This window comes from Stegostoma tigrinum, chromosome 31 (assembly GCF_030684315.1).
Source record: "Stegostoma tigrinum isolate sSteTig4 chromosome 31, sSteTig4.hap1, whole genome shotgun sequence".
Taxonomy (NCBI): Eukaryota; Metazoa; Chordata; class Chondrichthyes; order Orectolobiformes; family Stegostomatidae; genus Stegostoma; species Stegostoma tigrinum.
Genome location: NC_081384.1, coordinates 15,783,038 through 15,927,216, shown reverse-complemented (window position 1 = coordinate 15,927,216; position 144,179 = coordinate 15,783,038). Strand labels below are relative to the sequence as shown.

Genomic DNA, 144,179 nt, shown 5'->3' with positions numbered 1-144,179 from the left:
GTCACATTTAATTTCTCTCATATAAAATACATTGCAGAGTAGGAATATAAATTTTACATGGGCTCTTGGACCCACATTGGTCACCTTATGGGTTATTGATTAGTTTTGGTACAAGGGCAACAAAGATTACTCCAATGAGCAATATTTGATAATGACACTAGAGGGCAGGTGGCTTATATTAAGATAATCACTGTTCATTGTTTTGTAAATAGTATGTGGGCTGTCACGCAGACTTGCTTGACACTGGCCTGGATTTTGAACCCATTTGCCTCAGAACTTCCACTCAGGATAATTGTTAATCATATATACACCAACAAAGAACCAGAAACTAACTCACAATTAATATCTGCAACATAAAATCTCTAGTTTTGTGTCTTTCCATCCATTATTTGCACTACCATAGCTAATTGTTGCTATTCAGAGTAATGCCTTCTTTCAGTCGAAGCCAGTTATTGGTTTCCAGGTTGCTTCTGTTCTCAATGATGTCAAGCCACATCGCCATTGACCTTGACCAAGAGTTCCTTTTAATAGTTCAGCTGGAATTTGAAAAGAAAACTCACAGAACTAGTTGCAGGGTGTGCCAGGCAGACTTGGGACATGAACCTGTGACCTTCTGGCTAGCAATCAAGTATTTAACTCCTTGAGAGACTTGTTTATCCTTGTGTCAAAAGCTTATCAACTTCGAAACACCAGACACTGCTGACAGAGACTGCAAATGATTCAAAGAAAATGATCAATGCCAGTAATTTCAAGGTTGTTGTTCTCTGTGATTGGGTATGAGGACCATTAAAGGAAACAATGAGCTCATTTATTTATTTATTACAAATGGAGTTTCTAGTCAGCAAAAATATCTGCCTGCAAATAAATGTTAAAAAGTGATAATATAATTGAATTAGGAAACTTTATCAAACAATGGTTCTGTGAAATTACTCCTGTATTTCAGTAAACAATTCTCTGACATGCTGATACAGTCAAGTTAGGGATGCTATCTGCGGCAGTATAATGATCACTAAATGAATTCCTAGAAATCCATTGCATTAGAGCAAATGCCGAGATTCCAATGAGATTCAACCAAGATTTAAGGAGCACTGCGACACTTTGTACTATTGTTCCTTTGGATGACCCACTGAGCGAACAATACTGACAGGTCAAGATGAATAAGTTTTCCATAGTTAACTGGGCTCAATGCATATTCAAGCATGTTAGAGGAATATTAATGTTGCCAGGCTTATGAAGTGATGAGACAAAAAGAATAATGACCCATCTAATACCTACCAAAGAGGAATACTGAACACCCTGTTTTACATCCGCAGGGGTTTATTAAAGGGCTTATGATGATTTTAGTTTCATTCAGCAAGTAATTATAAGTGAATGTACTGACATTCTCAAACGGTACCAGTATTCATCTTCACCCTGACACAAGACACTGCAAACCCTCACTACCTCTAATATTAAAAATGATTTTATATTCAAACCATTGTCAGCACTTCTAGTCACGATAAAAATATACTTCATGCTTAAGCACTACCCCACCTTTTTCAACCATGGTTTAGTTGATTTAACATTCTATAGACAATACATCTAGCTGGGTGACTTTGCCAAACACTAGGTTCAGCTTATCCCAGTATGACAAGGTATTTCTAATAACACACAAGAAAATGATTGATAGTTGCTCTAATTAAGGTCTATACACCTTTTCAGATGCAATTGACATATAGTCATAGAGTTATTGAGCAATACAGCATGGAAAGAGATCCTTCATTCCAACTCGTCTATGTTGGCCAGATATCCCAAATTAATCTAGTCCCATTTTCCAGCATTTGGTCCTTATCCTTCTAAAGCCTTCCTACTCATATACACATCCAGATGCCTGTTGTAATGTTGTCATTGTACCAGGCTCCACCACTTTCTCTGGCAGCTCATTCCATACATGGCCACCCTCTGCATGAAAATGTTGCCCCTTCGGCCCTTTTAAATTTTTCCCCCTCACACCTTAAGCCAATGCCCTCTCGTTTTGGATTCCTCCACCCCAGGGAGAAGACCTTGGCTATTCACCTTATCCATGCCTTATCCATGCCCCACATGATTATATAAACTCCCTTGGAGTCACCCCTCAGCCTCCAATGCCCCAGGGAAAATAGCCCCAGCCTATTCAGCCTCTCCCTATAATTGAAACCATCCAACATTGGCAACAGCCACACAAATTATTTCTGAACCATTTCAAGCTTCACGACATCCTTCCTATCCAAAATAGATAAGTAATTATCTTCATTCAGTCTCTATGGAGAGTTATGCATTGTTTTATTTGTCCATAGGATGTTGCTGACTGGGCCAGCATTTATTTTCCATCACTAGTTGGCCTTGAGAAGGTAGTGCTGAGCTACTTTCTTGATCCGCTGAAGTCCATTTGATTTATATTAAATAAAATCCAGAATGAAACTGATCAATGGCCAGAATCTTTGTAAATAATTGGTAAAAGATTAGGTACATATATCCTAATAAAATGCTTTTAATCATATCTCCTGATTGATGTAGTCTTACCTATGGATATGTGATTCTGACAGAGGAGGGGTCATTTTAGTCTAAATTGCTGGGCACGACACAAGTGGGTTAGTGTTACATGCCTGTTTTATATGCCTTCTGCCAGTCCCTTATGATCTTGACTCAAAAGAGAGTCAAACCAACTGAGATGTCATATGTGAAGTTGAATTGAAATAGCACAATTTAGTTTGTGTAACTTGTCAGGCAGGGAGGGGGGTGACCAATGGGAAATAGCTTTAAATTGAGGGGTGAAAGATATAGGACAGACGTCAGAGGTAGTTTCTTTACTCAGAGAGTAGTAAGGGAATGGAACGCTTTGCCTGTAACGGTAGTAGATTCGACAACTTTAGGTACATTTGAGTTGTCATTGGATAAGCATATGGATGTACATGGAATAGTGTAGGTTAGATGGGCTTGAGATCGGTATGACAGGTCGGCACAACATCGAGGGCCGAAGGGCCTGTACTGTGCTGTAATGTTCTATGTAAATCTATGTAAATCTATGATTAATGCTGGTCCACATTCCGTGAGTGAATAAAACAAAAACATTATGCCAAGGTTTCTATTCCACTCAAGTGATGTGAAAAAAGTATGGTTTTGCGAGGTGAACTGAGCAAGCTATTGCCTTGCAGCTCTTGATAAAATATGCAAAGAAACTTATCCATCTGCACTTTATAAAGATCAATCAAGTTTATACAACAAATTATTTTCCTTGCAATTCATCAAAGAGCAATTAAGTTTACACTGAATTTCCAGCAGTATCAAAGGCTCAGTTGGTGATTTTGGAGATGGTAGAACTCCAATAAATTATGTATAGTGTGGGATCTGAAGAGTTTTTAATACAAGATTGAGGAGATTCAATTGTATTTTCTTGTGTTCTATCCCAAATCAATCACTGTCTCCCTGCTGCCCATTGTCATACTTCATCATGAGACCCTAATCCACAGTTAGACTATTATTGTTAAGCAAGCAGTGAGTAGCTAACAGTGATCCAGATTAGACCCCAGTCAGTCACCTTTTTGATTAAAGTCTCATGTATAGTTAAAATGTAATTTTTTTGTCTCTGTCTCTATTGGGAGTGAAACAATTAACTGGTCATAGATCATGGAATGTAATAATTTTTTTCAAGGAATAAAATTATCTTAAGGGTGATTATCACTGTGAAGTAGGCTTTGTGAAATTTGATTTTGATCATTTGTTGAATAAAAAGCATGCTGATGTAAATAGATTAAAATCTATCATTACACTATGAAACATTATGAAATTATTGAGACAAATATGAATTGTTGCTCTTCTCATCCTTCTTCTTCCCACTAATGATGATTGAAGTTATAAAATGTGTACAAAGATTCCCTAAGGAATTGCTTTGAACATACATTTGTATGCTGGCAGCGTTATACTAACATTAACAGTGCATTTTACAGAAGTGATTTTGCCTTGAAGCAGACGCTTCACAACTTTGCCTTTTATTTTGACCATGAGCCAAATTTCAATTACCGTATTCACTCGATTACCAATGCTACTGACTGCCACCACTATAATATGGTGCATCTCTGCTTCAACTTCAGTTTGGTAATACTCAAACCCCATTGAGTCCTTTGTTACCTCAAAACTCAACAATTCTCCTTGACTGTATTCCATTTTCTACCTTACATAAGTTGACTTCATCTACCATTCTGCAGGCTGACATTCCTTGGCTCTCAGTAAGATAGCACCTCAAATTTAATATGCTAAACCTGGTTTAATGAACAAAGAACAGTATCTGCATCGACACATGGTGCCTTTCTGAACTAAAAACCTTTTGCCTCCATGCAGTCCATATCCCACTGTCCCCTGTCTATTCATATATCTGTCAAGATGCCCCTTAAACGTTGCTATTGTACCTGCCTCCATCATCTCTTCTGGCAGCACATTCCAGGCACTTAGCATCCTGGGTGAAAAAAGGATGTCTCTCCTGTCTCACAACTTTCCTTCTTTTACCGTAAACCCATGCCCCTAAGTAATTAATGTTTCTAACCTGGGGATAAATACTCCAGCTATCCATTCTATCCATGCCTCTCATAATTTTGTAAACATCTATCAGCTCATCCCTCATCCTTTGATGTTCAAATAAAAGTGAACCAAGTTTGTCTGATCTCTTCTCATAGCTAATGACCTCCAAACCAGGTAACATTCTGGTAAACCATCTCTGTACCCTGTCCAAAGCATCCACATCCTTCTGATAGTGTGGAAACCAAAACTGTACACAATCTTCTAACTGTGGCCTAACTAAAGTTCTAAACAGCTACAACATAATTAAACAATTTTTATTCTTCATGCCCTGACTGATGAAGGCAAACATGCTATATGCCTTCTTGACCACATCATCCACTTGAATTGCCACTTTGAGGGAACTGTGAACCTGTATGCAAAGTTCCCTATAAAATATATATTACAAGCAACAGGGGTCCCAGATCTAATCCCTGCAGAACACCACTAGTCATACATCCCTAGTTAGACAAATACCCTTCCACCATTATTTTCTGTCTTCTATGGCTAAGCCAGTTCTGTTTTCATCTTACCATCTCAGTGCAGATCCCATGTGACTTCAAGTTTCGTATTAGCCTGCCATGAGGAGCCTTGTCAAAGGCCTTGCTAAAGTCCATACAGTCAGCATCTACCAGCCTGCCCTCATCAATCATATTTGTCACCTTCTCAAAAACTTAATCAAGTTTGTCAAACATAACCTTCCCAACACAAAACTATGCTGCTTATCACTAATAAGTCCATATTTTTCCAAATGTGAGTAAAATCCTGTCTCTCAGAATTTTTTCCAATAATTTCCCTGGCACTGACGCAAGGCTCACCAGCCTATAATTTCCTCAAATATCCTTGTTGCCCTCTCTAAAACAAAGGACCAAGGTTGGTTAGTCTCCTCTGGCACCTATGATTAAAGATAATATAAAGATTTCAAAAAGGATCCAGTAATGTCCTCATCTGCATTGACCCCATCCCCCTCAGCATTCTGAGATAGATCAGGTTTCATTTTAACTAAGCTCTCAATTTCTCTTATCATCCATTCCTGAATCTTGCTATCTTTATTCTTCATCTTCCCAGGAAGATAGTGGACTCGAACTTCAATTAAAAGGCCTTTAAAAGATTCCCACATGCCAGATATGGATTTACCTTCAAACAGCTGTCTCCTGGTCTGCATTTCCCAGTTCCTGCCTACTATTGTGGTAGTTAGCCTTCCCCCAGTTTATTACTTTCACCGGATTTCTACTCTTATCCTCATCCATGAGTAACTTAAAACTTACAGAATTATGATCACTTTTCCTGAAATACTCCCCCACTGAAACACTGATCACCTAACTAAGCTCATTCCCCCATTTCAGGTCTAGTATGTTCCGTCCCTGATTAGACCATTCACCTGTTATTTCATAAAACTGTCCTGGTCACACCTAATAAATTTTCCCCAGCCAGGCCCGTGGAACTAAGAAATTCCCAGTCAATATAGGGGAAGTTGAAATCACCCCTACAATAATCCTGTTCTTTTCACATTTTTCCATTATCTGTCCATTTACCTGCTCCTCTCCCACCTGCTGGCTGTTGGGAGGACTGTGATGCCATCAAAATGATTGCATCCTTCCTACTCCTGAGCTGTACCCATAAGTGAACCCTCTAAGATGTCCTCCCTCAGTACAGCTGTGGTATTCTTCCTTATCAGTAGCATAACTTCCGCATCTCTTTTACATTCCTCTCCATTTCCCTGTATGATGCCAATCTTGTCCCTGTCTTAACTAAGACTCTGCAATAGCTACAACATCATAATTACATGTATTAATCCAAGCTCTAAGTTCATCTGCCTCACCTGTCATACTCCTCATTTTAAAACAAATACACCTCAGTGTTCAGTAATCTCTGTTCTTCCTCTTAGTGTTAGTGCCCTTAATCACTGCCTCATCCTCCGTCATTTTACTTATGACCCACTTCTCTGCTTGCCACCACCGCCCCCCCACAATAGTTGACACCCTCCCGACCTTCCTACCAGGATATTGATCCCCGTCTGGGTTAAGTGCAAGCCGTCCTTCTTGTACAGGTGCCACCTACTCCAGAAGACACCCCAATAATCCAAATACCCGAAGCCCTCCCTCCTACACCAACTCTTTAGCCACGTATTTAACTGTACTGTCAATCTCCTCCTAACTTCGCTGGCACATCCCAATATTACAACACTAGAGGGTCCTTATTTTCAACTTTCTACCCAACTCCTCAAATGTCTTTGCAGAACCTCATCTCTCTTTCTCCCTGTGTCATTGGTACCATTATGGACCACTACCTTTGGCTGCTCACCCTTACTCTTCAGAATATCCTGTGCCAGCTCAGAGATGTTCTTGACACTGGCAGCAGGGATGAAATGCATCATCCTGGAGTCTCTCTCATGACCTCAGAAATGCCTATCTGTGCCCTGGCTATAGAGGTACCTATCAGTACTGCTCACCTACACTTTGAGCCTCCCTTCTGAACAACAGTGCCAGGGGTGGTGCCACTGACCTGACAGCTGCTGCAGTTTTCCCCTGAGAGGCCAAAACCCCTGCAAAAGTACCCTAAACAGTTTACAGCTGCACTGCCTACCCACACTTACTCATCTTCCTGGTTGTCATCCAACTCTTCTCTGATGGTGTGACCAGTTCATTAAACATGCTATCCATGACATTCTCAACACCATGGATACACCCTAGTGAGTACATCCGCAGCTCCTGGCACACCATGGGGAAAATCAGGAGCTGCAGATGAACCTACTTCCAGCATATACATTGTGTTAGCAAGATGGACTGTTTAGCTGCCCCTTCAATCTGGGGATTCACCAGATGATGCTGATGACGCAGCAATAATCTCTGAAGCTGCAGAAATGTTTGAGAAATCAGAAACAGGACCATCCCTGAACAGATTAGAAAATACAATCCCCGTCCCTTTTCCTCATTGCATTAGGTCTCAGGCCCCGTTTCAGAACATATTCGATGATACCCCCTCACAATTGGGAAAACCTGGGCAACAGAATTTCTCAAGTATGGAAGCCTGACTTCGAACCACATTTCAATGACTACTTTCTCCTCTGCTGGAGAGAAGGTTCTGTGTCACAGGAAATGTGTGCTACAAACCACGACACAAGAACAAAGTGACAGAGGAGGCACCCAGAATTACCAAAACATCTCAGTCCTCAGCCACACTGGCATGCCCCTCACCAGATTCACTGTAACAACGTCCCAGAAACTAGCCAACAGAATATACCCAGAGGTACAACGTGGATTCAGAACAGGGAGGAGATTGCCGAGCCTTTGGCATTGATCTTTAACTCGTCATTGTCTACAGGAATAGTGCCAGATGACTGGAGGATAACAAATGTGGTTCCCCTTTCAAGAAGGGGAGTAGAGACAACCCTGGTAATTATAGACCAGTGAGCCTTACCTCAGTTGTTGGTAAAGTGTTGGAAAAGGTTACAAGGGATAGGATTTATAATCATCTAGAAAAGAATAAATTGATCAGGGATAGTCAGCACGGTTTTGTGAAGGGAAGGTCGTGCCTCACAAACCTTATTGACTTCTTTGAGAAGGTGACTAAACAGGTAGATGAGAGTAAACCGGTTGATGTGGTGTATATGGATTTCAGCAAGGAGTTCGATAAGGTTCCCCACAATAGGCTATTGTACAAAATGCGGAGGAATGGAATTGTGGGAGATATAGCAGTTTGGATTGGAAATTGGCTTGCTGAAAGAAGACAGAGGGTGGTAGTTGATGGGAAATGTTCATCCTGGAGAGCAGTTACTAGTGGTGTACCGCAAGGGTCGGTGTTGGGTCCACTGCTGTTTGTCATTTTTATAAAGAGAAGAAGGTTGAGAGGTGACTTAATTGAAACATATAAAATAATCAGAGGGTTAGATAGGGTGGATAGGGAGAGCCTTTTTCCTAGGATGGTGACGGCAAGCACGAGGGGGCATAGCTTTAAATTGAGGGGTGAAAGATATAGGACAGATGTCAGAGGTAGTTTCTTTACTCAGAGAGTAGTAAGGGAATGGAACGCTTTGCCTGCAACGGTAGTAGATTCACCAACTTTAGGTACATTTAAGGCGTCATTGGATAAGCATATGGACTTACATGGAATAGTGTAGGTTAGATGGGCTTGAGATCGGTATGACAGGTCGGCACAACATCGAGGGCCGAAGGGCCTGTACTGTGCTGTAATGTTCTATGTTCTATATACAGTCACTGTGGACACTGGAAATGTCCCTGATTTCCCACATTTTGTGGAAGGAGTATTCCACAGACCAAGTTCTCCTGCCATTGTGAACCTTATCAATTAAATCAACCTTATCAACTACAGACAATAATCCAAGAACTGATCACACAACCTAATCCATGAGTCACCAAATGTCGGTCTCTCACTCTCTCTCTACATTCCCTTGGACTACAACTACAAAAAGTAAGTATTTTATCTCTCTACAGGCACCACTCATTCAGTCTCCAAACCTAATTCCCAAGCTGACAGTTCTAGGGCACTTTTTGAGTTTTGACATCGCCACAGGAGCTCTGCCCCTAGATTTAGCCTCAGGTTCGCTCTGACTGACCCTACTCCTCAGGTATGTATCCTGCTGTTCACCCCTAGGTTCATTCACCCTCTCTCTTTTAAAATACTTCCATGTCCTCTATCTTCCCTGCCATTACAACCCCATCCAAACAGTCCTACAATCTTACAACACCTCTGCACTCTTCCAACCAAAGCCTTTTCCACATTGCTGATTTTCTTTAATGACCATTGGCAGTTATGCCTTCAATTCCCTAGACCTCAACTCTGAAATTCCTCTCCAAAACCTGCCCAACTTGCTATTTCTGTTGCTTCCTTTATGACTGTCTGTGAAAGCTACATCTTTGTCCCAGCTTTTTGGCATCTGTCCTAACATCTCTTCACGTAGTTCAGCATCACGCATGGCATGATCATTGCTGCTATAAACTACCATGAGGATGTTTCACTGTGTGAATGGTGGTACATAAATAAACATTGTCAATACACGAATAACGAGGCATGTTTTGGAGGTGCCGATGTTGGGTTGGGGTGGATAAGGTCACAAGTCACACGACACCAGCTTATTGTCCAACAATGAAATCACAAGCTTTCGTAGCACTGTTCCTTTGTCAGGAGAAGAAGCAGCGTTCCAAAAGCTTGTGATTTCAAATAAACCTGTTGGACTATAACCTGGTGTCGTCCGACTTCTAAGTGAGAATAATTGGCATTTGGCACATGGACACAATGCCTCGGATCAGTGGCTTAAAGGTTTCAGAAATGGTGAATGTTGGTTGCAAAATTTGCACAAAAAGAAGCCGCCCAGAGGGTTCATGTTTTACACATGATAAACACGAACATTTCCCTTCTTCATCGTCAGTCAGCCCTTTCCTCACAGGGTTTTGAAACAGAAGCCCAGAAATCTTTTGAAGTTAAGTCATGGCTTTAAAGAATTCAGCCAGCAGGTGTAAAACATGGAGAAGTCCATGTCTATTCAGGACACTCTAGGGTAGCTCTTAAAGATTCATTCTCATGGCCACAGCATCAAGTGAAGAGAGTGATCATTGTGAATTCAGGAGCAATGGTCAAACTGCCCTTAAGGTTTTCTGTTCACATGTGCAGTTCATTGATCTCCTGCCTGAGATGTGTTATGTGAATTTGACTTGTCCGAATCTGCGAAATCCTCTCTTTAATCTCTTCAATGCTATAAATTGCAATTTCAAGGAAAATAAAAACATTGACTTTGAATTATGATGCTACTGTGAGGATGGAATCTTAAAATTTGTTTAATATTAGAAACAGGAAGACTATTACATGTATTTGAACTCTGGAGGCTGGTTAGCTTGGACAGCTGGTGTGTGATGCCAACAGTGTGGGTTCAATTCCCACATGTGCTGAGAGTGCTACGAAGGGCTCTCCTCAACCTCTCTTCCTGCGTGAGGCATGAAGACCCTCTGGTTAAACCACCACCGATAATCTCTCTCTAATAAATCAGTAGGGATTATGGTAACTTCACCTTTTATTAAAACTCCCTTCAATGGTAGCTGCTGTTTCTTTTGAACACAGTTGATTACGAGATGATGGTCAAGGTTGTTAGTTAACGTCGTGATCAGTACTCTACATGATCTTCAGTTACAAAACAAACTCTAGGCTGGGAAGACTAACAAGTAAACAAGAAACAAACCAATTCTATAAAAGTTGTCACTGATTCCTAATCATTTGACCATCAAAACCCAGGTTACTCACTGCTATCTGCTGCTCTGTCTTGTGTGGAATTTGGAGATGATACATAATAATATTGGCTTACTGATCGGTAAATCATGCAGCATAGTCTATACATATTGGTAATCTGAGGTAAATTACTTTAAAGTTTATACGTGGCACTTGAGATTTAATAGCTTGCTTTAATGGAGCCTACAAAGATACAAATTTGGATAGCCCTACATTTGATCGTCTGTAGGGACAGCCAAAACTGTGTACGTTCTGATTGATACATTTCAAATATACTAGTGACTAAGAAAATTGGGCAGTGTCACACATTATATTAATAAAAGTATTTTTTTCAAACATATAAGACATTGAGAAAAGGTTTCAAATGGGGTCTTTTGACATGCAACACATCAGGAATAAGAAAAATGTTATTGAACCTTTGGGACCTGGATTGAAAGCTACACTGAATAATGGGATGACATTCATTGTGTTGATTGCTAGCAAAAGATGAGGAATAAGTTTCACTTGTTAGGTCTTGTCAAAGTGTTGTTCTGAAAAGCTTCAGTGACTGAGGCTGATTGAGATGGCACAGTATTTCCATGTCCAAACCTGCAGAGCGATCTTGTCTGCCAAACTCCACAACTGACAAAGAAGAAAGGCCTTGAAGTAATATAGTGCATTTCACAAGCTAAGGACATTCCAAAAGTACTAAACAACCAATAGGGCATTCTCAAAGTTGAGTCAGAGTTCTGAATGTCAGCCAACTGGCACACAAAAGTGATGCATAAACATGTTGGGATAAATGATCAGACAATGTGTTTGACTGATTTTGGTTAAAGAGATAAATAATGACCAGATCACGAGAACAGCTCCCCTCCTCTGCTTCAAATAACAGCATAGTATACCTTGCATCACTTGAGAGGACAAATAGAGCTGCAGTTCAGTGCCTTTACCATTGCAGCACTCCCTCAGCACCCCACTAAAGTTTCAGTCCTGGCCCCAGTGCTTCCTAAGTCTTTAGCAAACCCCAGAGTAAAGATCAATAATTGGTCAGATTGGTTATGGTCAGTATGCAAGAAAGCAATTAGAACACAATGACTTGAGCATAAAACAAAATCAGATACTTTCTCAGATGCTTCAATTGGGTTAAATACCACGAATACAGCGAATACTAAATTCACAGAGAAACTATGATTGTGCAACATGATGATGGAAACAAGATGCTTCAAAACCTTTTTCTTCCACAGCAAGGCTTGCATGGAATGTTTCTACACATCATAGAATCCCTACAGTGTGAAAGCAGGCCATTCTGCCCAACACAATCACACTAACCCCCCGAAGATCATTCCACCCAGACACACACCCCTGCCCTGTAACCCTGCATTTCCTATGGCCAATCCACCTAACCTGCACAGCTCTGGATTGTGGGAGGAAACCAGAGCACCCGGAGGGAACCCGCACAGACACGGGGAGAATGTGCAAACTCCACACAGTCATCCAAGGGTTGGAATCAAACCCAGGTCCCTGGTGCTGTGAGGCAGTGGTGCTATCAGTTGGGCGACCATGCTGCCCCAGTATAAACATAGTCATCAAATCTCTTTTGTAAGTGTCATAGTTTCTGAACTTGGTCTCCTCCTGTCAACTTTGCTTCACAAAAATATTGAATCGGAAAAAGAAGAGAGATAATATAAACAAGGTCTGTCTGAGTAATATATTGCAGTTAGTCATGGTGCTGGGGAGGGAATCCTTTGTTTATGATGGAAATAAACATGAAAAATGTGGGAGTCTGCAAAATGCTCGTAGATCAATGCTGCCTGGAATGACAGACAAATCCTATAAGCAAATGACAGACAAGGTTTTTTTTAAATCAGTGAATGTGTCTTCATTAACTAAAATAAATAAACACTTTGTTTCTGAACGGTGTCTAGCTTACACATAGTTGTGTAAAGCCTCAGGCAAACTTGTTCGGCTACTCCAGTGAAGTTCAAGCAGAGGACAGTGGCTGGGCATGGAGATTTCCTATTTGTGGAAAATTTTGCAGGACAGTTGATAGCCATGAAGATATATTTCAGCCTTTGTTAGCATCAGGAGCGGAAGAGGTGAAAGTGAAAGAAACATTGGCATACTGAAGTCAGCCTGCATGAAGCACAGCCTTGGATAAGACTGCCCCACTTCCTGTCAGTGCACTGGGAGTTGGCTTTAGAGAAATCTGAAATTTGATAGGTTTAGGCTTATAAGTTGACTTCCTTCTGCCTGCTCTTTCTGATTGCAGCACAGTAATGCTTCCATTGTAATTTTGTCTTCTATGAAAAAAACTGAATGGTGAGGATTTGGCTGATTAAAATGGTCTTGTTTCTCCCTGGACATGATTAGCTGATCTGCACAAATACTGATAGCAAACAGTACAACATCCTTAGCTCTGTTGCAATTTGCTTTCCTTTTATTTCCCATGCTTCATGTATGTTATCCCAGCTGGTTAATACAAGGTATTACGTGTTATAAAAATGGTGGCAGCATGAGTTCATAGCTGTCTGCTGACCACTATTTATTATACCCACAGGTATTTCTGAGTTCTAACTGTTTGACTGGTTGCAAGATTTCCCACTATCATTTCGTTTGTTTTGCCTTGAAGCAAAGATGTATTCTTTGCACTGCAGTGACTTTTAACAGAAATCTGAGGACTGCATCACCTCCTACCGAAAGGTATTGATCATCATATGTCAAGGCATCTTCAAATAGAACAGGGAGGGGGAAAAAAACGATAAAATTTTAAGTGAAACTTGCCCGGATGTGGGTCTGACCACCAACTGACTTACCAGAAGTGTACTTATCATGAGTGAATTCCTGATAAATGTCTGGTGTCTAAGTTACTGGAGGTGTTTCTGATGTGGAGCAGCTCCACTCGAATATTGTAAATTCAATTGCTAAAGCAGGTTAAGGCACTAAGACTGGGACCTGCATTTATATTGGATGTGCATGCGTGTGAAGTGATTTCAGTAATGTAGTTGCTTCACTTCCAGAATGAGATGTCTTGATCTGTATTAAGGCCAAAGAGCTGGCAAAGTGCAGTTAGTCTTTGCTGTTTAGGGAGGACTTTTTTGTCCCATGTGATCATACTAGAATATCAAAGGCAGTTTGGTCTCCCCTAAAACTTTTGCCGTCCAAACCCGTCACTTATAATCGCTGATTTTGCATTGAGCAGAAACTCAAAGCTCAGCGTCTCCTCTATTGAAATTGGCACTTACTCTTTACTTGTAGCTCTTTATGTCTCAAAGATAAGAAACAGGAGCAGGAGTAGACCATTTGACTCTGCAGTTCTCCTTCACCATTCAGTGTGTTTATACTACTCTTCTACCTCAATTCCATCCACTGATTTATGCGTGTAATGCAAAACGCACTTGTGCCATATACATCCACCGATTCACTCGGCATCCACAAATCTTTCAGCCTCACACCATTCACCAAGCATTCAAATAAAACAGAAGAGAGCTCTTGTGACACAGTGGTAGTATTCTGACATTTAAGACATGACACCTTGGTTCAAGTCTCACCCACTCCAGAGCTTTGTAATAACAACTCTGCACCAATTAATTAGAAACTATCTACGGGCAAAAGAGGTGATGCAACTGCAAAATTCGGCAGATGTTGGAAATCTGGGATTAAGGGTGCGAAATGCCAGAAGCAGTCAGTGGGTCAGTCATAAACAGTGCAGACAGAAACAGATTTTGGGCCGGACTTTACAGAGGCATCAGTGGTCTCGCCTGCTGACTGGAGAACTGGCAAGAGTCTTGCACTGTATCCTCTGTGAAAGTTCACCTGGTATAAAGTGCCAGTCAGGCAATTAAGTGGTCACCAACTTACCTTTTCTCCAGGACCCAGGACCTGCCAGAAGTCCCGCCTGCTGAAAGCTGATGCCCAATCAAAGAATGGCAACTCTGTTGGATGGCAATGCCTCTGGTACCACTGTGGCTGCTGCAAGAATGGCACTCTCCTCAAGCCCAGGTAGAAGGAATGGCCCCAGTCGCAAGTAAGTAAAGGCAGGATGGATTTCTCAGGGTTTCAGGGAAAGGGGTGTAAGAGGAATAGAAACAGAGAAGCTAGGAGCAGGAGGAGGCCATTCAGCCCTTTGAGCCTGCTTCACCATTCTTCACAATCATGGCTGATCATCCAACTCAGTAGCCTAATCCTGCTTTCTCCCCATATCCTTTAATCCCATTCACCCCAAGCGCTACATTTAGTCATGTCTTGAATACATTCAATGTGTTGGCGTCAACTACTTCCTGTGGTAATAAATTCCACAAGCTCACGATTCTTTGGGTGAAGAAATGTCTCCTCATCTCTGTCCTAAATGGTCTATCCTGAACAGAAGAGCAAGAGCAGTGGAATCCCCTCAGCAGTAACCCCTCCCCACCCAAGGTTGCATTACCTAACTCTGGCACTTGGGATTTTACACCTAGTTCCCACTTGGGACGCCACAAGCAGGCCGCACTGTGTCTTGTGTCATGTATGATGCATGTTTTCAGGTCCAACTGCCACTGGGGAAATGGCAGCAATAGTAGGATGAGGCCTGTAAGAGCTCATTAATGGCCCAGTTAAGTGCCTTCGTGTGAAGTGCTAGAAGACTGGAAAACATGGTGCCACTTTTAAGAAAGGTGATAAGGAAAAGCCAGGGAACTATTCACCAGTGAGTCTGACATCAGTGGTGGGCAGGTTGTTGGAGGAATTCCTGAGGGACGGGATTTAGATGTATTTGGAAAGGCAAAGGGATAGTCAACATGGCTTTGTGCATGGGAATTAATGTCTCACTAACTTGATACAGTTTTTTGAAGAAGTAACAAAGAAGATTGATGAGGGCTGAGCAGTCGATGTGATCTGTAAGGATTCCAGTAAGGCGTTTGACAAGGTTCCTCATGGTAGACCTGTTTGCAAGGTTAAATCACATGGAATACAGGGAGAACTTGGATTCAGAATTGGCTCGAATGTCGAAGACATAGGGTGGTGGTGGAGGGATGCTTTTCAGACTGGATTCCTGGAGCCAGCAGTGTGTCACAAGGATCAGTGCTAGGTTCACTGCTTTTCATCATTTGCATAAATGACTTGGATATGAACAAAGCAGGTATGGTTAGTAAATTTGTGGATGACACCAAAACTGAGGATGTAGTGGACAGCGAAGAAGGTTATCTCAGGGTCCAACAGACCCTTGATCACGTGGGTCAATGGGTCGAGGAGTGGCAGATGGAGTTTAATTTAGATAAATGTGCGGTGCCGTATTTTGGAAAGGCAAATCAGGGCAGGACTTATACACTTAATGATAAGATCCTGGGGTGTGTTGCTGAACAAAGAGTCCTTGGAGTGCATTTCCTTAGAAGTGGAGTCCCAGGTAGACAAGATTCCCAAGAAGTCATTTGGTATGCTTGTTTTCATTAGTCAGTGCATTGAGTATAGAAGTTGGGAGGTTATGTGCAGCTGTAGAGGACATTGATTAGGCCACTTTTGGAATACTGCGTGTAATTCTGGTCTCCCTGCTATTGGAAGGACATTGTGAAACTTGCAAGGGTTCAGAAAAGATTTACAAGGATGTTTCTGGGGTTGGAAGGTTTGAGCTAAAGGGAGAGGCTGAATAGGCTGAGGCTATTTTACCTGGAGGTTGCTGGGTGACCTTATAGAGGTTTATTAAATCATGAGGGAAATGGATAGGGTGAATCACTGAGGTCTTTTTCCTGGAGTGGAGGAGTCCAAAACTAGACAGCATAGGTTTAAGGTGAGGGGAAAGATTTAAAAGGGGTGAGAGCGGCGCGTGTATGAAATGAGCAGCCAGCGTCTCATAAAATTACAACATTTAAAAGGTATCTGGATGGGTACATGAATAGGAGGGGTTTAGAGGGATATGGACTAAATGCCTACAAATGGGACTGGATTAATTTAGGATATCTGGTTGGAATGGATGAGTTGGATCGAAGGGTCTTTTTCCGTGTTGTACAACTCCATGACCCCGAGTTGACAGTGGGCCAGCAAGTCCGACCCCTGAAATTCCCCTTCCCGACTTAATCCTGGAGGAGCTGGATTCAGACATGCCAGCATCTTGTCTCTAAATAGTCAACCTAGCATTTCAAGCCAGTGATCAACAGCCAAACTGGAGACTATCCACAGGATTTATCAGAGTTGCTCCTTATTTAGACCAATGAGAGTGGCACAGATTGACCAGCAAACCTTGCCTTATTTGATATCTGTTCAGTATCTCCTCTGATAGCCAGAAAATTGCAGTAAAAATATAAAGTGAGACAAGTTTTTATTAGTTCATGATGGAAATCATTTAGATTCCATCTCTTCATCACCTCATTTGCTCCTGAAGCTAAAATCTTATTTCTATTTTCATTCCTTAATGATTAAAGAGTAGACATGCTGATTGGTAAAGTTCATGTACAAAAACATGCTGAATTTCAGTGCATAACTATCAGTTAGTTACTAAGGACTTGGATAGACTGTACACAAGAGCCTTTTTACTTGGCAGAGAGGTCGGGCCTGCAGATTCAAAATGATTGGGAGAAAGATTCGAGGGGAGATGTTAAAAGAATCTATTTTCACCAAAGGGTGGTAGGGATCTGGAATTCACTGTCCGAAAGGGGAGAATAGACTGAAACCCTACACTCATTTACAAGGTGGTTGCGTATGCAGCTTAAGTTCCAAAACCCTGCAGGGTTTTAGATTAGATTAGATTCCCTACAGTGTGGAAACAGGCCCTTCGGCCCAACAAGTCCACACTGCCGCTTGAGGCATCCCACCCAGACCCATTCCCCCCTATAACTCACACACCCCTGACCACGAAAGGCAATTTGGCATGGCCAATCCACCCAGCCTGCACATCTTTGGACTGTGGGCGGAAACCAGAGCACCCAGAGGAAACCCACGCAGACACAGGGAGAATGTGCAAACTCCACACAGACAGTTACCCGAGGCTGGAATCAAACCCGGGTCCTTGGCGCTGTGAGGCTGCAGTGCTAACCACTGAGCCACTGTGCCGCCCTTATGGGTTATGGTCCAAATGCTAGAAAGTGAGATCAGACACGTTTTTCAACTGGCCTGGTGACCTCTTCTTGTCCAGTAAACTTTCAAATCCAAACTCCTTGTTGAAGGGAATTTCCCTTGCAGAAAAAGAGCATACTGGAATATTGTGCATGCATGTGTGCCAGTTTGGAGCTCTGCCCTGAAATCTAATTCAGCCAGGGTTGTTAGGACGGAATGGGCATTCCCCTCAGCAATAAGTAAACCGTTTTGGATACTGCTGGAGGGGATGACCTACCAGAGGAAAGCCATAGTAGTCAGTTCTCTGGCACTGAGCCTGACACTGTGGCAAAGAAGGGAAGGGGGCAGAATAGAAAAGTACTCGTGGTAGGGGAGTCGATAGTTAGGGGAATCGACAGGAGATTTTGTGGTCAGGATCGGGATTCCCGGAAGGTATGTTGCCTCCCTGGTGCCAGGGTCCGGGACGTCTCCGATCGGGTGTATAAGGTTCTAAAAGGGGAGGGCGAACAGCCAGAAATCGTGTTACATATTGGCACTAATGATGTAGCCAGAAAAAGGATTGAGGATATAAAAAGTGATTTCAGGGAGTTAGGATGGAAGCTGCAAAGCAGGACAAACAGAGTAGTGTTCTCTAGTTTACTACCGGTGCTACGAGATAGCGAGGCAAGGAACAGGGAGCGGGCGCAGCTTAACACATGGCTGCGCAGCTGGTGTAGGAGGGAGGGCTTCAGATATGTAGATAATTGGGATGCCTTCTGGGGAAGGTGGGACCTGTACAAGAAGGATGGGTTGCATCTGAACTGGAAGGGGACCAATGTCCTGGGTGGAAGGTTTGCTCGAGTAGTTCGAGAGGGTTTAAACTAGTATGGCAGGGGGGTGGGAACCTGAGCTGTATACCGGGGGCGAGAGTTGATGCGGGCGAGGCAGTAGCAAGAGGTAGACCAGCTAGTGGGAAGGAACCAAGGGATCAGTTAAAGTGTGTTTGCTTTAATGCAAGGAGTATCAGGAATAAAAGTGATGAATTTAGAGCATGGATCAGTACCTGGTGCTATGATGTTGTGGCCATAACAGAGACATGAGTTTCTCAGGGGCAGGAATGGTTGCTGGATGTTCCCGGGTTTAGAGCATTTAAAAAGAATAGGGAGGGGGGAAAAAGAGGAGGGGGTGTAGCACTACTAATCAGAGAGGGCATCACAGCTACAGAAGCTTCCATTGCCGAGGAAGATCTGCCTACCGAGTCAGTGTGGGTGGAAATTAGGAACAGCAAGGGAGTAGTGACCTCTTTAGGGGTTTACTACAGGCCCCCCAATAGCAGCAGGGAGATTGAAGAAAATATAGGTCGGCAGATTTTGGAAAAGTGCGGACGTAGTAGGGTTGTTGTAATGGGTGACTTTAACTTTCCCAATATTGATTGGAACCTCCTTCGAGCAGAAGATTTGAATGGAGCTGTTTTTGTAAGGTGTGTTCAAGAGGGTTTCCTAACTCAGTACGCTGACAGGCTGACGAGGGGAGAGGCCATTCTAGACTTGGTGCTCGGAAACGAGCCGGGGCAGGTATCAGATCTTGTGGAGGGAGAGCATTTTGGTGATAGTGACCATAAATGCCTCACATTCTACATAGCTATGGAGAAGGAGAGGATTAGTCAAAATGGGAGGATATTTAATTGGGGAAGAGGAAGCCATGATGCGATTAGACATGGGAGCAATTGTTCCATGGAAAAGGCACTATAGACATGTGGAGACTGTTTAAGGAACAGTTGTTGCATGTGATGAATTAGTATGTCCCTCTGAGACAGGCAAGAAGGGGTAAGATAAAGGAACCTTGGATGATGAGAGCGGTGGAGCTTCTCGTCAAAAGGAAGAAGGTAGCTTACATAAGGTGGAGGAAGCTAGGGTCAAGCTCAGCTAGAGAGGATTACAGGCAGGCGAGGAAGGAGCTCAAAAATGGTATGAGGAGAGCCAGTTGGGGGCACGAGAAAGGCTTGGCAGAACGGATTAGGGAGAACACAAAGGCATTTTACACTTATGTGAGGAATAAGAGAATGGTCAAAGAAAGAGTAGGGCCAATCAGGGATAGCATAGGGAACTTGTGTGTGGTGTCTGAGGAGGTAGGGAAGCCCTAAATGAGTTTGTTGCTTCTGTCTTTACGGAAGAAACAAACTCTGTAGTGAATGAAACCTTTGAAGAGCAGGTGTGCATGCTGGAATGGATAGAGATAGAGGAAGTTGACGTGCTGAAAATTTTGTCAAACATCAAGATTGACAAGTCGCCAGGCCCGGACCAGATTTGTCCTCGGCTGCTTTGGGAAACGAGAACTGCAATTGCTTCGCCACTTGCGAAAATCTTTGCATCCTCGCTCTCCACTGGAGTCGTACCTGAGGACTGGAGAGAGGCAAATGTAATTCCTCTCTTCAAGAAAGGAAATAGGGAAATCCCCGGCAATTACAGACCGGTAAGTCTCACGTCTGTCGTCTGCAAGGTGTTAGAAAGGATTCTGAGGGATAGGATTTATGACCATCTGGAAGAGCATGGCTTGATTAAATGCAGTCAACACGGCTTTGTGAGGGGCAGGTCTTGCCTCACAAACCTTATCAAGTTCTTTGAGGATGTGACTAGAAAAGTTGATGAGGGTCGAGCTGTGGATGTGGTATATATGGACTTCAGCAAGGCATTTGATAAGGTTCCCCATGGTAGGCTCATTCAGAAGGTCAGGAGGAATGGGATACAGGGGAACTTAGCTGTCTGGATACAGAATTGGCTGGCCAACAGAAGACAGCGAGTGGTAGTAGAAGGAAAATATTCTGCCTGGAAGTCAGTGGTGAGTGGTGTTCCACAGGGCTCTGTCCTTGGGCCTCTACTGTTCGTAATTTTTATTAATGACTTGGATGAGGGGATTGAAGGATGGGTCAGCAAGTTTGTTCACGACACAAAGGTAGGAGGTGTCGTTGACAGTATAGAGGGATGTTGTAGGCAGCAGCGGGACATTGACAGGATGCAGAGATGGGCTGAGAGGTGGCAGCTGATTTTGAAAGCTGAGTACAGAATTAAGGATAGGATTCTTGGCAGTGTGGACGAACGGAGGGATCTTGGTGTGCAGATACATAGATCCCTTAAAATGGCCACCCAAGTGGACTGGGTTGTTAAGAAAGCATTTGGTGTTTTGGCTTTCATTAGCAGGGGGATTGAGTTTAAGAGTCGTGAGATCTTGTTGCAGCTCTATAAAACTTTGGTTAGACCGCACTTGGAATACTGCGTCCAGTTCTGGTTGCCCTTTTAAAGGAAAGATGTGGATGCTTTGGAGAGGGTTCAGAGGAGGTTTACCAGGATGCTGCCTGGACTGGAGGGCTTATCTTATGAAGAGAGGTTGACTGAGCTCAGACTTTTTTCATTGGAGAAAAGGAGGAGGAGAGGGGACCTAATTGAGGTATACAAGATAATGAGAGGCATAGATAGAGTTGATAGCCAGAGACTATTTCCCAGGGCAGAAATAGCTAACACAAGGGGTCATAGTTTTAGTGATAATGGGAACTGCAGATGCTGGAGAATCCAAGATAATGAAATGTGAGGCTGGATGAACACAGCAGGCCCAGCAGCATCTCAGGAGCACAAAAGCTGACGTTTCGGGCCTAGACCCTTCATCAGACAGGAGGATGGGTGAGGGTTCTGGAATAAATAGGGAGAGAGGGGGAGGCGGACCGAAGATGGAGAGAAAAGAAGATAGGTAGAGAGGAGCGTATAGGTGGGGAGGTAGGGAGGGGATAGGTCAGTCCAGGGAAGTCGGACAGGTCAAGGAGGTGGGATGAGGTTAGTAGGCAGGAGATGGAGGTGCGGCCACCCCAAGCCGCACCTCCATCTCCTATCTACTAACCTCATCCCACCTCCTTGACCTGTCCATCTTCCCTGGACTGACCTATCCCCTCCCTACCTCCCCACCTATACTCTCCTCTCCACCTATCTTCTTTTCTCTCCATCTTCGGTCCGCCTCCCCCTCTCTCCGTATTTATTCCAGAACGCTCACCCCATCCCCCTCTCTGATGAAGGGTCATAGTTTTAAGCTGGTTGGAGGAAAGTATAGAGGGGATGTCAGAGGCGGGTTCTTTACACAGAGAGTTGTGAGAGCATGGAATGCATTGCCAGCAGCAGTTGTGGAAGCAAGGTCATTGGGGACATTTAAGAGACTGCTGGACATGCACATGGTCACAGAAATTTGAGGGTGCATACATGAGGATCAATGGTCGGCACAACATCGTGGGCTGAAGGGCCTGTTCTGTGCTGTACTGTTCTATGTTCTATGTTCTAATGCAATAGCCTGTGGTTATACTAACAGATTCTATAAGGAGGTTTATGTGAAGTGTATGATACATTTCAAATCAATAAGACATTTTGTTCATTTGATGCCAGTGGGCATATAACTTTGTAACCCAAGGCTTACATGGGAATATAAGGAATGAGTCAAAAAGCCATAAAAGGTTTAACAAAAAAATAAACTGGACAAATTCAAGCCACGAAAGTGTACAGGCTATTTGATTCAGGATCAGTGTGAGACAATTAATGGAACATAGATATGCCAATGACCTTCTGCCAAAATGTTATTATATTTCAGTGAAAATGGTCAACGTGTTCAGGGTTTGAAATTCCTGGTTTGAGGTGTGCAATGCAAAACATCTCTACCTCAGGAGAGTAGGTAGCAAGGAGTTCTTTCCTGTTTCAACTGTGCTTTTACATTATGGTCCCAGTAAGATGGCAAACCTTCCATCCATACCCACCAACTAGGCATCATGGGATGAGAGTAGTGAGAAAGCTAAAAACTTAGCATTAATGCTCATTGTGTCTTTAAACACCCTGACAGAATAATATGAGGAAAAGACCCAAGTCTTCATCAGTCTAAGAGATCAATGATCTTCAGAAGTATTGCCACTGCTATCATGTTAATGATAACAGTCTCTTGACAAGGATTGATGAACTATGTGCGTGTAAGTCATGAAGCAGACATTCTAGCAACCAACTGATTTCTGTAAGCATATGCAGCTTGCAAACCCCAAGCAAACTAACTGGCAGGCAGAGTCGCAACATTGTATACTCACAGCACAATGTAAGTTCTCTTAAAGCCATGGCACACATACAACAATAGTTCATTGAGGAACTAAAGATTGGAACAGATTTCCCTTTGGGTGGATAGCTCAGCTAACTCTCACACCTTGATTAGATTTGAATGTAAACATCAAAGCTTGCACTTGAGGGCTACACTATCAGAGATGCTGTCTTCGAATGAGATGCTAAACTGAAGCTCCACCTCTCTGTTTAGGTAGATTTAAGAACTCTCATTGCTCTGAACACAAGGTGATTCTCCCCTATATTCTGGCTAATAGTCAACCACTGAGCAGCCAGTGGAATGGCCTGACAGGAATTTCAAGCTTCGAGCTTTATATGACCAACAACATGGGATGTGATGGCAGAACTGAGACACGAAGCCAAACTAGATGAGGATTATATCTATTAGACTTTTGAAGAATGAGGGATGATCTCATGGAAACCTATAAAATTCTAATAGAACTGGACAGGGGAAATACAGGAACTCAATGACCAGGGTCACAGTTTAAGGATACATGGTTAGCCATTTATTTCCAAGTTGAGGACAAGGAAGGAAACCCCAGAGAGTGGTGAGGCTGTGGAATTCTCTGCCATAGAAAGCATTGAGGCCAAAACATTGAAAGTTTCTAAGAAGGAGTTAGATATAGTCCTTAGGACTAAAAGGATCAGAGTCTGAGAAGAAAGCAGGAACATGGGGCAGAGTTGGATGATCAGTCATGATCATACCGGTCATACTTAAAAGTTCAAATGGCCTACTGCTGCTGCTGTTACCATGTTTCTATCAATAATACACTCATATGCCTAACTGAGTTGCCCACACACTTTGTTTCTAAGAAATCTTGAAATTTCAGAAAGTGCAAATAGACAGCAAGCAATGAATAGATTTCCAGGTTTTCTCAATTATTTCTGCTTTTTATCGTCTTGTATAAAGATTCAAAGAATCTATACTAAGCTCAGGCCAGCTTTCTGGGTACTTTTCAACAATGTAGATGATGTTAAGAATAGAGAGCAGCATGTGCTGAGCTGTACAGGTTCCAATCTCCTAGCAGTCTCACATACAGATTATAGTTTATCTATATATTCGTTGAATCCTATCTCTAAACTTCTGATATTGCATTGATGGTAGATGAACATCAAAGCAGTTTGATTAAGAAGCAAAAGGTCAAAAATCAAGAGCAGACTTTTATTGCCTGTTAAATCGTGAATTGTTACAAAGTAGAGGATTAAGACCCATGTTTTTCACTAGGAGAAGGAGGAAAAATGATAGAAGAAATGTTTTTACAGAGTAAGTTATCGGAGCATGGCACTTTTTGCTACAAATTCATTGTTACTATTTAAAATCCTAGGACTCCATACCTAACAACATTGTAGAGATACCTTCTGCAGATTGACGTGATCCGAGAAGCAAAGCCACCACCACAGTTTCAAGGACAACTACGGATAGGCTATCTGTGTCAGCTCTCTCAGCAACACCCACATCCTGAGAAATGAACTTCAAAAGCAACAATTGAGGTTAAATGCTGGCATCATAAGAATAGCTAAGAGAGAACTTGATAAATACCTGCACTGGAGGAATAGAGAAAGATACAAGGGAATTGTGATTATCATGGCTACATCTACTTCTGTGCTGCAATTTCTATTGTCCTCAAATTTCAAAGGTTCTGTTTTGTTGCTCAAAGAGTAAAGCGGAGCCGAAATTTCAGCTTGATACTGCTGGATGTGACACTGACCCTAAATCTCACAGATAAAGCCAGAACAGAGGTAACGGCCCATAGGAGATAGCAAAACATAGGAGTAGCAGCAAAATCTCTCTGGTTCTCTTAGAAACAACGTCGAAAGCAACACACAACAGAATAAAAGTTGACGTAACGGGGGGAGAATCCTGGCCAAATTATACCATTGTTTGAGGAAGGAGCTGAGTTCTAGGCAAAACGTCCTGACTTTTACATATATCGAACTAAGGCCTCTTATGGGATAATAAATACAGTTACTAAGATACTTGATTGAGGATTAAAGATACAAGTTGTAGAACTTGAACATTTTCTTCAGTTTTAAGTTTCAGTTTCCTCAATATAAAAACTCAACTCGAGCTCATGGAAACAATCTGTTCCATTGGTATCTGTACAGATGGCCTGCCTTTCATAAAATCACATTGGGGTGAATAAAAGTTGTTTTCAACAACACTTCAGTGACGTCAATGTCTAATTAAGGGAGGTGCTGCCTTACTGAAAATTGAGGTCATAACATAATGTCAGAAACACACAACATCTGTTGGAATTGTTGGCTTTGTACTGGAAAGTAGAAATGTAAATAATGCCATCTCTTCAAACTGACAGAAGAGGAGCTCCCTGAAAAATATGTTGAAGAGTTGATCAATAAAACAAAAGAATTGCAAATTAGAGTTGCAGAACTTGCAACCATGAAAAACCTCCTGTCGTGATCAAATTCCAATCCAGGAAGTCACCATCACTCATCTGTGAAGTTACCCTGGGCTGCAGTGGCAGGAGATTGAGAAAAATTTGGCATAAATAGCTTTTTATTCACATTCTGGACTTTGAAACTCTGTATTCAATGCTATTTTTTTCTACTATTTCAATTCCGTAACAACAATTAAAGTATCCTGTACCTAAGATGGCACTGAGAGATGACATTACAATCTTTTCACTGCACTAATTTGAGTGCATGTGGCAATGAAGGATGGTCTGATTCTGATTCTGATATAAATTACTAATCGTTTGATGCACAGGCATCAGCTTAGAAAGGCCACTGGATTTTTTTTAAGGCAATAATACTAAGTTGGGGTTTGCTTTATTCTTTCATCAACTTGTTCAGATTACACCTCTGGAACTGTTGGGACTTGTACCTGGTCTTCTGATTAGTGGTAGGAACATTACCTCTGCACAAAACACCCACTTAGTTCGTTGTAGCAGCCTCATAGCTGCTAAAACATATGTAGATTGCCATCTTGGCCAAACAGCAAGGGATGCTGGGTGTAGAACATCTGGCTAAGTAAAACTCTGCAAATTGCAAGCCCAGAGATTAGGCACAGTGCAAACACAGCAGCCAGGTGCTAATGACATTAGCATCATGTAAAAGGACACATCTCGTCAAAAGTTCAACCAAACAAAGGAGGAATTGCACACTTTTAACTAAAAAATAGATAGAAAGTCCCCCGGGTCCTGATACGCAAAAAAACAAACGTTAGCAAGCCATCCAAATGATTGACAATGTTTCAAACAATTAAGCGACTCTCCCTTATTGGCTAGAATGTAGAAAATTCCAGGAAACCATCCAAAAAGGTATAAAACCAGGGCTTACCTAAAGACCGATCCCTGCGACTTTCTGGAGACAAAGAAGAAGTGACTGGCATGGTAAAGGCAAAGACCAGTTGACTGTCCAGAGTGAGAAAGAAAGAGATCAACAACTTCACAAATCTGCTTAAAGATACGAAAGCCTCCGGGAAGTACTGTAACAACTGAAGGAATCCAGCGGGATTAAGAATAGTATTGTTAGTACTAAAATCTAACTGTTATTTCTTCCTAAATAAAGCTGTGACAGTTTGCATCAACGCCAAGTTGTGTCTGTAATGATTTGACTGCTCTGTATTGTGAGATGCCTAGATAAATTTATTTATAATGTATTGATTGAAATGGCTGACAGTTCCTAAAGGGCTCGGACAACACTATTTTTATGATTGCTCAAGAAGGCAGAGCATATTTGATTTGGCCCTAATGAGTGTTGTCACTGGATTTACTGGTTCAATAAGAAAAGTCTTTCATATGGTATTCCCAACATCACAGTTTGCTCTAGCTCCCTTATGGATAGGTCTTACTGTGGTTGTATGTCTCATGCAAGGCATGTGTGAAGCTCTGACTGTTTTTGATCCCCAGGCCTTTCATTATCTGGAAAGTAATTATTGCCCTGATCAGTCAACCCCACATGATTCTGCTGCTGGTAATGAAGATGAAATCACCACCTGTTTAACACAGTTGCTTACCCAAAAATGGAAAGAGAGAATAGTCTCCCTTTTAGTTAACTATTGAGTCAAAATGCAACCAACATTTAAATTAGAATCGGGTTGTCTTTCACTATGAATGCCTCGGGCTTTATACTGAGGATTAAGCTATTATAAAGCCAGCAAATGAACAGCAAGTAGTTGACGTGTACGTTTGTAAGGGACCATAAAGTATTCATTGTGCTATTGAAGCTGAATATTTACAGAAAGTGGTTGGAACTTTGCCAGGTGGCTGGAGAATTCTTTAGCTCAAGCCTCATAAATGTTTTATTTTGTCCTTTAGGGTCTCATGAGAGCTGATCTGAGCACAGTTCTTACAGGACGTTAATTTAAACAGCAGCACAGCTTGGTTGACATGACTAAAACACAGGTGTTTTTTAATGATGGCACAGTCTTTGGATATTCTACATGACCTTGAGTTTTGAATATTTTCAAAGAGATAACTGGAGTATTTCATTCAAAATGCAAATACACAAAATAATGCATGAACAAGTTAAAGTCTTTCATCTGGACAGGGAACACTGGGAATTCTTTGGGTAGAAATCTATTCCTACAATTTGACAATTACTGTATGTAGTGTCCTATTGCAGATTCATATATGTAATTGTTGAACATGAGAACAGGAGAATTCCATTCAGCTCCTTGAGCCTATCTCATCATTCAATGAATTCATGGTTGACCTGTATCTTCACTTCACCTACTCCACACCCCCATGTTTTCTTATCCCTTTGGGCCTCTGTCCAACAAAATGTGTAACATATGTTATCAGATAGAAGATGGAAGGTAGTGAATGGGGTCTACAGATGTGATTTTCCTCTCCCTAGAGGTGGTAAGAAGGGGAAATGATGGGGCTAGATGACCTTTGAGAGAAACTTGTCCCCTTCCCGCCACCTCAGAAATTAAGTGTTTGGTGATGACGTCGATTGGGTACAGTACTTATCCAACTCAACAGCAGTTCATCCCCTTCAATGATCAATTAATGACCTCATAAGGCCCAAATCCAACACTTCCTTGACCAGTGAGGAGGGCGGCTAGTTTCCTGAATGGGAATCCACAGCAGCCTGCTGGGGAAGTGCCTCCAATTGTACCAAGGTTTGGGGACTCTGAAAGCCACTTCTGCACTTGCCCCTGACACCCCACCAACCAGTCTCTCCCCAGCATTCCAGTCAAACAACAGAATGATGGAAGTAACTTACCTTCTCACCATAGGTCTCAGCCAGTGGAAATTCGAACACAGAGACTGCTGGCCTCTGATTGGCTAGCAGCTCTGAAGACCCAGGTCGTCAGTGTCAAGGCCTGTGATGGAGTGGGAAACCTGCTTGTGCTGGCCTGACAGCTCCTAACAAGCTGATTGGTTGACAATTATGTGAGTTGTCTGATGGTGAGGGCACTGTGTTACTCACCACCAAACATACTCACCCCATCTCCCCCACTCCTGCCTCCCCATACCTTCACCACACTTTAGAAAATGGTAAAACTGCATCCCATTAGTTCTGTATAGGAGTCAATTAATTCATGAAAGCAATTTCTGCTAAACCCATGCATTCTGCTTAATTATTCTGAAATACTGGTGTGTAATTAACGTGGTGCACAGGTCCTGATGTTTCTTGTCAAGGAAAGAATTAACATTCGGCGGGAAAAGTCCTTAGCTCCTTGATTATATGAAACTGGTGTGAAGTAACATGTGATTATGTCCGTTTGAACCAAACTTGTTGATGATCATATTGGATTTGACCATTACAGAAAGCAGCCTTTTGGATTGTGATAAAATGTAATCAGCCAGCTCACTGTTCTATGGATGCAGTGCCTGCTGGATTGTTTATCTCACCAGTCAATATATCTCCATGGTTTCCATCAAACAAACTTTCTGATTTCTTTGTGCGCCAGTGAAATGGATTTCAGATCACCTCAAAGACAAGATCAAATGTTGCTAAATGTCACATTTCTTCCCATTTACAAATTCATTTCAAATTGATGTAAAATATCTTAACGAAGATGAAATATGGCTTTAAATCAAAATGTTTAATCTGCTTATTAACAACTTCAATAAAGATTATTTAAATCTAGGCCTGTTTCTATAGGATAGCATCTATAATGCAGAACTGAGAAAATCTCAACAGCTGAAATTCTAAAAGCATGTGTAGAAGGGAGATGATGTCAGAAGTGCAAAGATCAAGTTAGAGATTAACATCTGTAGATATTATTCACAATTTAAAATATCTGTATATTAAATATCTTACATTTCCAAATATTTGCTACTTTCAAACGCTTGCTTCCTGTTGTCATGTTTTGAGCATACCGTATAAGTTATTTTCCATTAGAAATATCCACAAATACAATGGCAAATGCTTATGCAGGTGGATGATGTTTTAAAGAGATGTTTTAATGGTGATATTATGAAAGTAATCAGTTTGAAGAAGAGTCATATTCAATATGAAACATTAACTAGGTTTCTCTCTCCACCAGCCCTGCTGGCTTTCTCCGACACATTCTGTTTTTATTTCAGATTTACAGCATCAGCAGTATTTTATTTTTATTGGGGTGTTGTAACACTTTAGTAGGCGTCCCTCACTCAGTGTATCCTTCAGAGGACCTCCTATGTCCAATACTTGTCACTGTGTTTTGGCACATGTAACAATAGTAAATTAAATCAAATCAATTAAATTTATGTCTCTTTTCCCCAGCATCTCATAAGGTTTCCTATTTAAGAGTAAATTATTATGTGAAATCAAAAATACTATCTCAAAATAAGAATGAAATAAAATAAAATGTGGAAAGGACAATGACCATACATTCCGAACTAATTACTCTTTATTCCTGAAACGCTGAGCTGGATATGGTAGGGTGGGAGGGATTGCAATAAATGCCCTCCTCCCAACTCAAAAGTCCAGTTTTATCCTTCCACCCAGAAACTTGGCTGCTCTGCACTAATAATACACTGGAGATGGTTTGTTTCAGTAAAGCAGGGAATTCTGGATAGGCCTCCCTGGCAGATCCTAGCAATGTAGTGTTTGAGGTACACATGTGGAGTAGGCTGGTCATATTTTAGAGACCAGGCTTGTAGTCTTAAAGAGACGCAGCTCTTTCCAAAAGTGGCACCATCCTTTTCCTGCCTGCCAGCAGACCCTGCAATAAAATTGCCAGGCTACCCACCTTGAGCCCTTCAACCCCAGCCACAGGCACTATGATGGTAATGGCAGGGTGAGACCTTTAAATGCATATTAAGTGATACCTTATGCAACATTGTAAGATGGGGTGAGTGGGAAGATGGAAGGTACACCATTCCATTTTAAAAACTAAAAGAACTGCAGATGCTGTAAATCAGGAACAAAAACAAAGTTGCTGGAAAAGCTCAGCAGGTCTGGCAGCATCTGTGGAGGAGAAAACAGAGTTAACGTTTCGGGTCCGGTGACCCTTCCTCAGAACAATTCCATTTTATTTTACAAGTGCCCCCATCTTCTGTACAGTACTCCTGTAATCCTGTGCTTGAGTGGACATGGCAATAAAATCCAATTCTAAATTCAATTCTGGAAAGTGAGGGCACAATTTATCCATGCATATGTTATGCCATAGGAGATTGATTAGTACCTGATCAAAAAAACTTTCATCTACTTCCATTTCTTTTCAACAAACCCTACTTCAGGCACATCCTTTCCCATTCCAAATTATATATTCGCCTTCCTGATTAAATTCCTTTATGTCAACTCATATCTATTACTGCCGCTGTGCAATTACAGACTCCGAGCAATTGGCATTATTAGCTACAGCCAAGTATCGTGGAGATATTACTAAATTTACTTTATTCTTGGATCAAGACATTTATGGTAGCAAGCAGTAATAGCAATTTGCTACAATCTATCCAAGTAGCACAGCAGTTTGATTTGATTCATGAAAGAATTAAACAGATAAGCAGCCAACCTCATAGAATGATTTTCCTTTCAGATCTCTCAAAAACAAACACAGTGGAACACTGCTTAAACGGGACCAACTTCTGTGTGCATGTCTGTGAGAGACACTATACTCCACAAATTCTATAACACACACAACAGTGTATCAAAGGCAACCTGTACTGTCTCAGAAGTATTGTCTCTGCTCAAAGATGATCACATGTCTAATAAACCACTGATGCACATTAGTTGTTTTTCGCATCAGGAAGTGTTCACTGATTGTTCCTCCCGATGTACACATCTGTTAATATTCAACAGGATTGGTTTTAACTGCTACTTTCTGACATACTTCATGTAGAATATAAGCCAATTTCCCAGCATGTGGTCACAGCGTTAACATTATAACTCCCAAAAAGTAACCTGTTTTTAAGCTGAGAAATGCTTTTGAAGCAGAGGACCCATTAACAAGCATCAAAAGGTCACATTTTCATCAATAGCGCATTGTCCTTAGAGAACTGCAATAGGGTCTTCCATTGAAGCTATAGGCAACAGAGGTAGACAATGAGCAATGCAGTTTTCCAAGTCCAAATATCTTGGAAGCGAATGACTACAAACTACAGGGTAAGTAGCGATGCAAAATCATCCAGAATATGCCTGCTCAAGGTAAATGACCAAAGGATGTAAGCCACAATGAGTCTCATCTCGGTGCTGCCTCAGTAAGATAAGGTACATAGTCTTCGGGAATGTTTTAGCTCTTTCACATATGGTTATCCACAATTGACATTTCGGGCTTTGCTGATGGTATCAAAATTTGTTTCCATTGCCATATTATAGATCTTGAAAAATGCACGTTTTGAAATGAGCACCATCACAAGCTACTTATGAGTTCTAATGTCCATGTCTCTTTTCATCAGCTTGAAGTAATCACAAGCAGGGAAGGCAACCTCTCTATGATTGGTTGATGGCTTGGTTTGGGAAGACTGCTCTTCAATTCATGGACTGGAGGTCATCAATAGAATGCCACATTTTGAAGCCTCACAATTGCTAAAGGTTAGTATAACCCCTTTTGTAAATGCATCTTGCACCAGTCCCACCTGCTCCACATGTTTGTAATAACATCTTTGACCAGATTGCTTGGAAAATATCTCTATGGTTTGAAATTGTTTCTGGTACTTTCAATCAAGTTGTTTCATGTGGTGCATTTGTGGCACAGTGGTAGTATCCTATCTCGAAGCCAAGACACCTAGGTTTAGGTCTCACCCACACCAGATGTGTGTAATTGAGTATCTTTGAATAGGTTGATATATAAAATGCCTTTGAATTCATCTTATGCAGTCTTTTTCTACATCATTTGTTCACGCACTCACTCAGTGACTCAATAGCAACTTCAATACAGAAAAATAAGCGCCAAGGCACTGCATGGGTCTAAATACAGAACCTATATTGAGTAAAGAATGATGTTAAGAACGGTGACTAAAAGCTTGAACAAAAATGATAGTTTTAGGCATGATATTAAAAGAAGAAGCCAGTAGACAGACACAGGAGTTTTTTTTTGGGGGGGGGGTGGAATTCCAGAATGTAAGTATAGTCAATGATCAATAGTGGAGATGAGAATTGTTTGACAGGAAAGTGATCTTGGGTCAATAGGATGGCAAGGCTTTTTGCATATTTGCTATGGGTTTTAGATGAGCTGAACTTTATAGAGCCTTAAGATTTGGAGCCATCCAGGAGACAAGCAGTATAGTTGAGTCCAAATGTGGCAAAGGAATTGAAGCGTGTTTCAGCGGCAGCTGGGTTGAGACTGTAGTGGGGGTGGGTGGTGTTCCAGAGGCAGTCTCTACAATGGGGAATATATGGAATTGACAGCTCACCTGAGGGTCAAATAGAAAGCTGGAATTGTGACTAACCATGATTAATGTGTAAGTTAGAATGTGTTGCCAAAGGTGATGACATAAGCCTTTCTAATACACTTGAAGAAAACTACAGTTCATTAGAAACTAGACAATCGACAGGCAGTCTGATTACATACAGGCTCTGAAGGAATTAATAGTAGGTTTTATTCGTAAATCAGTTTTTCTGTGTTTTGCAAATTAGTGCTTAACTATAGATCCAAAAAACTTCATTGCAGAAAAATTGCACTGTTGATCCTATAGTGAAACATTTCCTTTTCATCACAGTTAATATTTTCTGTAAGTTACATTGAAATTCTGTTCATAAGTACCTACCTGTGTGGTTTGACTAAATGAAATATGGAGGTTGACATGTTGCATAAGGGGTAAGAGTGGAAGCAGCACAGAATGTTGAACAGATAATCCCAATCTTGGGTGATAAAGAAGCCCATGAATTCCACATACATGTTGTTGGTGAAGAGGCCAGAGAGGCATTTAAGAAAAGAGCAGATATTGGAGAAGTGTGGTTTTAGTAATTGCAGGAGGAAATTACTGCAGATGCTGGAATCTGTACTGAAAACAACATTCAATGATGATGGGGAAGTATGACTGAACATCAGGAGTTACATTTGGAAGCTGACCCCATGCTTTTAGACAATAGTGCCAAAGATTATCCAGCAGCTAAAGAAAAGGAGATTGTTTGTGGAGACTCCTGAGGCAACAATGCATTTGAGGGAAGAGCAGCAATTACTTGTGATTTTCTGGCTGCAAATCGATAGGCACAAGTGGAACTAAGCAAGTGAATTCCCTCTGAGTGGGATAGTGCAGGGAAGTGATAGAGGAAGTTGATTTGATTGCACGATGTCAAATGTTGAAGTGAGATCCAGGAGGACAAGCATTGAACTGCAATAAAGCCAGCCAGAGAAGATATGACTTTTCATTTTGATCAGAGCTATTTTGATGCTGTGGAAGGGTCAGAAACTTAATTGAAGAGAATTAAATCTAGACCTGTGGGAATATTGGTCATGGATTTGGGAAGTAACAACATTTCCAAGAAAGTGAAGTTGAAGAGAAAGTAAAATGATGTTGAAGGTGGGACACCAACTTTGATGGGCAAGCTGTTGGGCAAGTGTTTTTATTTGAAAAAGGGTGACATTTTTCAAGGACTTGCAGAGAGAACCTTGTGATATCAGCTATCACAGAGGCTAGGAAGGATAGCTGGGTCGTCAGCAGTTCAGTGAGGATGGTGGTCAAGAATAAAAATGTTGTGTTCAATGGACAGAATGATGGCAGAAACAGAATGAGGGAAGATAGAAAAGGAACTTGCAAAAGGTAAAGGATCAGGGCTGAGGCAGATGAAAACTAAAAGGGAGATTTGACATGTTGCATCAGGGAAAAGGGTAGAAGCAGCGCAGGATATTGAACAGATAATCCCAATCTTGGTGACAAAGAGGTCCATGAATTCCTCATACATATTGTTGGTGGAAAGGCCAGAGAAAGGTTTTAAGAAGAGAGCAGATAATGGTGAATAGATAGTGGGAACTGCCGTTGTTGGGGAACCAAGCGGAGGTTTGGAGACTGCTTTATGGAACACCTATGCTCGGTTCACGACAAATGACTGCACCTCCCAGTCATGAATCATTTCAACTCCCCCGGCTCTCCTTGGACAACATGTATATCCTCGGCCTCCTGCAGTGCCACAACAATGCCTCCCGTAAGTTGCAGGAACATCACCTTATATTTCACTTAGGAACCTTGCAGCCCAATGGTATCAATGAGGACTTAACAAGCTTCAAAATCTCCCCTCCCCCGACTGCATCCCAAAACCTGCCCAGCTCGTCCACGCCTCCCTAACCTGTCCGTCCTTCTTCCCACCTATCCACTCCTCCCACCTCAAGCCCCACCCCCACCTCCCACATACCAGCCCCATCCCGCCTCTTTGACCTGTCCATCCTCCCTGAACTGACGTACCCCCACCCTAACTCACCACCTACATTCACCTTTGCTGGATCCATCCCATCTTTGACCTGTCTGTCTCCTCTCCACCTATCTTCTCCCTTATCCATGTTCTATCAGCCTCCCCCCTCTTCCTATTTATTTCAGAATCCCCTTCCCCTCCCGCATTTCTGAAGAAGGGTCCAGACCCGAAACATCAGCCTTCCTGCTCCTCTGATGCCACCTGGCCTGCTGTGTTCATCCAGCTCCACACCTTGTTATCTCAGTTAATGGAGATAATACTGATTATAACGTGCGCACATAGCACTTAGGCATACAGTGCAGCATTTGTATTCTCTATTCCTTCATGGGCTGTGGATATTGCTGGTGAAACCAGCATTTGTTCCCCACCCCTAACTGGCCTTGATCTGAGTGGCTTGCTAGACCATTTCAGAGGGCAGTTAAGAGTCAACCACATTGCTATGGATCTGGAGTGATCTGTAGCCTGGTTAAATTCCTTCCCAAAGAGGATCAGATGGGTTTTCAACAAGCTATGAAATTTGTCAAGGGCACCACCATTCAGACTAGCTTTATGTTTCAAATTTAATACATTGAGGAAGAACAATTCCAAGAAGGGGATCCACTACCTGTGATCAACAAAACAAATGTTGAAGGTAATATTAAACTTTAATAAAAGCTTCAAGTTTTGCAGAAATGGATGGTAGATCAGAAGATTGGACAGAATCAAAACTCACCAAGGAAGTGATACCAAGTAAGTTAAAAGAGCCAAAGGCCAACAAGTGACTGTGCTCAGATGGACTTTATCCTAGGGTCTTAAAAGAAGTGACTGGTGTGATCGTTGATACTTTCTTTCTAATTTTCCAAAGTTCCCTTGATTTAATAGATTAATATCTGGAGTGGGCAAATTATCTGATGAGGAAAGATTGGGCAGACTAGATTTATATCCATTTGATTTTGAGAAGCAAGAGGTGACGACTGAAATAAATAAGATCCTCTTCTTGTTGGAGAATCTATAACTGAAGATCATCTGTTCTCCAGAATAAGGGGTTGCTCATTTAAGAAAACAGTTAAGACAAACCTTTTCTCATAGAGCTTCCTGAATCTTTGGAACAAAATTTCTCAAAAACAACATCGATAAAGATGTTCAGGTTTTTTTAAGGTGGAGGTTGATTGATTCTTGGTAAGCAAAGGGGTGAAGGGTAGTCAAGGGTAGGTGGAAATGTCGGGTAATCAGATTTTTTAAAAGTTCTTTTTAATTCCCTACAGTGTGGAAACAGGCCCTTCGGCCCAACAAGTTCACACCGCCCCTTGAAGCATCCCACCCAGACCCATCCCCCTATAACCCACACATCCCTGAACACTACGGGCAATTTAGCGTGGCCAATCCATCTAACCTGCACATCTTTGGACTGTGGGAGGAAACCGGAGCACCCAGAGGAAACCCACACAGACACGGGGAGAATGTGCAAACTCCACACGAGGCTGGAATTGAACCCGGGTTCCTGGTGCTGTGAGGCTGCAGTGCTAACCACTGAGCCACAGTGCTGCCCTTGGCTATTATTTTATTGAACTTTAGAGCAGAATTGAGGGGCTGAGTGGCCTCTTCCTGCACCTGTCCACTTTTATATGCACCAGCTGCCATTTGAACCATACCGTTGGAGCATTAGTTTGAGCCTCTGGATTACTCGCCCGGTAACATTACCAGTAAACCACTGTCTCTCCGTGCAGCACCATCCTGGCATGTCATCTCTGCAGGGGCCTTTATACACTGCTCTGTTTTGCAAGGAGTCGTACGTGTAGGACTTTTCCTCTAAAGTCATATTGCTCTTTCTTCTTATGCCATGTAATTTACTCATTAAATCAGTCCATGAATTGGATCTTTGTGAATCCAAATCAACAGTTTCATACAGAAAGCACTAGTATTGCTGTTAAATTGCGTTTCTCCAAACTGATTGTTGCAATTACAATACATATTCTGTAACAATCACAACTTGCAGGTCTGGGAATTGTAGCAACGATATAGTATTCGCTACAAAATTATGTATTTTACAGGCTCCGTGAATGCTCAGCCGGTAAATTTTCTTAATGTGCAGTACAGGGACGTTCAGACCAGGAAGTTATCAGGTTCAGTTGCTCCACTGTAGTGCGAGAGCTTTACACCAGAACACTCGTTTGGTCACACAATGAATGTCAGTGTCGTTAGGGAATAAACAGAACGAAACCAAACGGGACGTTTGATGCAGCTTTCTATCCCGCGATTTATTTCAGTAAGTTCTCATACGGTAGCATTAAGATTTGCAATGCACTCACAATAAAGAAGCCAATTGCATTTATCGTGCTTTTAGTAATAAGCTACACTCCCAGAAATCGTTGTGGTGTCAGCACAACCCATGATTTTCCATGAATTGGCTGCATCTTGTGTTCTCATGATACGCTCCTCCGCAATGGATGCTGTTGATAGACATAGCCGCTGTGTTCAGATGTATGTTTGAAAAATGGCTTTCGAAGTAAGGTACCTCACGGAGGCTGACAACTAAGCAACTGAATCGCAATCTGTTGCTACTCACAGCTAAGAAGTGGGAAATGGAGAAAGCTGGAACAAAACGTATTGTGCCCATTTGTTTCATTTTAACTTTACATGTTTTAGCCATAATTGTTTAATTAATCTCACCACTGGGACCAATTTTTATCCTTCAGCCAACAGACACTGCTATTTGGAGAGCTCCAGTGTCCCATTATCGTATCAGGAGATTATGAAGCTTTTACAACGTAATTTTTTTAACAGAATAATGACAACTGAGAAACTGACTATAGGAATTTATGAACATACCTTAAAAAGATTGAAATGCATGTCCCTTGGACTAATTTTCATTCTCTCTCAATATCATTGCCCAGACCAAGGATTTCCTTCTCTTCCCTTTAAGACATATCTAAACGAAGTGGGCTGTGAAGGTGTTTTCATCTCTCAGGTTTCAGTCTGCTTTGTACTTCATTCAATGGTTCATTTTTGTTTGGGGAAATGTCTTGAAGACAAATACCTTCAAATTCAAGCAAAATGTAATCCTGCCCCATTAACACAGCACATTCAAGTGTTCCTATCATCTATAAATAAAGCCAAAATGCATTACTGAAATATTACATTTTCATTCTTCCATACAGAATGCCAACCTAATGGCTTTATTGGTGCATGCACTACTTGGAGTCAAACAGTTTCAATCCAGCCCAGAGGGATTTAACATGGATTTGTCAGTCTGCACTAACTGAGGATAGCTATGGTTGGCTTCTTGGGTGGGGGAAGAAACTTCCTGCTCTTGATTACATCCACAATCATATAAGCAGCCTTGGGGTAATTACTTTCAAAACTGCTATGGTGAACTTGGTCAATCTGATGACATAATGGAGATAGCATGGCTCCCTTGGTTAGCACCTGAGAGTGGTTTACCTCAACAAAGACAGAGTCTTCACAAAAGGAAAAGAAAGAAATAAAAAGTGGGAGTGGATGGGGGCATTAATAAAGGTTATAACTTTTTTTTAAAAAATGCTCTTTCTCCTTTTCGCTTCAGGAGTTACGTTGGAAAATGTGCCTCAATGCGACTGTTTGTGCTGGGACTAGATAGGTAGGTTTCAGAAGGCTTTATTGAACAGACATAAAATGTACAATGAACAAGTTTTACCATCACAGAGATCCCTTCACTAAGGGAACAGTGAGATGAAAGGTTATTGTTACAATGTAAATTTCCCATTTTAGCCCTCCTGATGAGTTCGGCTCTTGTCAACCTTAATTTAATTCAATAAATCATACCAATCCATCCTCATTCATAGGAAGCCAAAACTTCTGCGAAATACTTTCCAAAATAACTCACTATTACACATTTCAATTAAAAAATTAGTTGTAAAATAGTGTTTCAATTTACTACTTCTAATGTTTGTTTCTCAGAGGTTTTCATTTTGAAATTAATGTATGTTATTAAAAAGAGTTTGTTTTCATAGTTATGTTAATACTGTAAAATATCATTAATGCATAATGAACAGCAAATTCAGGAAGCTGGAAAAGCTTATTGTAGTAGCCCTTTCCTCTTTGAAAATAGAAGAGAGTGCTCTACACAGTATAGCACTTAAGTTGAGCATGTAAAATAAAGGTTATCTTTTTCTTTTGAGCTTATACTTCATAAATTTTCTTCCCAATGTACCCTCCACGACAAATGCCTCTTTACGAGTTGGTGGTCAGCCAAACAAGTTCCTGACATCTGTGAATTTTATTTTCTAATAAGACAAAGTATAATGTACAAAAAAGAGATTAGTGGTCTTTGTTCCATCCCTTGCTGAATCAGAGACTTGGTGTGTAAAGAATACGTACCTGTATTTCAGCATTACACACCATAATGTGTTGGATCTGCTGCCTGGAGTTAGCAGACACCATTATCGTACTGTATGGTGCATTGGAGATCAAGATCTAATAGATATATACACATATTTCATTCTTTCAATCACCAAACAGATTTGCTTAAAGGTATTCATTTAATGCATTTGATCTTATCCTTCCAGACCACCTACTACCTTGTCATTCTAGTCATTAATATCCATCTGAATCTTGCCGTTACTCATCATTGATATAGAGCAACATTAGCTACACTACTGAACTCATTACTACACTTGAATCTCAGATTGCTCCATTATTCAATGCTCAGCGTAGGGTTCAAATGGGAGGTGAAAGTTCGACCAATAGAGCCAATTAATGTATGACTAAAACAAGTTGGTTGTACCTAGATAGGCTGAACACTATGTGATAACTATTTGTTGACTTAGTGGCTGCAGTCAGTGTTTTAAATCTATGAAAGCTTTTCCTCTACCTTACTTTCTTGGACCCAGAGTAACATTAGTCTTAAAATTGTAAAGCACTAATGAGAAGAAAATGGCCTGCACTAGAAAGGTCAAAAAACCTGGGATTGGAAAGATTGTGAAGTAAATTAGTAAATAAAGCACCTCCCATTTAAGATGAAGTTGAGGAGAATTATTTTTCTGTCAGATGGTCTTCAGTTTATGGAATTCTCTTCCTCAGAGAGCAATGAAGGCTGTGTCATTGAATATTTGTAAAGCTGTGGTCGATTGGTTCTTGACGATAAAGAGATTCAAAGTATGTTGAAGGGTAACAGGAAATGACATTGAGACCACAATCACAGAAGCCCTACAATGTGTAAGCAGGCCATTTGGCCCATCAAGTCTATAACAACCCTTCAAAGAGCATCACATCCAGACCCACCCCCTAACCTACATTTCCCATGGCTAATCCACCCAGCCTACATATCGCTGGGTACTATGGCCAATCCACCTAACCTGCACATCTTTGGACTGTGGGAAGAAACCAGAGCACCAGAAAGAAATCCGTGCAGACACAGGGAGAATGTGCAAGCTCCACACAAACCAAGGCTGGAATTGAATTGACATCCCTGGCACTGTAAGCAGTAGTGCTGACCATTGAGCCAGTGTGCTACCCAATCTCATCAGCATAGCATGCCCAAGAGGGTCAAATCGCCTACTCTTGCTCTTCATCCAACTATTTTGATGAATTGTTTGGGTGATGTCAACCTTAGGTTTTAAATATCATTGATTTCCAGCAGAGGTGGAAAGAAGTGCCAATGATTAAGAGCAATAGTTTTGAGATTGTAGAAAAGCATGATTTAGGGAAGAGGGTAGTGTAAGGAATCTTGATTTTCATACATAAAGGAGGAGGAAGAGCACAATCCAATGGCATATTTGAAAATGAGGATAATTTTACGAGACAGCAAATACGTCAGCAGCAATTTTTGAATTCTTATTCATCAGGCAGATTCTTCACTTGCGAAGATCAGTTGGGAAGAGTTTCGCCAGCGATTTTGTTGGCACAACCGTTGATGGCTGTAGAGTCCTATCCTGGAACTGCAGATCCTGGGGCAGTGCAGGCAGGGGAATGCTCCAGACAGCAGGGTTTAAGATGAGGGCTCCTTCCTGCATTTCCGTCTGTCCTCTGCAGCTGCTCTCCTCGAACATTTGAACTGCTCCGTCGCCGTCATAGTTTTCTTCCGCCATGTGTCCCTATCAGAGGCCAGCTTTTGCCATTCCGTTGAGGCGATGCCGGCCTGAGACAGCTGTTGCTTCAGTTGATCCTTGTAGCACTTGCGTGGAGCACCCTGATTTCTTTTGCCGTCGCAGAGTTCCCCCAAGAACACTGTCTTGGGTATTCCGGTGTTGTCCATCCACGATACGTGACCCGACCGTCGAAGTTGCTTCAGGAGAAGGGTCACTTTGATGTTGGGGAGCTGGGCCTTTTCCAGCACTTCGTTGTTAGAGATGCGGTCCTGCCAGGTGATGCCCAATATAGAGCGCAGGCAACGTTGGTGGAATCGTTCCAGTAGCTGCATCTGTTTCCGATACAGAACCCAGGCCTCGGATCCGTAGAGCAGTGTGGTGATGACCGCGGCCTTGTAAACCTGGATTTTCGTCGACATGCTTATCGAATGGTTTCCCCATACACGCTTCCGCAGTCGCCCAAAGGCGCTACTTGCTTTCGCAACGCGATTGTCGACGTCTCCTATGACTGTAGCATCGTTGGACATTATGCTTCCCAGGTATGTGAAACGTTCGACTGTGTTGAGGGGGTGGCCATTGATCGAAATTTGAGGTGGGTTGTATGCACTGCATGGTGGCTTCTGGTACAGGATCTCCGTCTTCTTCAGACTGATCGTTAGCCCGAAAGCCTTTGCAGCTTCGGAGAAGCGCGTCACTGCAGTCTGCAGCGCATCTTCTGTGTGTGTGAATAGGGCACAGTCGTCCACATACAGCAGCTCCATGATGGGCTCCTACGTTGTCTTCGTGCAAGCGAGGAAGCGGCGCAGATTGAAGACATTGCCATCTGGGCGGAAGCGAATGTAGATGCTGTTGGTGATGCCCTCCTTCGCTTCCTGCAACATCATGTTGAAGAAGATGGCGAAGAGCATTGGTGCCAAGACGCAGCCCTGCTTCACACCGTTGCTGATGGGGAACGGGTGTGATAGGTCACCGTTGTATTTCACCTTACTGCTCTGACCTTCATGAAGTTGCTGTAGGATGGTTAAGAACTTAGGAGGGCATCCGAGCTTCCCGAGGATTTTCCATAGACCATCGCGGCTGACAGTATCGAAGGCTTTGGTGAGGTCAATTTTTATTAGACATTAAGAAAGTACATTTGTACTCAGCAAACTCTTATTTTAATGTAGTGTGACAGACAAACACAATTTCTTTCCTGAGTCTCCTCTCGGTCCACTTCAATGCAGACAGAAAAATTTCACTGTTCCACATCAAACATTGACAGCAATCATTCTAAACCGTATCGCAGGTTAGTCACAAACATAGAAGATATTATCAAGGGCCACAGCCTAACTTTCTGCTGCATGTGCAAAAAAAAACATAGCTATATAAACCATGAAGTACAGGCTCCACATACAAATATACTGAGCTTCTCTGATGTTAATGCATTGCTCATGTTTGCATTACATCCAAAATCAAATATTACCATATTTGAGGAAAAGATCACCTCTTGAATAAATATATTGTTTGTAACTGGGGTTGAGTTTTACATGTTTCATTATCAATCCAATGCCAAATTTATCCTGTTAGCCAAGCTGCACATAGGCGAGATCCATTTCAACTGCAAGTCTAGCTCTGCTGAAAATCTGAGTTGGCCAATGTACCGAGTTGCAAGCTCTCCTGCTTCATCACTTCAGACTGTTGGATTCATGTCAATAAGTAACAGAGACAGAGTCACATGATTTTACTTAGTTTCTGTTGAAACCCAGAGCACGACCACAATTCCATCGACTCATACATGATCACATGGGATCTGAACACACCCAGTGACAATATGAATTCCACAGGCTATGCCATAAGAAAAATGAGTAAGATGTAAAGGCCATTGCACTTATTGATGCACTACATGTTGTGAAATAGCATTGCAATTCGCCGGGGCATTATTCGTAAACCAGGCAGCTCAATCACAATATCCTTACATGCATCCAACAGTGACACAATTAAAGGCTGAGAGGAGCTATGTGAACTATTGATGCAAGTCCATATTATCCAAAAAAAATCACAATGTGAATGTTCAATTAAAGAAACAGTCAAAGCCATATTGGTATATGTGAAGTATGGTGTCTCTTAGGGTCACATTTTCAGAGTTGAAACACTCGTTCCACTAAAAACTTAGCTATATAAAAAAAGAACTTTCATTCATAACACACTTTTAATGACATCTGGGTCTCCTAAAGTGTTTGACAGCTAATTACATTCATTTGAAGTATGGTGTTCTTTTACAAAGCAACATGATAGGCAATCTGAGCACACCTAGCAGATTATAATTTGGTGCTGCTGGTTGAGGAATAAATGTTGTTGACAATGTTAGGCGACTACTTATTTTTTTCCAAATGTGCCTAATTCTTTGGCTATTGGCAAGGGTCCTTGTTTAACACGGCATCCAAAAGCTAGTGCCCCAAACAATTCAGCAAACTTTCCCTTATAATGTGCTCACCCACAATTCTCCACCATACTATGACGAAGTGCCACCCTCAGATCTGCATTCAAATTATGGAGACGGCTTAGATCTACAAATTATGGACACATGAGAAAACAGTGTCATAATCCAAGGATGCATGTCCTTGACAATAATTGCCATAGAAGGTTAATCCCTCTTTTTTAGTCATTCCCATCCCTCATTGCCCTTGAGAACGTGATGATGAGCTGCCTTCAACGATTGCAGTTCATGTGCTGTAAGTAGACCCACAATGCTGTTAGAGAAGGAATTCCGGGATTTTGACCCAACAACATGTTCTCATGGAAGCAGCATATTTGTGTCCATTTTATTTGTCACGATTGTTGACAATGTAATGTCTGCCTTCAAATAGAGAGGGAGTTCTGTTGGCTAAATGACTGGTTAACGATGTAGAGTTGCACCAACAGTGTGGGTTCAATTCCAACACAGGCTGAGGTCACCATGAAGGATTCTCCTTCTTAACCTCTCCCCTCACTTGAGGCATAGTGACCTTCAGATTAAATCACCACGAGTTCTCTCGGTCTCTCAAATGGACCAGTAAGAATATGGTTACTTCAAGTAAAGCTTGAAATGATCTGAATGGGGATTTCTTCAATCCAGATTTCAGATGCTTAGTTTTCCTTCCACCTTACAATTTTCAAGTATAATAGTTCCTTGATGGTTCTGATATAACATTGCTGCCACAATAAAGCTTATATATCTTTTCAACGATAGTGGGCTTCACGGGTTCACTTTACCAGCTGTCCCTTAGCCAAGGTGCATCCAGCATGCACTGCTCTTGCCCTCCACAAGAAGTCACTGCCAGAAAGGCTGCCCAAAGCCTTAAGCCTGCTGCTCAGGGCAATCTTTCATGTGGTCCTCCATTTCTGCTCTCTTCCTCACCCACCCCCAACCCACTCTTATCTTCTGCTTCTTCCTCCTCTCCTCATTTCCTTGTCCCCTTTTCCATTCTCTTTCACCCCACCCGCTCGTCTCCTCCATCCTCTCCACTCTTCCTTCTCCCGTTTTTTGCACCAATTTTACTTCCTAAGTATCCAGGGTCTGCCACTACTATCACCAAGAACTCAATCTACCTCTGCAATCACTTACTCTTCTGCATCTGAATGCAGCCCAGTCACTCAGAAACCAGGCAGCAAGAGAATGTGATCTGATTTATGTTCATAATTTGTTTTGTTTATAACATTATTTCATTTAGGAAAGGAATGTATTTCAAAATACTGTCTAAAGTTTAAATACCCTTTGCTCAAGAGAAACACCAAAATTATAGTTTTTTCTTTAATTGGAAAACCTGATTTCTTTAATATTGTTCTGCATAGAATCACACTTTTCAAAAATGAAACTATAATGTGAAGTGAGGAATTACTTTACAGTTGAAGGGATTAGTCTTTGTTCCTTTGACTCTGTTCAAAACCTGAAGCCTTATGTATATGTAACAGCTGCTGTGTGGCGCACAGAGCAATCCATGCTACATAAATCCAAACAAATTGGAATTTGGCAATCCCTTCATCTCATTATTTCATGTGGGATGTAACTTTGTGTGGTAGAAGTTCCAATCAAACACCACTGGAATTGTGACAAGGCTGAATCCCCACTCAGAGGTTTCTCAGCTACATCCCAAATTACTTAGCACTTGGAGCACATGATTTTCTAGTTTCTGTTGAAACCCTGTGCAATCGCACAGACTCACGAATGAGATCACGTCATAGTACGGACACACCCATCAACAAACTGAATTCCAAAGAAAATGTCATCAGAAACGGGAGTAACATGATAATGACTACTGAACCTCAGTCACTGTACTCCTCACTCATGGGAACAGTGAGATTCAAGTAGCAACTCAATTATCTTCCAGTCTGTTGCTCCTGCTGGAATGCCAGTGAGTCCTTCTGTGATTGAATGTTGTTCAACGTTTCAACAATCACATCACACCAACACTCAGTGAAAGCCACACTTGCTCTCAATCATCAGCAAAGCATTGGAGGTGTTATCAATAGTGCTGTCATATAATGACCCATTCAGTGAGCAGTTTGCGCTATTTGGCTCCTGATTTCATTACAGCCTTGGTCCAAACATAGATAAAAGAGCTGAATTCAGGAGGTGAGATGAGAGTGTCTTGACATAAAGACAGCATTTCACCATATATGGCATTTTGGAGCCCTAGCAAAACTGAAATTAATAGGAATTAGGGAAAGATTTCCTGTCAGGAGTTGTGCCTAGCATTAGAGAAGATTTGGAGGCCAATCATCTCAGTCCCAGTACATGACCACAGGAGTTCCTTGGGATAGTGTCCAAGATCCAACCATCTTCAGCTGCTTCATGAATAATCCTCTTTTCATAAGTTGAGAAATTTGGATATTTGCTGATGGTTGCACAATGTTTAGCACCATTTGTGATTCCTTGTATCCTGAAGTAGTCCATGGAAATGTATATAAACATCAAGGCTTGGGTTGATAAGCTGCAAGTAACTTTTGGTCTACACAAGTGCGAGACAATGATCATTTCCAACAAGAGAGTATCTAACCCTTGACATTCAATGGCATCACCATTGCTGAATTCCCCATTATCATCAGCCTGAGGAGGGTTATCATTGAGCAAAAACTAAACTGAACAAGCCAAGGACTGTAGCTTTGAGAGCAGGTCAGAGGCTGGGAATTCTGCTGTGAGCAATTCACATTAACTCAATTCCCAAAAACTAGTTCACCACCTACAAGATTTTCCCCTCCAAGTCATACAGCAGACTGATTTGGATCTGCAATGCTGTTTCTCCATTGTCACCCAGAACATCTTTCCCAACAATGTTGTGGGTATACCTACATTAAATGGACTGTAGCAGCTCAACATGGAGGCCCACCACCATCTTCTAAGAGGCAATTAAGGACGAACATCTAATGCAGGCCTTGCCAATAACATCCACCTCCCATGAAAAAATATTAAGTGACACTGTGGAAATTTTAAAACATTAAGGCCAGTGATTAATTTTTCCCACCAATTAATATACGCAAGCTGCCTAATTAAACTGAGGAACTGTGAAAAAGTTTTCCAGCGACCCCATTCGCAAGTAATTTAAATCAGATGATTTGATTCTTATCTTTGAGCCACATCACTGAAGGCACCAATGTGATCAAAAATAATAATAGTTGGCTTAAAATGACATGGAGACAGAATCTATGTGCTGTAACAGTTACATTGGAGAAAATAAAACTGAAAGGCTTCACAGCATGACTTTAGCATGTCGATGCTCAGTGAGCATTTAGTGTTAAAGGCACATTCCTGTACAATAAGCAAACTAAGCCTCCCTCATGTCCCCAGGTCTGCACATTTTGGGCCCTAGGGAGGGGCCCTTATGGAGTCTTGTGGACCTCCTACTCTTGAAAACTATTGCTTTTCATGACCAGAGTTTAAGTCATATTTTTTTCTTTAAATGGCCAATATTGGAAAGGATTTGCAAAAAATTTATACAATGCTCAGTCCTTCAAAAATTGTGCAAAGATATCATTGTTCATTGTCAGAACTCAAGTATTTTTCTGGCTTGAATTGGAGTCGAAACCTTTAGCAAGCTTTCAAAATGGAATGGGCAGTATCAGCAGAAGCTGTGAGCACAAGGTGGCCCCCAACACCTCATTATCACCATGGACATCCAGTCCCTATACACCTGTATTCTGCATGCAGATGGCCTCAAGGCCCTCTGCTTCTTCCTGTCCCGCAGGCCCGACCAGTCCCCCTCCACCGACACCCTCATCCGCCTAGCGGAACTCGTCCTCACCCTCAACAACTTCTCTTTTGACTCCTCCCACTTCCTACAGACTAAGGGGGTGGCCATGGGCAACCGCATGGGCCCCAACTATGCCTGCCTCTTTGTAGGTTACATGGAACAGCCCCTCTTCCGCACCTACACAGGCCCCAAACCCCACCTCTTCCTCCATTACATTGATGACTGTATTGGCGCCGCCTCTTGCTTCACAGAGGAGCTCGAACAGTTCATCCACTTCACCAATACCTTCCACCCCAACCTCAAGTTCACCTGGGCCATCTCCAACACATCCCTCACCTTCCCGGACCTCTCAGTCTCCATCTCAGGCAACCAGCTTGTAACCGATGTCCATTTCAAGCCCACTGACTCCCACAGCTACCTAGAATACACCTCCTCCCAGCCACCATCCTGCAAAAATTCCATCCCCTATTCCCAATTCCTCCGCCTCCGCCGCATCTGCTCCCACGATGAGGCATTCCACTCCCGCACATCACCCTCATTCTCACACACCACCCCACCAACCTCCGGATACAACGCATCATCCTCCAACACTTTTGCCATCTACAATCCGACCCCACCACCCAAGACATTTTTGCATCCCCACCCTTGTCTGCTTTCCGGAGAGACCACTCTCTCCGTGACTCCCTTGTTCGCTCCACACTGCCCTCCAACCCCACCACACCCGGCACCTTCCCCTGCAACCGCAGGAAGTGCTACACTTGCCCCCACACCTCCTCCCTCACCCCTATCCCAGGCCCCAAGATGACTTTCCATATTAAGCAGAGGTTCACCTGCACATCTGCGAATGTGGTATACTGTATCCATTGTACCCGGTGTGGCCTCCTCTACATTGTGGAAACCAAGCGGAGGCTTGGGGATCGCTTTGCAGAACACTTTGGTTCGCAATAAACAACTGCACCTCCCAGTCGCAAACCATTTCCACTCCCCCTCCCATTCTCTAGATGACATGTCCATCACGGGCCTCCTGCAGTGCCACAATGATGCCACCCGAAGGTTGCAGGAACAGCAACTCATATTCCGCTTGGGAACCCTGCAGCCCAATGGTATCAATGTGGACTTCACCAGCTTCAAAACCTCCCCTTCCCCCACCGCATCCCAAAACCAGCCCAGTTCGTCCCCTCCCCCCACTGCATCACACAACCAGCCCAGCTCTTCCCCTCCCCCCACTGCATCCCGAAACCAGCCCAGCCTGTCTCTGCCTCCCTAACCTGTTCTTCCTCTCACCCATCCCTTCCTCCCACCCCAAGCCGCACCTCCATTTCCGACCTACCACCTCATCCCACCTCCTTGACCTGTCCGTCTTCCCTGGACTGACCTATCCCCTCCCTACCTCCCCACCTATACTCTCCTCTCTACCTATCTTCTTTTCTCTCCATCTTCGGTCCGCCTCCCCCTCTCTCCCTATTTATTCCAGAACCCTCACCCTATCCCCCTCTCTGATGAAGGGTCTAGGCCCGAAACGTCAGCTTTTGTGCTCCAGAGATGCTGCTTGGCCTGCTGTGTTCATCCAGCTTCACAATTTATTATTTCGAGCACAAGGTGGAGACTGTTTTTGTGACAAGCTGACAGCAGACACTCGAGACTAGCTTGAATTTTTCGCTGAACATCAGTAAGAAATGTACTAACACATTTGCATGAAATTCCTTTGCCTGATACATTGAAGTGTTTATTTTAAATGGTATATTCTCCTTGTTAGAGTAGCAGGCAGCGTAATTACGCACATGACATTAATGCATTCGGGCTGAAATCTCATGTTGAAGCTTCTGTGCACAAAGGGTTTAAATACCTTCTATTGATGATATCAGTGGAAAATCTGCTGATACAAAGTGAGCATTTCACCTTTAACATGGTGATGTTATACTAAGGGCACATTTGCACAAAAAGTGCACTTTTTACAGTGGGGTTCAGCGGTAGCGTATGCACAGCTCTGAACCAGATTGGAGGTTCTGACAGATGTGGTACAAAATTATCAGAAAGAAGAATCACATACTGCTTCACCTTAGAGTCAGTTCAAGTCTTGGTTTATACCTGAGTTACCCTTCAGGTCTACCAGCACTGCAATGTTGTTTCAGCTTCAAACGAGAGCTAAACCTGTAGAACGTGAACATAATCCAGATACCCCATTTAACTTGGCAGTGAAACTAATTGAAAGATATGGTACTTTGAGTAAAATAATGTAAATAACGCAGAAGAGTGACAACATAGAACTGAAACAAAAATCAGATTGTTAGATCATTTCTAGTAAATGACACTGAATTAAATTGAACAGACTACACAATTATGAACAAGAGGAATTTAACCCTCCTAGAAGTTCAGATTTTGTTGAAAGATTAATGTTAAGATTGATTGGTTCCTGTAAGCATGCATTGAAGAAATGGAATTTTGGCTTTGACTGACCCATTATTAAATCAAGCTTGAGCACACCGTCAGAAAGGACACCAATCAAATTGAATCCCTTCCATTTGAGAAGCATTTAGTTGCCATTTGGACTGATTCAGGTTGGCAGTGCCTCCAGATGAAGTGAAAGGGAAAGCTTTCAATGTGGGCAAAATCTTTCACAATGACAGAAATTCAGACACTGCAGTACAGCAAGATTAAGGCTCTAGCAGATGAAAAATACAAGTACTTTGAAAATGCTGCTCCTTCTTGATCAAGAGGGTAGTATGCTCTAACTCAATATGCACCACAAGGTCAAAGTAACTGACATCTCAAAGATGTGAGCTTAGTGAGATGACTGTGATTTCATGAATTGATTAAAAACACTCAAATTTAATAAAGTTATTCCACTATATGACATGAGGCTATCCAAGAGGGCTCAGCTCCTCTATCACATTTTAAGTCAGGTTTCTACAGTAATCAAAAGGTTTCTCAACTGGGACACAGACTGTGAAAGCTGGATAGATGTGGGGGAGGTTAGTTTGACTTGTGGAAGCATTAATTTATTCCTTATGAATGGGCTGGGGATTTCACTTCTGGTATCTCACAGTGCAAACCCACCACATTGCTTACATGGTAAAACCATTCCACTTCAGATTAAAGTGGTCATGGCTTGACACATGTTGCATTGGTAAGTGTTAGAGACAGCTTATCTGCTACCTATACCAACTGAGATGGATTGACATCCTGTTGGTTTATCTTCAAAACCACTCTCTGATTTAACAGTGATAATGGGAACTGTTATTTTGGATTCCCCAGTATCTGCAAAGTGTGGAGCTAGATGAACACAGCAGGCCAAGCAGCATCTCAGGAGCACAAAGCCTGATGTTTCGGGCCTAGACCCTTCATCAGAGAGCTCTCTCTGATGAAAGGTCTAGGCCCGAAACGTCAGCTTTTGTGCTCCTGAGATGCTGCTTGGCCTGCTGTGTTCATCCAGCTCCACACTTTGTTATCTATGATTTAACAGAGCTGCTCTTACAGTAAATGCGCTCCACTTTCCCAGGGCAAGTGCCAACAGGTACATGCCTATTTCGTCAGTTCATAATGAGTGATCACAGTGGAATGTACATTTAGATGAGTTTTAATGTACCATGGATAATCAGCATTGTGCTAAGTGGATACTCAAACACAGCAAGAATAACACATACCTGGGAGTGGCTTTAGAGTGTCAGGCAAATCAAAACAGGATTTCCTGCATTAGCTAGAGATGGGGAGGAAGAGATGATGAAGGTCTGTCGGGGCTCCCCCTTCCTACTGCGAAGAAAAGACCTTGGAATTAAAATGTTGACTCAGTGTCTCCTCTCAGCAGAGCTGCGGAGCTTTGCTAGCATTTGCTGCTTTTATTTCAGATTTCCAGCATCCGCAGTATTTGCCTTTATTTCCCCTCCAGTGGGTGCTGTTGGAACACTGACCTGTACTGATGCTGGATAGAAGCAGGAAATAGGTCCTAGTGCGTTGCACTCTCAACCAACCAGCCTGTCAAATTGCACAGAGTAAATGCTCCCACAGAAAGAGGAAGCATTTTGGCTAAATACACAACAGTCCATGATGCAAGTGAAACCCATCCCAGTTTAGGTCAGCACCATCAACCACAAGAGGAGAAAATTGCCAAACCTAATAAGAAAAAGGCTGTAATTCACTACTTTCTACACAGTGTCATGAAAAGAGAAATGCTGGATGTACTCCACTGTTATTTTATTGAAGGTGTGTTTTGTTTAATTAAATGACAGTTTCTGTTATCAAGCAATATACAGAGAATCAACAGTTCTGAGGCTTAAAATATATTTCTGTTTCTAAGATATGGTTTGACCTGGAAACACCATTAGTAGACAAGACCTATTACAGTAGAACATGAATTCCTCAGTTAATGGTTCACTAATTGGTAACACAGATCATCTGATTTTCAAAGTGATGGAATTATTTATTGTAAAATGAAAAAATATTGAAGCAATTCAAGATGGGCTGACACACTGCAGGCTGAGTCAGTATCATACCTGACCACTCTCAGCAGTGGAGGTTACAATCAGCTCTGTCTCACCACATGCCCTTGAGGAGAATGACAAGGTGGTTTGATAGTCAGCTCATGTACATTATGTAATGATCACACAATTTCATCTCAGTGCAGCAAACCCAGTGACAACTGTCACAGGAAGCTTAGGTTACACATAAGGTCATCTTTGATTTTTCCTTCAGTTACGCTTGTGCTACCAAAGTGCTCACGGGCAAATTATATGAATGTAGCTCTTTTAACCCAGAGTTGCCCATTGGCTATTTCTAACAGGTAATGTGTTGGCCATTTAGGGGTCTGTCTTCAAAAAGGGCCATTCACAGATGCCAGTTGCTGATACAAATCTGATCCTTGCCGTAGAAATTCAGAGAGTCTGACGAGGTGTTTTACTTGGGGGACAAAATCATCAATTCACAACTAATCAATTAATGCAATGTATTCTGATACTGCACCTGTCTAAATCATAGTATTGAGCATATGATTGTGAAAGAAAATACATACTGCAGCCATGATTCTGTCCAGCCAGTGTCTCATTTAAAATAGAAATATCAAATCACTAATATTTTGATTGAGATGCACTGCTACAGAAAATCTACCCTGATCCCGAAACATTTGGAAGGAGAGCTAATTTAAGACAAAACCTTTAATACTGGGGACTCACCCCAATACAAAAAGTATAAGTTTTCTGTAGGTCAGAGTAGGCCAGTACAGGATTAGCAGCAAGCTTTCCATCATTGAGTTACGAAGGCACAGTCACACCAGAGGAAAGTTTCAGTCGTTTTTGTAAGTTCTTTATCACTTTGAGGAATATGAAGTCTCGTAATGGATTAGCAATGATAAACTTGCACATAATTCTCTATCAGAGTCTATGCAAGTTCAATAAAACTATGGATGTAAATGCTTAAATTCTGAAGATAATGAAATAATTGTGACATTATAGTTTGTGTATTTGTTAGAGCCCAATAGAGTATTGCCTTTTAAGACAAACTCAAAGTGAGTGTCATAGACTTTTACTACACAACACAAAAAAAAGCTATCACTGCCAACAATCGCTCCCATGGTCCTCGTAGAAATCCAGCTCTCAACAAACAGCCCACATCTCCCTTAACAATACAGTTTCACAAACATTCAAACACTTGGTTAATCTTCCTCTTCATTAGTTCCTTTCCACAAGAAGCCAATACAATCTGCAAGCCTCATAAATAAGCAACAGTTCTCTGGATTCAGGAATAGCCAGTTTTGAGGCCTAGGCTGAAGGAAAAGCCTTAGCCGACCTTGGGCTAGGCAACAATCCTGTTGCTTCTGTGCCAGTTTACTGTACAAAATGCACAATAAATACAAATAATGATAAGTTTGTTCTTCACATCACGGAGCAACTTTTAGCCCGGTCCTTTCTGATCTCGGAGTCATCCAGTAAGTCAGTCCTCCCAGGCGTTTGCGACACTCTCTTTAATCCTCGCTTGGAATTGCTGCGTTTCAGATTTTTCTGCATCTTATTTACAGAAGCCAGGGTCGTAACATGAAATACATCACGGACACTGTTCTCAGAAACTTTAGATGAACATTCCACATAGGCTGTTGCTCCTATTTGGCGAGCCACTGTACTGCCCTATAAAGAGATGGAGAGGTCAGGGAGGTGGGGAGGGGAGAAAACCATAATGTCAACCTTCACTGCATAAAGAAAAGCATGAAATGTGTGCTTCACATTTAATTAACCTTCATCCATTATGTTGTCCAATACAAGTAATTTGAGCACAGCATGAAATGGCATCCAAGCAGCATTAATTCAACTGCATGTCAAAATAGCTGAAGTAAAGCTTAGGTTCGCTGTGTTTTAAATGCTGCTTTAGGAATTGGATGACCTTTGTGTTTTTCTTTGAGAGAACAGAAGCTCACTTGTGAGAAACGTATTACGGCGAAAATCCAGATTAAGGCAAGCTGAGTCTTTCCCTCCCAGCGTCCTATTGCTCTTGATCTGCCCTTCCATGCGAGCAGCAATCCACGTAAGGAGGAACCATTTAACTTTTGTTACCAAGTATAGTTCTGTGCTCTTGGGTACGGGGAGAAAAGTTCAGGGCTTTGTGAGGGTTAACACCAATTAAAAGGCTCTAAACAGAATCATTGCCTTTTTCACATGATTAAGAAAACTTTAATGACTGCATTTTGACAGAACAAATGAATGTTTATAAATGGGAATTACTGATGTTGTCAATAGATTACAATGAAGTTTTATCTGTATAAATCTTTTCTATAAATCTTACGTACATTCAAATTATTGCTCAAATCCATGAAAGAAAGTTAATGGCTATTGTGGGAACTGTTAAATGTAAAAAGGTACAACATACTTTAAACCAGACAGTTAGTTTGTTGAAGGCGTGCCGGAGTGTGAATAAGTCAAAGCTTCTGTGCAAAAAGATTTGTGCATAGTGTAACAATACTACTCTAATTAGTGGTACAAATAGCCACTTGTGAATGAACATGTATTGGTGCAGCTGCTAGAGTTGAGGATACTGGAATGCAAAATCATCACATACTTTGTTAATTGCAACAGAACCAATTCTTCATTCACAGTTTGTACATTGTGTTGTTTTATGAAGTTTCACAGATAGACATCATGCAGAAAAAACTCATAACAAATAAATCGTGAATAGAGATGTCACTACAGAGTGTTTGGGACTTGGAAAAAAGTGTTACTGGATACAGAAGGTGTTACCACCCAGCTCCTGGTTGCTGTTTTAGCCTTCAGGAAATCAGCAATCAAGTCAAAACTTTTACAAGAACCACTGACGTCCAAAATGACACCATCCACTGAGACGGAAAAATATACAGAACTCCAACAAAACAATGTGGGAGTAATGGACTAACTTTTTTCAAAGATGAGGCATAAGGATGATAGGCTGAATGGCCTCCTTGTCTGCTGCAAGATTATAATGATAGTCTTTTGCAAAACTGGTGAAAGTTATTGCAAAAAGTGTAACAGAAACAGAGACAGACAAAATAGAAACGGAATAGGCATTTGGCCATTCCAGCGTGCTCTGATCATGAGTGATCATCCAACTCAGTCCCCTGTTCCTACTTTCTCCCCATACCCTTTGCTCCCTTAGCCCCAAGGACTATATTTAATTCCTTCTTGAAAACATTTAATGTTTTGACCTCAAATCGCTTTCTTTGGCACAGTACGCCACTTTCCAGGTGTAAGTTTCTCCTCAGCTTAGTCCTATATGGCCTACTCCATATCCTTAGACTGTGAAATGTGGTTCTGAACTTCCTCGGACTTTGGGAACATCCTTCCTGCATTTGCTCTATCCAGTTCTAATCTAATCATGGGGTTTGGATAAGTCTCATCTTTAAACAAATATGAAAGAGACTGAAAGTAGTTCCGGGTCGCAACGTGGTTAAAAGGCTGGGAATGTACTTCATTCAGAGAAGTTCATTCTACAAATCTACTTGTGAAAGATGGAGTTAGTGGTGGTCACGATCACTGGTTCCTTTGTTCTACTCCATGCTGTTTTCTCAGCATGGGGTTGGATTCAGAAAGATTGTGAGGACAGTGATAGCATTGTGGTTTCTCAGATTATAGAATGCAGGGACACAGGCAGAATTAAGTCTAGCAGTTCATGCTCCCAGTAGCATTTCAGCTCCAGAAATGCACGCATTTTCCAATGAAAAAGTGACTTAGATGTCCAGTGAACACAGTATATTGTAAAAAACATTTTATGGGCACCAACTGAAATGTCACTGCTTTACAGATTAGCCTCTATCTGCACAGGCAAGGCCCTCCACAGCTTTCAAAAGACACATGCACTTTCTGTCATCTAGCAGCTGTGATGGGTGATTTATAATGTATTTCAAACAGTGATAAAAGTATAAAGAACCAGCAAGGTCTACACTAGGCTCAAGCAGACAGTTAGCAATCCCACCCCCTTACAAAAATCACCCATTTCTGTGGTGCATCATATTAACACAGATTCCTATGTTTTTAACAATGTGCCCTTGCACATCCACAGCACACTATTTTCTCCTGTCTCTCCAGCTATCTCATTTAAATCAATGTTGTGGCCTGGTTACAGTACCGGTGGCTTTTTGGCCCATTCTACTTGTGTGGGCTGTCTGAAAGAGCACCTTATCTAATCCCATCATAAAAGCAAAATACTGCAGATGCTAGAATTAAAGCTGAGAGTGCTGGACAAATTCAACAGGCCTGGAGACAGAGACAGAATTAACTTTGATTCCAGTATCAGTCTCCTCTTTCGTGTCAGCAGCTCTCAATGTGGAGATCAAGTGGAAAGGCCTCATGTAGGGGTCAGGTGGAGGGAGAGTGTTGAAGGCAGATAAAAGGGTCCGCACAGGAAGGAGGGAATTTCTATCCAAAGAAGTGGGCACAAACGTGAAGGAAGGAGAGTTTAACATCATGTCATCGCCAGAATTTGAGGTCAGGTTATAAAAGGCTAAAACTAACTTGTTTGCTGAGTATAGATCATTCATCGTCGGTGTGGGGCAGGGGGCGGTCAGAGGATATAGTCAATACAAAGCACAGGGTGGCATTAGAGGAAGGGATAGCTGTCAGAGGGAAGGGAACGGGGGGAAAATCCAGAGGGGCATCGGCACCTGTGAACGGTTATATTAGTGCCAAAATATTAACTCTGTTTCTCTTCCAGGCCTGCTGCGTTTCTCCCCACTGTTTCTGTTTCATCTAATCCGATATCCTTTTCTTTTCTCCATAGCACTGAAATTTTTCTTTTCTCTGACAGTTAACTAATTCTATTTTGAATGCCTCAACTGAATCTGCTCCTCCTCCCTCGAAGGCAGGGCATTCAAAATCCAAACCGCTTGCTGTGTAATACCAGTTTATTGGCCCCTCTCGTCACTCCTGTTTCTTTTACCAATGACCTTGCATTAACGGTTTGTTCTTGATCTTTGAGCCAATAGCAGCAGTTTCTATATGCTGTCCAGCCCCACTGTGATTTGGAAAACCTCTATGAAATCTCATGTTTCTCTTCTCTTCCCCACAGACGCATGGGGAGATGATTGGAGCAGTTGGAATGTCACTGGACTAATCACCCAAACCCTAGGCTAATTTTCTGTGGCATTACTCTGAATCACACCATGACAGATGGCAAAATTTGAATTCCATTTTTTTAAAAATCTGAAATTTTAAAAAAACTTTCCTCATGATATGTAACCACTGTCAATTGTGGTGAAAACCTGTTTGGTTCACTTAACAGAAGGAAATCTTCTGTCCTTATCTGGTCTGGTCCACATGTGACTCCTGATCTACAGCAATGTATTGATTCTTAACTGCCCTCTGGGAACTAAAGGATGAACATTAAATGCTGTCTCAAACACATCCCATAAATGAATAACAAAAAAACAGCCTCAGTTACTCCAATTTTCCCATATAGCTGAAGCTTCTCATCCCTGGAGCCACTCTTGAGAATTTTTCCCACATTCTCTTGCCTTCACATATTTCCTGAATGTTGCTGTGCTATTTTTCCTGAATGAAACTCATGTTAACTTCATGGAGGCAAATGATACCAGTACAGTTGAGGTTCAGACCATCTCAAGTATAGGAAGAGGGAGAGAAATAAATGCTCTGGTACCTGTTCATGCGTAACTGGAATAAGCCTCTGCTTTGAAAGTTCCCTCAGCACATTCAGATCTGTCCTCATGTCGATCTTACACCCGACCACGAGCACTTTAGCACTGGGACAGAATTCTTGAGTCTCGCTTTGCCACTAGAAACAAAAAAGCCAAAAATGTCACATTGCTCTGCCTGATACATCTTAAACTATTTACAAACATAAAAAAAATTATTTACTGACTTTCTAAAGGCTATCCCTGCTGATACCTGATGGGAGGAAAGGGCAAAAGGTTACAGGGAAAGGGGAGAAAAGTGGATGTAAGGAATATCTAATTAGCTGGTGATCTTATTAAATGCTGGAGCAAGCCTGATAGGCCAAATGGCCCACTCTTGTTCCTATTTGTCATGGTCATATGGTCTGGCAGCGACACATCAGCAGCAACAAATCTCAAATATATTCTTAAGTGATAAATAGCCTACAAAACTATGAACACAAAAGGAACTGAATGAACATATACAGTGGTTAATTGAAAAAGAGGTCATGCAAAGTAAACTTTATTGTAATTCTTTTTAAAATGCCTGAATACATATACGCAGACTGAAAAATTCAGATCGGCACATGCAGGTGGCAAATATATTGATGTCAGCAAACGCTCTGTTTCCTTAATCTTTTTAAGATGACTGATTTTCAGAAATGTAATGGATCGTTTGCCTGCCACAGCACATGGGACACAGCTTACTCTGTTGTGAGAACATTCTGCAAAGTACCTTTCAAGTTTTGAAAACTGTGTGGCAGCCACATGTTTATGGTCAGTTTCTAAAGGTCCAAGACCCCCTAGCCATAGCAGAAGACACAAGTCAAGATCACTGTGGAGACTGGAAAAACAATCAGCTCATTACAAGTGAGACAGAAAAAAAAATCAGCCAACAACCAATTCTAGATCAAATCATCCAACAGGAGACATTTTCATCTGAATAGAACAAGAGCAAGCAATGACTGTGGAACACACCACTGCAAGGAGCAGTTGAGATCAATAACATGGATGCATTTAAAGAGAAAAGCCTATTCAAACACGAGAGAAAAAGATAATGTTATTGTTGATAGAATGAGATGAAGGACGATTGGAGTCAATTTCTGTGCAGAATAAATGCTAGCATGGATGATACTAATTGGAAGTGTAGATTTTGCAGTTTAATGAGCAACTTTGATTGCTGATTGTATTTTTATAAAGTTCGAAGAGAGAGATAGAGAGAGACAGAGACAGACAGACAGACAGATAGGGACAGAGTCAGAGAGAGAGAGAGAGAGAGAGAGAGACACAGAGAGAGAGAGAGTCAGAGAGAGAGAGAGAGTCAGAGAGAGACAGAGAAAATTTGTCTGAAGCAATTACACTGCCTCATCTAATTAAGACTTGTTGCATTTCTGTTGACTTAACATGGATGTTTATACAATTGTATCAGTCAGATATTCCTGCCTGAAATACATCAGGCTAATTAACCCTTTAAACATCAAAGCTTATAAAAAAAACCACTTCTACAATTATCCTTAACAGGGCAGTGAGATGCACATAGGTAGGTCACCTGTCCTGCATTTCACTCCACACAGTGATCACTACCCATCCCCCCCCTGCCACACAGATTGTGAAAAATAACACGAGATTTTGAAAATTAACCTTTTAACATTTTGAGCTACTTCTTTAGATCCTTAAAAGATTTATATAAAATATGCACAAACAGTACAGGGTTTGGATAGAAAAAAAATTTTTAAAATGGGCTTGAACCTAACCATACACATCTTTTGTGGAATAGTCGCACAGCTGAAGTCGATAGGTGACTGAGTAATGGCTTCACCATGAGATATCATTCATATTTGCTTTTGTGTAATATTAGGAAAAGGTTTAAAGTGAAGTGACTCCCGTATACGTTATGAAGATGCTTCTGCATTCTTTTCTCGAATGCAACTTTCTCATTACACACATTTTAGGATGTCAATTGCATTACTAGGGGGCTGTGCACAATGAACCCTGACCTGGATAATGACCCGAGCCTCAATTATCCTGCCTTTTTGGTTCCCATAAGTGTTGACAGTTCAGGAAGCTGCAAAAGGATTAGAGTTACTGTGACCCCCTAGACAGGGAGCACTGGAGTCAGGAATTTGGCAAGATCACGGATCATTTATAGAGCAGTTGATTTGTGACTGCTGGGTGCCTGACCTCCCTTCTCCACACTCCTCATCATTTTCTTTTAGTCCCGAGTAGCTTGGCCTTCAAACAGCTACACAGAGACTCCCTTCTTTGACCCATTGTCGGATTAGCAGTTCATTGGACATTGTGCGGGAAACCGCATCAAGGCATGTCATAGCAAGCAATCATGTGTGAACATAAGTGAAGAGACAGTTGAGGGCAGCTGTGTCAGCATGTAGCACAAACTATAAGTCCAGTTTACCCAGCTTCAGTCACTTACAGGAAAACAACTGAAGAATTATCATCAAAAGCTGCCATTCAAAAACAGTGAATGTCTAACTATTCTCCTGGCAATTGCAAGGGATGCGCATGTAGTGCAGCCAAAAAAGTAATTGAAGGTTTTAGGCGTTTGAGTCAAATTTATTGACTTTGATTCAAAGGGCTGCCTGTCAATCAAATGCTCTAGTCATGGTTGGCTAACAGTTCCCAGCAAAGTTGCCAAGGAATGGGGGTGGGGGAAGAGGTGGGTAATTGGGGAAGATTCAGTCTTCCTCCTTTTGAATTCAAAAGACGAAAGTTATCCCAATGTTTCTGAGTATAACGGAGACCAACATTCCCGCAACTGCTGCCAGGCTGTAATCTGGGTCACTCATTTTACGCAGAATTTCTGAAGTCCCATTTAATAGTAATGGAATTTGATACGTCTCTTCACTAAGTTACTAAAAACAAAAGGTAAAGTGACTACAGTCTTGCACTTGCATTAGAGAGACATGACTTGTGGTGAGTTTAACCTGAATTAAGGGGTAAGGTTAAGAAGGTCAGGCCTTCTGGTCCAGGAATTGACCCTGCACTATTGGCTGGCATTGCAGGCCAGCGGTCCAGGCAACTGAGCTAACCTACTCCCCACTGATGCTGACTGGGATCACAGTTTATCAACAAAATCATACACAGCTTCTAAACACTCATCCTTTCTGATGACTGACAAGTTAGAAGCTCAGAAAAGAACTGCTGCTTGTCTCAAGAAAGTAAACAGTGTAAGATTTTTAACTGTAAAAGTCCATTTCCTTGCCCATTTACTTCCCTGTACACTTTTTCTGTGAACATTAACTGTTCACTGGCAAGGTGGGCACAGTTTAATGTCACACAAGTGTATTTCACACAACTGGCCATTATTTTGTACATGTAACACGGGATGTGATGCTGAGCTATTGGACTGTAGAGGCATCAAATCCCCACCCACTCCTGTGGCATCCATGCACATTCACCTGAATTAGTGAGAACACATTGGCCAATATATAAATAAAAGACTAACATCACCACATGGCACCCGCACCTTGGTCCTACAGTGTTAATCCTGTGCAGAGTGGGGACAATTAGCATCTCCCTCACCTTCATGGATCAGCCACTTCCCAACCAATCTTTTAATAAAGGAGCTTAGGTGAAGGGTCAAGGTCATAATGCAAGACACTTTAAAGCAAGGCTTCCCAAAGTGGGGGTCAGGATCTCAAGTGGGTTCACAAGCTCCATGAGAGCAGTGGAACCCCACAACAACCCATCCCCCCAGCCCCAAAGAAGGAAAATTAGTGAAAATGGCAAATGACACATGTAAGTCCAAATTGCCTCGCATAGTTCAAAATGGAACTCCAGTACAATGGTAAATTCATTTGCAAGTATTAGTTTTTTTCCCCCTCTGGATCCCCATCTCCTTCTCTCTCCTCCTCCCACCCCCTATTCCCCCAACAACCCATCCAAACACATACAAGCGTGTGTGTGCGCACACACACACACACATGCGCACAATGAGTTCTCAAAAAGAGGTTAATACAATTTTCAAGCCTTGAAGAGGTGAGGCGTGCGGTGGGGGGGCGGGGGGGGGTGGTGGGGGAGTCACAGTGGGAAAAGTTTGGAAAGCACTGCCTTTAAAATGGTCAAAACATTACAGCAAGAAACTTGGTGAATCTGGAAACAATTTTTAGGTGACCCAGAGCTTCAGCTTGAAAGACAAACTGCAGGGGAATGGAAGATGGAGAATGTTAAGAAATTGCCCAGTGCCAGGGGCTAAAAGCAGGACGAGACGTAACAGCACAGAGCGCTATTACTGCACTACAAAGTGGCAGTGCTGGGAAGAGAAACAGTCTTCACAGTAGCATGTTTGCAACTGACAAATGTTAAGAGTTCAGATCATAACTTCAGTGCTAAACGAGATCAAATACTCTGCTGGTTTTAACTACAGAACACTCTAGATGCTATCTGTTGTCAGATGGGACAAGGTACAGTTGCTTGCTTCCAAAATAATTGAATGATGATGGGAAACGGATGTGGGAGAACAGATCGAACCATTGTCCATTTGTAACATGCAATATCACAGGAAAGCTGAGCCACAGCCTCATTACGGAAAGACAGAGCTCGTGCTAAATCCAGAAAATAACGCCAGCTGTTAAAAGAGATTAGCAGAGGGGGACAGGTTATTGACAATTACCAGCAGAGGCTGGAGAAAGAAAATGCACACCATCTCTTTCTCCACAGGGATGCTCTGCTCATTTTTCACATATTCCCCGTGCCTAGGCCCATCGTGTCTAAGCTTCTAATCTAACCAAATCTCCAGAGACCTCAACGAACCAACTTGAGGATAGAAAACAAAAACACAGGCTACACATTGGTTCAGATGAGCTGCTGATGGGAACTAACCTTCACTCACAGTTGTCAAAGCAACAGTTTGAGCTTAAAATTCTTTATTTAGTGATTCTTACTGGGGGTAAGAAATACAGGAAATTTAACATAAAGAATGTTACTTCAAAGTGGGGAGATTGGGAAAAGGTGCAGTGGTGAGTGGAGCTGACAGTGCCAGTTTGCTGATTTGTTGAAAATGTTCAGAATTAAATCAGTGGTGCTTGAGTTCTTTTCAGGTTAAGGCAGCCTGTCTTTTCATCCCACTGCACCCCCACCCCACCCCCCAAGTAAAATCACAGCATACACCACTGTTCAGTGACCCTCAACGATCTGGTGAAGAAGAATATTACTTGTAGCAATTTAATATTATGTTTCTAGCGTTAATCTTGGCAGCTCAGAGGTATAATTAAGAGGTGTAATAAGAGGACAACTGACAGTGATTTGTGGGGAGATAATTATGTTCATGAGTCAAAGCCACTGATTGAGCCACTGCAAAGTGACAATGAAGCAGTTGTGTCATATTTAAAGAACTTTTCGATTTTCAGTTATAAAGATCTGCATGAATAAATGAATATGGAGAATTCTTAATTTTAAAAGGGTTAGAAATGAACGAGTGAATGAAGTTCTGATTTCAATGTTTCTTTGGAACACTGAAGGCTCATTGTGTTAGAATCCATCCCAAATCAAAGTGGAATCAGTTCTGAGGCCTTGGGGTCTACTGTGGACAGAGGGTGGGCAAAGTAGATAGGAAGCACAGAGAGACCATATATTAACCCCGCACTAAGGAGAGGGGCCTGGCCCTCAAGTGTAACGTGTTGTGTACCTATTGCTTGTAGCAGCACTCTCAAATAATTTCCCAGTGTGTTCCCTAATGCAGCAGACCACCAGTTGCAGCTGGGCTGTTTGGCTCAGAGGGCAAACTAGCTCAGGCATTCTCCCTCTGGAATTCAGTCTGGGAGAGTAATTGAGGTGGGAAACCTGAACCTTTTTAAAGTACTCAGATGGGCCCATGAAATGTCGTTACATTCAACATTGTGGTGCCAGAAAGTGTGAATAGATGGTTGAAGACAACAGTTTGGAGCTGGAGGAACACAGCAGGCCAGGCATCCTCAGAGGAGCAGGAAAATTAATGTTTCGAGTCGGGGCCCTTCTTCAGAAAAAGGCTCCTGATCCAAAACGTCAACTTTCTTGCCCCTGATGCAGCCTGGCCTGCTGTGTTCCTTCAGCTCCACACTGTGTTGTCTCTGACTCCAGCATCTGCAGTTCTTGCTATCTCCTGGACGGGTGAAGGGCCTCTTTTGTACTGTATTATTCTATGACAACACCAGATATTGCCAGAACATCAGTGGGATATAGTAAAGTGACGAGCCAACTAGATAGTTTTTGTCACTTCAAAGGACAGACTTGATGTGCATAGTATTTAAAACAAAGCACATAATATATTCTATTTGCGACACTTGCAGTACATTTTGAATTGCAAGAAATGAAATAGCTTTATTAACTTTATATTTGTACTAATTACGCAGTAATCGTATATATCAGTACAGTTCCGAAATGTTTTAAAATCATAGCTTAATAGATTTAGTGCAGCAAAACACAATGGTGTTCATCTTTAGTATGCTAGTGGTATCATCACAGCAATACATGCAAAAACTGCCAAGAGACTTCTTTTCTCATCCATTTCAATAGAAGCTGAAGCCCTTTCAGATTAAGGCTACCCTGACCATTATTGCAGCTGGCATTGACAAGGAGGATTCTTACTAAACAGTGCCACTTCTTTTTTTTAAAAAGTGGGAACTGCAGGCAGTGGCTTGGTTGAATTGCTGGACAGACGACAGATTTCTGCTGGTTTTCTGTATGTAGGTCCACCATCGTTCCCTGCAGAGAAAATATGAGACTTCCAAACTTGGCAATAAAATGTCGTAGTGTGAGTAAAAACAGGCAGCTACAGGAATTCTCCATGTCATCAGGCCAGAGTATCAGTTGCTAATGGGGGTGGTTTAAAAATCATGTTTCCACAGGGCAGCTTTGGATACTGGATCTCTGGGATGCACCCCAATTTTCAAAGTTGAGGGAGCAAGAACACGCTCACCTCTGATTAAAAACCTCTTTCATGGCTAGGCAGGGTGGGAGGACAATTTCCAGTGAACCATGCGTGTCCAGTGTACATTAGTGTTAGGTTCAATGCAGGAAGAACTGAAAATCTGTTTTTAAAAATCGTCTCAAGACATGGGGAATGCTGCTTTGAATCAGTGCATGGCAACTGTCATTATTTCATTGATAGTGTTCACTCTCTGAGGAGCTGCCTGCTCACACAGCAGTCTAGGTCCTATCAGGGTTGCAGTTTGCATTTGCTGCTGTGTAGAACCCCTACACAGTGCGGTAGCAGGCCATTCGGCCCTTTGAGTCCCTGTATATACTTGGCTTATCCACCAGCTGTGCAAATCCCTTGACACTATGGGACAATTAGCATGACCAATCCACCGAACCTGCATATCTTTCGACTGAGGGTGGAAGCACCAGAGCACCCAGAGGAAACTCATACGGACAGTGGGAGAGTGTGCAAACTCCATACCATCACCCGAAGGTGGAATCAAACCCTGGAGCTGTGAGGCAGCAGTGTCCAGGGCTCCAAGCTGAGGGGACAGGCCAGGAGCAGCACCAGTGCGAATTTTTTTTTAATATATAGGGCAATGGACACATCACGTATAAGTAGAAGTTACGGTGATATGGGATCGGCAAGTGTTACTGTTTTATAAAAGCAAAGCTCACTTGCACAAAGAGAGAGCCCTGCACTCTGAAAACAGCTGTTGTGCATGACTGAATTGCATTATTTTATCAAATGAGTGATTTTAAGAGAGTCATGTCCAATGTTCAGGAATTCTTCAGTGGAGGGTAGCCTTCCAATTTGCCCATACATTGGGATCCCCACTGTCTTTTGCAATCAGCGTGAAATTGGAAGGGGAGGCAAAACCTCCCAGCTTTCTGTATTGATATAAAAACAAAATGCTGTGGATGCTGGAAATCTGAAATAAAAACAGAAAATGCTGGAGAAACTCGGCAGGTCTGACATCACCTGCAGAAAGAGAAACAGAATTAACATTGAGTCAGATGGCTCTTCTTCGGTCTCAGCTTCTGGGAATTTGCTGTTTTTAAATTTCTGGATTTAGACCATAAGACCATAAGACATACAAGTAGAAGTAAGGCCATTCAGCCCATCGAGTCCACTCCGCCATTTAATCATGGCTGATGGGCATTTCAACTCCACTTACCCACACTCTCCCTGTAGCCCTTAATTCCTTGCGAGATCAAGAATTTATCAGTCTCTGCCTTGAAGACATTTAACGTCCCGGCCTCCACTGCACTCCGTGGCAATGAATTCCACAGGCCCACCACTCTCTGGCTGAAGAAATGTCTCCTCATTTCCATTCTAAATCTACCCCCTCTAATTCTAGGGCTATGCCCACTGGTCCTAGTCTCGCCGCCTAATGGAAACAACTTCCCAGTGTCCACTCTTTCTAAGCCATGCATTAGCTTGTATGTTTCTATTACATCTCCCCTCAACCTTCTAAACTCTAATGAATACAATCCCAGGATCCTCAGCTGTTCATCATATGTTAGGCCTGCTATTCCAGAGATCATCCTTGTGAATCTCCGCTGGACACGCTCCAGCGCCAGTATGTCCTTCCTGAGGTGTGGGGCCCAAAATTGGACACAGTATTCTAAATGGGGCCTAACTAGAGCTTTATAAAGTCTTAGAAGCACATCGCTGCTTTTATATTTTGTGAGGTTAAAATCAGATCAGCCATAATCTTATTGAATGGCCAAGTCTCCTCGAAGGACCAAGCGGCCTATTCTTATTCCTTATTCGTACATTTAAACGTTCATATTGGTTTGATATTCAGTCAGAGATCTTTGTGTGGAACTAAAAGCAAACTATTAACTGCTATATGCTGCAATTTCATTTTCTTGATTGGGCAGTAGGATTGAAAAATATGATTTTAAACACATTACAACATCCATTTTCAGAATATCCACGTGTGTTCCCAATGCTGCAGCAGTTATTTCACATTCCTAATAGACTTATGCAAGTTGTGAGTGTATCAGATATTACGCTAATACATGATTGTATTGTGCAATTGGAATCTAATGACACTTTAATAAAGAGAAAGATAACCTTCAGGAGAAAGGTGGATCTCATGAAAAACAGAGTTACTTTATAATGAGAAAACCTCAGAAGGGTTACTCAGATATTCTTACACATTGGCTGTGTCATGGACTCTCACACAACTCAAACCATTAATCCTAATATGCCTTTCAGGAGGGTGTTATAGACACTTATGTTTGAAACACTGTCACATTGATGTGAACACCCTTTGTTCAGTGTTCAGTTCCCTCAGCACTGGCAGTTTCTTTGTAAAGCCCAGTACACCAAGAATGATTGGGTACGAAGGATTTTCTACATATTTAGTAGTTGGCAGGATGTATTGGGTCAATAGGGCAGAGGTTTTGCCGCCTGCTCCAGTGAATAGCACAGACTTGGGTTTGATTCAGCTTCCCAAGCGTTTGCCATTTAAGGCAAGGTAATTCTTCATAGAAAAAACAGATGCTTTTCAAAATATTCAAAACTCCAAAAAGTTAAGGGCTGTGAACTTTTGTGTCATGGTATCATAAGCTTTACTTCAAGCCAGACAATGACAATATTTTCACTTCCGAAAAACAGCAAGGTTTTTGTTCTGTTGTCCCTTCCTGTACCACACACCATTCAGTCATCTAATCATGGCCTGCTTTCAGGCCCCCTTCTCTAAAAAGGGTTCAAAGTAGCAGGAAATTTTCCAGACCACCCTGACCACTGGATATTGCCTCTTCCATAGTGGGATATGGCTCTCGGCACCTCACCCCCAGTTTAGCGGTATTCAGACATTTGTGGTACAAGAAATCTAGAAGGGAGACATAGGCTGTATCAGGGTCTTTGGTACGCAGGCTCAGTAGACAAGGTTTTAAATGCTTCAAAACCCAGCTGCATACACAGGCTTCAAATTGGGCACACTATGTCAATATATCAGCAAAGTTCTCACAATTTTCCCAGTGCATTGGTCCTTAATTTTTTAAACCATGCTTCAGTGGGAACCCCAACATTGGATTAATAGAATCTCTACATGCAGAAAGGCCAGTCAGCCCATTGAGTCGCACCAACCCTCCAAAGAGCATCCCACCCTATCTCCATAGCTCTGCATTTTACCATGGCTAACCTAGCTAGCCTGCACATCCCTGAGCACTACCCAGCACGGCCAATCACCTAACCTGAACAGCTTTGGGCTGTAGGAAGAGCACCCAGCAGAAAACCATGTGGGCATAGGGTAAATGTGCAGACTCCATACTGACAGTCACCCAGGCTGGAGCTGAACCCAGGTCCCTGGCACTGTGAGGCAGCAGTGCTAACCACTGTACCACATGCCACTCACTGAACTCTTCGGCAAGGTGGATGCCATGTAGTCCCAGAAGAAGTGGCCACCTCTCCTAGTTGTGTTGCTGGGTCGACAGAGCAGCTGGTGCTGGCCAGCTCCAGTGTTAAGAGGCTATGAGGCAGCCATCCAGAGTGGGTGAATTCATCCTGTTTAGCTAGACGTGTTGGGGAGTGGAAAGTACCACAATTCCCTATATAATCCAGCAATTGTGTTTTCAGTGTTAGCAGAGAGTGGTAAATAATGGGAAGACACCTTGTTCTTTTTCCTAAAGTATCAAGGAATGATCTATGTCTCCAAGAGGTCAGATGGACCTCACTTTAACAGTTCATCTGAAAGATGACACTTCCAACATTCCGGCATTCCTTCACTGGGGAACTGAATGGTCAGACAGAAAACTGTTTGGCCAGTGGAGCAGGAATTACACTTCAGTTTCAGAAGTAAGAGTATTACAATTGAGCCAAAGCACCTCCTCTTATTCCAGTCGCATACTTATCACATTTGATTGTTCAGTGTACCCTGGGGACAAATCCACAAAATAAATACTAGACACACACAGAACAGTCTGTATCTGTAAAGAGTCAAATTAACATTTCAATTCTGCTCTTTTGTCAGAACTCTAGAATTTTCTTCAGTTTCTCAGCACCAGAAAAGCTTGTGCCACCACAAGAACTATACCCAACCCATGTAGATGCCAGGAATGCAGAAGCTTGAATCATTCAGCATCAAAAAAAATGAGACTTTATCCTCTCAGAATTGTGAGCCCTATCGCTTTAAGAGCGAAAATCCATCCCTCTTTCAAGGTTATCCGTGACTCCATCCTATTTTTAACTGTCCTCTGTCATAAACTTACATTTCAAAAAGCAGAGGGGAAAGGTACGAGACTTAATTTACAGTCCATTCTAAAATTAAAATGTGAACATTTGATTAAAGAAAGTAAAAATTGAACCATGAGCCCCAGAAGGGATTCTGTGAAAAATTTACCTTCAATTACTTTCAGACAATATTCTCGACAGTCTCTGAAAGTATTTTTAAAACAAGCTTAAAAATTACATGCACAAAATCAGATAAACAACTTATAATGCCAATAAAAACAGATTTAAATTTTAAACTGTAGAATTATATTGGTTTACAGCACAAGGAGAGAGATTATGTGGCCTATTGGATCGGTCTTGGTTCTTTAAATAGAGAGGTCAAAAATTAATTCTAATGCTTTGCTCTCCTACAATCGCTCTGGTTCTTAAAAAAAAACAAATACTGCAGATGCTTGAGTCTAAAAGCAAAACAAAATGACATGGAAATAACCAGACAGTGAAAAGCATCAACTTGATGGCTTTTCATCAGGCCATTCATTACTCATTACTATAGTAACTTAGAATCAAATCTTCCCAGGCCCTGAATAATTTCAGCAATGATGAGAAAATTGGAAGGACTATGTAAGATGGCCAGCAAGGAGCTCCCTGATGTCGAGAGCAAAATCTCCCATTTTCCAACCAAATGTTCTCACTAATGAGTGGCTAAAGGCCTAAGGGCAAGCATTGGCACACAATAGCATTCTTGTTAAGACATCACTTGACACCTTATGTTCTTGTATCCAGTTCTAGAGATGGAAGCCAGAAGGGCTATCAGGTGACTCCAGATCACCACTTGCTCCTTTGGGCCTATAGCAGTCACCAACATCTCTGGCATTATTCCATGGCCACACCACCCCACCATCCATCAAGATCACCTGAACCCCCACTCCTCCCCTGGCAAAGCTCTGCAAGTAGTGTGAACTTCCACATGGCCAAGTGGGAGAATACAAGTGAAGCGCCATTGGGACCTGGTGCAGATGTCGACTGCAGCCAAGTCTGAGAAGATAGTGTGAGAAAACTCATTTGGGTTGACAGAGGAACCCTCCACGGAATTTGCCAAAATGGACAGCCAATTTCTGGTAAAATTCAGCCCTATGTTTCCCTTCACCGGGGAGAGCCTGACTGACTATTTCCAGCAGTTTGTGCTATTTTTAAGCCTTATATCTGTGTCACCTTCAACCTTTTACAAAGGCTGTTCAAAAGCAATATATGAAAAATCACTGTGAAAATTAATTGCTTTGCACATTTGCAGGAGATTCACTATTTTAACTGGCTAAAAATAGCACCGACAGAAGTTTCATCCCAATGTGGTAATCAATTTCTTTTAAAAATGAATACACGGCTTAATTTCTGTCCTGCAGCTGTGCCTAACTTTTTTCTTTTAAGCTATGCAGTAACCAACTTGTCTACTTCCTCAAAACAATCAGAGACAGGCACCAACCTTCTTTAAGACACTGTCTAGAGTCTCCGGACGACTGATGTCAAAACAGATTAGCACAGCGTCTGAGTCAGGGTAGGCCAGTGGGCGAACATTGTCATAATACGCTGATCCTGGAAGGGAAAAAGGAGAAAGGTGTCAAAACGAGATGTAAGAAGAGAGCTATTTTACACACCTTGTGAGAAGTCCTGTCATGACTAAGCAATACACAGTTTCTTTGAGGAAACAAATTAAACCAAACACAATTTTTGCACATCAGGATGTAGAAATCAACAAAAGAGAATATCACTGAACACATCTTTTGTCCGAATGCTTGGTTAAGTTAAACCCAAAAGTAGAAAGTGAATGGTTATTGGACTTTACAAGTTGGTGAGTTACAATCAATGAGCGAATAGATAGTACTGTTTGTTGAGTGAAAGTCAGTTTAATTCAGAAAACCTATACCTTATATGGTGTATTAAAAACACAAAATCCACATTAGGCAACATTTTATGCTCTACCCGATGCTGAGTTTGTGGATGAGGGATATGTAAATCAGATGGGACCTGTCCCCCTCCTGATGGCAGACATGGCACAAAGGACCAACAGGGGCCTTCAGTGGGCAGTAGTGCAGGATTCAGGGTCTCTCCCCACTGCTTTGCAAATGGGGATTATAATGAACAAATCTGAATAGGTTGCTCATAGTCTCCTTGGAACTTTGAAGGCATTTGGTGCCTGATTGGGGGGAACATGACCCTGGGAAGAGACAGCTCACTGAGTGCCCTTTTCCTGCTGAGTGTTGCCAACACCCCCTCAGTCGCCAGCACCACCACCCTACACCCAGGTTCATGGAGCAAAAGAAGATCCTGGGCCTCTGGTGGATGTCTTTCCAGCAATATCCAAAGTGTCAGCCTCTAATGACTGACAGCACTCGATGCGTGGATAGATCATCCATGGGTTCTTGAGCTTGTGGAACACTCGTCAACTGCCTGATTGATATTATAAACCAATGCTTTCCCAGGAGGAGACTACATAAGTCTGTTGCCCACTCTCCAGCTTGCATCTTAGACCCTTGTGATCTGCTTAACATTCCCCTTTCTCCCACCACATTGTAATGACCTTTTCTCATTTTAGAATAAATATTAATCATTATCCTTCAACATAACAGATGATGATGATTACAACTGAAGATCAAATTCTCACCAAAGCATTTGAAGAACTATAGTTACAAAACAAGAACACTTCTGGTCATTGAGATATCGGTATTTGGCAGGGCCGATAATGGTTGTTCAAATTAAACCTCAAAAATGTCAAATAGTGGTTAAAAATCTATCAAAGACAATCTCAATCTCATTTAGAGTGATGAAATGCTTTCTTAGATTTCTACCTGCACTTTACCAGGATTAGGAACAAAATGAGGGAGCTCCATGTTAGCCTTTCCACCAACTTGTACTGTATTGGAAAAACTAGTGCACGCTGTAAGAACTCCCATACTGATTCTCGTTGGCATCTGATGACAAAGTCCTGTATTATCAGAGCCACTCAGTAATGAGCGCACAGATAAACAAAACAGCTACCACTGCAGCATACACATTTCACAATGAAATATCATAGTTAGCTATAGGTACTTCCAAAAGGTTACCAATTTCTAGCTGGGGTTGTGCTTGCTTCTTAAAGTACCACAGCAAGGGACAGCTACAGCTAGAATTGGCTTTGAAAGAATGTTTCATCACTGCAGCAATCTGCCTCCGATACTGTCCCAGTACAAACACCAACTTAACCAGTCTGCAAGATCAGCTTCAATAAAAGGCTAGCTCACTCATTACAAATGGTAACAATGCTGGATTCATACCCATTATTAAGGCTTACGTCAAACAGTTCAAGTATCTCCGATCAAAACAAAAAGGCATGCTTTCAAAACTTTTCATCATGAATTAATTGGGACAGAGTTGCAAGTATGCCAGATTTCACAAAGGCACCAATAAATCTAAACTGAGTTGACTTGACGGCCTTGAATTTAAAAGAAGATGTGGCTGTAATTGCATTCTCCGTGGTAACTTCTCAACTAAATCAGAGCCCACTTGCCAACCAATCATCACCCTCTTCTCATATCATACAGACTGGCAGAAAGATAGGTCAGAAAGTATGTTGTGAAGAGGACATAAAGGGGGGTTGCAGGTGGCTTTAGATAAATTAAGTCAGTGTAAAGAAAATCTGGCAGATGGAGAATGTGGGAAAAACTTTGCCGGAAGAGGAACAAAAACAGAGTGATGGAATTGAAGCATGACTGCAGAATTCTGTCATGAAGAGAGTCCGAGATGTTCTAGTGCATGAATCAATGAAAGTTGGTCTGCAAACACAGCCAGTAATTAAGAACTTTAATGGGCTGCTATTGTTTATTAGAACAGGAATTGCACATAAAAGGATATTATGCTTCGAGTATTCTAGGTACTGATGAGCTCACATCTGGAGTCCACATGCCCAATTTTGGTTTCCTTATGTAAAACAGAATAGAAATGCGTTGGGAGGTGGTTCAGAGAAATTCTATTAAGTTGACACCTGGAATGAACAGGTTGTCTCATGAGGAAGGGTTGGCAGATGGGACTTGTTTTCACTGGAGTTCAGAAGAGAAGGGGCAGATGAAGGTCTATGAAGATGCTGAGTGGCCTGGACAATGTAAATGTGAAAATGATCCTTCCTCTTTTGAGTCTGTCTAGATACAGGGACCATTGTTTTAAATAAAAAAGTAGGGTTGTCCTTTTAAGAAAGAATGGAGGAGAGGTTTTCTCTGTCAGAGGGTTATGCAACTTTGGAACTCCTCCCTTCAGAAGGCAGTAGAAGTGAAGTCATTAGATACATTTAAAGTAAAAATAGTTAGGGTCTTGTTTGAGAAGGGTACCTAATGTTGTTATGCGGAGATGGGAATGTGGGAGTCAAAATACAAACAGATGAGCCATGATGGAATTGAATGGTTGAGCTAGCTTGAGGGACTGAGTGGCCTATTTCTGCCAATATAATGTTTCTGTTTACATTCGCGTGTTTCTGCATATAATTCCTGTGATTGTTGTTGGAACTTTACACTTCCCCAGGTATGTACTGGCAAACAGGCGTCTTAAAATGGGCAGCTTTGTACAGGGTGCAGTGCATGGAAAGGGGGCTACCTCTTGTTCATTCCTCACTGTCTGACCTCATCAATTCTGACTGCCCATCTTTCTTGCCAGTGCCTGTCAGCAGACTTAATATTTGTCTAGGCTCGATGCTGCTGCTCCTCTTCTTTGAGGATACCCACAGTCCCAAAAGCAGTGAACCTTGGTGCCAGTTATTTAATTAGCTTACAGCTCCAAGGCTGCACTCTCCTCTCGCTGATGAGGGCAGAAGCCCCACCTCAGACCACTGGCCAATACCCCCCTCAGCTACAAAATTGACTGAGGTGAGAGCTGAAAAGTGCAGGTACATTTGTCTCTGACTTTTACACCTGGGACAGAACTACATACCACATCTCCATATAAAACTTTGCCCATTTACCAATTAAGTACAAATCAGCATATGGTTTGGACCATTGTTTTCTTTCAAGTGCTGGTAGTAAACTTCTATAGACAATACTTTCTGCTTTTATTATTTCAATTGCTTCTACCTGCACCTTTGCCAATATTCACTGGTAGATTCTGGCCCTCTTTAATGAATGCTGAAGGCTTTTGAGTTGTAGCCAAAACCTGTAGACAATCTATGCTTGACAGTTTAAAGCAAAAACTCACACTCCAAATGTTACAGTGTGCAAAACAGTAAATCACAAGAAAACAACTTTTCAAAACATACAAACAAGCAAAAGAAGTTCCTGCAGCTTTTTTTTCCCCCTGTGACTTTTGGATCCAATGTCAGGATAATCTGTGCAAAACCCTCAACAATAATCAAATTTTGCTTGAGCTCAGGATCTGTTTTTACAACTGGCAGCAATAGCATTCAAAAGGATGAACCAGATTATCTTCCAAATACCACAACTAAGCTGCTGAGCCAGGCAATCTGTGAGCAATACCCTCAGCAGTTCAGTCTCTCATTTTTATTCCGGTGGATTAATTTCTCTCTAAAGCTGACTAATTGAACGGCACAATGTGGAAAGCCACATAATTATTTATGGGGAGCAAGGTCTAGTTGCCACCCTGAACTAGGTCACAATATTTTTCCTTTCTAATGCAAGTGAAAAGGACAAGGGTTATGAGTCTGAGACCCAACAAAATAACACTGATAAGATGACAAGCCGGTCGATGTGATGGAACCGTTTTCTGCTCCACCCACTGATATGGTGAATCCATTTCTAAGATTCATAATTCCCATCATTCTGGGTGCTGCCTGTTCCCACCATTCATCAAAACAAGGAAGAGAAAACCTTCATTTGTGATTATTTATGTTTAATATGATGGGCCTTCTAGTGAGGTGCGATTCTCTGTGCCTCACTGGATGGACAGTCTGGATTTTTACGCTGAATTTCTGGAGTTGGAGTTGGACTTGAACCTTTTGACTCAGAAGGCAAACATGCTGCCAACTGAAACACGGGTGACCTTTTAAGTAACAACTCTGTCTTCAGGTACGAGGCTCTAAGCAGGAAATGTAAACTTCATTTAGATTGGTCAATGATTAATCTTAGCAAAATGCCAGTACATCATAGAATCCCTACAGTGCAGGAGGAAGCTATTTGGCTCATAAAGTCCACAATGACCCTTCAAAGTAAATCCTACCCAGAACCAGCTCCCCCATAATCCCACATTTCCTATGTCTAATTCACTTAGCCTACACAGCCCTAGACACAGATCAACTTAGCATGGCCAATCCACCTAACCTGCACATCTTTGGACGGTGAGAGGAAACCCATGCTGGCTCGGAGAGAATGTGCAAGCTCTCCACAGACAGTCGTCTGAGACTCATATCGAACCCGGATCCCAGGCACAGTGAGGTAGCAGTGCTAACCACTGAGTTTGCACTTGCTTTCAGCTTGCAGGATAGCTGACGAAGATTCTCTCCCAATCTTGCTGCCTTTCGTTAGGTGAATTGGAAGGAGCTGTAGGCGGATAGACAAACTCTTGGGTGATGAACACACCTTTCATGCCCATAGTGTCCTAAAGAGGATTCAAACCTGGAGTTTCTGGCTCAGAGGTAGGGACACTACCACTGTGTCACAGGATCTCTAGGAAATGACAAGGGGAGATTAATGGCATTGAGTGGTTTTAGAAGCAATTATGCAAATATACCTAGAAGAAATAATATTCAATGCAAATATAAATGTGAAATTTTAAAAGAATGGTAAAAAATTATATTACAGAAAAAAACATGCAATTATATTATATCTTTCATGACATCAAAGTATCTCAAAACCATTCATAACTAATTAAATACTTCTGAAGTGTGTTCACCTTCATGCACTGATCCATGGAGAACTGCAAAATACATAAGGAAGCTCATATCAGAAAGGCTGTCTTACTAAATTCAGTCTAACTACACTCACCATCACTACATCTGATGATGGATACCAAAACTTTTAAACACCTAACAAACATTTACATTAAATTACTTGTCATGAGCTTTCCTTTTCCTTATACTCGTAACAATACAACAAATCAGAATGGAAAATATTTTTTACTATGCAGGATTGTGCTTACGAAAAAAAAACTTTGCCTGACACCACTAAAGCTACCAAATTGCATGGTCACTCTGAAATGAAGAAGAAAGCTGAGTTATGCTTTAAGGCTATTTCTGACAATCTCCAGGGAACCTGCAGCAGGAAGGCCAGGTCCCAATGGCCTGCCATTTACACAAAATTACTGGGTATTGGAAATCTGCTTCATGTTACAGATCTTATTCTAAGATGATTCTCTTAAGGATTCTTCAGTTTTGACATGCATCTTGCTGCGTAAGCTAACACATGGATCATCCTGCTACAAAATCTATCCTATTTTATGACATTTAAGTATGCTGCTACTTTTGGGCAATTAAATCAAAAGTATTAAAAAATACTGAAGTCCATCTCTGATGAGTGCTGCCTATACTTAGGCAATTTGAGAAATGAAATTGGTAAAATGACAGGGTCTTACTGCCTTGCATGTCTGTCTGAAGCAGTTATCCAGCTGTATAACAAGGTTGTTTTATACCAAGTCACGTGCTCAAGAACCTAATTATTGGTGGAAGATGAATTAGTTAACATTGTAAAGATGTTTACTAATGTACTGGTAGCCTGACTTTGCATAGTTAGTAAATCAGAATGCAAAGTATGTTCAAAACTGTTAAGGCAGTATTGATTAATAATCTTTCATGTACCTTGACATGGAATAGATTTTTGTTTTTGCTACCTAGGGGTCAAGAACAGCTTGACAAAACATAAAAAGAAAAATCTGGCAGTGTGGATTCATGATCTTCTGTGGGGATCACACAACCTCCCCAGTTCAGAGTTTATGTTCAACCCTACAGCAGACAGAAATGAACTCTTTACCCTCAAGTCCAAAGCCAAGCCACCATAAACTGTAAAGATTCCTTGGTTTAGGTTCCAAAAACATACTGCAATCTTTTAAGCAGTATCCAGAGCTGAGTAATGTTTAACATTAATGCAGATATGAATACCAAAAAGGGTACAAAATGGCACATATGTTTGTCCAATGCCAGAACATACATTATGCCTGGACAATTAGACTGACAATAAATCATCCATTAATCCCAATGAGTGTAACCAAATCAGATAATTTACTATGATGCAGCCAGGTTTCAGGTATCGGCAAGGTTAAAAGATTAACTCCATGGAAGCTAGGAAATGATTGCATAATGTTGTGTATATCTTGCAGTTATTATATTCAGGTACCTTGAAGTGACATGCTCCTGTTATCATCACTGTACCATAACATGTGTCCTGAGGATATAAAAGGTCTTATGCTCCATCTTACCCAGGGATCACTAGTGTTATGACATGCTAATAGTAGTATGCCGCTGTTTGTAGCCGAACAAGCTTAAATATGAGACAGATGCTGATGTACCTGTGAGTGTAATATCATAGACATTAATAAACTGTAGTAAATGTCTCTTGGATTCTTCAATGCCAAGTTAGTCACTTCCATTAGAAGGGATACGATAAGGATTGTCACAGTAGATAATGAACCCTGCTGGAGGCAAAACCTGCATTACTTATGCCAAATCTAGTAATTTTGTTTTCCAGTGGAAAACAAAATTTGCCTATTTAAGAAAAGAAAGTGAATGTGTTATTGCATCAAATATCAATCATTTTTATTAAATAATGTACTAAACTTCATACTTGGGTTTTTTCACCACATGTTAGTGTACTACGTTGGTTAGTAGAACTCAGTGGAACAGAAGTCTGGAATAATGCTATAATATTGAAACAAAATCATTGAGTACACAGCCATGGGATTTGTTCTTAAATGGAAGGAAATCATAACCTGAGAGACTGTGAACATTATGAAAAATGCATGTAACAATGAATAATCCCTTCATCAAAACACTGGGAGGAAAAACAATTTTTCAGCAAAATGTATTTTCAGTTTGTAAATTACGAAATAAAAGACATTAGCAAATATTTAATTGGAATTAACCATTAAGCAAGGCATTCAGGCATTTTTACACCAATAAAGACAAAAAGGTACTAAAAAAAATTAACCCTACTCAACAAACTCAAAAAATGGCAGAATTTTGTCTGAAACAAGATCAAGGATTCTAAAGTACTATGGAGTGAAGGCTGATTTTATGCATTTTTAACCTTTATTTAATAATACAGCAGCTGAATTAATAGAAGGTAGATTGAAGAAATGAAGCACAAGTTTAAGAACATTTTTTAATTAAGCAAAAGCTTAACAGTAAGTCCAAAATTAACTGTCAGTAATTTCATCTATACATTTCAAACTTGCTTAAATTCTACTTTCCACTGAAATGCGTAATGGATTTAAAGTACATTTTAATAAATATGATTATTAATTATCTGAATAAACAATTTGGTAGGGCAGAATTTAAATATTGCTCAAAAAAAATGTCATTGAAACTTTTCAAACTTGCACTTATTGGGACAGATGCGAGAATGTTAAATTTCAAAGAGAGCAACAATTTATTCTGCATGAGAAAAGGTTGCTGATTAGTCCACTCATTGCAAAGGAGACAGTAGCAGGGAATTATTGTTCCTTTTATATTACCTACAAGATACCTGTTAAAAGAAAAATGAACACACTGAGATTTATTACAATAGGATTGCCGATAGGTTTTTTTCTCTTGCCTGTTTATCATTACATCTATGATATCTGATCATACACTTGTGTAATTTAAGATGCCATTAAATTGTGAATTAATTTACTCAAAGTAGGTTAATCAAGAAAGCTGCTAATGTTAGCCAGGTTACATTTTAGGGCTTCTGACTTTAATCCATTGTTAATTCTATATTGAAAGGAAGAACCACTGAATATAACTGAATGCAATTCACCAATGAACAAAAAACTAACTACATTTTAAAAAGTCAAAGAATGCAGTGCACTACACTCACTAGCATTTATTCAATAAATCAGGCAGAAAATTATTAAAATTAGAGTTTACATATCTCTTGCGATGTGCTTTATAGTGACGTATTTTGGCCAATTGCAGTTTCTCCACTATCATCTATATTAGAACCTAACATGACACTGGCAATGTCCAGGGGTTCCAAACTTTCTGGATCGCTATTCAAACCATAAATCAATATTTTCTCTTTTTTTCAGGGTGGTCGAACTTGAATTAGGTCTAGGACCACACTATTTTGGCTTTAATAAGAGATATTTGTGCTGGCTGAAGGGCATTTAGGTGAAACTGTGGTTTCTACATTTTGCCCATGAGGAGGAATCAAAACTAAATTGCCATCCAAAGAAATGTGGGCTTAGTGGCTCAGTGGTTAGCTCTGGTGCCTCACAGCACCAGGGATCCAGGTTTGAGTCCAGCCTTGGGTGACTGTCTGTGTGAAATTTGCACATTCTCCCTCTGTGTGGGTTTCCTCCAGGTGCTCCAGTTTCCTTCCACAGTCCAAAGATGTACAAGCTGGGTGGATTGGCCTTCCTCAATTGTCCGTAGTATCCAGGGATATGCAGTCTAGGTCCATTTGCTGCAGTAAATATGCAATTACAGGAATAGGCTAGGACTGGGTGGGATGTTGTTTGCAGGGTTGGGGGCAGGACTAGGTGCCCAGACGGTAGAGATTCTACAATTCTATTCTATTGTGGGTAATTGTATGAAAGTAGTTAAGAACATGAAAGAAAGCAGAGTGAGCTAATCTATTGAATCTTAAACATTTCACCACTGAAATAGGAGCCAACTTTCTACACAACTTGTCTCATTATTCAATCCAATCTTTCATTTACATGAAGATTTGAGTGTATTTTGCACTTCAGCAGGTATGAAAGGCTTAACATGTTTACAGGACTATACATCTTTGTCAAATTTCAAATGATCATAACAATTTATACTACAGCAGAAAACAATACTTTGGTTGGCTAAATAGGTCTTTACCCTGGAGAAAGCAATCAGGAATTACAGACTTCCAGGTGGTGCAAGGTTTGAATATTTTCCATTTGTTTGCAGAGAATTGGTTCCTTCATTTGAATGTATGTTGATTCCAGTGCAGGACAATGAGCTAGGTTATCAGCTTGGCTGTTTTAAGTAGGCTGCTAAATTAGCTATTATCACACTCAGGATTGTTCAGCTAGTGCTCAAGGGAATCACACGTACATTGTTTGAAAGCAAAATGTCCAGATTATGGAAATCCACAATGGAAAAGAAAACACTGGAACTCTGCCTCTGTGGAAGAGAGAGCCATGGAGTTATTATTTCAGAGCAAGTAGCTTTCTTCAGAATGCTTTTACTAACCAAGCCAAACTTTGCAGGTAACCTACTGTTCACAAAATTGCTTCACCAAATAGCAATTAAACTCCGGTTGACCTCAGAATGCATTTACACAATTCATCACAGAAGGCACCTGACAAGTGATCTTATAGGAACAAATCTTTTCAGGTTCAGATAAATATCATCAGGCCCCACATCACCTACAAATAACGACACTGCAGATTATCTAGTGCTTCCTGAAAAGCTCACACATAATAGTTCTGACATGGAGGGGAGTTGGGCTGGAAGTTCACCTTTGTTTGTTGCATCTGCACTGTCAGCTGTCCTGTTCAGCAATGCTGGAGGTCCTGCAAAGGGTTGATTGGAATGTTAATTGTCTTTATATCCTCCAGCAGGCAACACATTAAAAGAGCCATTTCTCACTCATGTACAATGAATTCACAATTTGTAACATGGTAGGGTGGAATACTTGCTACACAAAAAGCAAAGTCAGCACTAGGTACACTTTGTCCTTGTGTTTAATCCTGTGGACGAAAACAAAATAAATGTCATAGGCTTTATCTCCATTCCTGGAAGGCTGAAGAATAAGAAGAAATACTGCAGCCTTGAACAAAACACTAGTGGAGTTGGCAGGTATATGACTGATGTATTGCTTATTTCTAATTTTCTAATGGTTGTATTGCATGGCTCCTATTATTTATGCTTTTCTTTCACAGACTGCCACACAGATGAGAAGTTTCTTTTATTGATGGCTTACAGTTAAAAATAGGATCTTCTGCTTCCGAAAGCCATTCACTGTAGCCACATTTGTAGCTTATCCTTTCTGACATGTAAACAGCTGAGGATACAACATTTTTGAAACTTATAAAGACAGAGTTGCAGAGAAAAAATAATAATTTCCAACTCATTTTTTAAGCATTCCACCTTTCATTGTTTTGATAATAGCAGATGGAGCTCAACATGAGGAAATGGAAGGCCACCCACTTCAGATGATCAAAAGAAAATAATTTGATTATTTGCCTAATTGTGGGAGACTTGGAGCTGTGGAGGAGTAAAAGATTTAAGTATTCATGTTCATAAATTACTAAAAGCTGGTATACCAAGTACAAAATGCAGATCAAAATTACGAATGGAATATTGAGCCTTAATTCAAGAGGATTGGAAACAGTGATACTTCATTGTCAGCTGTACAGCATTCACTTCTGAGCACAGCACCATTGGGAAAATGAGTTGGGGTTAGAAGTAACACTGTGTAGCTTAATCAGAATTATCCTGGGGCAGAGAGGGTTAAGTTATGAGGACAGGTTACAAAAGCTTGGTTTGCACTCCCGAGTTTATAGAACTGAATGGTGAATCTAGCTGAGGTGTTTGAAACAAGGGAATTCAACAACAGCAGATGGAGAGAGCAGTCATTTCCAGCAATGGGGAAGGAAATCTAGAACTAAAGAGCACAAAATTAGAGAAGCCATTTCAGAATCAAACCAGAAGGTCATGGAAATGTGGAACTCGCTCTCCTCAAAAGGGTCCTGGGTGACATGAAGTTTAAGATGGACATCAATAGAATTTTTAAATAGATCAGTGGATCACTCAAAGCAGTAATAAATGTAAGGAACATAATCAGTCACAGTCTAACAAAATGGAAAATGAGTTAGAAGAGCTATATGGCCTACTTTTGTTTATTGTGCAGCTTTTATTGATATATTAATTTCATATAGAATATAACTGCAATTTTAAAAAATCTTTCCCTCTTTACTCTGTATTAGTTTGAGCTGCAGTTCCACAGGTATCGGGAGATTCTCAGCACTTCAGCAAGAGGCTATTCTTCAGGTTCAAATCAGTCCCAGCAGGAAATACAATCAAAGAGGGATCATGTTCGTGCAGTCCAATTCAATTCTGTAGCAACATCTATCTTGCCAAGGAGGATCGGAGGATGATAAGTCAGGAATAGGGATTCTGACACAGCTTACAAGTGTCTGACAAAGCTGTGATATAAAACCACGCAGTATCCACCGTACGTGCAGACTGCAGTATGCAGTGGATTGACTTGCAGAGTCAAATATCTAAGCCACTAACTCAAAAAGGCCAATGCTTTTCTTCACAAATTCAGATGCAAAACTATTGCTCCCAAAAGTTGCCACAGGTCAACATCATATCGGACTATTCTTGAGCCCCTGTGGGAAGTGTAAATCTGGCTTTAAAAGTTTCCCCTTACCCGGGCAATTGTTTCATTGAAATTTATCTTTGTGGAAAAGAATTTTTTTTCCCTCCCTTTCCCTCGGAGCCAAAGGAATGGCAATTGTTCTACCGACACGCATGAGAAATTCCTGCCAGAATTACAACTGTCAGAGCTGCTCAGGAAAATGTAACATTTTGCAGAGAAAAGTGGAGCCGTGCCAGGGATTCAGCGCAGGACCAGTCTCAAAAAAAGTGATTGACTGGGATCATTTTAATCTGCTGTGCAGTTATAACTAAACTATTCATTAAGTGCATTATGCAGAAGCTGCTCCAGTGGCTCGGTTGTGGAACAAAGGGTCAACACCTCAGCTGCAGTCCAAGTCAGAAACTAATGTGTTTTCTTCACCACTACCTCCACAAGTAATTCCTTGCCAATCCTAATGGTTCTTTGCGGACAGCTCTGCTTTAAGTGAAAATAAAGGAGAAATAAATTGCAGGACGGAGGGAACTGAATAAATTTCCTCAAAAATGAACAAAATATTTCGCGTCTCTGCAAATCCATTAGATTGCTAACCTCCAGTAATTGAATTAAGCACACGTGACCCATCCAATTGTTCAGAGAGAGTAGGTCTGCCTCGAGTTGCTGCATTTCTTCCGAAATGTAGCGTAGCAACACTTTTTCTACCGGATAATCATGTATAAAATTGTTCTTTTGTGGGACTGGGGGTGGGGGCGTGTGGAGGGTAAGAATAGTTGAAGAGAAGAGAATCGGCAGAATGTAAAGTAAATCTGCAGCCAGAAGAGCCTTTCGGCTGAATATTCACAAAGCCTGACACTTCTGTCACTTGGTGCAGAGATTGTGTGGGTCTCTCTCTCTCTCTGCAGCCTCTCTGGAGGTTCTTGAAAAGCAAAGGCGGCAATGGTCGGCACAATTTACAGCTCACTTTAGACATTTTCTGAGAAACTTGCAATTTCTTTAGAAGAAAGAACTTATGCAGCCTACGGTCAATGATTGCTGTGCTTAATTATTACAGAACAGCAGCTCTTTAAATATATTATGTCAATATGCTACTGTAACTCCCTACTTACTGCTTTTTTAGTTATTCCCTGCCCCACAAGGTATCGATTTCAAAATTCTCATCCTTTTTGTTGTAGGGCTTTGCCTCTCCTCATCTCTGTAGTCACCTCCAACGCTACAATTCTGAGGTCCTTGCATTTGTGCGTCCCTCATTTCTTTTGGCAGTTATACCTTCCAAATATCTGAGCTAAAAACTCTGGAGTGGCTTGAGGGGAAAAGCAATGCTGCCTTTAAACAGGAAATTAGCAAAATAAATGATACAACTAGAAGAGATAACCTGGGTAATGCTCATCTGGACTGTAAACACTTGCAAAGGCCATTTGGGCCGTATGGCCTGTTTCCGTACTGTACATTCTATGTAACCCCAAAGTGCAGCATTTCTCCTCTACTAAATTAAATACACCATGCAGGTCAGTTCCATGATCCCTAGACACATACCACTACCTCCACAGTGAGTGCTAGAAATCTTTCCACCACTTGTAACTCACAGCTAAAAACAATTGATCCTGACTCAGTTCTTATTGTCGTTTACTTGTCCAAAGGAATCATGGATCCTGATTATTGAGAATCATTAGAACTCCCATGTGCCCCCCTCTCTTTACCAGAGTGTTGCTGGAATACAACGAAGCCAATCATAACGTCATCCCGACTAAGACCAGCACGATCCAGGTGAGTGAACCTGAAACATGTGCGTTCCGTGTGACTCACCCGATGCTAAAAGTGCTCCTTAAAATCACTCAGTAAAACAAAGAGCTTCTTCCAATGTGACATTTTATTCAAAATGAACAAACTACTGCCAAGCGGAAGACTCAATTCTCTGTGCAATCAACAAAAGCATTTCTTGAAGGAAATATATATTTAAAAAGGCATTCCAGTTTAACGGACAATAAACAGCAAACTATCAATATCACTTCTAGTTTTTCAATGAGTTCATACTTGACAGATAGCAAATCCCCACAGCTTTATTGCTGTTAAAAACCAAGCTCTTTTATTCCTCTGCATTTGCTTTTATAGGAGAGTATTTTGTCCTGAATAAATTTGATGATCATATGATTTGGCAAGAAGAGCAGAATTACAGAATGTAATGCCTGACAAGCCAGTCAATAGCTCACTTCTGATCCCAACTGGTCAGCTATTAAGTAGACAGCAAATAGATGTCAAAGGAAAACTATGATCATTTTAATCGAATAGGGCCAAATAAGAAATAGTTTTGTTGTGGATTGCATACATGCACAAGAAAGAGGCAAAATTATTGTAACCCACTCAACATACCCATTTTATTGCACAGTTGGCCACTGTTCAAGAACCAGGATTTCATTTCAAGCGCCTAATGGGACTGGAGGCTGCAGGAGCTGCCAGACTGTTACAAATACCACCTGAATATTATGAGACTGTAAGTCTTAATGAAAAATACAACAGTAGAAACCAGAACAGAGAAAGACAACAAATTGACAGCAACAACAGCAGGGCATTTTCCTCACTCACAGCACCTTTTGAATTTTTTTTTGTTAAACTCATCCAGCCAAGCTAGTAAAAGAAAATATTAAGTATAGAATGTGGCATCTAGCAGATGATCGCTACTTATAGGTTGCATATGATGATAGTAAAGTGCATCACATCATACATTTGTTAACAGCTGTCAATTGGGTTAACTCCGGTACTTGGAATGATCCTGAAGTGTGATCCATTTTATGGGATGTAGGACGGAGACCTACCAGGCACCTTCGAATGTTTTCTTGGTACAACAGAGAGTCATAGAGCTGTACAGCATGGAAATCATCCATGCCGACCAGATATCTTAAATTAATTCAGACCTATTTGCCAGCATTTGGCCCATATCTCTCTAAACCCTTTCTATTCATGTACTGATCCAAATGTCCTTTAAATGTTGCAATTGTGCCAGTCTCCACCATTTCCTCTGGCAGCTCATTCCATACACCTTCTGCGTGAAAAGTTGCCCCTCAGGTTCCTTTTAAATCTTTCCCCTCTCACCCTAAACCTACGCCCTCTAGTTTTGGACTCCCCCATTCCAGGGAAAAAGACCTTGGCTATTCACCGTATCCATGCTCCTCATGATTTTAAAAGCTTATACAAGGTCACCTCTCAACCTCTGATACACCAGGGAAAAAGTAATTGAAGAGTAACACAGAACAAAATAGAAGGTGGTTGGAGATTTTGAGCTCTGTTTCCCAATTGCTAAGCAGAACACCAGCCTGCTGAAAAGTACTGCAACTCTAATCCCGGGACATTTTCCAGGTCATTGTTGTGAGATATTAAAAATGTTTTAATGAAATACCCATCTGAGACAGGAAACGATGTTGCCACTTTTGAATGCAGTGACATTCACTGATGTGGTCTCACCTCATTGCCCATTAATTCAGTCTCCCTGATGATAGTTTGATTGAAGTTTACCACAGAAGACAGGTGCCAGTTTAATCCTGGTTCAGTTACAAAGGTTTGGCCTTTAGAGCAGGAAAAGTGGTTCTCAAAAGCAGCTGGCAGTCAAATCATATTAAAGCTGATTGTCATAACACAGGTATCTGTTTAAGAAGTTCATTATCTCTTCTTCCTTTCATTGCACTTCTAAAGAACAGTTGTCAGTCTTCATTCTAACGCATCATTATGCGTCAGATCTACAGATGATACACTAATTATTGCATTACATGTTGGCCAAAGAATACTTGCAAATTTCTGAAAGTCTGCAGTTCAAATCACATATACATAACAATTACACTCTATTCTCCAACCAATGACAACCTATTCGATTAAAATGATCATAGTTTTCCTCTGACATCTATTTGCTGTCTACTTAATAGCTGGCCAGTTGGGATCAGAAGTGAGCTATTGTCTCAGTCACCTTAATAAATACTGAAAGAACTGCAGACGCTGTAAAATCAGACCTCGAGACAATAACTGCTGGAAAAGCTTAGAAGGTCTGGCAGCATCTATGGAGACAAATCAGAGTGAACATTTTGTGTCAAGTGACCCTTCCTCAGAACTTTTTGAGGAAGGATCACTCGACCTGAAACATCAACTCTGATTTCTCTCCACAGATGCTGCCAGGTCTGCTGAGCTTTTCCAGCAATTTCTGTCCTCAGTCACCTTGGTCCAATATACTGAAACTCCTTTTCTCAATCCTTGCATGTCTTCAAACCTATCCATTCAGGCAAATTTTCTTCCAAATCTCTCTCAGCACAGCTCTCTGCAATTCCTTGCCATCTATTCATGAAGTGCGTTAGACATTTCTTTAAACTGAAGATGCCATTAATTCAATTACTGCTTCTGCAATGTGTGCATAAACTCTGAGTATCAGAGAGGACATACATGATTAATATAAGGTGATCGGCAGAACTGAGGCACATGAATACCACTACCATGCAGAGCTGAGTTTTGTAAGTGCATATTGAAAATAAAAATATTAGAAACAAGAACAAGTCAAAAAGTTGACAGCTAGTGCCAGCTGATGCACAGGAAGTCCTTGTTCTGTGCTCTACTATTGTAAAAAAGGAAGAATGGCCTACACTTACATAGTTCTGAGGAAGGGTCACTGAACCTGAAACGTTAACTCTGATTTTCTCTTCACAGATGCTGGCAGACCTGCTGAGCTTTTCCAGCAACTTCTGTTTTTGTTCCTAATTTACAGCATCTGTGGGTCTTTCGGGTTTTTATTTGCACTTACATAGCACCTTTCACAAGCTTAGTACATCACCCAAAGTACTCTACAAACTAATCTGGGGATGTAGTCACTGCTGTAATATCAGAAGAGCGACAATTTGCACACTACAATCCCCCACAAATAGCAACGTGATCAGCTATTTGGTTTTGAAATATTTAAAGTAATATTGATCGGAGGCACAAATGTTGACTTGGAGTCAGTGGATAACACGCTTGCTCTTCATTCAAATAGTACCAAGGGATTTTTTTACCTCCATATGCGAGACACATACAAGAGACAGCTTCAGTGAACTGTCTCATTCAAGTGTCAACATTTCTGATGATCTGCACTTGAAGTATCAACTAAGTATTCCAATGAATAAAGATCTCTGCAGAGATACGTGAAACCCATACCCTGTCACTATAAAAAGAGAAGATGTGACCAATTGATCCATTGATTAAACTATGGTTGTATCATCTAATGATTCTACGTCTATGTCTAAGGGACAAACTGAACCTGCGCTGCTATTGAGGTTCTGAGGAGCTTGGAACAGCCAGAATATTTTGGTTGGCATACATTGTAAAAGCTAAGACAGTCTCTGTTCATCCAGGGAATTGGGCTCAAAATGTCAGCATGAATAAACTGTTGACTCATCTCAGACCGTGCATCGGAAATTTTACATAATCTTTTATACTTAGGCTCTGGGTAAGAAGAATGCAAAACAGTAGATCACTCCCACTCTTATATTTTTGATCAACAAGAGAGACAGCAATAATAGTTTGCGGGGGGGAGGGGGAGGTGGTTTTCAAAGAACTCAAGAAGAGGCAGTAGACCACATGGCAGCCAAGTGGATTGAGTGGGAGTGCATACTCGAGGGGCCACATGGCCTACTCCTGCTCCTATATTTTCTGTTCTTATGTTTCCAGTCTGGCCAGGTAACCTACAGAAAGGCTTCTCCCCTTTTAACGCCTGCTTCTCTAAACATAAAAACGTAAGAACTAGGAGCAGGAGTAGGCCATCTGGCCCCTTGAGCCTGCCCCACCATTTAATAAGATCACAGCTGATCTTTTTGAGACTCAGCTCCACTTCCCCAGCCACTTACCATAACCCTTAAGGTGTGAACCATTCCCGCACTGCATTCCAGAAGCGCATTCCCAGGCACTGGCATTCCTTCAGCAAATCCTCTCAGTGACCACTTTTTGTAGGCATTGAGTAGCAGCCGAGGGAGGCATCGCAGTGGAACCTAACCCAAATTCTTATTTGACTCTCCAGTGGGTGATAGCCTGGAAGCCCTAGAGAATGACTGGAGCGATCCTAAGACAGCCCCAGCTGAGCAGGCAGCAGGGAGTGACGGAAACACATCAGTATGCTTACAGGTGTCACCTTTTATATTTATGATTACACAGTCATTCATGCGATTACCGCAAGAACTCTGCAATTAAAAGATTAAAAAAGTGACACAGATCCAAGCATACATCTCAAACAAATGGAGGACCCACCTTATATTCAGTCAGTATAATTGCTGGTGTCAATTTACACAGCATATTCCTGTTGGGTTGGGTCTCTTTGCTGTACACTTATTGAAATGTGGAGTACTGTAAAAGTGCCTCAAACTGTAGGGCCAGTCATTTAGCCACACAAACAGTGTCAACATCAGCCAAGTTGAGTATCACTTAATGCTTGGCATACTCAGCAACACCCAACTGCATCAGGAACTAGTGGTTTTGGGAATAAAACAAGAACATTGGGGTCTTTTGAATATAAAATTTCCCCTGTATTTGTCTTTCAGTGTTTTGTTGGGATTGTTGTGATTACTTTAATTCTGTCTCTTTCTTCAATTGACATTTGCCTCCAGAAATTTCCAGCATCCTGAAACCTGATCCCAAGGCACACTGCAGGCTACGAGACTTCTAAAAAATCATTCTTTTGCCAGCTCTGTGGAAACTACACGGGGACATTCTTGTTGCCTCCTCCCAGAATCCCTTGCTGATAATTTCCTCAGGTCTCCCGACCAGCTACATTGACCGGAGTGGAATGATAGCCTTGACTCACTGGTAGCATCTTCTGTCCAAACGTTCTGGGTTCAAATCCCACTCCTGGAACGTGGGCCTTGAATTCCAGTTGCTACACAAATGCAGTGTGAGGAACTGCTGTGATTGCTAGCTGTCCCCACCACTTTGGTGGTGACGCTCAACAGAGATCTTGTCTGCCCTCATATATAGGCATAAACAATGTCAAAGAAGCATAGGCAAGATTCCTTCAGCATCATTCTCAGCATTTATTATTCAGCCAGTTCCCAAACTGGTCATTATTTATACATCACCTGCCACTTCAATGCACCACCTTATTCCCTGGCCGACATCTGATTTTCAGGCTTGCTGTGGTGCACTGGTGAAGCTGGAAGAACAGGCATCTTGTTTTCCACTTGGGAACCCTACAGCCTTCTGTACTCAGTATCAAGTTCAACAATTTTCGGGCTTGAAGCACCTTCTCCCACGTCCTTACCCCAATTCCCCCCACATCAGCCTTGTAATCACATGGTCTGCTATTAAACACAACCCACCATTAGCCACTGATTGTCCCCATTAGTAACTGTTCATTCTTCGAGGCTGATTGTCATCAACGTCTTTCTCTGTCCAACTGTTTTTCCTCCCTCTTTACAGTCTATCACCACCTATCATTTACTCTTTATTTCCTTTCCCTACCCCATCTTCTGCAATATTTTCTTAACTACTGTCAGTTCTGAGGAAGAGTCAATGTACCGAAAATGTTAACTTTGATTTCTCTCCACAGATGCTGCCAGACCTGCTGAGCTTTTCGAGTAATTCCTGTTTTTGAAGCTGTATGTAATGTTGGGCCACAGCTGGAGTACAGTGTGTAGTTCTGGTCACCATACTATAAGGAAGGATGCGATTGCACTGGGGAGGAGATTCACCAGGTTGACTCCTGGGCTGGAGGGCTTCAGCTATGAAGAGAGATTAGAGAAGTTAATGTCATCTCCCTTAAAGCAGGATCGCTGAGGGAAGTCTTGACTGAGATGCACAAAATTATGAAGCACGTACACCAGGAGAAACTATCCCCTTGGTACAGGGGTCAATAACCAGGGGTACTGTTTTAAAAAATGTGCTGAGGGGGTATTTGAGGAATATAGCGTTTTCACTCACTGAGCCAATTAATGGCCCCATAGCCGTAAAATTGACTTCAAGCAGCCTGGCCAAGCAGACACTAGTTTACCCAACTTTCAGATAGGGGATGGTGCCATCACCTTATAAAACTGTCCCCTTCATCTCAATGGCCACTTGCTTTCTACTTTCACACCTTCTACATATATTCAGGTTTCTCAAATTTAAACAAAAAACTCTCCTAGAAACAGGTGTAAAATGTACACAAATGCTGACAAACAACAGAAAACTTACACAGCACTGAGAACGGGATGTTCTTATTATCTTCTATAAAAGCACTTGTTGATGATGGCAGCCATTACACTCATCATTTTCAGTCACTGATTTTCAACAAAAAAAAGCTGTTTTATCCTTTTTGAGGAAAAAAAAAGGCAAGACATGAATAACACCTGATGCAGCCAGAGATGGCAATTGTTCACTCTTGGATCACAGACAGATAGTTTAAATTACCTGGCAAGCTTCCGAATATCCCCACTAACATTAAAAGCCACCGCTGTCGCTCTTCAACGTCAGTATAAATACTCCAGCTGAAACAGAGCCCCTGAGTTGAGTTTTACTCTGATTTCCTTTCACAATCATCTCTCTCTTTTTGGCTGCCAACATCAGCACAGATCTTATTACCTTAGATCCACATTTGTAGCTTCAGATCTGACAAGTGCAAACTGCACTTAGCTCCTGACAAAATGCATGACCAAAGCTACCATGCTGCTCCTTAGAAACGGTGAAGAAGAGTCTTTTGGCAGGAAAAATGAAAGGACTAAAATGAATTTCAGATGCATTAAGAATAAGATTTCAAAAACAGATCAGGAGAGGGCAGAGAAGGGACGTGGGTCAATCTTGGCAAAAATGCTGCATTCTTCATGTTTTAGTGGGCAGAGGGTTGTTTTGTTGAGCAGAAAAGATACACTTTCCACTTTAAATAAATATTTGGCAGATATATAAGTTACAAACAATGGTTATATTTTTAAATGAGGTTTAGAAGGTAGTTTCACAACTGCTATAGCATAGGGTGAAAGATAACAGGTTTCATGGATTAAAGGGCAACATTTCACGACAAGCATAGGGCAGACAAGAATACGGGTCCCAAGTCTAGCTGAACTGGAATAGGAAGCAAATACATGTATTAGTGTTCTTCTGAACCAAAGCACAAGCCAGTTGAACCAACTGGCCTCCAAGATTTGGAACCATTTTCATTAAAAGAAGTTTGCAATAATTGCTTCAAATTCGGCTTACAAATAAAAGACAAACAGATGAGCTTTCTCAATCAAAAAGCAAAGTGATAATGTAGCTCCCATGTACAGCAATTAGACTCAGCAGTAGAATAATCCCACAGTGAGGGACTCTCACTCAAATGTAAGACCTGTCAGAATAATGTTGAATATTCTCCAACAGGATCTTACAAATATTTTTCTCCTCCAATTATTTTTACGCTTAGCACTCTTCTCTCAGAAAAAAAACCACAGAATATTGTAGATGCTGGAAAACTGAAATAAAAACAAAGGCGCTGAAGAAATTCAACAGAGAAAGAAACAAACAGAGGTAATGTTGCAGGTCCAGTATGAATCTTTGCAAAGTGTCATCCTGTGCTCAAAACATTAATGGCTTTTCTCTCCACAGATGCTGCCAGGCCTGTGGCGTTTTCCAGCACTCTTATTATTTCTGCCAGAGGCAACGTACCTTCTGGTTCTCTTTGATCTGACACCGGAGTCTACACTTTATTCTCTTTGACAGTTTTAGTTGTGAAATAGACAGAGTGAGTCCATAGGAAGTATCACAAAAGTAATGGTCTAATAAATTGCTCAGCGGGGACTCGTTAACCCAATTGGTTAGTTTGTTTAAAACAGTAAAACACATCACAAGTCACGACGCTGACATCACAACAAACCAACTGATTCCAATGTGTACAGCTCACAGATCCACAAACTAACCAACATGAAGACACAATACTGTATATGCGCAGTACATTTAGTCGTTAAAAGGTGAATTCTCTTAAAGGCAAGGTGCCTACACAGTGAAAAATACTAATCATTACTCAAAATGCAACACTTCCTTTCTTTCATTAGGGATAGATTTGAGATCAGCAAGAGAGGAAGAAAGTTTGATTATTGTTCCATAATGCTATTAGTAACATCATCATTAATTATGCAGCATTGAAAGAACAATTCAGTCCATTGTAACAGTGTAAGATCTGAAATAAAAACACAATTCAACTGTTTGCTCAATATCCTGCAATGTTTTTCTCAATCAAATGTTTATTCAGATTTTTCTTTACAAAATCACAACTAGTTTCCATGATTCTTTCAAGCAGTGACTTATAAACCACATCAAATCACTACATGAAGAGAAACTATTTTTTTAGTTCCCCTCTGGTTCTTCTGTCAATTATATTAAATCTAGGTCCACTAATTAACAACATTCCTACCAGTGAAAGCACTTTCTTCCTATTTATTCCATCACAATTTTCAATACCTTTATAAACAGACCCACAACCTTCTCTGCGTGCACAGCAACCCCAAATTCTCCGATCTTTTCAGACAACTGAAGCCTACATCCTTTCCATCATTCCAGAACATCCTCTCTGCAGTCTACCCATCCTTCCTAATGTGTGATACAAACAGCAAAATCCAGAAATAGTGAGGAATTTGCTGAAGGTTGGACCATGAGGCACCAGGTTTTGTAAAGCAAAGAATTTCAAAGTATTACCCCAACTGTGTACCATCTACAGGATGCACTGTAGTAAATTGAAAAAGCCCCTTCAGTAGCACCTACCAAACCTATGACTTCAAACATCTACGAAGAAGAAAACAGAACAATGGAAGCAGACGCATTAGCACCTGCAAGTCAACCTCCCTCCTTCACTGCTCCCTGCCAAGCCACATACCATCTAGACTTGGAACTATATTGCCACTCCCTCACTGCTGGCACATCAAAAACTGCACAATATGGACTGTAGCAGTTCAAGACAGTGATGCATCACACCCTTATAATGGGAGTTAGGAATGGGCAACAAATGATGCCTCACACAGGAGAGCAAACAAAAATATTATTTCTTCAGGAAAAGGAAACACAATAGATCAGATTTGTTTCTTCCTGAATGCATGGCTAGACAAATCTCAGTTGTGGATGAACAGAGTGAAAACCCCAGATGTGTGGTATTCTGCAAAAGCACCATTACCTGGGGAAGGTAAAGCAAACACACAAAGCAACCCATGCTCACAAAGAGAAAAAAAAAATTAATTGAGGTGTGCCCCTGCTGCGTAAACACCTGTATTCACAATGTGAAATCTGCAATGCAGCTTTATGCCGCAGGGACTTTGGAGAGACTCTGACTGACTTCAAAAGTTTCATAAAGGCAAATTAATTTGACTAGGTTTTATAATGCTGTGGTAAATCAGTTTAATAAGATTTACTTACTTCTTAGGTAACTGTTGTGGACCATCAATATTTGCCTTGCTAATGTTACAATATTTATTTGGGTATTTCATTGACATTATTGCTAGCACCAGCTCATACACTTGTGAAAATGTTGATGGAAGATATAATGTAATTCATAGAATTATATTCAAGGTGTACTGATTTTTAAGTCTCCAAATTTAAATGTTTTCACTTCAAAGTTGCTTCTAACTTAAAAGTGCCATTTCCCATTTTAACATCACTTAATTTCTGGTCCTGTCTCATGTCATTCTATCTCTTATATCACTGCAGTTCTCGTGTCACTGAATCATCCGTAAGGTTCCTGATTGTATTGCCAGAGTTGGTGCCACTGTATGTGCGCCCCACAGTTGGGGATTATCACTTTAAGTTCCCTGCTTAGGTAGAGGAGTTTTTTTTAAAAACAATCTTTTTAATATCTGAAGAACTGCTGTGGATTTGGTTCTTTCTAAAAAAATGCACTGCTTTATAGGAAAATAGTTAAGGACCTTACTGAATCTATAATGCACGTTTCTTTAAATATTTCTCTGCAAGCAAGAAGCCAGCTTTCTTCAATTAAGCTTCCCCTGGTTTGTTTTGCAAGTTATTTAGCTAGGAATGCACAGTGCAGCATGTTGTATGGCACAGTATTTCAACTTTAAAACTGGCATTTCTGGGCAATATCTGTCCTCAGGAACCTGGCTTTCCCATAGGAATCAATATTTTACTTAAAGTAGCAATTTTAGGAACATATTCCCAACTTTAGCGCACTCACTCTCTAAACAACGCAGTGGATACCTGTAGCTCCCAGTCCAATCCAACTTCTGCCATCCCAGTCATTTTGATATGTTTAGCATAGAAAACTTCAAAAGTATTATTTGCTCCAATGGAGTTGTTCCAGCCAGAATATCATCACCTTGTACAACATAGTATCAGTATTTTCTGTGGAATCTTCAGGCTTCACCCTTTCAGTAACAACTGGAATTTCAGACTCTCTTCTAATGTTAAAAACGTCATTGACCTATACCAAGATTGTCCATTTATTTCTTAATTAACATCTGAGTGATGTTCCCTTTAAGCCTACAGACCTCAGCAACTTTAGAAGTTAATATTTAACAAATCACCATGTCAGCATAAAGAAAACCACAGACTATCATTATCATCCTTTCTGGAAACAATTTTTACACATTAGCTAACTGTGAAGCAGTTGCCAAGTGGCGCAGATACAAAAAAATACCAGTCCAGCACTTGCCAGGATAAACAGACAAGCAAAACCTAACAATCTGATTCATAACATATTGTTATCATCTATATCTTAAGAAAAATTTAATATAGTCGCCTGTTGGCTAATGAAGATGAACATTTGCCCATGAGTGTTTTGCTTAATACTGGGAACCAAGATCCAAACTCATATCTAAGAGTGTTTAATGAGAAAAGCTGCTGTGCATTGCTTTCTCTCAACACTGCAGTACATCAGGACATCATTTATTTTGCACTCACAGGCTACAAAATACCGCTATGTCATGGCCATAATAGAAAAGTTGTTCTAAACCAACAACAGATAGAATAGACTAGGTGACAGTTGCAGGCTATAATGGTTAAGAGTGAAGGGTAGAAGAAAAGGGAAGAATTCAACACCAGCGCGTATCACCACAAGTGTGCCATTTATCCCATTGGTAAACTGTTGGTTTAACATATTGTACATTCTCCACTCAATTCTGAGACTGGAGATTTTACTCAGTTAGGAGGTTTCTGCAAGTCTATTTCCTAATCCACACCAAGTAAATAATCAAACATTTTCAATAGAGAAACACATTCTAGTTATTTTGCTACTTGTAAACAAGTTAAGGTGATGGCCTTGCTGCCATTAGGTGCAAGAGACGCTGCTCACGCATTTTGCTAAGTCATAGAGCAGGTCAAAATGATCATTTTCTGTTTATTATCCAGACTAGTCGAATATCTGGAACAGAGATGCATAATGACATTCTAGTTGGGTCGACAGGCTGTGACAGTCAAAGATTCACTCCACTGCACATTACAATATCATTGTAGCATCTGTTAACAAGTTCATTAAATGCAGTGCTCAGTCCAGCAATTTAAATATTTCGAGGAACAATTGGCACAGAAGGCAATTTCCATTACAGTTAATGCACAAGTTAAGTGTTAGGCCTGCTGGGTTCTTCCACCCATCTGTGTTCTGCACCTTCTGTACTGAGAAGATAAAAATGCATCGAACAAACGTATTTCCCACTGTGTAATGAAAACTCTATTCACTCTACTCACTACATACCTTGAAAACTGGACAGTTCTGGTTCTGCAGAAGCTACTGAGACAAGACAGGGTGCAAAAATGATTCCTTGCATCAAGGACTGAAATGATAAGGAATGAATGGACAAATGCAGGCATTTTGTTTTGGCCTGGTAACAAGCTAACCTAGAGGCAATCTTGTAAATGTACATAAGATAGGCAAGAAAATGAAGAAGGTATGTCCAGTTTATTATTTGATGTTCTTTACTTTCAAACTAGAAAAGTCAATTTGGGGCCATTGTGTACATACAGAAAAATGGATGAGAGGACAGCAAAGCAGCTATTCCATCTGCTCATGCATGCCAGTATCAGGTAAAATGTTTCAGGAGGTTAAGAAATAGCTGTCTTACTTTTCCCTGCCTTAGGAAAACAAAAAAAATGTAAACATTCTCTAGTCCATTTCATGATCAATACTAGTTGCCCCTTAGTTAGGCTGCTCAATGTCCTGGTATAGCATATAGTCTGCACTGTCTACATTCTCCCTATTTGTACTGTAACAGTGCAATGTGGATCCTATGACTGGCCCAGAAGCCTGATTTGCATACTTAAGCAAATTCCTGGAAATTCCCTGCAGGTGGGCCTTATCCACTTACAGGCCCACCCAAAAACTGAGTCCAGTCAGCCACATGGGGTTACCAAGCAGCTCCACTGGATTTTTTAAAATTGCTGTCTTTTTCCAGTTGAATACTTCTGCTAAACAGTGACTCTTATGATCGAGTACAGAAATTCTCAAATCGTTTAGAAAACATTTGAATGCTGAAACAGAGGAATTCAAGGATCCTCCCAGATGTGTGGTTTTTTGCATTCCATAACAACATGTGACCTTAAGGTAACCGAATAATAAAGCCCATAGAAAAGTTAAAGAGAGAACATTTGAGATTGGTTAAATAGATGTAGTTCTTAGCTACAAGGGTGGCACGGTGGCTCAGTGGTTTGCATTGCTGCCTCACAACACCATCGACCCGGGTTCAATTTCACCATTGGCCAAGTGTCTGTGTGGAGTGTGCACATTCTCCCGGTGTCTGTGCAGGTTTCCTCCAGGTGTTCCAGTTTCCTTCCACAGTCCAACAATGTGCAGGTCAGGTGGATTGGCCATGTTAAATTGCCCAGAGAGTGTTCAGGGATTTGTAGATTAGGTGGGTTACAGGGGTATGTGTCTGAGTGGGATGTCCTGAGGTTCAGAGTGGACTTGTTGGGCCAAAGGGCCTCTTTCCACACTGTAGGGATTCTATGATTCTACATGGTGGAAGAAATAGTCTTCAATTGTTCACATCTCAGTTTATTCTATGTTCTATTTCTCTGATGCTGTATCATATTCATTTTTTATTTCTGTTGTATTCACAGAATGTGACTGTTCAAATTGAGTTGTGTCTAATGTAGTCACACGACTATGTCTGACATCTGTAATTGTCTTTGATTGTCTTCAACCACTGCTTAATATATGGGAATCTTCATTTATGATTAGCTGCATTCATTTGCACTCGCTGATTCTTACTTCTCAGTGTGACACTTTTCTTAAAGACAGACATGTTTTTGTCTCCACAAAGCCTGCACAGGTCTCCTGATGCACATGGGTGGAGATCCTTTAGGATAGCCTCTCTGTAGCTGGGCAGTGTCTCTCCACTCTCTGGATTGTTGTGTCCTCACTGATTTATAGAGGTCAATCTATAAATCTTGTTTCACTCACATCCCCTTTAGTTCACACAGAAATTGCACATCCAATATAACGTAGTATATTTATGTTATTTAATTAACTAGCTCCATTTGAACAGTTGTTCTCCAAAACGGCCATTCAATCATTCTACATTTCTAGCCCACTTTATCACATTTGTGCTCAGATGGTGTATTTGAAGGGAAATACCTTCAATGCATTTGCCATACAAATGCTTAGCACTTCATTCTCTTTGAACAAATGCAAGTGTAAAATTAAGCATATCCAGGAATTCAGCAATCTGACTGAAATCATTGAAGGTTTGAGCAGAGAGAAAAGCAAAGATGACAACCCCAGATTTAAACCCATCTTTGTGCCCTTCCGAACTAAAGAAACTGTGAGCATGTAGCAGCTCACAAGTCACAAATTCACTGAACAGGTACCCATCATCATATTTCTACTTAATTAAAAAATAACAAATGAGATTGTCTGAAGAAAAAGCATCTTGCTGTGCTTCATTACGATTTCTTTATTGATTTTTAATGTCTGTGAGCTTGAGGAAACAGAATCAATCAATCCTGCTTTCAAGAGGAGGAAAGGCAATTTTAAATATTTTTACAACATCCTAGAAACTGCATGAATTTTCTAATGTTCCAAACACCTCAGTAACCTGGGGGTGGGGGGGAGAACCAAAATTTTGAAGCCTTCTCCACTTGGTATCAAAAGTACATTTCTTATTGTTAGCTCACTGAAGGAGACTGAATGGCTGTGTCAGTGAAGTTATTAAACCATGGATGATGACTTCAGTACAATACTGCACTGAGGTTTTCACTTTTCACAGGTCGCACTATATATAGACAGAATTGGTTGCAGCATTATCTAATTCATTCTCATGGTACTCTGGAAAATTAGAACATTCTAACCCTCCAGAACAGCATTTTTTTTTCGATAAAATGTATGTGGCTCAGTGATACTTTAGGATAATAAACCGCTGACTGAACTCGGCTAGAAAACTTAAAGCATCATTGATAGAGGAAATAGAAGTTGCTTCCCTCAGAAAATTTATTTTCATGTTTCCAGTGTTACATGGTTCACAGAATACAGCTCTTCTGTTTTTGTCCAAATGTTATAACCACCAATAGTTGCAGCATATGTTCATTTGAGGATAATAGGTAGTCCATCTCAGGTGGTAAATGTTATTAGGGTCTCAACTGATGTTACAACAGGACAAGTTACATACCAAACTGAAAATCTAGACTCTATTATTTAATGAGTTGTCTTTTTTCTGAACACAAGCATGCCATGCTGTGGATTTAGTTTTAACAATAAAACAGAAGGCTTATTATGCAAAAGAAAAAAGACAATAAAATAGACAATAAAACAGAAGGCTTATTATGCAAAAGAAAAAAGACAATAAAATAGACAAACCAAGCTATTTTTACATAACAATTTGAAACATTTTTTAAAAATGTCATAAAATAAAATACCATACATCCTATCACTTTACAGGACTGAAGTATCTGAGAGAGTGAGATACCAACGTGTAGAGCTGGATAAACACAGCAGGCCAAGCAGCATCAGAGGAGCAGGAAGGCTGACGTTTTGGGCCTAGATCCTTCTTCAGAAATTGGGGGGGGCGGGTTCTCAAATAAATAGGGAGAGAGGGGGAGGCGGATAGAGGAGAAGATAGGTGATGAGGAGACAGACAGGTCAAACAGGCGGGGATGGAGCCAGTAAAGGTGAGTGTAGGTGGGGAGGTAGGGAGGAGAAGTGTCAGTCCAGGAAGGATGGACAGGTCAAGGGGCCGGGATGAGGGTAATAGGTAGGAGATGGGGGTGGAGCTTGAGGTGGGAGGAAGGACAGGTTAGGGAGGCGGGGACGAGCTGGGCTGGTTTTGGGATGCAGTGGGGGAAGGGGAGATTTTGAAACTTGTGGAATCCACATTGATGCCTTTGGGCTGCAGGGTTCCCAAGCAGAATATGAGCTGCTGTTCCTGCAAACTTCGGGTAGCATCGGTGTGGCGCTGCAGGAGGCCCAGGATGGACATGTCATCTGAGGAATGGGAGGGAGAGTTGAAATGGTTCATGACTGGGAGGTGCAGTTGTTTATTGCAAACCAAGCATAGGTGTTCTGCAAAGCGATCCCCAAGCCTCTGCTTGGTTTCACCGATGTAGAGGAGGCAACAACAGGAACACCAGATGCAGTATACCATATTAGCAGATGTGCAGGTGAACATCTGCTTGATGTGGAAAGTCTTCTTGGGGCCTGGGATGGGGGTGAAGTGTAGGGGCAGGTGTAGCACTTCCTGTGGTTGCAGGAAAAAGTGCTGGGTGTGGTGGGGTTGGAGGAGAGTGTGGAGCAGACAAGGGAGTCATGGAGACAGTAGTCCCTCCAGATCGCACTAAACAACTGCACTTCCCAGTCGCGAACCATTTCAACTCTCCCTCCCATTCCACAGACGACATGTCCATCCTGGGCCTCCTGCAGTGCCACAACGATGCTACCCGAAGTTTGCAGGAACAGCAGCTCATATTCTGCTTGGGAATCCTGCAGCCCAATGGTATCAATGTGGATTTCACTAGCTTCAAAACCTTCTACCCACTTCTGCATCCTAAAACCAGCCTAGCTCATCCCCGCCTCCCTAACCTGTCCTTCCTCCCAACTTAAGCCCAACACCCTACATCCTACCTACTAAACTCATCCTGCCCCCTTGACCTGTTCATCCTCCCTGAACTGACCTATCTCCTCCCTACCTACACTCACCTTTACTGGCTCCATCCCTGCCTGTTTGACCTGTCTGTCGCCTCATCACCTATCATCTTCCCCTCTATCCATCTTCTATCCGCCTCTCCCTATTTATTTCAGAACACCCTTCCCCTCCCCCATTTCTGGGGCCCAAAACGTCAGCCTTTCTGCTCCTCTGATGCTGCTTGGCCTGCTGTGTTCATCCAGCTCCACACTCTGTTATCTCATTCTGTAGCATCTACAGTTCCTACTATCTCAGAGAGTTCCTGGTCTATCACATTCTTTGCTTTGACTCAATTGTTTCTTTCAATTCCCAGTCTTGGGAGCTTGATGATTTTTCTTCCTTGATTAAACACACAACTGAGCTTAAACTTTCTTAGCTTCAAATAACTCATTCCAGTTTCTCATTAAGCATTTCTGGTCTGGAAATTTCAAACTAAAACTCTTGCACTGAGATAACCAGTTCCGTAACTTACAAAAAAAATCATTTTTCTCTTGAACAAACTATCCTTACATCTAACATTGCCTTAGTCTTCTGGGAACTAAAATCAAAAGCTTTCTAATCTATGAGTTCTCTCAACCCTGTTTAAAAAAAAATCACTTTCTGATTCTACGAAAGAAATTCAAAAAGCATGCTAATGCTTTTCAATGTCCACTCTCTTCGAGCATAAAATTCACTCAAGACCAACATATTCCCATTATCACTCCAGGAACTGCTTTGTCATACATTTTGGTTTAAAAATCATGGCTCCAGTAAGTCTAACACATTGATTATTACTCCCCATACATACAGTCCAAGGCCTACAACACACACCAGCCCCCAAATATACACATCAGTCCAACCACATTCCCAAACTAAACTAGTTCCATCTGCCTGCGTTCGGCTCATATCCCTCTAAACCCTTCCTATTTATGTACATATCCAAATGTCTTTTAAATGTTGTAAATGTACTTGCATCCACCACATCCTCTGGCAGTTCAATCCACACACCAACCATCCCCTGGGTAAGAAAGTTGCTCTTTTAAATCTTTCTCCTCTCACCTTAAAAATATGCCTCCTGGTTTGAACTCTCTCACCTTAGGAAAAATGTGCTATTCACCTTATCTGTTCCCCTCATGATTTTAAAAGCTTCTAGAAGATCACCCCTCAACCTTCTATGTTTCAGTGAAAAAGGTCACGGTCTATTCAGGTCATTTGTATAAGTCAAGCCCTCCATTCCTGGCAACGCTCTGGTAAATCTTTTCTGAACCCTCTCCAGTTTAGTAATATCCTCCCTATAACAGGGCAACTAAAACTGTGCACTGTACTCCAGAAAAGGCCCCAGCAACGTCCTCTACAACCCAACATGATGTTCCAACTCCTCTATGCAATGGTCTGTTCTGTTCAAAATAATTTTGCTCTGGAAAGGTAAGGAGAAGACTACCGAGATGATTCATGAGCTGGTCATTTCAACAGTCCACCCCCACCCATCGCTCTATCATTATCAACAGAGGGTCTCATAGCTCAATAAGTTCCCAATCAGTTATTGTGTTAATAAGATGACATTATCGTTCAAGACCTCTTCATGCCAATGGCTGCAGATTCAACAGGCAATGATGGACAGTAATCAAACCAAATACATTTTAACAGGGGTTGCCAAACACTGAGTGGAAACTAACATGGGGATCGAGGGGGTAGGATTTTGAGGTTGCAAGCTCGAATCTCAGAGTATATAAAGAATGTAATACTTGGAAATTAGCATACTGGTTGTACTGGAGCAGTGTTCTGAGACCAGTAAGACAGGTCGGACCAGTATGCGTCACTGGCAAGTTATTTTTTTCTTCTTCTGGGATGACAGCCATGAAAAGTTCAGACTGAGCTTTGACAGCTGCAAGTGCAGTTTACAGGCATGAAAGCATTAATGCTGGGCGGGATGCACTATAATGATGTCACAGAGACTTGGTGACAGTAAAGAAGGAGCTTGTAGGAGACAGATACAAGAGCATTGTGCTTATAGCAGCCTCTGTGGTAATGTGGGTAATTAGTTGCTGCAGTGCAACAAACTGCATATCGCTAACTCACTATAATTCTTCTTGTTAGACCAGGCAGTTGGATATCCTAGTCCATACTACATCACTTGCGGTTGAAGGAAACCCTACAAACAGCGAGAGCTCTTTAAATGTCTATTAGTGTGGCCCAAATATCTACACTGGGGGTCTGATTTTCTGCTGCAATTAAATCTATAAGAAAAGGCAGATGCTCACTTTCTTTCTCAGGATGAACTCTTGTAACCTGCCCCCTCCCAATCTGGGTCGTCAGTCAGACACATACACTTCTATAATTAAAGACAAAGAGTCTAGAAGGATGTGAAGGCATTGCACAGAGTGATGAAATGGTTCTGGGGGTAAGATACTTCAGTGAACCAATAGATTGCCAAAACTAGTATCCTTCTCTTTAGCAAAGGAAATTTTGAGAGGAGGTTTGACAGACTTGTTAGAAAAATGAAAGTAGTGGATATATAAAGGTAGAAATTTCATTCCCGTTGCTGGAAGTGGTCAGGAACCAGAGGAAGCTGCTTTAAAGAAAGCCAAAGAATGAAGGGTGATAGCAGAAACATCTTTACTAATGAAAAACAGCAAGTGGTTAGGATCTCGTATTCATTGCCCAAGGGTGTGATATAGAGGCAGTTTCAGTTGTGGCTTTCAAAAAAGGATAGAGTAATTATCTAAATTGCAAAAAAGTTTACAGGGCTACATGGAAATGTTGCAGAAGTAGGATTTGGAGAATAGCTCATGAAGAGAGCCAGCACAAACACATTGAGGCCAAATGGCCTCATCGGCATTCTAACCAGTCTGTTTTCACATAATTCTAGCACCTGGCCTTTGGATTACTAATCCAGGAAGATAACGTAATGACAGTACCCAATGATATGTAACATGATATTTGACATTGAGCAGGAAACAATGTCAATTTTCACACGGGTGTTTGGCAGTAATTGAATGGTTTACGCTAAACTGAAAATGACGGATTCATTTGGTCCATTGATATAATCCTGAAGTAGATATCCACACTACTAATTGCCTCTCATTCCAATACATACAAATTAGAACAGTCACTGCAAATTTACAAACTCTACATGACTTGAATGAGGACTACTGCTGCACATTTTCTCTTCATGTGACTAGAACTCAAGTGTAAGGAGGGACAGCTTGTTTAAAAAAAGATTGTTGTCAGAATCAATTCAGTACTTTACTTTTGAAGTAAACTTTGGTGATGAAAGGATGCAGAGTAAAAATGTGAAGTCGATGGTGATAGCAAATCAGATTGAAGCTCTCACCATTTCTTTAAATCACAAAAACCATGGAAAATATTAGAAAGCAGACACCAGTGATATGTACTGTTTGTTCTACAGTTTGGAAGATAACAGTGGGAAGACAATGATAAAGCAATCTAATGCAATAAGTGTTCCAGAAGTATTTCAGTCACTTCTGTATTAACTCATCAAAAGACTAGTTGTTCTTTGAAGGGATTCTAACTATTTTTGTGTATATCTTCCACTACTTATATGGATTTTTATTTTTCTTAGCACCTTCGAAGTTACAAAGCTTCACTTGTAGATTTGTGTAATAGGATGATGGAGCTTTTTGTTAAAGTTCAATTAAGGGCAAACTTAGCCATGGTTCCACTCACTGGAGAGAAGTGACTGGTGGTGACTTAACCGGAGTGTCAAAATGCTTCAGGTGAGGTGAAAGATTGGGAAGGCAAGTCCTTCACGGTAACCTCAGCCAGTATAGAAAGTGAACCCACACTGTTAGCATCACCTGTCACTGCAAATCTGCCATCCAGCCAACTGGGCTAACCGAAACTCCGTGGTTTAGATAGCAAAAATTTATGGGGAATACATTAAAATTTATCCCATCTGCTTTACTGCATCTCACATTCACAACAATAGAAGCACTCTTCAGTTTATAATTTGAACATAATATTTTACAAATCAAAACAGGATTCAACTGATGCAAAAGTAGTTTTTAAACAGCAAGAAAGAGAATGGACAATTTTCAAGTTGTTGTTCATTTCATATAAGAGAGCTTTAAGCTTTAATTTGATTTGGTTTGTGATATAATCTTTTTCAGTTACCTTGCTGGGGAGTAGCGCTTAATAACCGCGTAGGCTGGAGTAATGAATGGAGCCAAGCTAAGCACACTTCACTGCAGCTGTGCCTTCCTGCCCACCTGCAGCTCACACCCCAGTTCTCAGGCAGCACATTACACAGTGACAGATGCATTAGACTTCTTGGTGTATCTATCATTGCAGCTGATCCAAAAACAGGGTGGAAAGAGTTGGGGGCTCTCTGGATTAGGGGGAATGAATTCCCTCATTATGTTCACATTTTTAATTCTTTTTAATAGAAACACAGCCTAAAGCTCCCAGGAATGAAACTATGTGCAATGTCCTAAAGTGAAACAAAATTTATTGGAATAATTCAGTTTTAATGCTCACGTTTCTTTTGATTGTAAGACATATTAGCAAAGTGATTTTTGTAATAAAGCAATATGTTCACAGCACACTGGGGCCTCCCTTTTGGACATGCAGCCGTCACAAAACAAGGAGTCATGCAGAGGAACAGAGAATGAGACTGTGCAGGATTGAGTGCATTTAAATTCAAGCAAACCAAGAAGTCCTACAAATCGCACGGCCGAGCAGTCAACAGTCAGCACCTGAAAAGGCACAGCAGATCCCACTCCGAACGTTAAACCAATATTCCTCTGTTTTGCTAACAGATCAACTTGTGGTGCATTTGCACCATTTTGATTGAGCATCTGAAATAGGAGCAGAACTAGGACATTCAAAACAGCCCCACCATTCAAGAAGATCATGGCTGATCTGTTGGGTTTTGGATTCCACATTCCACATCTACCCCCTGATAATCTTTGATGCCTTTGCCCGGCAAGAATCTACCTCTGCCTTAAAAATATTCAATGAACCCACCCCTTCTGCCTCAGAAGGCAGAGAAATCCAATGTTGCAGAATCCTCAGGAAAAAAAAAACACTTCTCATCTTTACCTAAAATGGCAATCCCTAATGTGAAAACAGTGACCCCTTGTTCTGCACTGATCCAGAAAAGGAAACATCCTTTGCATATCCACTCCATTCAAAATCTTATACACTTCAATTATCCCTCACTCCTCTAAACTCCAAAGGAAAAATGCCTAGGCTGGCCAACTTTTCCTCCTAAGACATCCAGCTGACTCATTCCAGATAGCAATCCAGTAAACCTCCTCTGGAACTGCCTCCAATGCATTTACAATCGTCTTTAAATAAGACAAAAACTACACATGGTATTTGAGATGTAGTCTCACCAGTGTCTCATGTAACTGAAACATGAGATTTTTTTTGTGTGTTAAAATCTTGCAGATTTACAGCATTTGTTGTTTCTATATTTATGATTTGTATTTTAATTTGGACCTACTTTTGGATTACATAGTAAAAGTAAGGTAAAATTTTGAATGTCCCTTATCTTTTACCAACATCCATGGTTACAATGAAAATTGGACTGGCACATGTGTAGCTTTCTAATATGCATGTCCCCACTTGAATTACCCTTGTATATGGAAATAAGCCTCCTGATTACTGAGCAAATTGCTGCTGTAAATACATTCATGAAAGTTACATCTGGTTGGCACTTTTAGCAATATTAACCCCACCCCAAATACAATATTATGACATGTGAAAATGTGAAAACAGCTACTGGCCACATTAATGGCCAAACACTTAACATAATTTGCATCATTGACTGGCATGGGTGAGGTGCCAGAAGACTGCGGGTCGGTTAATGTGGTCCCATTATTTAAGAAAGGCTGTAAGGAATAGCCATGGATCTACAGACCTGTGAACCTTATGTAAGTGGTGGGTAAGCTGTTGAAGGGGATTCTGAGGGTCAGGATTAACATGCATTTGAAAAGGCAAGGATAAATTAGGGATAGTCAGCATGGCTTTGTGCATGGCAAATCATGTCTCACAACTTGATTGTGTTTTTTTGAAGAGGTGATGAAAAAGATTGATGAAGGCAGAGCAGTAGACATTGTCCAAACGGACTTCAACAAAAGCTTCCACATGATGAACTGGTTAGTAAAGTTTGATCACGTGGGATCCAAGGGACCTAAACAATTGGTTTCAAAATTGGCTTGAAGGTAGGGAGCAGAGGGTCACTTCTTGCACTGGAAGCCTGTGATCTGCGGTGTGTCATAAAGATCAGTGCTGGATCCAGTGCTTTTCATTATTTATACAAATGATTTGGACGTGAATACAGGAAGTAAGGTTAATAAGTTTGTAGATGGCACCAAAATAGGTGGTGTAGTGGACAGTGAAGAAGATTATCTCAGAGTGCAATGAGTGGCAGATGGAATTTAATTTAGGTAAATGAGGTGTTGCATTTTGATAGGGCAAATCAGGGCAGGACTTACAGAGTTAATGGTAAGGCCCTGGGGAATGTTGCCAAAAAAAAAATCTAGGAGTGCAGGTGCATAGTTTATTGAAAGCGGAGTCACAGGTAGACAGGGTGAAGGTGACACTTGCCCCCAATTGGTCAGGCGTAGGCATTGGGATGTCATGTCACAGCTGTATAGGAATTGGTTAAGCCACTTTGTCAATACTGAATACAATTCCAGTCTCTCTACTGCAGGGAGGATCTTGTTAAACTCGAGAGGGTGCAGACAATATTTACAAGGATGTTGCCAGGGTTGGAGGGTTTGAGCTAGAGGGAGAGAGAGAGAGACTGAATAGGCTGTGGCTATTTTCCCTGGAACATCGGAGGCTGTGGAGTGACCTTATAGAAGTTTATAAAATCATGAGGGGCATGGATAGGATACATAGGCAAGGTCTTTTATCTCGGGTGGAAGATGCCAAAACTAGAGCGCATAGGCGTAAGGTGAGAGGCGAAAATTTAAAAAGGATCTAAGGGGTAACATTTTCAATCAGAGAGTGGTGCCTGTATGGAACAAGCTGCTGCCAGAGAACGTAGTGGGGGTTGGTACAATTGCAACATTTAAAAGAAATCTGGATGGGTATACGAATAGGAAAGGGCTCAGGGCCAAATGCTGACAAACGGGACAAGCTCAGATTGCAATATCTGGTCAGTGCACACATATTGAACCGAAATGTCTGTTTCCTGTGGTATATAGCTCTACACGTTCATGCTCAATCTGCACAAGTCAATCATTCACTAAAGTATGAGGTAGAGGAGTGTTATACAACAATGTTAAGCATCCATCTGCTGACAGTCATTTCAACAGTGAATCACAGGAATTCTTGATCCATTGCCTTCTATCTGACAGAGACACTATGGGATTGGACAGCTACACTGAATGCCCAGAGGACTTCCAAGCCCATTTGAAAGTAATGAGGTCAGTGGAAACTTCATTGGTCCAACTTAAATCATGATAGTGGTGGTATTGTCGAAGTGACATTTCCTGTTTGGGTCAGAGCTTGGAGGGGTATTGCTGTTTAAACTGACATTAGTGCCATTGGCCTGTGCCATTGGACTATGATTTATTAAAAGACAAAACAATCTTTGTGCAGTAAATGAAGTATTGATTTGTGCATGGGGCAAACAGCCTCTACAGCTTTGCTGTGCAGTAATAATCCAGTTATTGTTCTCAGATTTAGTCCATCTTTGTTAATCTGCATTCTTGTTCATTGATCAGTTAATAGACTTGGCTAATTAAGAGGCCAAAGCCTAGGTCTGTCAACTGACCTCAACAAGAGGTGGCCGCATGGTGGGATCAAGGGGCTACGACCTTTGTAAGTATTCAAGCTGGCAGGCTGCTTTCATGCTGAATCCATGATAAATCTATCCTGAGAACACACTGTTCACACTCAGTTTTAGGCTGCCCTTCAGGTGAAAATTTCAATCAAATGAATAAGTCCTCAAATAAATTGCAACAGAGGTAGTAATAATACAAATCTGTGGTTATGGGCTTGCAACGTTTGATTGAACAGCCAGCTCAGAACACGTGTTTGGGATCATGAGGGAGTTAATTTAGTTCATTAACGGGGGGGGGGGGGAAACAAACAGACTATGTCTTGGCAAGACTGGGCAATGGAATAGCACCTCGACACAAATTGAACATCCACCTATGTTCCAAAGATAATAGAGGCAAAGCAGCACCTTTACATCAGGACAAAATGTTTCCTTTGGCCCCACAAGAATCTTCTATATAATGACCTGAGCATCACCTAATTAAACTCAGCTGCAATTCAGGACCAAGGTCAGGCTTGTCACATGTTTAAAAACAAAAGGCCGCAAAATTAAAGGTACAAGTAATACTGAAATTTTACCATTTCCTTCGATTGTAAGCCATTGTCAGGATACACTAGCAAGTGTGCTAAACCCATGGGTAGAGGGCACAGTGTGGTATGTTTGCACAGGAGGGTGAAGCCCATCAGATACAATTTCCCTGTCCCAGCGAAATCCCAAAAACTCAGGCGCTATCCCAAACAGGAAAACCAGGGGAGGAGAAGGGTTATAGTAATTGGCAAGCCACACATTCGCAGACTTGGAAGCTTGTTGATGATCCATTCTCTGGTTGTATGGGCTGGTGCATCCCACACAAGAATAAGGAAGGAAATAAATAGTTTCCTGACTGGAACATTGAAGTGACGAATCTACCACAAGTGTTTTTTTAATGTGTGCAAAATGATGTGCTAAAATGTCTGAATACTGAAATAATTTTGTTTGATATTTTGGGGATAATTTTTCTTTCTCCACTTTCCTTTTTCCTGTAAACAATGGGTTCTGCTGAAATTTCGTTCTACTGTTCAATAGTTGTTGTCTGGTATTTTGTTCAAGTGTATTCTTTATGCAGGAGGTAACAGTGAAAGTGTTCACAAGCTATTCAATTTGACAACAGCATAACAGATTCTGATTTCAGCGTCCCTAACATCCATACCATTTCTAGTAAGATTATTGCATTGTGATTAGGAGAAAGTGTCCAAATTCCTTCTAACTCAGGCATACTAATGTCAACTGCGATGCACCTGGTTTGATTCTATCTAACGCCAGTTAACTGCACAACCCCAAAAATCAAACTTTTGACTTATTAAACTCGTGGATTTTATGCTGCAAAATGATCCAGTGTTTGACTAACATCAGCTCTTTAGTCAACAGGACCTTTCAGTTTTATGCTAAAAGGTATTTGAACTTGACGTTAAAAGTTTAAGAATAAAATTGTAAAGATTTTATCATATATGGGAATATTTAAAGTTCAGACCGCCTATAAAAGCTACTAAACTCAAAGTTCATTGTCCACTTTCAAAACCTTTTCAGGTTTAACAGCAAAACGTTCAAATAAGCTACAATATGATTTTAGGTTTTTGAAAAAAAAGTGATTTCATCTAAATGACAATGCAGTTAGGAGAAATGCAACCAAAAAGAGTGGTGTTCAATAGTTTGTTCAGTCAATGAATTTTCTGTCATCACTGGGTGCCTATGGCTCTGGGAACCAGCAAGAGGTCAGAATTAAGCCCTAGGCTATTCATGTACCAAATCTCATCAACATTCCTCAAGCACTCTTGCTGAAGACAGCAGGAAATTTGTTACCAGAAACCATCGGTTCCCACACTATGTAGTCTTGAGCAAGTGGAATAAGGGCCTATCCCAATATAGTCCACTCATTTACAGAAAGAGGAAAACACATTCAATTATATTCCCATTTTACAAAAGCACAACTCACTCCCACTTTCGTGCAGATTCTCTTTGAACTTTGAATCAGTACCGGTTTTAGTTTAACTTGTTTGTTTGGCTTTTCAAAAATAAAATCCCTAAAATGTAAAATTACGTTGATTCACTGTACGTAATGATGCAAGAAGTAGTTATGCAGGAATGTGTAACACAAAAAGCCATAAAGAATAAAAGACATTGGGCAATTTATAACAATAATTGTATTTAAATCATAATGAATGGTATGTAACAAAGCATAAGACAGCAAGTATGCACTGTATTCATTCTACTTAGTGCAAAACCTTTGGTTGTCAAATGTTTTTGTCACAATCTTCCACAACATAAAAAGTGCAATAAAAGCAGAAGATGCTTAAAATTTGCAGAAACTCCTTCAGCAGTTGAAAAGGAAATCACACATCACAATATAGATAGGGATCCTCAGTCAAACTATTCTGTTGTTTTTCCTTTCAATGTCTGGTACTTTCTGCTTCAGTTTCTGATTTTAGAAAAGTTTTAGGTAATGAAACTATATCCTACATTGAAATGAAAAACTAGGATTGTTTGATTTTGATTACTTTTCCTTAAAATGCTGACTGCATTATTATTTCAGTGATTAACATTTTAAAAAGCAAAGTGTTAAAACTTAGTGATACATCACTGCTAAGTGATACTAAAATCTTATGCCAGGCTATAATTGGTTTAACTGAAGGCTACTATTGTAAAAAGAGGAAGCAGAGTCCCTTTATAAATCTATTACGTTTAATTGGAACCTTTATTTATAAATCAATTACAAATGCCCTAACGTGCCCTGATAAATATGCCTGGATAACATAGTATTTCCCCTCTTAGGGTCTAACAGATTTTATGGTCACTGAATCCAAGTAAATCAATACAAATCCTCGCAGTTCATATTTCCTGAAAATAAAATCCTCAGAGACAGAGAAGCAAAACATGGAAAGTGCAGCCTTCCCTTTCACCGCAATACGTATCAGGCACTTTAAACATGAAAGATGATCTACCCGGCAAAAGCAATGCTTTCAAGCTCCTTTTAGGCTATTGATTCAGGAATTTGGCTTTGGAAAGGCTCATTGTAGGTTCAGACAATACTCCACATGGGAAAGAGGACTGAAAGGAACAGTAGGGAGCTGCTAGACTGGAAGAGATCTCTGCTGGGTCCTAACTCCTGTTCGACAACACTGATTGCAAGTCTCTTTTAGAAAGGAGATGCTCTCTATAGCAGCCACTGAAGGTGAAAAGCAATCATTAGATCACACCAGATAAAAACAGCGACTACCCTTATTATAAAATTATGATATTTATAAGAGGAGGTACTGTAATCTGTAACATTTTCACTCTAGGAATCAGCTAGTATATTGACTCTGTCACCAACAAGCATAAAACAATGATTTCTCAATTAAATTCAGAAAAATTGTTCTTTAAGTAATTCGACAGACTAAGGTGAAGGATCAATGCCCACACTTCAAGGTTAAAAACATTAGAAAAGACAAGTTATGTCAAAAATCAATAAATCTTAAATAGGCTATGCCAAAATTGAGAACTCACAGAGAGATATAGTAGGAACTGCAAATGCTGGAGAATCTGAGATAACAAGGTGTAGAGCTGGATGAACACAGCAGGCCAAGCAGCATCAGAGGGGCAGGAAAGCTGACGTTTTGGGCATAGACCCTTCTTCAGAAATGGGGGAGGAGAAGGAGATGCTGAAATATATAGGGAGAGAGTGGGATACAGATAGAAGATGAATAGAGGAGAAGATAGGTGGCGAGGAGAGAGATCCACTGAGGTTTTTCCCCGGAGGGAGGAGAGTAACTTCTGTCCCGGAAGAAGTTATTAGTTGGGAATGAATGAACCCTAGATTCTCTTCCAGTGCCACATTTTTCATTTCACTCCAGTGTGGGGATCTGCAGCTATAGGTTCTCACCCCAATGCAGCTTGCTCCTATTTTAATAATTCGGTATAATACAGTGACTGATGTGGTTTGGCTCATTAGGGTAATAATCACTGAGAAAAAAGCCTCAGTGTAAAAGAATGAAATGAACAACAACATTTTATGAATAAATATGGATTTTCCATTTCTTTCATTTTACCTTCATATTTAAAGAAAATTGAGAAAGTTTAACAATGCAAATGATTTAATTTTACCCATGTGGCTATCTGATCAACCAATCAGATGACTTTCACTTATTCACCTGAAGAAAAGTTCATTTGTTTAGACATCAAATTGACACCTAAAATGTGCACTTTATAATCAAATCAAACTTTCCATGTACCTCAACAAAGGTGGGGGTGGGGGGGGGCTGTGGGGAAGAAAGGTACTAAGTTAATGTAGTTCACAGCTCAGATTGTGCCTTTAAAAGAGACACTGAACAACAGAAACTAGACAGTGAACAGTCCTCTCCAACGCCTGCAATAATATGAGTTTACAAAATATAACAGAACAGCTTTTCTGTAGTTTAATGGATAGATGTTACTCGTAAAGCTCATACAGAACCCTAATTTGTCAAGTGTAAAACAAAAGCAGACTTTGACAATAATATCTCCTGAATCTGTCTTTGCCTCAACTCATCTCCTGCTGAAACTCAGTCATACTTTTGTTACTTCTAGATTTGACTATTGCAGCGCTCTTCCGGCCAGCAGCTCACATCTTCCACCTGAATGAAACTTGTGGCTACCTACAACCCTACTGCCCATTTCCCCAATGCACCAAGTCCCATTCCCCAGCCACTTTTCTCACTCTGACCCTTGACTAGTTTGGTAAAGCATCAACTTTAAATTTTTGATCCTCACCTGCATATTCTACATTGGTCTTTCACCTCTCTCTCTCTAACCTAGTCCTGCCCTACAACATTCTGAGATCCTGCAATCCTTTAATTCTGGCTACTTTTGTATTCATTGCATTTGTGGCTGCGCCTGTAGGTGCTTAGGCCTCAAGCCCCAGAATTTCCTCATTAGGCTTTACCAGCTCTCTGAACATCTGCCTGTATTTCCTCCTATCCTCGCTCCTGAGGGTTGAGCTATGAGCCATTGGTCCACATTTTGTGACCAAAGAGGTGCGACGGTTTTTCATTACCTTTTGCAAGATGTTTGCCCAGGAAGCTCTCCTGCACTTACTGCCTACCAACAGGTGGATCAGAAACATTGACAGGCTGGGAATCAACCCATTTGACCATAATTTGAACACAAGTTCTAAAGTTTGTTCCAAACTCAGGTAGGGATATTAGGACTGCACCTCCCTTCTTAAGCTCATCTTTAAAACCAATTACTGACCAAGTCTTGGACTATATATCCTCACATCTCTTTAGGCAGCTCAGTGTCATCCAATATTTCTATTACCAGCCTTTGGAAATTCTCTGACATTACGGTTGCTTTATAAATGTACATTATTGCGTTGCAGATTCGAACTGAAATCATAGCAGCCAGGCTTCTGTGGAAGGGTCATCAGACCCGAAATGTTAACATTAATTTCTCTTCACAGATACTACTAGATCTGCTGAGCTCTTCCAGAAACTCCTGTTTTTGTTTCCGATTTACAACAATCGCAGTTCTTTCGGTTTTTAATAACAGCCGGATTTAGTATTATAAAGGAGGCAATACCCAAATAATACCGACCCGTCAGATTTAACTAACTTCTCCTGCCGTGCCTACCACGACCGTGCAAGGCAACTTTTGAACAGGCAATAAGTGAAACACAGGCGTCAGAAGACAGTCTTTTAAAACCCCACAGGTACAGTTTGAAATGCTTCCATAAATGTTGCTAGATTAACGTTCAGAAGTCTAATCCTCATAGAGAGGGCATATCTCACTCATTCTCCTCCTAGGTACGATTTGGCCAGAGAACAGGGGCTCCTCACAGTCACTCGAACGCCTCCAAGCGACCAGTTTCAGAGCTGCAAGAAAGAAAGACCTGGGAGGTCCACGGAAGTAAGTGATGGATTGCACCGCTGTAGTTAACATTGGTAAGCAGCAGTGTTGAACACATATCTAAAATCCTTGCAGTCATCCGGACCTTAACGGTGTGTGTCGCTGACTTTCTTTTTGTACGTTTTCATGGAAAATGTACTCAGCTTGTCAAGTCGGGAGGACGAAAGCTGCGTGTTGCAGCAACGTCACGCACTGAAATGGACTTTACAGTCAAGGCTTGAAAGAGCAGGTTTTCATTAAGGCTGTCCAAGCACACCCACCCACCCCCTCCGTTTAAAATTAGTTTCACAGCTTTACAGGATCCCTACAGCGTCGAGGTAGGTCATTCAGCCCATCGAGTCCAAAAAGGGGCTAGGCTCTAAACGTCAGCTTTCCTGCTCTTGTGATGCTGCGTTCATTCAGCTCTACACCTTGTTATCTCAGCATCCCGCCCAGACCCACCTCCTCTACCCTATCCCTGTAACCCTTCATTTCCCATGGCTAACCCACCTAGCCTGCACGTCCCTGGACACTGTGGGGCAATTTACCACGGCCGCTCCACCTAGCCTGCACATCTTTGGACTGTTGGGGAGGGGGGGTGGGGAAATCAGCGCACCCGGAGGAAACAGACAGAATGTGCAAACTCCACACAGACAGTCGCCCGAGGGTGGAATCGAACCCGATGCTGTGAGGCAGCAGTGCCAACCGCTGTGGCACAGTGCCGCCCCAGTTTCTCTCAGATCATCAAGACAGAAAGGCCAGCCCCAATACTGTCAAACTTGTCCAGTGTTTTGTTTGTTTTCAAAAAAAAACCATGGTTAGAAAGGTCAATGGTTTCAGGGTTGCGTACTGATTGTCAAACACGCTTTTTGTAAAAAAAAACCCGCAGCGACTGTGGGGCGTAACAGCCCAACTAGGACGCACTGTCAGGGAACTGAAACAGCACCAAATGCAAAAGCCCTGAAGTTTTTATTTGTCTAAATGAGTTAAGCATTCCTGTTGCCAGTCGTCCGCCTGCTACGTGCTGCGCTTATCGGCGCTGCCACTTTGAACATCAATCTGCTCGGGCGCCTGGTCAATGCAAAGTCACAAATCAAATTTAACCAAGTGTTAGGAACACGTTTTCATCCTGAAGGCGACCAGGCTAGCGCTTCTTCTGTGGCGGGGCTGGCGGGGGGTGGAGAAGGAGGATTAACTCTCCTTGAGATCACCAAGAGGAAAACAGATTGCAGCAAACGATGCTGCCGTTCTCCCCTGACACCACCACCTCCCCCCCAGCACGGCTGTTAGAATCTGCACACAGTCCCCGCTTGGACGGTCCAGGTGTAACACCAGCTTGGTGCAATGGCGCACAGTTCTCCTCTTATTTTCGAGTCATCCCTGAAGCCAGTAGCGGTCCTTGGTTTAAACGGAACAACTCACCTGAAGTGTCCCACATGTTCAACTCGATTCTTTGCTTGTCAATTTCAAAACTCGCCGTGTAGTTCTCAAACACAGTAGGAACATAATTCTAGAATTAAAGATGCAAAAAGTGACATTAAAGACCTGAATTCATAAATGCTTTAAGGAAAATAAAGGGAGACATTTTAAAAAAAAATGAAGTGATATTTAACGATCGGGCTCAATTTGATTCAATCTTTCATGAAGTTAATTGCATAACTTGTTCGTGTTTTTAAAGCTTAGTGTTCCTAAACTGAAAGATCAACCGAAACCACACAAACAGAAGGAAATATCTTAATCCAGAAAATCAGTATAATCGGTCTACTTTTCCCAGTTTCGCCACCGAAGCAGAATTGGTTTGTATAAATTCTCCTAACGTCAGTATTTTTAAGAAACATCTGCCAGATTTTGCACATAATGCTGTAATATGTTATTTTGAGGCAATCGATTTCATAACTACACATTTGAGAAAAAAAAACTTAACCGCAACCACTCTTATTTTCAATGCATTTCTTTCCAGGAAAATGTAAACATCTTAATGTAACACATCGGTGCGGTATGAGTTACTCAATACAGCGGATGGTTTATTCCGATTTTAGACTGCTTTGTGGGGGAAAAAAATCCTAAAGAAGAAAAATCAAAATTACCTCGGGATAACAATCCTTAGCAAATACATGTAATAAAGTAGTTTTTCCACACTGTGCATCCCCAACTACGACAATCTTGCAACGAGCGATTTGATTCTCCATGCTCTGATCTCGGTCCTGATGCCTAGTCGCTTCTTTCATTGACGGTAGCCCTCAATTGGTCATCCAGAGTGCGAGGAGACAGCTCGCTCTCTTCACTGTACTTTTAGCTCCTTGAATCCGACTGTCTTGCTGTCTGAGAGCTCCTGGAATATGAGCCGAGAGCTCTTCATTGAACATAGAGTCGCCAATCAGTGCAATAGTCCCGGAGATATGCAAATAGAGGCGGTAACAGGGAGGGGCCAGCACTTGGAAAATAATTCAATTAGAATGAGTGGATTAAATCAAATTGAATCAAGCCTCCCATTTAACACAAAAGTGTGAACGACACCCTGTATAGTACCAATTCTGAAAAGAGTTGTTTTAGGTACGTGGCACCTTAAAAAGAAAACATGGGCTGGAGTTTACCAGAATGGAATAGGAAGATAGTTGTTTCTAATTGAGGTGACAGCTGAAGAAGTTTTTGAAGAAGTTGGGCATTCAGAACATACGGCATGTGTGGAATGAAGATAAATGAAATCAATTGACAATCCTCCTGTCTATAAACACACAAAGAATTTTGGGGATACAAATTGCAATGATTGAACACCAACATGCAGTGCCACAGAGTGGTGAAGTGTGGGATTGCCTCTCAGTGCAGCTCAGCAAACTAGTCTTCTTTCTTCGGATCTGGGGGCATCGCTGACCAAGCCACCTTCTTGCCCATAATTGCCATGAGAAAGGACTGCTGAGTCTCATTCTCAAAGCTGCTGTTGTCTATGTCCAATAGATACACCTACATAGTTGTTAAAGTAGGACATTCCAGGCCCCCATCCAGTAACAATAAGGAGCAGCAATTTTGTACCAAGTCGGGGTGTTTGTTACTTGGAAGTAAGCTTGTAGGCAATTGTTTTCCTATACACCCTCTGTTCTTGTTTCTTCAATCGATAGAGATTGCAGATTTGGGATGTACTGTCAACGAAGCTTTTGCAGTTAGTGCATGCAACATCCATGTACTGGATGGTCTGAATGGTTAGCATTGTGGTAACATGTCACTTGCAAAGCAATAGCTTGTTCATGCACTGAAAGTTTGGGATTTGTCAGGACTACTCAGATCCTAATCTCATTACAGCCTTGGTCCAAACTTCGATAGAGGAGGCAAGGTGAGAGTGACATAAAGGCAGCATGTGATCCAATATGGTATCTCGGAATAAAACCAGAAGTTGTTAGAAAAGCTCAGCAGGTCTGGCAGCATCTGTGAAGAAAAATCAGAGTTAATGTTTCTGGTCCGGTGGCCCTTCCTCGGAACAGCATCTTTCGGTTCTTATATGGTATCTAGGAGCCGTAGTAAAATGGGACTGTCAGTGGGAATCAGACAGAATGATTTCCATTACTTAGAGTCATAGCTAGCAGAAAGGAGAATGGTTGTGGTCAGTAATTTCAACTCCATTATATCACTGCAAGTTATACCATCTGCAACCTAGCACACTCACTTGCTTCACCACTGACGCACAGTAGCAGCAATGTGCATAATCTGCAAGAGGCACAGCATTAACTCACCTTTGATGGCACCAACAAAACCCATGACCTTGACCACCTGTAAGAACAAGGACAGCTGATACATGGAAACACCACATTCCCCTCCAAGCCACACACCATCCCAACTTGCAACTACATCGCTCTTCCATCATCATTGCTGGGTCATAATTCAGGAACTGCCTTCCTAACAGCAGGATGAATGTACCCAATGAACTGCTGTGGTTCAAGAAAGCAGATTAACTCCACTCTCTCCAGGGTAATTGCCAGTCAACAAAATAATGCTGGCCTAGTTAACAATTTCCACATCCAATGAATAATTTTTAGGAATGGTTGATTTGAAACCAGGCAGAATTGTTCAGGAAGGGGAATCTAGAGGTTGAGATTCCTCACATTCAATCACAATGAGACGCAAGCTTTATCCATCAAAATTCGTGCTTCAGAAGAAATTACAACACCATGTGCTGTATCAGTGATTCCTGTTGACAACTAAGGTAAGAACCTTAATCAAATTAATGGATGTTACAGATATTTTGGTGTATGCATTTTAGAAGAGGCAAAATACTGCATCAAGAACAGCTTAATAAAAATGACGCAGTAACTATCCGCATTATTTTGTAGCATTTTCAATTAGAAAACATCCCCAGGTGTTTCAATAGCATAGCGACATGACCACAATGCCATCATTCCCCTCTGAAGGTGACTTTGTTCAGTGAATGTGGAGTCTGATGCTTTGTTTCAAACCAGACAACAAGACTGTACTCCATAAGAATCAGTTTAAATGGGCTGCCAGGGACAAATCTGGAATTAAGATACAAACTTTTTGGGAAGTCAGAGGTGCAGAACATGACGAGATAAATAAGGGGATTGCAAAGTAAGGAAAAAAAGGGCAAAGAAGAGCAATAAGAGCAGAAACAAGCAATGAAACAGACCTTAAATTCCAAAATAGAAACTTCCTAAGGGAAAATAAAGAAACATGGCATCCCTCTGCAGACATCTTTAATCAGTTTAAAAAGGAAGAATAAGAGAAGACTGCAATTTCTCTTGATGACACTAGCAAAGGTAAAGGTAAGCAGTGATGAATAAAACAATGAGATAATGTTGATAAAACAAATCATAAATGGAACTGACAATTCTAATGGAAATGTCAAAAATGAAATTCTGCAAAAATGGCATTTGCAATGCAAATAATTAGAATGCAAAGGTATATATTAAATTGAAGAACTGAATGTAATATCACTGGTATGAAACCCAGAATTTAAAATGAAAGATATGAGAAAAAGTTCAGCTGCAAGGTGGCAGAACAGCGTATATCAGCTTTCTAAATTATAGCACACTGCACACAAACTACTTACTCCAGTTCTATACAAATGTCTGGATTCAAGGTTTGATTAACAACTTATTTTGTTTTTACAATCACTTTAGTTCTGAAGTTTACACCTTCTCTCTCCTGAATGCAGAAGTCTCCTCCTTTAAACCACTTCTTAAAACATTCCTCTTGACCAAATGTATTGTCAGCTGTCTTAATATCTCCTCCCATGGCTCAGTGTCAAATCTTGTTCATTTCTGTGAAGCACCGCAGGATGTTTTATTATGTCAAAGGTGTTATACAAATACAAGTTGTTGTGGTTGTTGTTGCTTCATGCTGGGTGAAATTCCTTTGGTGGTGGCAGCCTTTTGATACCCTATCCAAATGGTCCTGCACGTGTGAATCTCAGTTGTGAGCGTGGGTAGGTTAAGAGCTCGCACCTCTGAGCTATGCTATTTACAGCTGACCATTTAGCATTACACCACTATCCTGACTGAGATCATCAACATTGGGATTTGTGTTCCACAATAATAAAATGGTGTATTTATCCCGGGAACCAGCAGAAAACTAGTAAACTGATTTAAAATTGAGACAGAAAATGGCAAAAATACTTTAAACAGAATTAAGAAAATGTCTTTTGTCAGAGCTATCTGGTGAAATGTCATCAGCCTAACCTCTGTTTTTCTCTCAGTTCCCAGCCAAAACTAAATAGCAAAAACAAGTAAAGAGAAGTTTATTTGTACAGTGCTTATCACAATCTTGGGATGCTCCAAAGCAGTTCGCAAGCAATTACTTAATTTTTAGTTGCAGTCGATGGCAAATTTCAAACTGTGTTCGATTTGATTTAACTGTTGCTTTAAGCTTTGTTGTCACGTATTCAAATACAGAAGTACAGGAGTACGGTGAAAACTGTACAATGTCGCCACACACAGGGCCATCTTAGTTACAAGTAGTAACATAGAGAAACAAAGTTAAAAATATAACCATTGTTCTTAGTATAAGTAGAAAAATAAAGAAATAAAGTTAAAAGTTAACATTACAGATCTTCCTAGCATTACGTGGAAAATTAAAGGAATAAGGGTAAAATTTCTTAAGTGCAAGGGCTTGGTTTCATCTGTTTGGGCCTGGTCTCTGAGAAACTTCGGGCTTTCTGCTCACAACGCTGCAGATGCAAAGGGACCTCCCTCACCGAGACTTCAGGCTCGCTCTGACCACACTGGCCTCAGGCCCACAGCCTCTTCCCTGCACCGGACCTCCAGCTGACACTGTTTCAGGCAAAGTGGTGGTGCAGAGAAAGTTTGCACAAAAGGTGCCTGTGGTAGGTAACTAGTTACAGGACCAATCTTATACCTAGCACTGTACCAAACAGAACAGTGGGCTTTTGCAGCCATTGGAACATCTGCATCCCACTCATGGAGCCATTTCAGCAGCTTGTCCCCTTGGATATGCCCCAGTACTGGTAGTGAAAGCAATAAAAAAACCAAGGAGCAATTGCAAGATTTTTCAAGCTTACTGCTCCCTCTGACGCTGGACCTCCATGCTACCAATTGCAAGAGAATCTATATTTAAATCCAAACTACTAGTGAGCAGCACAAATAGATTAGAATTACTTTATCTGTAATTCTCCACCTATCCCATGGACCCCCACTAACCTTCTAGTCAGTGGAGTTCAGGCCCAGATCCTTCTGGCATTTGGTATTCTTGGACATTCAGAAAGTTTTAGTGGCTGGAAGCAGCAGGACTGGAATACTCCCTTCTGCCAACATCTCCATTCAGAAATCCTGAGGCATAAATAAAGCTACTACTGTCACAATCTTTCCTATTGTCTTGGCCTTTACTCCTACAACACAGTTTTTTCCCAGGTATATCCAGCAGAAAGGTTAGCTCCAACTGTTTTTGGTGGTCATGAAATTAATATTGGCCAAAGCACAATCAGAAATATCGGCTTTTCTTTAAATACTGCCATTGGATCCTTCTCACCAGAAGAACAACATCACAGACCCTGCAGCACCCTTTCATTACCGCACTGAAGTGTTTAAGTGCTCAAACTCTAATGCACGGCTAGAACCATTCTTTTTATTTGTTGATTGTGACATCACTGACTGGGCCAGAATTTATTGTGCACCCCTAGTTGCCCTTGAGAAGGTGGTGGTGAGCTGCCTTCTTGAACCATTGAATTTCACAAGTAGATCCACAATGCTAATATGGATGGAATGTCAGGACATCTCCCAGGAATGGCAGTATATTTCCAGGTCAGGATAACAAATGGATTGGAGGGCAGCCTGCAGGTCATGATGTTCCCATGAGCCAGATACCATTATTTTTCTATTGTGGACTTGGAAGGTGCTGCCTAAGGAGTCTTGTTTAACTTTCACCGTATTAACTTGTAGATCATACATTGTTATGTACTGTTGATGGAAAGACTGATCATTTGTGGATTTGGTGCCAACTAAGTGACTGTTTTGTCCTGGATGGGAGCAAGATTTTGAGATCAGTTGGGGCTGCACTCATTCAGGCAAATGGGGAGCATTCCATCACATCCATGATCTGTGCCTTGTAGATGGTGGACAGGCTTTGGGAAGTGAGGTAGTGAATTATCCGCTGCAGGATTCCTAGCCTGCTTTAATAGCCATGGTATTTATATCCCTTGTCCAGTTCAGCTTCTGATCAGTTGTAACCCCCAGGGTGCTGATAATAAGGGCATTGACTGGCAGGTGACTTGACATCACTTGATACTTGTCAGCCCAAACTTGGATATTGTCCCAACTTTGATGCCACACTCAGTCAAATGCGGCTGTGAGGCCAAAGACTGTCCTGATATTGCATGGAATGATTCGAATTAAAGACTACCAACATGGTGGCTCAGGGGTTAGCATTGCTGCCTCATAGCACCAAGGATCTCAGCCTTAAGCGACTGCCTGTTTGGTGCTTGCATGTTCTCCCTGTGTCTGTGTGGGCATCCTCCAGGTGCTCCTGTTTCTTTCCACACGTTAAAGATGTGTGGGTTGGGTGAATTAGGCATGGTAAATGTGGAAGTATGGGCATAAGGTGGGGGTCAGGGGAATGCTCTTCATACTGTAGGTGCAGACTTGATTGGCCAAATGGCCTGTTTCGGTACTGTAGGGGTTCTATGAATCTGCTAACATCTATGATGTTCTGGATCGCTGTATCAAAATTCATAGTACTATTGCTGTCATAAGCTGTTTCCAGTATCTACTTATTTCTCAGTTATAAAGCTTTGAAAGGAACATAATTTAATAACACTGAGGTTGCAATTGGATTGCTTCACACTTTTGTCCTATAATTTGGCAACGGGACAATCTGTACAAATCTGGGTGAATGGCTGTGTTGTTGTAAACACAAGTTAAAAGTTTGAGAAAATGTCTAAATTAGAACAACCCAAGCCATTTATTTTAAACTTGTTAGTTTTTAGATCAAAGCTAAATACCAATTCTTATCTTTAAATCATTTAGTAATCTGAAACAGATTTCAAGAGGAACAATGTATCTCAGTCATTATACTAGAAGTTAGATTTTCGATGTAATACTCTTTCAGTGATTAGTGAAGTTTTCAGAAAGTACCGTTAAGTAGATGCTTTGATGTAATAAATTAAAGTTTCCATGTACGATCTTTGATGCTTTTAATTAGAATGGAAGATTTTCTACAGTATAACTCGTTTATAGATTGATACAGACACCCTGCACAAGATTAATGTTACATTTTTCATTTGGTATAATTTGACTGATTGGTGAATTAATTTGAATTGAACAGAGTATGAACCAGAAACTTGCTTGAGCAATTTGATGTGTAACATTGTTGACTATGGTATCTGCCCCAACCCAAGAGATCATCTAACAAGAGATAATGATTTAAATGGTTAATACAATGGGTGAAGATAAAGTTATTTCAGATTGTTAATGTCAATTTGCTTAGTACAATTCTTTACTTATTAACATAGAAGCAGCTGAATTCTGTAATCAAAGGTAAACCAAGTCCAGGTGTCAGCTGAATGAATAGTCACCTTGCAGAATTAAAGCTTGCCAATATAATAGATTGAAAAATGGCAAAATATGGGCCATTTCCACAAAATTTAAGCTGGATTGTAATTTTAATTTTTTCTCAAATTCTCACTTTTGCAGAGTTAAAATCAATCTCATTGCCTTTATGTGCTAAAATTAATATTGGAAAGCTATTAACAACTAGATAATAATAACCATGCAAGATTTTTGAAAATATATTTTAGGACAAGGGTATTACTTATCACTTTCAGTTTATGTGGACAGTATTGGCATAATCAAATCAAAATGATTTCATCATGCTATTTGGAGACTAATTAAAATATGTTATTGGACTCACAGAAAGTAATTATCACATGAATGGCTTTAACTACAGAGGTTCATTGACAGCAACAAAATCTACTCTCAGGTTGACTGGAGCGTTGGGACAAAAGATCACAGATTGAGTTTCGAATTTCAGCTATTTTAGCAATCAGTAAGAAGTCAAAGACCAAATGGTGGCTGTGAGACTTGGATGGAGACCTAACAACTGACAGAGGTGCCTGACTGATTAGTTTCCATCGGTGTTAACAACTGGTATGTTGTAATTAAACGTGCCAAACAATACAGTACATCCACATGCAGCACCTGAGATAAGTGACTAGAGAGTCTTCTTTTTGGTGATGTTTGTTGATGGAGCCATTTTTTCCAGATTACTAAGAGAATTCTTGCTCTTTGAAATATTACCATGGAAACTTTTGATTTCTACTTGAACCAAAATACAAGGCTTTGCCTTAACACCTCATCCAAAAGGTAACTTGCCAAGGCTCCATTAACACTGCACCACAGTGTCAATCTAAAATTTCTGAAGAAATCCTACAAGAGGGCTTTCAGCCTGCAATTTTTTTGACTCAGAAACAGTGCAGTCACATAACCAAGTTGACACTGAGTAAAAGCCAATAAGGTACACTGCCTGTTCTGCATTAATCTATCCTCAACCAAGTCAGGTCACCCCACTCCTCTGTTGTGATGCGTCATTTTTTGGATGCCTTGTTTGCTCCTGTAAAAATAAATTCTTGGACACACTTATTTTAAAATATAGAAGCAAATATTTAAAAGTTCCTTTTGCACTTACAGTGACTAAGATCCAGCAAGTATGAAGCTTGAGCGGGAGAAGTAGTGATTAGCATTTTGAAGACAAGATTCAAATTGCCCTGAGCCACTGATATATGGTATTTCTTACATTGAATACCATAGTAAATTTGCAAAAAATAAACTTTAATACAATTAACAATTTAAACGAAACCTTCTGCTTACTAAACAGCATTCTTTAAAGTTATTTGGGACAAGTATAGCTGGAGACTATCATTTGAAACATACCAGCAGGCATGTGCTATTCAACCTATCAAGACTGCGCTGCCAAACAAATAGGCCATCGCAGATCATCCGCCTCTTCATTACTTCCTGTGCTATCCCCTTATCTTTTGGTGTCATCAGCGTCTAAAAACATTTCTATTTCTGTCTTGAACGTGTTTAATGATTGACCTTCGATAACCCTCTAGAGTAAAAAATGAAAGATAGTCACGAAGAAATCAAATAGGGAATTCAAAAAAAAATCCAAAGAGTGATGAGAATGTGGAAATCACTGCCACAACTAAGTAGTATAGTTACACTTAGAGGCATTTAAGGAAGATGTGGGATGGTAATTTTAGATCAGGAAAGATGGGAGGAAGCCCAAGTGGAGCAGAAATACCGGAACAGACTGATTAGTCTGAATGTCCTTTTTCAGTGCTGTTACATCCTGTGTAATTCAAAGTGCAGTTTTCAAATAGGAGCGACGCAACATATAAGCGTCAGCCTTTAACTTTCCGGAGTTTAATTTTAATTCATTCTAATTAATTCCTAGGATAAACAGAATAAGTTCCTATACTTGGTGATATATTACTCTTAGAAATATTAATATTTTCTTATCACAGTCCCCAATGCTCATAGTTTGAAATAACCTAGTTAATGCAGAGAATAACAGTATTACATACGTACAGCAGAGGGTGCTATTCTAAGGGTAGCGCAATGGACGCAGGATGCAACAATATTTACAGGGAATAAACATCATTACGAGGCAGACTTTCCACTTGTTTATCTTAGTAATAACAGCGCAGTCCAGGTGGAATCAAGTAGAAGATTGAGGAATATTAAACATGGGTGAGTTGCTTCCAAAGTCAATTATATTTGTATTTTCCACAATCTTTTACACTCGTTCAGGATTTGGCAAACACGCCAATTTAACACTTGTGTCTGCATTGCAATTATGAAATACCACCATTTCAGTGGTTAGAGAAGACCTGTAAATGGTGCCATTTTTCATAGATGCAAAGGCACTAATAGATACATTAATTTCTCTCATTAAAAATGCTTAACTTAATAAGAAACTAGTGTACAATAAAACATATACCTGTTTATAACAAATGGAGCATGGTTTTCAAAAGTCATTTCCAGTGATTTTAAATCTGATTACCACTGACACCTTCATTTAAAATATTTACTACTTTCAGTATGTTAATAAAACTGAGCCAGGTTACCGTTCTTCAATACATTAGGGGAAGCAGGAAAAGAAATGGCTCCATTCTATTTTGCTGCCAGATACTGTCACTTCATGAAAATGTAACGCTTTGATAATGGAAGTGTATTTGATCAGTGGTATAAACTATTTATCATCTTAAACATTAATAGATTTAAACTTTATGTATACACTTTCCCCATAATCTAACTTTAAAAAAAAGATAAATTACATTTGCATGAAATAAAACTGCTTTCTTCACTTGACGTATAAAGCTCACATTCAAGATGACTAAATATCTGTGGGCTGTGGACACATAATTAATGTTAGCTAATATACATATTGAGAACACACAGTCAAGAGCAGCAGCAGTGCATTGGTCCATTTATACAATAGGCCAGTATAAAGAATCCAAAACTTCATTTATTATTCCAAAGGACAGTCGGACTCTTATGCTAATTTGCTGAACCAAACATCCTTTTGAATGCTAAGCAATCTGATCTTAACCACTGTGCCCCTTCTCAGTCTTTGTTCTCAGTTTCATTTCACTCTATGCCTTGGTTAGGGTACTCAAATGGAGATCATGACCTATGACAGCCGTTCTCCCTGTTTTTGTTCACATTGTGTAGCTGGTTCCATTGTGGGACGAATAGAATGATAGCTTGATGCCAAATCCCCACACCCATGAAAATTCATGCCATGGGCTGTCTCACTGGTCTCCAGTTTGCTTTCTCTATATTGTCTAATGCCATCTGCAGTGAGAACACCATGTGGGTGTGGATAACAGCAAATCAGAGAAAGATAAAACAAATTAAGGCCTAAATCATCACAGCAAAACTGAGTCTGGGTACAGCTTGGCTTGCTTAATAGGGACCAAGACTGCATTTGCCAAATTTCATGTCCCCAGAGACAAAGCTATTGCTTTTGCAACTCATTCATTTGTTCTTGCAGCTGCTTCACAACCTTGTTCTTTTATTCATTTCCTTTAGTTAATTCTTTTTTTCAGATAAAAGAAAGCACATTTTAATTAAAAAGGTGTCATGTATTGAAACAGCAACACAGAAACAAATACACACCGTAAAATATACTGACACAAACGCTCAAATATATTCACATTTACAAAGGCACACAAACATACACATATACACAACGCACACAAACTTGTCTTCTTTCTTAGGCAGTCACTCAAGTTGGAGGAAGGCCTTTTCCCACTCTCGAGTCGTGGGTCCTGAGGTCCGATGCTGGATCCATATTGTCCTGTCACAGCTCGGGTAGGTGCTGTTTCAAGTATTTCTACCCTTAATATGTTGAAGAATGGTAAGCTGGCTTGGTTTTAGTTATACACTGCAAGTGGTAAAATTTTTAACAAAGGTCCCTGTGGCACCCAGATTTAAAATCACTGGAAATGACTTTTGAAATCTTTGCTGAATACTGTGCACCATTTGAAGGGTGGCTGGGTGCATTGAAAGTGGGATTGCTCCAACCACCATTCAAACTTTGCCTCTAAGTGTGCCCGTTGGAGACGCTTGAGATGGCAGTCGCCTTCATCGCTGCTTCTTCTCCAGTTTGGACAGTTCTAGAAAGAGATTCCAAAGAGTCGGTGGGGATGTTGCATTTTTGTTTTCAGGAGGCTTTGAAGACATCCCTGAAACAACTTCTCTGCCCTCCTGATTACCACTTACTGTGATGGAATTTGGAATGGATGGTTTGTTTTCGGCATCTTGTGTCATTCATGCTGATGGTATACACCTCGCCCACAGATGATTGATGTTAACGTCTGCCCCAATGCTGAGAACAGAGGACACTGATATTAGAGCACCTTTCCTGCCATTGGATTTATAAGAATATGCAGGTGAATCACTTGGTGGTATTTATATGAGGATTTCAGTTGTCCATGCGTACAGTGCATACAGAAAAGGCGGGTTGTATTTTTGCCCTGTAGACCATAAGCTTGAGGTCTTTCTCATCAAACACTCTGTGCCTCAGACAGGCAAAGGCTGTGCTGGCACACTGATAGTCGGGGAGGGGGGGGGGGCATGGTCAATGTTATACAATGGGAGCAGGATGGTAGAGAACCTTTGTCTTCTAGGAGTTTAGTTTAGGTCTGTTCTCTCAGATGCCTCCTTACAAAGACACACAACTACATTAACACATGCAATCTGTTAGACAATAAAGTGTGAAGCAGGATGAACACAGCAGGCCAAGCAGCATCTCAGGAGCACAAAAGCTGACGTTTTGGGCCTAGACCCTTCATCAGAGAGGGGGATGGGGTGAGGGTTCTGGAATAAATAGGGAGAGAGGGGGAGGTGGACCGAAGATGGAGAGAAAAGAAGATAGGTGGAGAGTAGAGTATAGGTGGGGAAGTAGGGAGGGGATAGGTCAGTCCAGGGACTTGGGGACCGCTTTGCAGAACACCTCCACTTGGTTCGCAACAAACAACTGCACCTCCCAGTCGCGAACCATTTCAACTCCCCCTCCCATTCTTTAGATGACATGTCCATCATGGGCCTCCTGCAGTGCCACAATGATGCCACCCGAAGGTTGCAGGAACAGCAACTCATCCGCTTGGGAACGCTGCAGCCCAATGGTATCAATGTGGACTTCACCAGCTTCAAAATATCCCCCTCCCCCACCCCATCCCAAAACCAGCCCAGTTCGTCCCTTCCCCCCACTGCACCACACAACCAGCCCAGCGCTTCCCCTCCCACCACAGCATCCCAAAACCAGCCCAGCCTGTCTCTGCCTCCCTAACCTGTTCTTCCTCTCACCCATCCCTTCCTCCCACCCCAAGCCGCACCTCCATTTCCTACCTACTAACCTCATCCCACCTCCTTGACCTGTCCGTCTTCCCTGGACTGACCTATCCCCTCCCTACCTTCCCACCTATACTCTCCTCTCCACCTATCTTCTTTTCTCTCCATCTTCGGTCCACCTCCCCCTCTCTCCCTATTTATTCCAGAACCCTCACCCCATCCCCCTCTCTGATGAAGGGTCTAGGCCTGAAACGTCAGCTTTTGTGCTTCTGAGATGCTGCTTGGCCTGCTGTGTTCATCCAGCTTCATACTTTATTATCTTGGATTCTCCAGCATCTGCAGTTCCCATTATCACTGATACAATCTGTTCGACAGATTTGTTCTAAATGATAGCCATGATAAAAACAATGACTGTGCAACTAAATTGCATTCAGCATCAAAGACTGCAGTACAGACAATATTTGACATACCACTTGCAATGTCTAGTCTTAAATAACTATGTGGAATACAAGCCTTCCATGGAAAGGAAAGAATGGGCAAGAAGGTCTCATATGATATAATAATGGTTCTAGACATAAGAATGCTGTACGCCATTTAGAAGGTTTAATTTAAAGTCGGTGGCTGCGTCGGGAACAAGGTGTGGGTGTGAGTGATGGGGAGTGTATGCCGGATAATGAAACACTGAATCCGATGGTGCAAGCTTGATTTGATGCATGGACAATATGTTAGAGAAGGCTCCTTACAGCTAAATGTTTAATTAATATCCCAACTCATGATAACACACCATATAATTAAAATGCAAAATCCCCAACTTCCCCAATGTCCCAATAAGTTTATCAGGTTGGAAGTTGAAATTATAATTAAGAAATTAAACTAAGAGAGGGCAGTCAGCTGACAGTCTGAAGTTCTTTTTAGGAAAAGTTTGTTTTATTCATAATATAGCTAAAAGTAAATTCTGAAACATTTTAAATTGAACATTATGGAAACACATTGAAATACTAATTCTCTCTGAGCATGTCACTCTTAGCTGCCTCAATCTAATTTCAATATATTTGATATTTTCACTATAGATGACGGTCAGTCCACAGTTATGTCATGATCAGTCAGTCCACCCATGCCAGTTCCAGTTAGTCCACACTCAGCCCATAATCTGTCCACCATAAACAAGCAGTGACTGTGTAACAAAACAGCCTCTGAGATTGATATACAGACCATATTTGACAAATCACTCATACCTTCCAGCTTTAAAATTGTGTTTGTGACAAAAGCACAAGACCAGCCTCTCCTCTTGGAGTAAGCTGGTTGCCATGGCACCAGACAGTTCTATTTTCCTCTGGGATTCTACAACAGCACCTTGGAAACGTGACATCCTGTGACAGGTTACTGTCTATGGTCATCATGTTTTTTTTCAGCCATCTTCACTTCCCAGCTTTTGCTAAGTATGCTATTATTCTCTGATGTTTATGCTGCACTTTGTCTCTATATTTAGAAACTGGGGCTCATAAATTAAGTGCTTCAATGATCTTTGTCTAGATATTCCAATTTTCATAACCCTTCCGATATCTGTTGTATTACAGCTTTCTCAGCTTTTGATGACCTGCTTCAAAAATTCTCTACCCTGGTCCAAGAGCTAAGCCTTCCATAATCATCTGAATGTAAAAAGCTTCTAGTCATCTGATATGTCTTGATTGTGCAATCAAAGTATCCAACTTAAAGATTTTAAAATATCTCAAATAGTTAATGAGGATTAATATGAACAGCGTCCAATTGAGATATTCAATCAATCCCTTTCCAGGAATTCATTCAATTCGGCAGACCCCCATTAAAAACTGGAATTGCCAGAATTTAATTAGTCTGTCAAACAGCAGATTCCCAATTAGGTATTTCACTCCTTTTCTTTCCAAAATGTTTGAATCACAAAAGGAGTGATGCTTTCTGATGTTGATTCTATTCCAACATCTTGTTATCTTGCTCAAAGACCACATTAATCAGTCTTTTATTCTGGAATGTGTCAGCCCACTACAGGCTGGGCACAAGTGTGTTAATTAAGAACACCCAGCTGTACCAGAATGTGCAAACACCTTTTCTGTTTTAATAGGATTTCTTAGAATGCAAGGATTAATTTGTTTTTAACTAAGGATGTGGCCAGATAGCAACCTCAAGAGAACCATTGGTAATATAACTGGCAGCACCTACTGGAGAGTTGGCAAGAGCGAGAGTGTCAACAGCTACAGGAGAATTCACAGAAGTGGCAGGGGAAGCAGGAGATCTGTAACTAGGGATCAACAGAAACAGGAGAGCCTGCAGATCAGGGTGTGCAAGTAGTAATGTTTGTGCCTGGTGATAACACAATGCAGAATTGGCAGCAGAAAGAGAGATATAAACATTGAAGGACTTACATTTATGTACTACCAGAGGATGTCCCAAAGTGCTTCACGATGAGCAAACTACCTCTGAAGTGCAGTTGCTGTTGTTAGCTAAGAAACGCCATAGCTAGCTTGTGCATAGCAAGCTCCCATAAATGTATTAATGATCAGATAATCTGCTTTTCTTGATATAAACATACTTCAGGGATCAAATTCCTTTTTCTTCTTCGAAATAGTGCTAGGAAATCCTTTCCATTCACCTGAGAGGTCAGACCGGGCCTTGACTTAGCCTATGTTTGTAAAGTTGAAAATCAGCAATCTGTAAGAGGTTCATCATGATGCAGTTTAAAAAACAATCATCGTGTACTTCAGTTTTATTACAGTGTTTGTTTTTCTCCCACTGCTGCTCAGTCTCTACATTCCGTCTGCAGCTGGGAAGGAATTCTGTTGGGAAAAGGCAAGCTTTTGTGGTATTTTCAGCTGCCATAAACAAAGCAGAACCAACTTTAATGTGCTCTGATACAACACAATACAGCATCAATGTGTGGCAGAACCACTGTGCATGAACATCACATTGTAAATGTACCCTGAATCCAGATAGAGTTCAGTTTGACATGGAGAAGTCTGATTCACCTTCACTTTGAAGTAATTTATAAGCCTTACCACTTATTTGTATGAGACATGTTTGTCCAAACTACCATGCACTGATAGTAGAATTATAGTCAACTATACGCTGAAAGTGAGTAAACCAATATCGCCAATGTACATTCTCGACCGCACACCTGCAATGTCCATGCTTTCTATTGCCTGAAACTGCCCAAAGTATATGTGGGATTCCTTGGAACTACTCAATAAAGCCCATCAGTTACTGGCTATTTACTGCTAATCGAAGAGAAAGTCAGCAATAGCATAAAGGAGAACGGAAAGTGCTGGAGAAACTCATCAGGTCTGGCAGCAACTGTGGGGAGGGAGACGGAGTGAATATTTTGAGTCCAATATCACTCTTCTTTGGAAACTGTCAGTTTCTGTTTCAGATCTCCAGCATTCTTCATTTGCGCATTAGTGCAAATCTGAGTTTTAAATTACAAATTTCATAGCAATGACTGATTTTTGTTTTCAGTGAATATGTTTTGAGCAATGAGAAAAGAAGGTACATATGTGTCAAGAATGAAGTTAATGTACAATTTGAAAACTCATCACCAGGTAAACAAAATGTCAACATGAAGACCATGTCATTGTTACTTCCAATATCTTGGTTTTTATTTGATGACTATTAACATTGACATTCATTTTTAAGAATGAGACAGTGGAGAATGCTGAATTGAAACGGGTATTGGGTGCCTGAATCACAAGAATAGGCTGTAGGAGCTTCAAATCTTTACATTGGAAACCAAAAGATGTTGATAGTCTTATAAATATCATCACGATCTTAACAGACATCAAAGGGTTTAGCTTAGTTCAGATTCAACAAGTAGCCTTGCTTCTAACTTGGAAGACAGAGGCAGAAATACTCTTAGGTTAACCGTTTCATGGATCGAGAGTTGGATATATGGGATGGATCACCACACAGGCATTCAATCTCAGAATCAGAGAATCTGGCGCTGAGAAAGGCTATTCAACACATTCTCTCTGTATTGGGTCTCTAAATGAGCATTGTGACTTAGTCCCATTCTCCTGCCCCTTCCCCATATCTCTGCACTTTATTTCTATTTAAATAAAACACAGGAAATAGGAGCAGATGTGGGTCAGTTGGCCTATTGAACCTGTTCTGCCATTCAATCAGATTATGGCGGACCCTTTGATCAGTTACATATACACTTTTTTCCCAATACTTGACACCTTTAGCCTCAATAAATCTATCAATTTTGATTTCGTATTCAGTAAGGAGCCCTCTGCAGCCTCCTGTGGTAGAGAATTCTAGATATATAACCACACCTGGATGAAGAAATTTCTCCTCATCTCCATCCAAAATGGCCTACTCAATAGCCTAAGACTGTGACCCCATCTTCTGGAACACTCAGCCAGGGAAAATATTGTCCCTGCATTCAGTCTGTCAGAATTTTATTTGTTTCAATCAGATCCCTTTCCGTTCTAAACTCTGGTGACTACAGGCCTAGTCAACCCAATCGTTCCTCGTATAACAAACTTGCCATGTCAGAAATCAGTCTGGTGAACTTTCACTGCACTCATGGCAAGTGTATCCTTTCTGAGGGAAGGAGACAGAACTGTGCACAATCATCCAGATGTGTACTCACCAAAGTCCCTGCACAGCTGCAGTAAGACTTCCTTGCTCCTATACTCAAAGCTGCTTGTAATGAATACCATTTGCCTTTTTAACTGTTTCCTCAACCAGTGTTATTTGCTTTCAGTGAGCAGTGTGCAAGGACACCCAATTCCTTCATACATTAATGTTTCTGAATCCATTACCTTTTAAATAATACTTTGCCATTCTGTTTCTCCTACCAAAGTGGACACTTTAAGTTCACACTTAACCACTTCATACCTCATTTGCCAATCATTTGTTCACTCACTCACCTTATCACAGTCACCTTGAAAGATGTTTACATCCCTCACACAACTCATAGTCCCACCTACTTTTGTGTTGTCAAAAAGCTTGTAAATACTACATTTGATTACCTCATTCAAATCAATGGCCAATAAGGTGAAAAGATTAACCATACTGTACCTCACTAGGTACACCTCGCTTCTACTGTAAGATATAAAAACATTTATTCCTATTCTGTTTTCTATCTGCTAACCAATTCTTAATCCATGCCAGTATATTACCACCAATTCCATATGTTTTGATTTTTGCACACTGACCTCTGAAATGGAGCTTCATAAAAAGCTATCTAAAAATCCAAGTACACCATATCCACTGGTTCACCCTGATCTATTCTACTATTTATGACCTCAAAAAACTCCAATAAGCTTGACAAACATGACTTCTCCTCTATAAATGTATGCTGATTTTATGTAATCCCCACTGGTGTTTTCTAAGGGCCCTGTTGTCCAATAGTTGCCCCGTGTTTTCCTTTTAATAAAGAGTTATAGAGCCAGATAGCATGAAAACAGACCCTTTGATCCAACGAGTCTATGCCAAACATAATCCTAAACTAAACTAGTACCACCTGGCTGCTCCTGGCCTATATCCCTCCAAACCTTTCCTACTCGTGTATCTATCCAAATGCCTTTTAAAAGTTGCAATTCTGCCCATACCCTCAGGGAGTTCTCTCCACACATGAACCACTCTCCCGGTCCTGACGAAACGTTTCAGCCTGAAATATTGACATTCGTGATCTTCAGATGCTGTCTGACCAGCTGTGCTTTTCCAATTCCACATTTATTGACTCTAGCTTCCAGCATCTGCAGTCCTCACTGTCTCCAAGTCGCTAAAAAAATTGCCCCTTGTGTCTTTCTTAAATCTCTCTCCTCTGACCTTAAAAATGTACCCCCTAGTCTTGAAATACCCCATCCTGGGGAAAAGGCAACTGCCATTAACTCTGGGATAATGGGAACTGCAGATGCTGGAGAATTCCAAGATAATAAAATGTGAGGCTGGATGAACACAGCAGGCCAAGCAGCATCTCAGGAGCACAAAAGCTGACGTTTCGGGCCTAGACCCTTCATCAGAGAGGGGGATGGGGAGAGGGAACTGGAATAAATAGGGAGAGAGGGGGAGGCGGACCGAAGATGGAGAGTAAAGAAGATAGGTGGAGAGAGTATAGGTGGGGAGGTAGGGAGGGGATAGGTCAGTCCAGGGAAGACGGACAGGTCAAGGAGGTGGGATGAGGTTAGTAGGTAGATGGGGGTGCGGCTTGGGGTGGGAGGAAGGGATGGGTGAGAGGAAGAACCGGTTAGGGAGGCAGAGACAGGTTGGACTGGTTTTGGGATGCAGTGGGTGGGGGGGAAGAGCTGGGCTGGTTGTGTGGTGCAGTGGGGGGAGGGGACGAACTGGGCTGGTTTAGGGATGCAGTAGGGGAAGGGGAGATTTTGAAACTGGTGAAGTCCACATTGATACCATATGGCTGCAGGGTTCCCAGGCGGAATATGAGTTGCTGTTCCTGCAACCTTCGGGTGGCATCATTGTGGCAGTGCAGGAGGCCCATGATGGACATGTCATCTAGAGAATGGGAGGGGGAGTGGAAATGGTTTGCGACTGGGAGGTGCAGTTGTTTGTTGCGAACTGAGCGGAGGTCTTGACCCATAGTGGTATATAGATGGGGTCTACTTCAACATGTTTGTTAAATTGCATCGGTAGTTGAAAACCATTTATCTTTCTCCCGCTTGTCCTAGTGCTGTAACTTTGACCCAATCAAAGTGATGTCCTTCTACGTTGGAGTGTATTGAAACAAGGAAGAGTTGGTCATGCTGTTTCGCTGCGAGTCGGTGTTCAAGCATCCTGGTGGCGAGTTTCCTGCCCATCTGTCGTATGTAGTGTTTCTCGCAGTTGCTGCATGACAATTTGTATATGACATTTGTCCTCCTCATTGTGGGTATGGGGTCTTTCGCTTTTGAGAGTAACTGGTGAAGTGTGGCTGTAGGTTTGTATGCTACCCTTATTCCATGAGGTCGTAGGAGTCTTGTAGTCAGTTCTAATGTGTTGCTAACATGGGGTAGGGTGGCCAGTGTGGTTGGGGCGTACAGTGGCTTCTTGGTGTTGTTTGTTTGCCAGGCCTCAGCAGATGAAGCTGTTAGGATAACCATATTTTGCAATGACTCTGTGTAGTGGGTATTCCTCTTCGTTTATGCACCCCTCTGAGATGTTGCAGTGAGTTAACAAGACGTAGAGCTGGATGAGCACAGCAGGCCAAGCAGCATCAGAGGACCAAGAAAGCTGACATTTTGGGTCTGGACCCTTAGTCAGAAATGCAGTGAGTTATTCTTGTTTAAATAGAGTTTTGACACAGCTCTGTTTGTGGATGCTAGGGTAGTTACTGTTGTAATTCAGGATTTGGTCTGTGTGTAGTCTTCGCCAGTTACTCTCAAAGGCGAAAGACCCCATACCCACAATGAGCAGGACAAATGTGATATACAAAATACCATGCAGGAACTGTGAGAAACACTACATAAAACAGATGGGCAGGAAACTCACCACCAGGATGCTTGAACACCGACTCGCAGCAAACTGGCATGATCAACTCTCCCTCATTTCAATACACTCCAACATGGAAGGACATCAGTTTGACTGGGACAAAGTTACATCACTAGGACAGGCGAGAGAAAGACAAGTATGAGAATTCCTGGAGGAGAGATAACGAGAACTGCAGATGCTGGAGAATCCGAGATGACAAAGTGTGGAGCTGGATGAACACAGCAGGCCAAGCAGCATCTCAGGAGCACAAAAGCTGACGTTTCGGGCCCAGACCCTTCATCAGTTTTCTCTGTTCATCCAGCTTCACAGTTTGTTATCTAGAATATCTGAATGCCTGGTTTTCAACCACCGGCGCAAATTTACAATCATGTTGAAATAGCCTAGCCTATACAACCTTTCTTCATAACTCAAACCTTCCATGCCCAGCAACATCCCAGAAAATCTTTTCTAAACCCTCTCCAGCTTGATTATATCCTTCCTATAACTGGGTGACCTCTTGAAGACCTCAATCGGATCATCCCAAAACCTTCTAAATTCTAGAGGAAATAGGCCTAATTTGTATAATCTCATAATTGAACCCCTGAAGTCCAGGTAACTTTCTTCTAATCCTACATTGTACTCCCTTCAAGGCCAACATGCTCTTTGAAGGGCAGTGCTCAGACCTGTTTACAGTGCTCCAAGCGAGTTTCTAACCAGGGTTTTGTGTAACTGCAGCATAACTTCTACATCTTTGTGCTGCACTCCCCTAGAATAAAGGTTAGCATTTCATTAGCTTTCTCGACTAATTTCTTAACTTGTTTACAGTATTTGAAAAATCTATGCACCTGAACCCCGAAGTCTCTTTGGACATGCACTGTATTTAACGTCTTACTGTCTGGAAAGTTCCCTCATCTATCCTTTTTCAGACAAAAATGGATAACCTTTCTCTTGCTTACATTAATCCCTACCTGCCACAATTGTGCCCATTTACTTTGTCAATATTCCTTTGTAATTTTATGCTATTTAAACACAATGATGTAAGCATTGAAAAGGCAGTATAGAAACTTAGAAACATAGAAAATAGCTGCAGGAGTAGGCCATATGCCCTGGGAGCCTGCACCACCATTCAGTATGATTATGGCTGACCATGCAAGCTCAGTATCCCATTCCTGCTTTTTCTCCATACCCCTCGACCCCTTTAGCTGCAAGGGTCATGTCCAGTTTCCTTTTGAATATATCCAACAAACTGGCCCCAACAGATTCCTGTGGGAGAGAATTCCACAGGTTCACAACTCTCTGAAGGAAGATATTCTTCCTCATCTCAGTCCTGAATGGCTTACTTCTTATTCTTGGACTGTGACCCCTAGTTCTGGACTTCTCCAACATTGGAAATATTCTCCCCACATTTAGCCTTTTCAGTCCCATCAGGAATTTTGTTTGTTTCTCTGAGATCCCGCATCATTCTTCTAAACTCCAGCAAGTACAAGCCCGGTGGATCTAACCTTTCTTCATAGGTCAGTCCTGCCACCCTGGGAATTAGCCTGGGGAACCTTCACTGGACTCCCTCAACAGCAAGAATGTCCTCCCTCAGACTAAGAGACCAAAACTGTGTGCATTACTCAAGGTGTGGCTACGCCAAGGCCCTGTATATCTGCAGCAAGGCATCCTTACTCCTACACTCAAACCCTCTCGCTATGACGGCCAGCATGCCATTAGCTGTCCTCACCGCCTGCTGCAAATCCGTGCCACCCTTCAGCGACTGTTCCACCATGATATCCAAATCTCATTACACCTCACTTTTTCCTAAACTGCCACCATTCAGATGATAATCTGCCTTCCTGTTTTTGCCACCCAAGTGGATAACCTCACATTTATCACCATTCTATTGCTTTTGCCAAGTATTTGCCCACGAAGCCAGCCTGTCCAAGTCACCCTGTAGCGTCTTAGCATCCTTCTCACAGCATACACTGCCACCCAGCTTACTGCCATCTGCAAACATGGAGATATGGCATTCAATTCCTACCTCCAAATGGTTAATGTATATTGTGAACCGCTGGGATCCCAGCCCTGAACCCTGAGGCACCCCATTCGTCACTGTCTGCCACTCTGAATAGGAACTGTTTATTCCAACTCTGTACCTTCTGTCTGCCAACCAGTTCTCTATCCATATCAATACATTACATCCGATACCATGAGCTTTAATTTTCCTTCATAATCTCTCTGCGCAAACCTTGTCAAAAGCCTTTTGAAAGTATTGTTCACCTCATGCTGTATTTGTAGAGATAGTTCACAAAAGTATGTTGTAATATTGTGAAACAAATTAAAAGTCACAAAAGTGCCTGAATTTTCATTTTATTTTATTAAAGAACTGTTTGAGAGTAAATAATTTAATTTTGGTGATCTTGAATAAACATCTACAACTCTCAATCAATTAGCAGTAAACATACAAGGGATAGAGCTGACTTTTATCTCATTTAATGCCTTACTTCTTCCTGCATAAATTGATATTTAGAATTTATTGTCAGACCTAAAAGAGCAGAATATTATTTCTTTGAGAGAGTACAGAGATAACGAACAAAAAGAATTCTGGGTATCAGGAAATTCAGTTTATGTGATGGTGTAAAATTGGGCTTAAGCCAAAGCAATTTTAAGTCATATCAACACACTTGTTTGTGTAATCGAATTTATTTGTTGTACGCAAATTTCTCCTATCACCAATGATGGATGTGTAAGCAAGGCCCAAGAAGTTCTATCCAGAAATGGTCCAAGTTGGGAAAGGAAATTCCCAGAGATGTCTCAGAGGAATGGATCTGGGAGGAAATGGAGGTTCTGTCATGCCTTCTTTAGTTCATAAATGTAGGTCATGAATTTACAGGTGGAGGGTATTTGCCAGAAGATCACTTTGATCACACATAAAGCAATGCTAAAGAACTTGTGACACGGTGATAGTACCCCTACAACTGAACCAGAAGTTCTCAGTTCAAGCCCCACCAGCCCTGGAGATGTCTCTGAATAGGTTACTTTATAGCTATCTTCTAGCTATATTAGAATATTAAAAGAATATTAAAAGGGGTGACCAATGATTTACACGAGGAATTTGAGGATGACGAAACTGACGGAGTGATGGCAGAGAGTTTAAAATTAGTGCAGCAGAAGTTTAAGTTTCAAGAAAAAAAGAAAGAAGGGCAGAAAGAGAGAGGAAGAGGAAAGAGAAACTGAGAGACAAGAAAGACAGAGAGAGATAAATGGGATGGAGAGGACAGAGTAAAGAGAGAAGAAAAAGAATTTCAGGAAAAATGAAAGAAAAACTCAAGCTGAGAATAAAGAACTGTGTTCCATAAATACGCCATTGGCTCAAACGTAAGGGTAGAGGTAACTCAGTTTGCTGTTAAATTCCAAAGAACAAGAAGGTATGGGTGACAGCTTTCTTTGTGTCTTTCAAGGGAGTAGCAGAGTAGTTAACATAGTCAGTCTAACATTAGTCTTTGATGCGGTAGAGAATGGTATTGTGTCACTAGATCACAGGCTGCTCTCTCGTTAGAGAGAAATGACTGGTGGTAATTTAACTGGGTGCTACCATACCTCAGGTAAGGGTAAACGTGAGAAGGAGAATCCTGACAGTAACCACAGCCAGTAATGAGAATTGAACCCACACTGTTGGCAGCACACTGCTTCACAAACCAGCCATCCATCCGACTGAGCTAAATCCACTCCTATTACTGCAGAATAAGCCTTTGGGGTAAGTGCACAAGATTTGTTCCCTCTTGCCTGACGTAAGCCACTTATTATGAGATCTAAAGTGCACACCAGTTACTGCCAGAGACAAAGTGTCAAAAATTCCATCCCCTTAGGGAATGGCTTGACCAGATGTACTTGAAAGCTCAACAGCTTGCCAACATTTAAGACAGAAGCCACTAATGAAAACCTCCTCGAGGAATTCAACAACTCCATATTCTTCCAAATAAGAATACAGCTCGAGGAGCAGACAGTGACATTGTTCTGCCAGACACCCACACTAGATGATGATTATGAGCTGGCCCGCAAACCCTTGTTCCAGAGGAGTTCCTTCCCTAGGAACCCCCAGACAATTGAAGGTACATAGAGTGACAGGAGAGTGAGCATGGGAGAGAGGGAAGCTTTGGGAGCCCTCTTCGAGACAGAAACCATGGTGCTGGGATGAAAAGTGTAGCCGTGAAACCACTGTGTTTTAACTCTCGAAAGGCAAGGCACATCCAGGCCAACTGCTGGACAACAGGAAAATGAATGGGATTTATCCGGGCATACACACCCTGTATAGAAAATGAGAGTCACTCAGGGTGCATCACTGACCAGGCTGCTGTGCCTGAGAATCCCTACTCCTGACAATCCCTACTCCTGAGAGTGCAGATGAGGTTAAATGAATTCCTGTGTGTTGTTAGGATTTTGTATCCAAAGGCAGGATAGCCACATTTTCCCAGAGGATGACAAGCAAACCTGGAGTGACCCTAAGCGATGCCAGAGCAAATCAAGCTCCACTGCTGGGAAAAGATATGACCCATCAGAGTGCATTAGGTGCCAATGTGCTGGTAAAAAGGATTGAAGGAAGCTACCTGGCTATTCTCCTTTAGTGGGTGCATTTGCTGTGCAGCATCTCATGTCAGCCAGACAAGGTAAGGATAACAGTTTCCTTCCGATAAAAGACATTAGTGAACCAGATGGGTTTTTCCTGACAATCAGCAATGGATTCACAGCCAGCATTAGATTCTCAATGCTAGATATTAAATATTATTGAAATAACATTTGATAAAAGTTTGGAGCTACAAGCACATGTTCACTTAGTGAAATGGCCCTCAGTGTTTTAAAAGCCATCTGACATTTCTCAGTCCATCCCACCTTTGCTTTTTTCTATATGTTACTCAGCTGCACATTACAGTGCAGAAGTTGTAAGATGCATTTTTAGTAGCACTCCACATATTTCCAAGAAACTCACGATTTCCTGTTGCTTTGTGGAACGGGTAACTGCTATTACTTGTACTAACGCAGACCTGAGCAATACCTATCCTTGACCCCTCCATGTAGTGGATGAGAGATATTTATCCCTGGCAAAGTTGCTGTTTGTGAAATTGACCACTAGGTCAGCTGACTGTATTTTTTGGAAGAAGGTAAACAATTGATCTAAGTGTATTTCCCAGGTTCTGCTGTACACTAGAAAATCATATGTGTACAATACAATTAGCTAAACACACAATTTTCTAAAGCTTTATCAGCCTTTGAAAGGTGCCTGGGGCATTTTGAAGTCCAAATGGCCTGACTCAACACTGGTATAATCCATCTAGAGGTCTGAGGGTGGAAATTTCCTTCATGTGGCCAGTCAAGGCAACCTGCCCATACACCCTGATTACATCTATCTTAAGAATGTAGGTTCTTTCCCCTGCCCTAGCAATGCAATCTTCCAGCCAGGGTTTTGGCTAGGGGTCACCTCTGATCATTGAATTAACGTTTCTTTAGCCATTGAAGAGCTTTGTGTAACCATCTGGCTTGGGCTCAGTTGCAACTGGGAAGCTCTAGTGAGTGCAACTAGATTCCATTAGGTGGTGCTTCAGTATGTGAGTAATCTCCTCCTGAGCCTGGGCCTGTTTGTCTGGATCTAGCCAGCAGGCATATTGCCTTATGTGGGGAGGCTTTCACATATCCACATCATGTAGGGCGGGAATGGTGAAGCCTGGCTTGCAACTGCATAAGTGCAGTGAGCAGCCTTGTTAAATCTGCTTGCTTACCTGCAACCAGTGGGCTACTGAAGAGTCTGTGTTTGCTGGTATTTCTGTACTGGTTAGTCAGCTAGGAGGAGATATGATGGGGGCCTTGCCTGCATCTTCTAATTGATGCCAGCTATTACCTTCATCCTCTAGGTCCGTGGCAATAAAACAGACTGTTACATGCTGGTCCACTTCTTGGCAGTGCTATAGTTTTATAATGTTGATGTGACACTGCCTTTGCTTTTCTCCCCCAATCCGTATTCTCAGTCAGATAATTCACTTTGCTGATTTCTTTGCTGTACTATAGTAGACCCTGAACCAAAATTTTAAGAGTCCATTTAATATTGCTGGGAGCACTGACATGTAGTCTCTCCAGCTGAAAGTTTGGGCTCTGGCATATTTGTCTGCCTGTTTTCTCGTCGCTGTCTTGGGGATTTTTAAGCGTTCTTGGGCCATTACAGGCTCACAGGTATCACTCTCTGCTAATCATATAACAAGGATAGCTTTTGTGCTCCTGAGATGCTGCTTGGCCTGCTGTGTTCATCCAGCCTCACATTTTATTATCTTGGAATCTCCAGCATCTGCAGTTCCCATTATCTCTGATACTATTTTAAAGCTTTTGTGCTCCTGAGATGCTGCTTGGCCTGCTGTGTTCATCCAGCCTCACATTTTATTATCTTGGAATCTCCAGCATCTGCAGTTCCCATTATCTCTAACAAGGATACTTGCTGTTTCTCATCCAAATGTTTTCCTAATTGACTTCATCAGAGATGTTATTATACAACACGCAGACTTGAATCAAGGCCTCCGGGTCTAGAGGTAGGGACAATACCACTGTGTCACAAGTACCCCTATCCTCCTTCTGTTCTAAAAACCTCCCCCTTATTCATTTCAGAAGCCCTTGCATTTGATTACTGTGAACTAATACCAAGGGAGTGAACCCTGGGGACACATTGGGTGAGTTCTTGTTAGGGAAAAGAAAATCTAGTCCTTTATCCCACTTAGAGGGTACTCATGGCATTATGCCCTGATCATTGTCTTTAGAGCTTGGTGGTACCAGTCCAGTACCCCTGAAACAGTGAGTGATAAGCTGAAGACTTGGCTGGGTCACACCCAGATGACCCAAGAAGCTCTGGAATAACTTGGGCATTAAATGTGAGCTCTGATCTATCTGGATCTCTGTTGGCAGACTGTCCTGGGTGAGAAATAGAATTGATTCTACCAGTTTTGAGTCAGTTTTGGTGGACATAATTTTAAAGATTACAGCCTTTGGGAAAGGGTAGCCATATCCATGATGATAAGAATCGACAGGTAGCCTTCTTTATCTGGGCAGGGAATACCACACAGTACACTAATGTCATGCTAAATAGTTGCCCAGAGTTGGCATAACTGTAGGAACAGGTCTCAATGCAGTTTGGGGTTTTCCCATAATCTGGCAGATATGATCAAACTTTACTACATCCTTGTCGCACCATGGTGAGTAAAGATGTTGGCTGATGTAGGTTTGAGTTTTACGTATTCTGACATGATGGGTTTAATGTACGATGGCTCAGCGGTTAGCACTGCTGCCCCACAGCACCAGGGATCTGTGTTTGATTCCACCCTTAGGTGACTGCCTGCATGGGTTTCCTCCCACAGTCCAAAAGATGTACAGTTTAGGTGGATTGGCCATACTAAACAGCCCATAGTGTCCAGGGATGTGTAGCTGGGTAGATTAGCCATGGGGAATGCAAAGTTACAGGAATGTGGTGACTCTGGGTGGAATGTTCTTCAGAGGATTAGTGTGGACTTAATGGGCCAATTGACCTGCTCCCACACTGTAGATATTCCACGCCCAGCCATCAGAATTTTGAGGACTGGATGCAATTTTTCCTTATGGCACCTGAGTGGTACCGTTGCCTGATGGATCAGTGACCACTCGTCGTTTGCAGGTCCGTCATTGGGGAGGGTCTCCATTTCCTCAATAGGTACTTATTTTTCATGTAGTTGTACAGGGACTGCTTGTATCTCAGTTTCAATGCGGGAAGCCTGACCTAGTGTTTTTAACGTTGGGTCTGCTTGCTTTCCTTATTTCCTCCTTGGGGGTCTTCTGGACTCCCAAAAATAAGTTTAAGATAATCAGACCAAAGGCTCTTGTTTGCACTAGTACCTTAGCCTCCAGTGGATGAGCTTGTCTGAATTTAGACCGCAGTATCACACAGACAGAGAAATGCCAGGTACTTCCTCCTCCAGCTATTTGGTCTTCCTGACCTCAGTGGGCTTCTGTTACCATCGTAGAAACTGTTACTTTCACTCTTGTCAGTAATTGCCAAGAATCACGTTGACCCTCTCGTCAGGCAGAGTGGGGACAAATCCCACTGTCACTGATCCTGACACCACACTGCACAGCAAATGCACCCACTAAAGGAGGATAGCCTGGTAGCTTCCTTCAATCCTTTGCAATGTGATTGACTCTTAACTGCCCTCTGGGCAATTAGGGCTGGTCAATAAAATGCTGCCTAGCCAGCAACACCCTCATCCCGTGAACAAATAAAAATAAAACTTAAAGCAGCTATTAAAGTTGGAATAGGGGCTGTTCTTATTCAGTTTGATGAATCTGGAATAGAGATTCTAATTGGGTACTTCTCCAAAAAACTAAACAGGCATCATTGACACTACTCCACAGTAGAGAAGGAAAATCTTTGCTTATTATGGGCTCTCACTTTGAGCTACATGTCCAAAATGGGTCCAGAAAGATACCTGTCTATACTGACTACAGTGGTTAACCTTCATGAAAACTTTTAAGACCCAATATGCTAAGTTATTCCATTGGAGTTTGCTCTTCAATCATGCCACTTAAAAAGCATCCACATTGCTGAGAATTCAAACACGATTGTAGACACTCATCCAGAACCTAGTGAGACCCAATTAGAACTGAAGAAATATAACTGACCCAGGCTGAAGGAATGAAAATATGACTATTGTTTTATGTTTCTTATTGTTAACTTTTTCTGAAATTAGAATAAATCTCATTTTATTCACCATTTGGGAAAATGTCATGACCACATCACCATAACCATGTCACAACCCTGGATTATTTATAGACACATCAGACTTTTAATTCCAGCATCATTTTTTAAATTAAAAATAAGTCTGCTACAGTCGAAAACATTGCTACAAATGCAAATTCAGTGGCTGTCTAAAGAGAGAGAGACCTTGGAATTTCACACTTGGTGAGGTGCCAAGAAAGCTTCAAAGGGATGGACCTTAAACAGAAGACATGCATTGCAAACTGAACTATAAACTCCTGGGGCTTGACCAAGATGTTAAAAAGAAAAACATTATGAGTGAGGGACATATTTGCATTTACCCTTTCCAGAATACATGAGGACAATGGTTAAAGGTGAGCTTTAACCATGGCTTCACATTCTAGTATTTGGAATAGTATGC

General features: G+C 41.3%; 1 protein-coding gene across 1 annotated transcript; it reads right to left on the bottom strand.

Annotated features, from left to right (window-relative positions):
* Positions 1–51,104: 51,104 nt before the first annotated feature.
* rnd2 (Rho family GTPase 2) lies at positions 51,105–115,796 on the bottom strand. Its single transcript, XM_048560227.2, has 5 exons — positions 115,348–115,796; positions 114,683–114,770; positions 69,619–69,728; positions 57,025–57,159; positions 51,105–53,033 (listed from the first exon to the last, which is right to left on the bottom strand). Exons 1-5 carry the CDS (start codon positions 115,486–115,488, stop codon positions 52,785–52,787), a joined length of 723 nt encoding a protein of 240 aa, XP_048416184.1. The 5' UTR covers positions 115,489–115,796; the 3' UTR covers positions 51,105–52,784.
* Positions 115,797–144,179: the final 28,383 nt, after the last annotated feature.

Coding starts and splice junctions, on each gene's coding strand:
- rnd2 (XM_048560227.2), bottom strand. CDS start 115,488: ATGAAAGAAGCGACTAGGCATCAGGACCGAGATCAGAGCATGGAGAAT. Junction 114,771..115,347: donor CTAAGGATTGTTATCCCGAG/GTAATTTTGATT, acceptor CTTTAATTCTAG/AATTATGTTCCTACTGTGTT. Junction 69,729..114,682: donor GAACATGTGGGACACTTCAG/GTGAGTTGTTCC, acceptor TTTCCCTTCCAG/GATCAGCGTATTATGACAAT.